The following is a 138,247-nucleotide window of genomic DNA, read 5'->3' on the forward strand; positions in this document are numbered from 1 at the left end:
ATTACTCGGCGGGCCGTACTTTGACGACCCCTGATCTAGGTGAATAATACTTCAAATTTTAAATAAAAAAAAACTTATCAAAAAGCAGATTATTATTTGTACCGATTAAACTTTTTTAAAATATCAACCTTCGACTTATTTATAATCCTACTTTACAGATACAAACACGTGTCAACCAAGCGGGAACTGCTTTTTACAAACATAACTATAGACGTTGGACAACCAATGAAACAATACGTTGACTTCATGATGTACAACGCTACTGACGACGAACTATGTCATCGCTGGATGCCGTGGTACTTCAAGCACTACAACTGACAAACTGTTGTGCTTTATTATGCAATATAGGGTTCTTCATGCAGTATAAGGAGCAAACATATCTATAAGGGGAAAAAATATATTTTAAAACATCGAGGAGTCGTGTCTATATGTTATCAGTAACATTAATTTTTATAATAAAATTTGAATATTCATTCAGGGGGAGAAGAAAGCCGATAAGACCGCTTAATCACATGCGAACCCCGGGCTTTCGTCCGGTCACCAGTTCATGTCAGGTATATTGACCGATTTATCATTTCAGATGGATGGACCTGCATTCTGTAGCATCTCATACAAGATGGATATTTTTCACTCATATATATAGATATTAGTTTTCTGATATAATTACAGTAACATTTTTATACGCGCATTTCAACTGTATTTAGGTTACATCACATTGATTGTAAATGGAATTATACATTTTATGACAACATATAAATGTTATAATACGTCATAATGTTTGTTTGTAACGTTCTATTATGTCATAAGAAAACAGCAATTTTCAATGTATCTTGTAATATCCTTGAAATTACTGTGCAATATTTTAAAATGAATATATTTTAAATACAGGCAACAATTAGAACATTTACGTATTCAAGAAGATAAAAGCTGTGAGGGAAACACGGGGTGTCATGCGTACGAGGCTTCATAACAAAAAATATACCGAAATTTTATGAAATACAAGATCTCATAGGATTCATAGAAAATTTAGGAACAAATAAAGGTAATAGCCTTCTGCAAAAAATACAATCTTCAACCACCGAAAATTCCAAAGCAATTGGTCCATTAGTAATTAGCAATAAGAAAAACGATTTTTTCATAACAACAAGAGAAAAAATACCAACAACATAATAGCAAAACGATCTATGGATTCACTCCGTATCTAATAAGAGAGTAATGCTTAAATATAACGACACGAGCGATGAATCAGTTCTCTGGTGAATCAAATTAAAATTCAATATTCGGAATGGAAGAAATATCGGGACAATTATATCTAACAATATCTTAAAGAATCTCTCTACAGACTTACTTTGCTATCGAAGGTATACAAGTGCGCATTTTTATCTTTCTCGGTTGGTTCACTTGGTGTAAGGATTAGTGATAGCAAGTTAGGTTTCAGTAAATCGTTCAAGAATAGAGTAAAATGGTATTGAAAGATGCGTAAGAATTTAGGTCACACTGAAAATGCCGCAAAACTTTATTTAAAATTCATGTTGAAAATGGGGGGTATTCTGGTCCATTATGACATTCTTATAATATGATCTCGTTCAAGCATCTTTGTGGCAACTGACACATACGGATCTGGAGTAGAAAATAAACAAAGAGAAAGGACTTGCAGTTCAGTACACAATACACCAGTATCCTTTATTCTGGGCTTTATATGCCTTCTAAATCTACGTCGAATGCTGTAGACGTAACAGACTGAAGCCTGTGTTAGTGTTGTTGCCCGAGGGAGCTTACGCATAACTAGCTAGTCTATACTGCATTAGAACTTAAGTTGTAAGTTAGTATACAGGTGGAGTTTGTTGCGCAGAATGAATGCTTTTGTTTAATCTGTATGTGTTTCAGTTAGTACGAGCGAGATCAACTAAATTACCGTATTTTGCAGGCCACAAGTCGCATTTTAAAAAGCAAAAATTATTCGAAAATCGATCAATGTATGTATCAGCTAGTGCTTTTTGGCCTACACTCAAATTCAATACCGGTATTGCTTTAAAAACCGTTTCGCTTTATAATACTTGTGCTCCGTAAAATACGGTAAGTGCTCACAGGTGACCGGCAAGATGTATTGTTGCCAGAATTAGAGATGTGCCGATCCCACTTTCGTCACCGATACCGATATCAACAAAAAACGACGATAACGATACGCAAAATGTCGATACTATGTAATTATTACTTTAGGTGTGCAGGATAAACGGGTTAAAACAATAGTCAGGGAATATTATTCACAGTGCACAATATTTCAGCTTGAAAAGAGATATTTCAGAACATACGAAATTGATATTTGTGAAGGAGTTGCATTAATTGAATCAGATGTATTGCGCACTGGCGCTTGGAAACTAGGTGTCCAATTAGAAAACTCATGGGGTTTGGCTGCAATAGATGGTGAAGTAAATAAATGTTTACTTATCTTATGAAACTAATACATTGAGTTGCCTGCGCAGGATTTTGTGCAAATATAACGTCGTATTTTGTATATTACACATTAAAAATTACCATGTCATATTAAAATGTCAATATAAAATATAATAAAATTCGACAGCGAAAATAGCCAATTTAGTTGAGCTAGGTTGACTGATAGCTAAAAACAGGTCAGAATCCGGTTTCCGTGTGGAAGGTGGGGGCGGAAATGACTCAGAGTTAACGAGACAAATACCGCGAACATGTCACGCAAAAAAATAATTTCAGCATCCGTATTCTAACTTAATTTTAAAACATTCTGGATCAGACTGAAAAGCTAAATAGGCCTATATCGGTTTACATTTAACCGATACCGGTAAAATGGTCGATACCGATACAACTCTAGTCTGGATTAGGCCTGTTTCTCCGATATACTGTAAGCTTGTAGGTAAATCCGAAATTTTCGATTCCACTTTTCCCGTGTCTGCGATACATTTCCGCGAGCTTTTTTATCAAGGCTATCTAGATTAGAGGAAGTTTGAATAACACAACCTTCGGCCAGAGAGAGAGAAAGAGATATTTTATTTCGTCAACCAGAACAAAACAGCCAACAGCAATAGAAAAATAAAGCTACAAAAACATAATTTCCGAAATAGACTGAAATGAGCGATACGATCATGCGGTCATCGAAGTTAGCTCCCTCTGTTACTCTTTAGGCCTCCGTATCCTGATCCGTCCTTTTAAAGCATTGTAAATAATATCTTACCGTAATTGAGCAGAGCTTGTTGTTTTCCCCAGACGCGCGATAACTCCTCCTAAGGATTGCCTTCATCAGCATCCACTTTCTGACACGATGTCAAGTTTTATTAATCAAAAACAAAATTACCTTTTCCTCTCCCACGCGTTTTAAATTATTATTCATTTAAAACGTGTAGGATAATTTCTTGCTATCTACTAGCTAGTCAGGGTGGTCCAAGATTGGCAGCTCCGCGGGCCACAAAATTAGTTTTGCATTGTTCTCGGATCACAATAGTTCTAAGAACTTCACTCGTTTAACTATGCTAGTTGCCTCAGCAAGCCATAACACTAGTCATTTCTGTGACTATAGTGATGCAACAATATGTCAAAAGATTTTTTGGCTAAGTTATGACGAAAAAAACACAAAATGCGCTTTTTTGATTCCTCGCCGAATGCGACGCGGGTCACAGATAATGAAGCGGCGGGCGACATGTGGCCCGCAGGCCTGGGTTTGGACCATCCTGAGCTAGTCATAGGTTCTCAAAGTGCTCCGTACGGAGCCCCAGGACTCCGCGAGAGAAACCCAGGGGCTCCGCGAGCTATGCGATTACTTTTCAAAATACTGACTTAGCTAATTTTGTAACTGTCCAAAGAAGCAGCAACAGTTATAATAAAATTTGACAACCGTATAGCCTCGAAATATGGCAAAGAGTTGGAATTCAAAAATGACATTATTTATAAGCAGGGGGTTCAAAATTGTAATTGGAAATTTCCGGGTAACATTCTTCGCGATTAAAAAAAAGCTTTTTCAGCGGATAACGAGATTTCTGTTGCTTAAATATTCAATCCAGGACCGATGCGATGCAATGTCTTGTCATTATAATTTAATTGTGCTCACCGTTACTCACGTTTGATTCGAGATTACAATTAGGATTACCAAAATAAAAAAAACTACAATTCTAAAATAACATAAAATATGTGATGAACTGCCAACTATAGATAAATTGGAATTGTATTTTTGCCATCTTGGGATTTGTCAAACTTGATTTTGTTCTTTCGCACTCGAGATTATTTTTAAGCAAGATATCGCCGTTACAAAAATCCCTAGGTCGACGTTAAAACTAAATGAGTACAATTTACAATTGTGCAATTCATGACGGGTGGGGGAATATTTAAAATGATTTGTTTATTGGGTTAATTGTGTTCAATGTAACCTGTTGTGTCAACAATAAAAATCATTACTTCTTAAAATTACCACGACAATCCGCGGACATGAAATGAGAAACAATTAAGTGAACGAAGTTCTTGTGGACAATCGTAAATCCTGAACAACGCTGTTATTATAAGTATAAGATATTAGAAACAAAGTCATATTGCTCACAAAAGAACATACCTACTACCGGTGCCAGAAGTTTGATAACATATTTTGCCGCCCCGATTAAATCATAATCGTAATCATGGCAGTGTGGTAAATTATAGCGATTTATCGAATTCGACAAATTTGAGCAGTTCTTGCAACATAAACTCCTACCCCATATCGCAGGTCTGCTACTCAGATTCTTTGCAAGATATCGCCTTAAAAAATCACATGGTCTGTGCAAATGTCTAAAAAAGCGTTTTTAATCTGACGTAAGTCTGCTGAAACAAAACTTAAAATGTTATCTTCCGCTTTAAGTTTTAATTTTGATATTTCATAATGCCGCTTTTCAGGAAATTTGAGTTTCAGATTTACCTCTTTATTAATTATTTTTAGCATCTTGTCGCCTTGACTATAATATGGTAACATGTTTTTCACATTGAGCTCGTAATTACCCACGAGAACAAAAAAGCAATTATCGTCGTCATTGTAGAACAATCCACGTATATGCCGAAGGAAATTTTTGATTTGGGCAAATAAACACCGACGTAAAGATGTTTAGGGTTTATAAAAACACGGCACGCTGACGGAAACAGTCGGCGATTTTAACAAAATGCAATCGCGAACTTTATTAGCGACCTTTTAAGTCTTCCAAAAATATCAAAAGAGAAAAGATTCGAGCCCTATTTTAATAATATGTTTGTCAAGTGACAGCTTTAGTATATATATAATTTATCTTTGAAATTTTGATTTATTTAAAACTTGTAACCCTAATAAAAAAGGTTTAGCATTTATATTGGGTAAAGTAACTTTAACTTACTCAGGAATATTAATCGGAAAGTAACAAGTTTAAAATTTATTTTAGGGCTCCTTTATTAATAATCAACCACTTCGCGGGCTCCGCGCTATCGACTAGTTCATGTTTTAAGAGAAGGGGTTATATTAAAATCATTTTTAAAATTCAGGGTCTTACTATCATACTAGGTTGTATTTTCGGGAAAACACGGTAGATGCTATGCTCGAAGTTAGGAAGAATACAAAGCATAGGCAAAAGCATACAGATTCGATTCGCATTTATAGTATTATAGCAGGCGAAGTCGTAAAGAATGCGGTACCGGTATCTAATGTGACAGAATGCATACGCGTACTACTTCATTTTGACTTTCGTGTCGATATATTTTAGTATCACTCTCTTATTTCAATGCACTTTCGGTGGAAGCTCGCCTATTATTTTATTTTTTTTTTTAATTTCAAGATAGTTTACAAATAAATTAATAATCTAAATTTTAATTAAAAATGCTTCTATCCACAAAGCTAAATCTTGTTTCATACGCCATAACAAAAAAGAAGAAGATAATATTAGGTTTCATTATAACGTCATTTTTCATTGTGACGTATAAAACAACTAAAGGGAATCAAGATCATATTTATTCGCTCATAAACAGTTTCAAATCAAAAGAAGATTTTATTTTTGATTTCTTCAATCGAACTGAAAACGCGGACACAAAGGTTTTCTCACTGGACAATTTTACTTCATACTTCGATGATATATCCAACGAATTGGAAGAGTATAACTTGCCGCTTTGTCCAGAAAAACCTCCCGGACTGAAAGGCGATCTTAAAAGGCCGTTTTACTTGGATTTTGTACCACCGACCTTAGAAAAAATTTCTATAGATAATCCAAGGTTGTCAATCGGTGGAAGATACGCTCCAAAGCACTGTCGTCCACGATACAAACTCGCTATTATCATTCCTTTACGCGGACGCATACGCCAGCTTCAAGTACTCTTAGCGCATATGCACCCAATATGGCAGGGACAGCAATTAGATTATACTGTATACGTTATGTGGCAGAGCGGGGAACATCTGTTCAACAAGGCTAAACTAATGAATGCTGGATTTCTGGAGGCGAGTAAAGGTAAACTGACATTTTTGCGCCAAACATTTCAACGAGGCGGTAAAAATGTAGAAAATGTGATGTCATAATACAAAAACTGACTTCATAATTATTTTTATAATTTTGACAGCCATAAGTGCATTCGGGTTTGAATATTAGGGAGCAATAACTTTTCAACGAATAGAACAAAATCTATACATACAAAATCTAAACATCATATATATTCGATAGCCTTTGTTTCCTTTGAGGTCTTTGGCCTAGCCTTAACACATAAATTCTAGTTATTTTAAATAACAATGGCCGAAGGCAATAACGCCATTACACGAAACTGGTGAATAGAATAGATGCCATGCGAATCTATGGTCACATTTGTGTAGGTTAAATCCCCTCTCTTCCTCGTGGAACTCTTAGTCAATTTATTGGACACGTCAGTGTACATAACGATCGTTTCAATCGTATGTTGTTGTTCTTGTTATTCTTCTTCTCTATCGTCATGATGAAATCGCTTTTCTCTTCGAATACTGGACCAATTGCTTTGAAATTTTCAGTGGTTAAAGATTACTTTTTTTGCCAGAAGGCTATTACTTTTACATATTTCAAAAATTTTTGTGGACTTCAAGAGATTCGTTTTTGATGTGTCAGAATAAAAAATAGCGAAACCTTGTGACGTGTCCATACATTTGAGCACAGCTCTCTTGTATTCGAACGGGAATAAATTGAAAACAGACCTGATTTCAAACTTTCTATTTTATGATTGGCTGAAATGTTAAAACCACGTTTCTGATTGGTTTATACATTTTTAATGATCAAATACGATTACAAAGATTGGTCAGTTTGTTGAATCCGTGCTTTTAATTGGTCCATGTTTCACAGATCGAAAATACAATTGCTATGTTTTTCATGATGTCGATATGCTTCTGGAGAATGATGAATGTCTGTACTGGTGCCCAAGTGAAGACAATCCTCGCAGTTTGTCGGTTTACGTTGACAAATTCTACCATCGTTATAAATCCTACAATATGAAATGTAAACCAAGTACTTGTGAGTACAAAATCTGACTTTCTCAAACAATTTGCAAATACTTTTTGGTTGCTTTTAATAAGGGATGTAAAATAGGTGGTTTAGACTTTTTGAACAACCAAAATGTACGAGTAATTAAATATATGTTCTCAGTAATATACGTGCCTGGAGAACCCATCACAATAAAAAGTCAATCCAAGTATTCGAGATTCGATTCGAGAAAAATATTCGATTCTGAAATCAACAGGTGTCACTTTGAGAAACCCAGTACAATCCCAACGTTGCATGGTCACATTTTTCACATATTTGCTCTAATTAATTTCAATATCTGTTTCAGTTCCGCGGAATCAAAAGGTTCAATTGTTCGGAGGAGTAGTCATGGTTACAAAATCACAATTCATGTCCGCTAACGGTTTTTCGAACATTTACTGGGGTTGGGGCGGCGAAGATGACGACTTGTACTTTCGCTTATGGAATCAGGGTGGGTTTGCTTTATGTGGAAATAGTTTACATCTCGTGGGAGAAGAAAGTTGATAAGACAGCATAATCATATGATGAACTTTTCTTCTGGTTGCATAGAATATAACAACCTACTACCTCCAGTTTCTTTGAATAAAGGTCTTTCTCCAATTGATGCTGTCTTGAAAACTCGTTTCGCGAGCCGCACACCATTCAAAATCGACACTTCTCTGCGGACTGCAGGTTGCACACCTCTATTTAGTGGATAATTTCTAAAATTTTATTCTTTTTATGTCCATTTTGATAAGTTTCCAATTTTCCATTACTAGGTAGTTCGTAACCCCTTCTATTCTGATACCAGCTTTGTTGAAATATTTGATACTTCTTTGTTTTTGTCTTCGTGTCCATATATTTGATCAATGCTTTCTGTTTATATAGCAATTACTATTCAGAATATCACCTTCCTAATCCTTATGGGGAAAGTTGTTCATATCATATGCTTCAACACCGAACAGAAAAATCAAATGCAGAAAATAAAGGGCATTTTGCATTGTTGACTCACGCCATCTCGCGGATGAAATACGAGGGATTAAACACCTTGAGGTGAGACTAATACTCAAACTAACCGAAAGACGTTGTCTCTAAGTAAATTGTGCAAAGCTTATTTCAAACCTCTGCTGTGAAGCAAGTTTACTGTGCACATTCCCAGGGGTGTAAAGTGCAACCCCGTTGACAAATATTGCAACTTTAATTTAAAATCCGAACTCCGACTGCGAGACTTATTGTGTTATGAGTTATTTTGGCACTTTCACTACAAACAATTAAGGCTCCAGATGTTACCTATAGTGGGATCGGGGGTGTGACGCATCGTGCTAAGCGTTCGGAGCGCGGGTTTGCAGATTTGATTCAGTGGGGAATAATTATGTGTTTATATCGGAAACCTATAACTGGATAACTAATCCCATACCCGACAAGTACTGGTAACCAGACTAGGGGCCGCAGTTCGCCATATGATAAAGCCGTCTTATCGGCTTTACACTCCCCCGGGATGAATATGTAAATCCCATCCTACTCTAAAACTCAGTTACTGATGGTTCGGCAATATAGCATCCAAAAATTAGTATCAGCAAGTATTTGCGTTATTCACAAGCCAGCATTCTCATTATATATGCCGCAACTCTATTTATAACAAGGCTCTGACAAACATCTCCATGAATTACTCGGGAAAGTTGTACTGATAATATACCGATCCATTATGCCGACATAATGCATTTGTGTCGGATCTCTGCTCAAGGAGTCCATTATTCTAAGTTGTTCTGTCTGTCTGTTTAGCTGTAGCGTCTGAACTACTGAGCCGATCTGGTTGACATTTCTCAAGTGGGTTATCCTGTCACCCTAGTAATGTGTGTTTCAAAATAAATCCTAGTGTTATTTTTTGAATGAAAATTGAAATAAGACACTGTCTTCTTTCCGGGGAAACACGGTATGAGTAAACAATTACACGCAGAACAGTTAAATGCTTCCGAAGCTACGTCAATTAAAGGATTACTTTTATTAAAATACCTTAATATTATTAATATTACTTCAAATTTCAAATAAAAAAAACCTGTTCCAAAATCAGATTATTATTTGTACCTTTTTTTGATTAAACTTTTTAAAATATCAACCTTCGACGTTTTAACCCTACTTTACAGATACAAACGCGTGTCAACCAAACGGGAACCGCTTTTTACGAATATAACCATAGACGTCGGACAACCAATGAAACAATACGTTGACTTCATGATGTACAACGCTACTGACGACGAACTATGTCATCGCTGGATGCCGTGGTACTCCAAGCACTACAACTGACAAAGTAGTATGCCCTATTATACGATATAAAGGTCTTCATGCAGTACTGTATAAGGTCCAGCTCTATCTCTAAGCCAGAGGACAATGAGAAAGCGTTTTTAAATACACGGACACAAAAGTCAAATGGCATTTTAAAATGTCCCAACGAATTAAACGAGAATATCGGTCGGGGACCGAAGACTTATCGATCGAAACTGCTGTTTCGATTCATGACTCTATAGTGACACCGCGTGTCTCATCACTAATTAATCAATAACTCGCTTATTATACGACATAATTCATCCAAAATCAATAGGCTTCTGGTCCGAGATATGATGAATGCACATGCAAAATTATGAGCACGTGAGATATCGCGTGCATCTAACAGACAGACAGACAAATACCTATCAACATACTTACCGATCTAAAGATCGATAAGTAATAAAAACGTTAGGATGCATTGTCCCCCATTTTATTTTTCCCTATTGAAAACAAACCCAACAATTGCTATTCATTATTTATGTGCATCGCCTTTCTTATTGAAAAATGCTTGTCTGAAAAAGTCTGACCCCGATCAGAAGTAAGGTTACAGAAATACATCTGTGTTAGTGCGCAGCAAGACTCTTGAATCAAATAGTATAGTCATCTTTGTTCCACTTCCACAAAAGCATAGAGCAAGGAAAGGTAGTTATTTTTACGTAACCGCAACTGATAACCAGATGGATGGACTGGCATTCTGTAGCATCGCATACAAAATGGAAGTTTTCCACCCATATATGTATTTCTGATATAATTTGCAGTAACATTTTTTATTCGCGCATTTCGACTGTATTTATGTTACATCATATTAATTGTAAAAGGAATTATTCATTTTATGACGACATATATATAAGTTATATTACACCATAATGTTTGTTTGTAACGTTTTTTTATGTCATAAAAACAGCAATTTTTAACGTATCTTATACTAGCTTTGAAATTACTGTGCAATATTTAAAAATGAATATATTTTAAATACATGCAACAATTAGAACATTTATGTATTCAATCAGATAAAAAAATTGAGGGAAACACGGGGTGTCATGCTTACGAGGCTTCGTAACAAAAAATATAGCAACATTTTATGAAATATCAAATCTCTTAGCCTTCTAGCAAAAAATCTTTAACAACCGAAAATTTCAAAGCAATTGGTCCATTAGTCAACGAGAAAGGCCATTTTTTTTATAACAACAAGAATCGCAGCTAAGCAACAAATTTTAACCCACGCAAAAGCATAACCACCACAAGGAGCGCAATTTTTAATTTAAAGACGTCATCGCACACAAAACAAAACGAATCCCATAAAGGTCCCAGAAAATTTCGAAACAAATAAAAAGTAATGGCCTAATATCGAAAAATACAATGATGTAGTAAATTAGAAAAGCGATATTTTCACAACAAGGAGAATGGAAATGCTAACGTAATGACCAACAACAATAAACGATTCATAGGCCCATACTTCGTGTCAAATAATAATAAATTTTGAACTCTGGTACTCTGGTTTTGAACTGGTACTCCCGAAGTATATGTGAACCAAGATGGTGGACACCAGAACGTAGTATGTGTACCAGGTTTAGGCAATGATTATATTCCAATTTTCCTTATTTTAGTTCTTATTACGAGTTCGGGGATTAGCTAAGTGACCACCGTGGTATTTGTGCCTAAAATTATGACCTAACCCTAACCTGGCACACATACTTCGGGAGTACCCAAAACATTACAACACGAAAGACAAACACACAGGACAGAAAAATCACTCTAATAAATTCTCGAAAAAAGTCCGGCGCGCAATTAATTTTACATGCACGTACAAGGGCATGATCAGGCCAACACGCTTGTCGTCAAACCATCACACTCGAGCAGTGTGTTTCGTCATCTTCCGAAATATCTTGTCAAATTTTTTCAGTGTAGGGTTCGATCCCCAAACAAATTGATTAAAAGAGATTAATCTGACGGATTCAACCACGGGCGTAGCCATAAATTTTTCAAACGGGGGGGAGATTCTGAAATTTTTATTTTCCAAGTTAGATCGAAACAGCTAGCGGGCCCGATCGAACGCTGGAATGCGCGTCTTTTTATTAGTCTTGAAGGTCCAAAAAGCATTTAAGCTGCGTAAAATTGATATTTATGATACAGAAAAATGATTTTATTTTTTTACATTTCAAAAAGGAGGGGGGTAGACCCGCAAAACCACCTCCCTGGCTACGCCACTGAATCTAACCCAGACCAAAGTACAAGTGCTCGCAGATCACAAGATAAGACTTTATTTCCTCGATCAATCAAAAACACGCAGGGACGTGTTACAGCGCACAGGATGAACAGACACTACATTCAGATCCTTACAAAACAGGATCTGTTGTTTCAGACGGCTAGACTTTGTAATTTTGTTTATCTGAGGTAGATTATATCGTTGTTTTGTAGAATTGTATGTAAATTCACAAAATTAACTCTCTACAGCTACGGAAGCTACAGTTAAATGCAATTAAAAACAGCTTTTTAATAAACAATAATTTAATTATTAAGTGATATCTCCATTACAGTGCGTTTTAGACTGAGTACTGATTTTTATGGTACGCATTCACAGATTCGCCCTGAACAATGAACTAAACGAGAATATCGGTCAGAGACAGAAGACTTATCGATCGAAAGTTAGGGGATCCCAAAACAGCGCTCTTACTCCATAGTGACACCTTGTGTCCCATCACTAATTAATTAATAACTCGCTAATTATACGACATAATTCGCCCAAAATCTGGCTTCTGGTACGACATATGATGAATGCACATGCAAAATCTGGAGCAGATTCAATCTCGCTTTCGTGAGATATCGTGTGCATCTAACAGACATACAGACAAATACCTATCAACATACTTACCGATTAAAATCGATAAGTAACCAGCAGTCTATATGTAAAAAGCTATTTTCTTTCGTTTGGCATTGCCTAACCTTTTTTAGTAATTGATACACTCCGATAAGGCTTATTAATAACTTATAACGATAATAACTTATTACGATAAAATATTCGTTTTCTATACAGGCAGAACGCTTTTATATTTTTCTTTATTCTCACATATAAATAAGAGTTTTTGATGACGCACATCATGTTGTTTACTGGAGTATGTTGCAATTGACACATCGTTACAAACCAGCAAACAGCGTCATTAGTCTAATTTCAGACTTGTTTTCGAAAAAGCTCGTGCCAACAATTTTTTACTCCAGGCCATCTAATTCTTGGAAAAAACTTGGTTGTGTGAACCACAGGTGTTGTAGCACAACAATTAAACGGAGTGAGAGAATAGGAAAATTATATTACTTTGGGATAACCGAAAAGGTCGCAAACAATCATTGAGAAACCTGTTATAAAAGTCAGGTTTGCCATCTAATTCGAAGAAAATTTAATTAAACATTGTTTTATATCCCTGAGCGTTTGATATCGAACATTATCCAGTGATACCACATGAATAATGCCTTAGTAATATCATGCTACTGCCCCGCTACCTAAAGTTAGGTGGATATAAGCCAGGTAATTGTCTCGTGTTTTCTGTTTAACTCTGTCTGGGCTAGTGAAATTAGCGTAGGGACATGTGCGGCATTGCAATAACCTAACCCAAAGTTTTCCAAACTTTTTGGGCCGCGGAACCCTATTTGAGAATTTTAGTTTTGACGGACCCCCATCCAATGCCGTATCAATTTTTGTGCCCAACCAACGAGAAAGGATAATGTTTCTTATACAACACAAACGATATTAATGGGTGGATGAGGGTGCTTTTCACTGCACAATTTCTCTATTCTCCGAGCAATTTATGACAAGCATAATCGTATATCCGACTCTACAGCAAGTCGCAACCTGTATTTTGTCATTGGCCTACCTCACACATGAAATGAGTATTATTCCTTCAATACACTCAACCAAGATGATGCAGCGGTTTTTTGATTGAAATAAACCATTAAAGATCGATCAGACTATTTTCATATCGTTGCAGACCCCCTGTACAGTCATCACGGACCTCCAGGAGTCCGCAGACCCCACTTTGGGAAACCCTGACCTAACCTATGTTATCCCAACCTAAATAAAATGAAAGAAACCCGACTGGTGGGGTAATAGCAGAATTGAATAGATGTGTTTTTTTATCAATTTTTTCTCAAATGTAGGTCTAGAACAATGGTTCCCAAACTAGGAGTATTTGCTCTCAAAAGGGTAATTTAATTTGTAGGGGGTATTCCATACGTTAACTGTCTTAAAAGTGTCATATGTAATTCCATTTTTTATTGCTGGTCTGCGGAAAGGCTGGGTGTGAAGTGTTTGCATTCTGTAAAAGAGCTTTGTTACGTCCAAATGTAGTCGGTCACGTGGTTAGCAGAGGCATAATACCAAAGATTCATTTTTGATTCAGAATCATTCAACTTATTACCGTGATTATAATTTTATTTTTAAGAAAGGGGTAATTGAACTTTTGCTACTTCGATTTAGGGGTAACGATATTAAAAAGTTTGTCTTTTCTTTAAAAGAGTATTCATAGAAAACCACATACAAGCTGTATATAACTCCATCACGGCGATATTGGTGTATTCTGCTGTAGATGCTCCCGAAAACCATTAATATTGTGGCGATGGCGAGGAATGATTTGCAGAGTTTTCGCATCCACACGTTTATTTATATTAATTATTTTTGGATATTTATTTTTGATTAATTTACTATTTGTGAGCGCACATTCATTGTTGTAAAATGAACTAGGACATTTAGAATCGTTAGGAAACGGACCATATTGAGTCATCCAAACATTCGCAAGTCGTAGAATTCCATTTTCGTTTACACTAGCGTCAAACGGGGCTCGTCCAGGCGCGGGGCGTAGAAAAAACGATTTCAGCTTCATAAGCTTCTTAAAGCCATTCGGACTAGCTCGACAACACAGAATTTTGCCTTTGGGCATCCATACAGACTTTGTTTAAATTAGAACGAACGATTAGAATGAGTCTTCTAAACAGAAAAATGTTGGTATTTCTGCGGTTAGCGTTAGATTAAGAAGTTTAGTTGCGTAGGCTGTGGCTAAGTCAGCAATTTCCAACTACAGAGGAATTTAGTTGTTTTCGGAAACGATATACAAAAATATTACCTATAGTTTTACTAATATTGTCCAATTATTTTGGACTATTGCTACATACAGGTGTACATAGAGTCGCTTTTACAATTTCTCAATATATCTTAACCAGGTTTGTTGTTTTTAATCAGCCATTGTTTAAGTATTTTTACTTCATTTAATACACCTGTGAGGGCCAAAACAATATGTGGCATCGATAAACTCCTTTTGCATATTTAAAAAAAATCTTAAGACTTTATGGACGCCCTATATATCGTATTAATATAACGATGTATAAGGACACAGGAAAGAAATATTGAATAAATAAAGGAAACGCGTTTTTACGAATAGTAATGAAGGAATAAATAATTCCAAAATAGACGAAGGATGGAATTTATAGGAAAAGGTTTTCAACCGCTGGGTAAAATGAATAGAAAGAAACGTCATCTGCTTAGTAATTTTACTCCGAAGACGACTGATTTGTCAGACTAATTACTTAGACAATTACGAAGGCACAGCAATTTTAAGATACCGGCGCGTGATTGCTTGCTATTTCTAACCCCAATTGGATAATTAATGATTTTCCTATTTTTAGCGTTGGAGGGGGTGTTTTTTTGGTGAGGGCTTTGTCACAAAATCCCCGAAAGTAGTTTTTTGTGTAGATTTTATGCAGAGATAAATAACATTTATGTTAAGTTTTAAAATTATTCATACATCTGGTTTTGTTCAACACATTGTGGCTTGAATGGCGGAGAAAGCCGTAACCGGTTAACTAGCGGTGTGGATAAATTAAGTTTTCAAAACACAACACAAGGGGCTAAACTTTAGGCAAAAAACTAACAATTAACCGTAAACTATTCAGCTAATGTGGGTGGTAAATCGAGGTCAATGGAGAGCAATTAGTATGGCCGTTGAGTGCTTGTTGTATTTATTACTGCCAACACAACTAAACAAAAATAGTTACCTCCATATTGGAACACATACTTCTGGAGCGCCGTAAATTGTACATAGCTATGGGCCGAAAAACTCAGCGAAGATATCAAATGAAATTTTGACAGGATATTAAAACGATGAGATTGGTGGTCGCTAGCAAAGCCGCAATGAAAGATATTGAAAATAGTGTTTCCCAAATATTTTAAGTTCGCGACCCACTTTCAATGCCATTTTCTTGAGATGGGAAACCATGTATTTACACGCAATTTACTATTGTTGCGAAACATGAGCTTGCGTATTGGATATTATCAGATCAAATGGAGGCGACAAGCTCACGCGCATACAGACTTGATCGACAGTTGAACGACCTTCCTTTGAGTTTAAAAAGATATTAGGTGACACAGAGGCCTATCAGCAACGTTCATGTCGCATCTATTTCGGGGCATATATACTCACATACCGTATATATGAGGAAAAAAGCGTGAATAATCGTTGCATAAAAAAAGCACGCGCACCGATTCATATACCGTCTATAACTGATTTGGTCAAACTGCGGTCTAACTAAAATCAAATTTTGCGGTTTTAAATAAAATAGCTCAAGCCACTTGTTGAGTTAAAATCTTCGCTATATTATTTTAATCCACGGGAACCCTTTAATATGACATACGGGAACACTTTTCTATGATCTTCGTGTCGAAATTTAGGTCAGCTAGTGCTATATCATACCTATGCTATGACACACTATAACGTTTTTTATAATATTTTAATACATTTAAGAAGCAGTAGCCGATGTTATATAATGCTGATCGGTAGTATAGGCTTAAATAAGAAAGTTAAATTATGTATGACGGCGTTCGTGGCGGCGTCTTTATTTGTGTATATTATTCTGGCTCTCAGTGCTGGCCAGGTATCACTTGAAAGCTTGAAAACGAAAAAAACAGGTTGGGTGAGTCCGTGGAAACTACATTATGGCATATACAAACCAAAGCCCGGACAAAAAATAGCCAGAGTAGCGGATAGAAAACGGATTATAACTAGATTTGGCTTGGTGGATATAATGTCGTTAAACGACAACACTCGTCTTAGTCACGACGACCTATTAAGGGCTTCAGCATTTTTCGTGTATGACGAGTTTGAAAAGAACTCGCAGAAACAATTTTTAACTTTCAAAAACCAGAAGGAAAAATACCCGAATTGGACGGATAATGATCCACTCCAACCAATTGGCAAACCTTTATGTCCCATTATTCCTCCAGAGTTGAAAGGAAAGTTTAAAGATAAACCTGACGACTCCAACCAGCCTTCGTTGCAAAATATATCAATAGCAAACCCTGATTTGACTTTAGGGGGTAAATATACCCCACCTTGTCACCCAAGAAGCAAAATAGCGATTATTATACCATTACGAGGCCGAGAGACCCAATTACGAACTTTGCTGGCGCATATGCACCCGATTTGGCAACGACAGCAGATTGACTACACTGTTTATGTGGTTTCTCAAGAAGCGAACAACCGAACGTTCAATAAAGCAAAGCTGATGAACGCAGGGTTCCTCGAAGCAAGTAAATGTAAGTCACAGTTTCATTTTTTTTTAATTTGCGCACGACGACCCAGTGGATATGCGGTCCAATTCCTAGATCCAATTCCGGTTAAAAACTACATTGAACATATCATGACGTTTTCACGCGAATTCCATCTCGAAATGGCTCTGCAAAAGGGTCACTGCAAGAAATGAAAAAAACTCCCTTTATGTTCGGTAACTATTGAAACTGAGGATGTAAACAATTACTTACGACACAATTTGCTTTTAGACTTTTTGCCGAGGCCGCACAAACTATCTCGACTAAATTAAAATATACGATAATATTTGTAAAATATTTTCATCAAAAACATCTTCGACATGTTATTATAAGCACTTCAAGTCAGCGCTAATTGAAATCCTTTCATCCCGGATGTAATTTATTGTCGTGTCGCACACGGCTGTCTTGCGATAAAAATGAAACAATTGTAAAATGTTTTAAATCAAAACGTGGACAGCGGCGCTAGAATATGTGCGCTATAATCGGTATTCTTATAAATTTGGAAAACGATATTCGAATATTAAATTAGAATTGGACATCCCTGCTTCAAGCACATCATTTATTTAACCTAAAATAAACAGATATCAATACACGCGTTTTTGGTTTTCGGCCTTACGTATGTAGAAAACCTTACGTTAGTCGAAGCAATATTCTTACGAAAATAATTTTCGGAAGTTGGGTTTTCGTTTTCAAAGCCTTTCACAGGTAGGGTTTCTACTGTAATTTGCAGAAAATAAATCTTTTTCAGCATACAATATATTTAATTGTTAATATTCTTTTACATTCCAATCCAAGTTAAATTTGTAAAATTGAAACTTCATTTTAAAAATATTCAAGGTAAAAAAATTGGTATTCCCGTAGTATGTGTAGTAGGCTTGCACGTAATTGACAAAAATCAATTCCGTAATTACGGCCAAATCGATTACGTAATGACCCCGTAATTTCGATATTTTTTTCACACATTTAAACCTATCATAACAACCAATTTAATCCATTTCTATTCCGAATGGGACATCGAAGTTCGGTTTCCATATTCCCGGCAGTACTACACGCCGACGACAGATGTTAAAGACAAATATCAAGGAGTGAATTCAAAATAATTTTATTCTGATTTTTATCTTTTGTGTTAGCTTTGATTTTCTTTTATCAACTTTATCACCAAATTTTATGCGATCAATTTTATCATTACCAACACTGGTAATATATTTACACTGTAACAAAAAAATTGTAAAATCACTGGGATTTGAGCAGTGATTGATATACAGTAAAAAGTTTTACTGGTTTTTGCACAGTAATTTTTTTCAGTGGTGCTCCGCGTGCGTAAATAGGGTCGCCGCGCATGCGCATTCGCTTCTTACGTGTCGCGCGGGCAATTTCCGCCTCGTGTTTTCCTTCGAACTGGTTTTTGCAAGTGGAAGTTGTCGCAGTGTCTTTTGCGCCGCTTTGGAGCTGAATATGCAAAGCGCGTAATAAGATGTTTATGTACAGTAAACCACGCCAAAAGATGAGATAGGAGGTAACTATGGTACCGGTACTGTTATTGTCAGTGTTTGTCGCCGTGAGTGTGTTGTACGTCGTGGTACTTTATACAGTAATATACCGGTACAGATATATGGCTGGAGATTTGATATACCGTAATTCCGCATTATTTGTGTTTGGTATGGTACGGTACCGGTACGGTGGTCTACGCACTGAGTAAAATTTAACCTAATTTAACCCTGGTCAATACAGCTAAGCATTTTTTTGGCTGGTGATCATTAACTACCGTATATCAGCAGGGTCAAATTCGCAGTTGAATGTAATTGCAGGGCTTGAGTTTCGGAGACTGGGTTAGGTTGATTGGGAGACTGATGTGCCTTTATTTAAAACCTCACAATTCCACTAAATTGGTACGGTACCGTATCTAAAATTCTAAATACACAGTTATAAAGTTGGTGAAAATATGGAACGTGATTCCTGGATTCTGTGAATGGTTGGACTTGTGGACCGGTACGGTACCGAATACCGTAGTTAGAACTTAGATACCAGTACCGGTAAATACCGATAGTTACGGTACCGTACTGGTATATTACGGTAGCGGTACCATATGGATTTCAACCAAACATATTTTCATGGTCTCTAATTACTAAAAAGGGAAAGTCTTATTCATGTTTTCACTCAAGCCATTCTCTTCAATTTTTCAATTACACTACTTTTTATTCTCTGATGATTTAATACAGCAATAATAGGCTAAAAATATGGCAGATGTAGACCTGTGTTGCAATGTTTCAATATGTGGCTATGATGCTGAAGATTCCACATTAATAGTAAAACATTTGAAAAATCATATTCGAGCTGGTAAAGAAATTTCTTGTCCATACCTTGCTTGTTTCAGAAAGTTTAGAAATCTGAACACGTTTTCTTCCCATATTCGAAGAACCCATCGTTTATCTATCCAGCCACGTGAAGAAGTTATGCAAATTGACTGTCCCATTATTTTTGGATCCATACGGACACCCCAAGTATTCTCATCACCATCTCCATTGATTCAAATGGATCCAAGTGTTGATTCTTTGGAGACTCTCAGAAGAAATTGCACAGTGTTCTGTGCAATGCTGCAGTATAAACTACTCATTCCTGGTATCACTATCAGCAAAATTCTTGAGGCACAGCAGAAAATCAACAGCTGTACACATGCTTCCATTGAATTGGCTATCAAAAATGTATTGCAAGATGAGGGCATTGATCAATCTGTAATCAAAAAAGTGCTTGAATCCGTAATGCATGTAATGATGAATACTCCTGTTGGTGATGGAACTCTGCAATCAAGTTATCTCAGAGAACGCTTATACAAAAACTTACTATCCTTTGTTGAACCATTGTCTTACAATGTAGCTAGAACTTTATCTCAGCCTGAACCGAATAAGGAGAGCTATCAGTATATACCTATTGTTGATTCAATCAAAGCCCTTTTCAAATATGAAAGCATTCGCTATCAATATCTTAACCCAATTGATCCAGGAAACTACCTTTTGGACATAAAAGATGGAGGCGCTTTCAAAAAAAATTCTTTCTTCAATCAAGAAGCTGTTCTAAGGCCTCTACAAATTATTCTCTATCAAGACGCGTTCGAAATAGTTAATCCTTTAGGATCCGCGAAGAAAAAACATAAGATTCTCGCAACATACTTCACCTTGGGTAATATTCACCCCTATTGTCGGTCAAAAGTTTCTCCTATCCAGCTTGTGATGCTTGTAAAAGAACATTATGTCAGCAATGAATGTATTAAAGACATTTTCAGTCCTCTATTGGCAGATTTGAAAATTATTGAACATGAAGGAATTGACTTGGGGTTTTCTGAAAAAGTTCGAGGGAGTATTTCTTGCATATTAGGTGATAATCTCGGTAGTCATTGGATAGGAGGATTTGTTACAAATTTTGGCACTTCAGAATATTTTTGTAGATATTGCTCCGTTAAAAGAAGTGATTTTTCAGAAAACTCAATTGTCATCGAGACATTACGTACAAAGGAATCGTATGACCAGAGCGTTAATCAAATGCTGCTACAAGTATCTGGGAATATCACTGGAATAAAATATGATTGCATATTTAATCAATTGAATTATTTTCATGTTTGTCAGCCATCCTTACCACCCTGCTTAGCCCATGATATATTTGAAGGGGTCGCTCAATTTGACATGGCAATATTCATACAGTGTCTTATTTCCAAAGGCTGGTTTACTTTGGACTACTTGAATATGCGCATTTCGACATTTCATTATAACAAGTCAGACAGTACCTCCAAGCCACAAATATTGAAACCAAATATTGAACCAAATACATGGTTGTGAAAACATTTAACGGCACATATAATCCTCAAATTGGAATATATCTACTTGGGGATGATTTGAATCCATACAAAATATTGAAATTTGACCAAATTTTGGACTATGATCCCATATGTGTGTACAGGTTAGGGAAAGATTCATGGTTCGCACTCAAACATCATGTAAGTTGATGGCATTTGTGATAAAAGTCTTATAACCTGTGACACTGACACCTATAATATTTTTTTTTAAGTTCGCCTTTTTGTACTGTTCATATTTTTCATTAACAGTATGCAGGTAGAAATTGAGAACGATATTTTAAAGGTACTTAATGTACCAAGAGAATTAGCAAATCAAGTTGCTTATATTATTGTTAATGATCTGGGAGTTGAGGAAGCCAAAGATTTAAGTTTAATTAATGAAGAAGACCTCACTAAAGGAAGCATTTTGAAAACAATCCAAGCCCGGAAACTTATAATGACCTGGAAAGCAGACAAAAGTATGTACAGTATGGCTTAAATATTTGGAATTGTTAATCGTATTTTATATCAATCCTACACACATGATAAGTTTATTTTAACATATGGTGAATTTGTTTATGCTTTCGGGCCCATGGCCATAGTTTACTGAAAAATTTTTTTTGTATATTTCAATGAAAAGAAATTGGAAAAAAATTATGGAAAACTATTGACTGATAAAAATTCTTCGAATTTCATTGATTTTTTTTTTTCAAGTTTTATACATATTACATTTTTTTTTTACAGTTGAGGAGCAATATAATTCGACGTCAAGTGTTGAAACTGACAGCAGCCATTCTTTACAACCTTCACCAATGCAAAACTGGGCCATGAATTTTGAAATCCCGTGGCACAAGTTTCCTGCAGACTTAATAACAAGCTGCAATAACAATGAAGTACCAACTCCTTTTAACAGAAGAGAAATGGTGAAAATTCTCATTGAGTAAATCACAAAGACTTATCCAAAACCAGGAAAGAGAAACTTGCACACAATTGCATGTAAAGTCTCATCAAAATATCCCAATTCCTTCAGCGATACTTTCCTGCACAGTGACAAAATAAATTTTGGCATCCAGTCACTAGCAGATCAGTTATTGTACAGATATGAGTATGTCAGACGACAAACTAAAAGAGCGATTGTATCAACGCCAACTTCGGCACGTAAAAAGCTTGTGGAATCTTCATTGCAGCACCTAAATGAAGCAAAGCTGTGGCTCATTGATCACTATAAACTTCAAGCGCATGATTCATCTTTGGTTCAATACCGAATGGGAGAAACTTATGAGCTCCAAAGAGAAATGATAAACAACAAAACCACGATTGAACAGATAAAAAGTGAATTTCCATTCCTTCTAATTAAAGAGCATCTTTATGATCATTAAGTCATTGACTCAACTTGAGTCACCTTTTTCAGAGACTCATTGTTATACAAAGTTATTTTCGTTTTGCCTTACATTTTCGTTTTTGTTTCTACATTACATTCCTTTAATATTTTTGTTGAAAACATATTTGTGTGTTTTATCCACATGGGAAAACAAATAGCAAGTTACAGGGGAATCAGTGAGTTGATGTATTTGAAAAAAATATTTACTGGTATTTGAGCTGGCACCAAAAAAACCGTTAAAAAAACAGTACGAAAACTGGTAAAACACCAGTGATTTAACTGTGAATAGGTAGTAAAATTACAGGTAATAGGCAGTAAAATTACAGGTAAACGGCAAGCGAATTTACTGCTTAAAGCTGGGGAATTTACTAGTAAATGGACAGTAAAATTGCCTGTAAATTAGCAGTATATTTACCGTTGTATATTAGGAAAATAGCAAATAAAAAACGTAAAATTACATGCTAAGCAGTAATTTTACAGGTATTTCTTTTGTAATTTTACTGGTATTTTGCCAGCTTTTTTACCGGTATTCTGACCGTTTTTTTGGTGCCAGGTAAAATACCAGTAAATATTTTTTACAGTGTATGAAACGATAGTTGACTTTTTTAAAATCGTATAAACGTATTAATACGACTTTCGTATTAAATAAAAATTCCGGGTTGCTAATTTATTAATCAACTACAAGCGTATTTTCTCGTTTGATTATACTTTCGCTTGCCTCGCGACGAAGACTTGTTATTTCACCGTTTTTACAATATCCGACTTTACTACGTAGTTAGCATTTTATAATAATTATTGATGCCGACTTATTGACGATATTCCGATTTCCATGCTTCATTTTGCAATAAATCATTTCGCGGCCTAAATGTTATAACATTATTTGCGATAAATTTAGATCAAATATTAACTATTTGCGCATTATTTAAAATACCGTACTTATATGACATGCCTTCTCCGAAAATACAAAGTTATATCGCAAAACAATGCATTTTGTGACATTTATTTTGCACTCATGAAAATATTAATTTATTTTTCTAACTCAAGTCGACAATCCTATTTGCCAAGATTGACACAAGTTTGGTCGAGTGCCGGTGGTATTCGAGTCGACGATAAATCAAAATAAGTTGCCGCATTTGGTAAAGATAGGTAATCATATTTGGCCGACATATTGCGAGGCATTGTGAAAAACATATTGAGCAATGCCAAGTCCGGACAGATATATAACGATAAAATCGGTAACAGAACATCAAGATTTTGTAATAGAAAATGGATCTCGCGCAGAATAAACACGGGAAATCGCGTCGTATTGTTGTTTCTCTGCCGTCTCAATCGCTTTACCGATGCCGAAGAGACTAAGTTGCGTTGGATCATTACGCAATTTCTCTTCCGTCTTTACATTGCTGTTTGATAAGCGCGACATTAATTATCACGGCATTTACAAATAGACCATGTTTTATAAGTTGATCTCATACATTCTTTAGTCATTTCACCCGAAGAAGTTGAAACCAGGTGTGTTGGCGTCCATCGGTCTCAACACAATTCTATCCCCTATCTACGTTTAATATGTACATTGGCCATGCTAGATAAGTTGATAATAGGTTAGTAAATGACGCGTTATGCCTTCCCAATCTGCCTAACAAGAGAGAGAAAAACGGCTGCGAATACCGGAACTCTAACTTCTTCTACTTTAATTTAATTAAGAAGACATTTAGAATCGTTAGGAAACGGACCATATTGAGTCATCCAAACATTCGTAGGTCGTAGAATTCCATTTTCGTTTACACTAGCGTCAAACGGGGCTCGTCCAGGCACGGGGCGTAGAAAAAACGATTTCAGCTTCATAAGCTTCTTAAAGCCATTCGGACTAGCTCGACAACACAGAATTTTGCCTTTGGGCATTCATACAGACTTTGTTTAAATTAGAACGAACTATTAGAATGAGTCTTCTAAACAGAAATATGTTGGTATTTCTGCGGTTAGCGTTAGATTAACTTTAATAAGAAGTTTAGTTGTGTAGGCTGTGGCTAAGTCAGCGATTTCCAACTAGAGAGGAATTTAGTTGTTTTCGGAAAGGATATACAAAAATATGACCTATAGTTTTACTAATATTGTCCAATTATTTTGGACTATTGCTACATACAGGTGTACATAGAGTCGCTTTTACAATTTCTCAATATATCTTAACCAGGTTTATTGTTTTTAATCAGCCATTGTTCAAGTATTTTTACTTCATTCAATACACCTGTGAGGGCCAAAACAATATGTGGCATCGATAAACTCCTTTTGCATATTTAAAAAATTTTAAGACTTTATGGACGCCAGATATATCGTATTAATATAACGATGTATAAGGACACAGGAAAGAAATATTGAATAAATAAAGGAAACGCGTTTTTACGAATGGTAATGAAGGAATAAATAATTCCAAAATAGACGAAGGGAGGAATTTATAGGAAGATGTTCGCAACCGATGGGTAAAATGAACAGAAAGAAACGTCATCTGCTTAGTAAATTTACTCCGAAGACGTCTAATTAGTCAGTCTAATTACTTAGACAATTACGAAGGCACAGCAATTTTAAGATACCGGCGCGTGATTGCTTGCTATTTCTAACCCCAATTGGATAATTAATGATTTTCCTATTTTTAGCGTTGGAGGGGGTGTTTTTTTGGTGAGGGCTTTGTCACAAAATCCCCGAAAGTAGTTTTTTGTGTAGATTTTACAATTTTATGCAGAGATAATTAACATTTATGTTAAGTTTTAAAATTATTCATACATCTGGTTTTGTTCAACATGGCGGGAAAAGTCATAAGCGCTTAATTAGCGGTGTGAATAAATTAAGTTTTCAAAGCACAACACAGCGAGCTAAACTTTGGGCAAAAAACTAACAATTTACCGTAAACTATTTTAGGTAATGTGATTAGTTGCCCGCAGAAGGTAAATGGAGATGAGATGGAGAGCATAACCGCTGTGTGAGTACTTGTCTGTATTTATTACTGCCAAAACAATTAAATTGTACAAAGCCATAAACCGAAAAACTCGGCGGAGTAATGGAATTTTAAGCGTTGGCGTTTTTTTTTAGCGGAGGCTTTGTCAAAAAAAGCTTCGAAATTAGTCTTTTGTGTAGAATTTGCAATTTTTTGCAGAGATAATTAACATTTATGTTGGTTTTTAAAATTGTTCATGCATCTGGTTTTTTTCAACACATTGTGGCTTTAATGGCGGAGAAAGCCGTAACCGGTTAACTAGCGGTGTGGATAAATTAAGTTTTCAAAACACAACACAGCGAGCTTATATTTAGACAAAAAACTAACAATTAACCGTAAACTATTCAGCTAATGTTGGGGGTAAATTGAGGTCAGATGGAGAGCAATTAGTATGGCCGTTGAGTGCTTGTTGTATTTATTACTGCCAACACAACTAAATTGGATACTCCCTTAGAATGTGTTTCAGTTTAGGGTTTAGCCATAATTTTATTCCGATTTTCCTTATTTTATTTCTATTACGATTTAGGGGACTGTCTGTTTTAGCCAAGTTAACCCCATGTCCATAGGTTTCAGTACACAACTTGATGTAAAGTAGGCGAACAAAAATAGTTACCTCCATATTGGAACACATAATTCTGGAGCGCCGTAAATTGTACATAGCTATGGGCCGAAAAACTCAGCGAAGAAATCAAATGAAATTTTGACAGGATATTAAAACCATAATTATGAGATTGGTGGTCGCTAGCAAAGCCGCAATGAAGGATATTGACATTAGTGTTTCCCAAACTTTTTCAGTTCGCGACCCTATTTCAATGCCATTTTCTTGAGATGGGAAACCATGTATTTACACGCAATTTACTATTGTTGCGAAACATGAGCTTGCGTATTGGATATTATCAGATCAAATCGAGGCGACAAGCTCACGCGCATACAGACTTGATCGCCAGTTGAACGACCTTCCTTTGAGTTTAAAAAGATATTAGGTGACACAGAGGCCTATCAGCAACGTTCATGTCGCATCTATTTCGGGGCATATATACTCACATACCGTATATATGAGGAAAAAAGCGTGAATAATCGTTGCATAAAAAAAGCACGCGCACCGATTCATATACCGTCTATAACTGACATGGTCAAACTGCGGTCACAACCGAACTAAAATCAAATTTTGCGGTTTTGAATAAAATAGCTCAAGCCACTTGTTGAGATTGCAATTAAATTTTGTTTTGGTACGAGACTTATTGTTTTCCGCTTTTTCTTTTGTAACACTGTAAATATTGTTCATAAAATGTTTTTACGTTACACTTACATTGCCCGCCAGTCCAGGTGGGAAAATTTCTGGCCACTGGTCTAAAAACCTTGCACTCCTGGTCTATATAGTCTCTTGAGGATGACTCAACTATCAGTAAATGGGGTGCAATGGCTTATATGCATAATTGTCATTATTTTCAAGTCATTATCGTTTTGCCCAATTGCTGTTGCTGGATGTGGTGAAACAACTTGTTTTTGTCCTATCGGATCTAATGTTGCAACTAAAATCTTCGCTATATTATTTTAATCCACAGGAACCCTTTAATATGACATACGGGAACACTTTTCTATGACCTTCGTGTCGAAATTTAGGTCAGCTAGTGCTATACCATACCTATGCTATGACACACTATAACGTTTTTTATAATATTTTAATACATTTAAGAAGCAGTAGCCGATGTTATATAATGCTGATCGGTAGTATAGGCTTAAATAAGAAAGTTAAATTATGTATGACGGCGTTCGTGGCGGCGTCTTTATTTGTGTATATAATCCTGGCTCTCAGTGCTGGTCAGGTATCACTTGAAAGCTTTAAAACGAAAAAAACGGGTTGGGTGAGTCCGTGGAAACTACATTATGGCATATACAAACCAAAGCCCGGACAAAAAATAGCCAGAGTAGCTGATAGAAAACGGATTATAACTAGATTTGGCTTGGTGGATATAATGTCGTTAAACGACAACACTCGTCTTAGTCACGACGACCTATTAAGAGCTTCAGCATTTTTCGTGTATGACGAGTTTGAAAAGAACTCGCAGAATAAATTTTTAACTTTCAAAAACCAGAAGGAAAAATACCCGAATTGGACGGAAAATGATCCACTCCAACCAATTGGCAAACCATTATGTCCCATTATTCCTCCAGAGTTGAAAGGAAAGTTTAAAGATAAACCTGACGACTCCAACCAGCCTTCGTTGCAAAATATATCAATAGCAAACCCTGATTTGACTTTAGGGGGTAAATATACCCCACCTTGTCACCCAAGAAGCAAAATAGCGATTATTATACCATTACGAGGCCGAGAGACCCAATTACGAACTTTGCTGGCGCATATGCACCCGATTTGGCAACGACAGCAGATTGACTACACTGTTTATGTGGTTTCTCAAGAAGCGAACAACCGAACGTTTAATAAAGCAAAGCTGATGAACGCAGGGTTCCTCGAAGCAAGTAAATGTAAGTCACAGTTTCATTTTTTTTTAATTTGCGCGACCCAGTGGATATGCGTCCAATTCCGAGATCCAATTCCGCTTAAAAACAACATTGAACATATCAAGACGTTTTTACGCGAATTCCATCTCGAAATGTCTCTGCAAAAAGGTCACTGCAAGAAATGAAAATAATTCCCTCTATGTTCGGTCACCATGGAAACTGAGGATAAAAACAATTAATTACAGGCTACAGCACAATTTGCTTTTAGAATTTTTGCCGAGGCGGCACAAACTATCTCGACTAAATTAAAATATACGATAATATTTGTAAAATATTTTCAACCAAAAACATCTTCGACATGTTATTATAAGCACTTCAAGTCAGCGCTAATTGAAATCCTTTCATCCCGGATGTAATTTATTGTCGTGTCGCACACGGCTGTCTTGCGATAAAAATGAAATAATTGTAAAATGTTTTAAATCAAAACGTGGACAGCGGCGCTAGAATATGTGCGCCATAATCGGTATTCTTATAAATTTGGAAAACGATATTCGAATATTAAATTAGAATTGGACATCCCTGCTTCAAGCACATCATTTATTTAACCTAAAATAAACAGATATCACTACACGTGTTTTTGGTTTTCGGCCTCACGTATGTAGAAAACCTTACGTTAGTCGAAGCAATATTTTTACGAAAATAATTTTCGGAAGTTGGGTTTTCGTTTCCAAAGCCTTTCGCAGGTAGAGTTTCTACTGTACTTTGCAGAAAATAAATCTTTTTCAGTTTACAGTATATATATTTTTTAATATTTAATTGTTAGTATTCTTTTACATTCCAATCCAAGTTAAATTTGTAAAATTGAAACTTCAATTCTAAAATATTCAAGGTAAAAAAATTGGTACTCCCGTAGTATGTATACCAGGTTAGGGTTAGGCCATAATGTTCTTCCGATTTTTCCTTTTTCAAGTTTTATTTCTAGTTCGAGAATTGTCTGTGTTAACCAAATAAACAGCCCCCTTGCCTATAGGCTTCTGTCCCTTTACACAACTTGATGTAAAGTAGGCGAACAAAATTAGTTACCCTCATATACTTCTAAAGCGCCAAAAAATTAAGGACCGGTGCTGGAGTCACAATTAGAAAATACTGTAGGTCTGTGGCTGGAGTCGTAGACATTCTGACTTCAAACCAGCTCACCGACCATGTTTGCATCTGTCTCTGACTTTTTAGGGAAGAAAATATATATTGGCTTGTTGTCTGTATGGTGGACGACAGGTTATCGCCTGTCGTTATGCAGCGAATACAACGGTAGCGCCTGCACCAGTTCCCCACGTCTTTGTTAGACACTTTAGATAGGATTTACATTTTTATTCCGGGGAAAGGGCAGCCGACAAGACGGCTTAAACATATGGTGAACCACGGCCTCTTTTCCGGTTACCGGTATGAGATTAGTTAGCCAGTTATTTGTTTTTCGGAAGCATGTAATTGATGGTGGAGGAAGCCTAACCGACTAGCGGTTACGCGAACTCTTTCAATATCAGCTTCCAACTTACCAACACAGTACATTACGATCGCCGTACGATACGATAACGATATGACCCAATAGTATAATAATCAGTGAATATTGAGTAGCACATATACTGATTACCAATAGGTGAAAACATCATATTCAAGTGTGGAACTGAGATAAGTTATATTATATTGAAACTAATTATTCATTGAGAAATGGCTTGAGGCTATATTTAACTCAATTTACTCAAGTTACGACGGCTTATAATTTTAAGAACTCTGAATTAACTGCTTTTAATATTATTCGTTTGAAAAACACAAGTAAAATCTAACTAAAACAACAAGATTATCCCTAAAACTTTATATTTTGCTTGAAGACGATACCTATGATTGCTTCGTGTTCCACGACGTGGATTTACTGCTTGAAGACGATCGCTGTTTATACAGATGCGTGGATTCCGATAATGCAAGAATTTTAGCGGCACGAATGGATAAGTTCAATTACACAGAACAAGCATATATGATGCCTTGCAAGCCAAAGGAATGTGAGTATGCTTCAAGTTTTTCATGCCAAACATTAATGACAGTTGGGGTTACGTGAAACAAACTACTTTCCTTGCTCTATGTCTTAGCGCAGGTGGATCCGTATGCGTATAACGCAAGGATGCTAAAGCAAGATTGAAAATGACTATTCTATTTAATCCAAGAGTCTTGTTGCACACTAACGCAAATGTACTTCTGTAACGTTTCGTCTGACGTTACAGAGATACATATGTGTTAGTGTGTAGCAAGACTCTTGAATTAGAGTAGATAAACATCAATAACGCGCTTAACCAGTAGTTCTCAAACATTTTGTTTTCGAAGCGTTTGAAAAAAGGTTTGAAAACACTAATCAAAAAAAGAACGGGGCAACTTTTTTTACAAACTACACCAAAATCTTGTGGCCTTGGTTGTCATATGTGCAATATTTTCAATGGAGAAACATAATATTACACGAAAATTTGTTATATTTATATAGAGATAATTTAAGCATTACCAAAAACACAAATATTATTCTGGAGGGATTACAGACGTCCCGGAAACGCTCAATTAATGAAAATGGCTGCGAACCTTACCTTACAACGCAAACGTGTACATTCGGTATAAAATCTATATGCCGGATCATTTTACTGAGAAACACGTCACTTTCACAACCGAAGTTTATGATTTAATTATGATCAACCTCTGTTAGTTGTCGCCCAACACCAGTTGCTGCGGCGGATCGTGTTGTTTTTGTCTGAATTGGAACTTTGATATTGCATTTTTTTTATGCAATTCCTACCCACTATATACATACAGTATATTTTATTTCCAAATACCTAAAGTGCATAATATCCTTTCCCGATTTTTGCAGATCCTGACGAATCGCCAGCGATATATTTCGGAGGAGTTGCAATGATGACCTCGAGGCAGTTTTATAGAACCAACGGATACTCCAATCTTTTCTGGGGTTGGGGATCCGAGGACATGGACATGTATTTTAGATTGTGGCACCGAGGTTTGTAACCTTTGACACTGCCCGAAGGTGTGTTAAGGCAGGGCTCGGCAACCTAGGGCCCGCGATGCTTCACTGAAATTTAGTGACGAAACGGCGGCTGCGATTTTTGACCATAATTCAAATTTATAATTTATGCTTGAGGAGCAGATTATTGGACACGGAGTGGAAGTATGGCTTGTTTTGTTAATTCAACTTCCGATTTGTGTAAAAATGTGATCAGCCACCTGTTCGGTTTTCAACTTGTGCGGCACGCCAAGATTTTCAACCCGTAATTTTGGCCCGCGAGCGACAAAAGTTGCCGACCCCTGGTGGGTTTCCGAACTAGACGTAGACTAGTACATAGAATTTTCATATTTATTCCGAGGGGACAAAGTAGATAAGACTGCTTAATCTCGGCCAGTTATCAGTTCGCGTCGGGTTTGTTTCAGATGCACTGACTTTCAGCGGTTACGAAATCCACCACAAAGCGAGGAATATCCCCTCGCATTAAATATACGGCACGGAATTTCGACCTGCGGATACGCGAATTCAGAATCGAATCGAATTTTTTTTCTCGTATCGAATCTCGAATATTTGGGAAATATTCAAATGTATATGATTGATATTTCACCAATAGAGTCATATGTCAAAATTACACTGTAATAATATGGCTTCAATAAAAAAAACTGAGGAAATACCTACGACCTTAGTGCGGCCAAATAAAAAACAATAATGGCGAGGATTCGAAATTTTAGTCTGGAACGATTCGAATAATATACTTTTCGATTCGAAATGCCCAGCCATAGTAACCAGTGGTGTTATGACAAGCATGTTCCTAACGCTGAGCACAAGCAAACAACCGCAAAACCGATGGTGAAATACAAAAGTTCGCCTATTCAATTCTCTGTATTCGCACCAGCATGCAAGTGTTCGCGCCGAACTACGCATACCGATACCAGCCAATGCCTTTTGTTAATATATTAATAATATATTAAGTACTATTCTGTTTTTTTTTTCAGGACATGAGGTTGTACAACCTTATGGCGAAATGTGCTCGTATCATATGATAAAGCATGAGCACGAAAAGTTAAATAAAGAAAACGATGGCAGATTTGGATTGCTAAAAAATTCGATTGACAGAATGAAATATGATGGACTAACATCGATCAGGTACACATACTTCGAAGTACTATATATTCGACTCTAATATAGGTCGGGATTTACATATTTATCCCGGGAAAAGGAAAGTCGACTTAATCATATGGCGAACCACGGCCTCTCGCCCGGATATCAATCCAGGTCGTATATTAGATCAGTTATTTTGTTTTCAGTTGTATATACTTGATGGTGGAGGAAGACGTAACCGACCAGCGGTTACGTGAACCACCCTACGGCGTCGAGGAGTCCAGCAATTCTCTCGCACATAACTATCCCCGCATGGAATTCGAACCCACGCAGGCAATCAGAGGTGCTCTGGCAAGCGTATAACGTTATTTATCTATAACTTCCTTCGAGCCATCTTGTTAATTTTTAGGACCTCCAGAAGTATGCGCACCAAGATGGCGCACAACATGAACATAGTATGTGTGTACCAGTTAGAGTTCAGGTTGTGCGACATCTTAGTACGCATACGTCTGGAGCACCAATTTTCATCTCCCCGACGTGAATATAACAACCCTGCTAAAAACACGCACAAATACCCACAACTCAAATGAACACAGGAATATATAAAAATATAAACTTACTGTTACTGGACCAGATGAACATACCGGTACTTCGAATTCGTGAATCCTTTTACAGGTCCCATATTTAATCCAAGTAATTCGTTTTGCAGATACAAAATTCTTTCCGTGGAACGAAATCGCCTGTTTACAAACATCACTCTTAGTATTGGATACCCCAATAAACCGTTGCTCGAATTCATGAACCAAGAATATGATTCTTTCGAGGACAAATGCGAAGCAAAAGCTCCTTGGCAACTCACATGATCTTCCCCTATGACGTCATAGACACGGTAGCGTCAATAAGGGATATCGTTGCCACAAATAGTTCATCTTATACTGTAATTTGTTTAGTAATGCTGCGCTTCGCGATTAAAAAGGATAATTTAACGCCAAACACCGATACGCCGGAGCTGGTACGGATAGCGTCTTTTATCCATCCCTAATTAATGGCACCCCGGATCAGGTGACGGGCATTTGGCTTGAAGAACCATACGCAACTCTACTTCTATGGGAGAAGGAGAAGACGATAACACGGCCTCTCTTCCGGTTACCAGATTAGCCCGTTATTTGGCTCAGATGCACTTAACTTGGTGGTGGAAAAGGCCGTGTCCCACCAGCGGTTACGGTACGTGAACCACCCTACGGATGTGAGGAGTGCAGCAGTCCTCTCGCAGATAATCATCCCCAATGGGATTCAAACCCACGCCGGCTACAGAGCTGGAGTTTTCGGAAAGACTGTTATCTTCACAGATATTATGTCTCGGATACGGTACTCAATTAATTAGGTCTATATTAGACGAACTGTAGATTTTTTTTTATATCAGTTAGTCCCTACTACTAAGTGACCTGATTGTCAACTATCATCCCAAATGGGATACACCTCCGCCACCTCACTAATTATTTAAGATATCATTATCAGCTTTCTATAAATTTGGAGAAAGTCTTATTTTATACCTACAACTTTACATGTCTGGTTCTTGTATATTACATTAAATTCTATGAATTGCCGAATTAATTCGTTTTCGAGGTTCTATTTCCAGGATAGCTTCAGGGTGAGCAATAGAAAGAGCATGTCGGATATGGGGGTAGCAGTTAGCAGGTTATTACTTTCAGATGCGAAGGCTTGATGGTAGAGAAAGCCTTACTAACTGACCAGCAGTTACGTGAATCACCCCCTGGCAGGGAGGGGTCCAGCTATCGTGTCACACATAATTATCCCTACAGAATTTGAATACACACAGGATGATCAGGTGCGGTGGCAAAAGTATTTCTAATGCGAGACATCGCACAACTAAGTATAAAGAAAATAAGTGATTTGTCTAATTCTTCGAAAAAAATGTATTTGTATTGTTTGGCCTGCGTTTGTTGTATTTTTTATCGTTAAACATGGCGCATTCGTGTTGGGCCAAAAGTGTTGAGTATCTAAAAAGGGGCGTGGATCAAAACAATTTGATAACCATCATCGAACAGTTGTTGTCACATAGTCCCATGAGATTACTTAGGAATATAACTCTGCAAGGGAGTTTTGAATGACATTGAATCTCCAATATGGACTGCACCGCGTCATGTAGTTATGAACACTATGTTCAATTTAATTCAATGCGAACTTGGGAAAAACCCTCTCTCTCTCGGAATAGATTGTAACATCTGCGGGGTCCGGTGCGAAATTGATTGCGTAGGTTACAGTATTGTCCGATGGAAACATAATTGAAGTTTGCAATAGAAAATGACTACATCTTTACTTCTTATTACCTTTAGTACTATATCATGATTGAAGTCTTGCGTTCGCATCAATGGCTGAATTCAAGTGCATGCATCTGAAACAAGTAACTGGGTAACTAATCCCCTACTCGACAATCTACGAGGGTTGGCAACCAGATGAGGGGTTTGCCATATGATTAGGTCGTCTTATCACCTTCCCTCTCCTCTGGTATGAATATACAAATCCTACCCTATAATAATTTACACCTAGAATTAACACAGAGCCCTTCTCGCTCGCATAGTTTGGAGTGACCAAAGGCAGACCCCGCTTATTCCACAGTAGTCTGCGCCATCTAGTACGAGCTGCAAGTTTGACACCCTTGCCTTGACCAAAATAAGACAAGTTAGAGTCCCAGCTGATTTTCAGGTTTGGTTTCGAGTTACAAGTAAAGTCGAGTCTTTGTTGCTTCGAGTATTTGATAATTAGTGACTGTAGCCTTCCCTAATACTGTGACAAACCACGGTCTCAGGTGTGGCCACTGAACTGATACATCGTTCTGGAAAGTATTTCGCCAAGGAGCGGGAAGATACTTAACTTTAATCACATGTTGAGCCTCTTGTCTGGCTACCAGTCTTGTCAGGTATAGTTAAAGGTCAGAATGTTAAGATGGCTTAATCACGTGGTTAACCGCGGCCTATCGTCTTGTTACCTGTTCATGTCGGGTATGGGCGTAGCCCATAAATGTTAGGACAGCTTAATCACATGGTAAACCAGGGCTTCTCATCTCATTACTAGTCCATGTCAATCAAGTAAAGGGAAAGCTATCCAAATTTTTTCGGATGCATGGAATCATTTCCAATCTACTGAGTCCAAAGACTCAGGATTGAATGTATTTTCTGTGTCTGTCCAACAGGACGGCTGAATCGTAACGCGGCCATGGCCTCTGGTATGAGCATAGTTAGCCAGATACTTCTGCATGTCATAGAATAGCACACTATCAATCCACAGAGTCCAAGTACTCGGGATCAAAAGTATTCTCTGCTTCTGTTCGTTCATCTTTAGTTCGATATTTTCCCTCAGGATGTTCGTTAGGTCGAGCGGAAATATGCATTCTTCGCATTACACGTTCTGCTAACTGCTCTGCTCGTTGTTCCTGGTAAAGTGGTCATAGGTTAAAGATCAAAGTTCATTACGGATCAACTCGATCATGGTGTAATAATGTAAGGAGTGAGGTCATAAGAGGTCAAGACTTAAATCTCATGCCCATCACATAGGGTGTAATAATGTAGGTGGAATATCTAATCAGGTAGATTCAGAGGTAGGGGTCAAGGTGGCATGGGTGAAAGGTCACGATTTAAATACCGTACCCTCACCCAGAGTGAAATGAACCGCTGTTTCTATTGTTGTTGTTAGTGGGTTAGATGCAACTATGAGTCATACAATGAAGGCTCGTTAGTTATCACATTTTCTGAGTGTAAGTAACATGCTTCCATTGCACCTCTGGTTACCCTGAGCTGGTTTAAATCTCACGGGAGATAATTATGCCGAGCGGATTGCTGGACCCCTCGCCATTGCAGGGTGGTTCACATAATCGCTGGTCGATTATGTCCTCCTCCACCATCAAGTTCATGCATCTGAAATAAACAACTGGCTAACTAATTCTGTACACGACATGGACTGGTAACACGTCCTAACTAGATTGTAGGAGTCCCAATATCTAACCTGGACTAATAAGCACAACCAAGGTCTTTGAATGCTAACAATTTTTCTAAAGACATTGGATCTTTTTATAAATAATATCCCAATGAATTAACAGTAAGGTAACCTGCACTATTCTCTGCTGTTCTGAATAAAGATCCCTGCATTCCTTCACAGATATCAGTGTGGCCTCTCCATGTTCCGGGTCATGTACGCTAGCAGACGTTAAATCTTTTGAATGAAAGACTGGCTTATCTGAAAAAAAACGAGAAAATGAGGATTCGGATACCTTTTTTATATTTATTTTGAGGGATGGAAATTCAATTAAATGTGCACCACGGCTTCAAGTTTGCCAAAAAATTTGTTTTTCTCAATAGTATTTCCCCCAAAACCTCTGAGTGGATATTTTACTCCATGGAATCCGCATATTCTGGTGGTAATAAAAAAAAATTTATGATTCAGATATTTATTTTCATCGTGGAAAACTAATATACGATATGAAATAAACAAAATGCATGTAACAAATTACAAAAACGAATATCGGCATTTGCAGGGAGACATAAATTCTTACGAATTTTTCAACACCATTTTGCTCTATTCTTAAATGATTCCCTGAAAACCGGACTTGCTATCAATAATCCTTTCGCCAAATGGACCAATTAAGATAGATTAAAGATATGGACTTATATACATTGGATTACTTAGTTACATAGTGAAGTAAGTCTGAAGACACATTCTTTTAGATATTGATAGATATCAATGGCTGCTTTATCTACCTTGTTGGGATCAAAAGGCACGAGTAAGCATTGTATTACATGCAATAAAGAAAAAAATAAATTTAGATTTTTATTCAAACTAAATTTTTGGATGTATTTGCAATACTCACCTATTCTATTATTTGTGCTGTCACTCTTCTTCTTGTTTGGCCTGAAATTTTAATAAAAAAAAAAGTTAAAAGAATCCTTCCGTACCATGAAAGAATACTGTTCTCATAAAAGAAAATCACTACACTCCTCTTTAACAGAATGGGAAATTTGCATGCCTTTCATTCTTAACAATGCTCTAGAGCAGCGTTTCCCAAACTTTTTTGACCACGGAACACTTACGCTTTTTATCTCGCCTCGCGGAACACCAAGAAAAATGAAAGGGTAAAAATGGTGCAATTCAGCGGTTCCCAAAGGTTGTGCCGCGACAGACTAAAGTCGTCAAATGCACCGCGAAAACTAACAAAATTGTGTTAAACATAACTAAAATATGAATGAATGTTTTACATATTGCAAATGCTCTGTATATGAATCAATACACCGGTATTCATTTTTCCTTTCTATGTTGTTCACTTTCTATTACATAATGCCTTTGATGTTACGTAACAAGGGAGATAGAAGTTCTTGTTGCAATTTCGCGAGCTGCAGGCCTGCAGTTTATTTATCTGCTGAATCAAGTTTAGCGAACATGAATAATTGTTTCAGCATTTTTAAAGTAAAATCAGGCAGAGATGGGGGGGGGGGGGGGCGAAGAGCTGACTTTTTACCTTTACACGTTTGCCTATAGCATTGGTTCACAAACTGGGGTCCGCGAAGCGATTTTAGGGGGACCGTGAGACAACTTTAACCTCGGCGCAGAAGCACTTTGATTTGAATTAAAAACAAAAACCACAGTCTTACCCCGATGTCGCTGAGTTGGCACTAAAAAAGATCATTCCATTTGCAACAACTTACGAATGTGAGGCAGCTTTTTCATCATTACTCGCTATTGAAACAAAATTTTGAAACAGAATGGACGCTTTACGGTAGAAAAATAATTATATTTTTCCTATGTTGTGAAATTCTGTCATAGCCCTTGCTAGAGGAGAAGTTACAACTGCAAACTTACGAATGCTATCCATTATTAACTATGTTTTAGAAAGCATGGAAATAAATACAAGAAGCATAATCAACATCAGTATTGAACTAATAAATAAATTAAACAGTATAAATACATGACAGTAATATTCTGTGGCCCGTCGCATCTTTTGTTGTTAAAATGCGGCCCTTTTACTTGGGAAGTTGAGTACCTCTGCTCTAGCAACTAGAAAGACTTTTTCAATTTCATAAAACAGTTGATAGGATAGGATTTACATATTTATCCCGGGGGAAAGGAAAGCCGATAAGACGGCTTAACCATATGACAAACCACGGCCTCTCGTCCGGTTACCAGTCCATGTCGGGTTTGGGATTAGTTTTAGTTATTTGTTTTCGGAAGCATGGACTTGATGGTGGAGGAAGCCGTAACCGACCAGCGGTTACGTGAACCACCCTACGACGGCGAGGAGTCCAGCAATCCTCTCGCACATAACTACCCCGCATGGGATTCGAACCTGCGAACCCACGCAAAGTAATCAGAGATGCGGTGGCGAGCGTATTCCCAAGGCTTAGCACAATGAGCCACACCGCCGCGATCTCTGATTACCATGTGTAGGCTCACAAGTTAGGATCCCATGGCTGATAATTATGTGTGAAAGGACTCGCCTTTTTCACATAACCACTGGTAACTTATGGCTACCTTCAACAACAAGTGCATGCCTTTGGAAACCAAGAACAGACTGATCCCTTACTTGGAATGGTAACCAGATGAGACACTGCAGTTCACCATAACTTTATTCCCATTTTCTATATTTTAGTTATAATATAAGTTCAGGGACTGTTTGTGTCAGCCAAGTAAATATACTCCCTGCCTATAGGTTTCAGTCTCTTTACACAACTTAATGTAAAGTAGGCGAACAAAATTAGTTACCTCCATATTGGTAAACATACGTCTGGGAGTCCTAAATTCGATCCCAAAACTAAACCAGCCTTTTCCATGAATAATACTTCTTTATATATCAGTATCATATATAACCATAGTTTCCAAAGTTGATTGGCTGGGGTTAAAATTATAAGCGGAATGATAATCGGGAGCCCGGGAGAGGGGTGCGTTTGCAATTGCCGATACCGGGTACGTATACCTTTTATTGTGTAAATGAGTTCTCAATAAAACATCCCCCCATAGTTTTCTGAGATTACATCGAATTTTTAAAAGTATTATTTGACAGACCAACTTTTCTAATAGTCATCTTTAGTGTGAAACCTAATCACTTCAGAAAATAGGGTGGGAGTTGAACTCGATGACCTCATGGTCGTATCGCTCCCTCCTGTCAATACCAAAGCAATTTCATTTGTGTTATGTATCTATTTTCGTATTGATGACGGTTTGTTATTTGTTGACAAAATAATAAATCTCTCTCTCTATTACGCTAGCAGGAAACAAACCTGTTCAATGCAAACTTTGATTTGTGGCTTTTTTCTTCTGCTTTCACAATGACCTGGTAGTGAGGCCCTTCATGCACAGATAGTTGGTCGAATCCCCTTTCTATAATTTTCAATTCTTTCTCCTAAGAAAGAAAAATTTTCAGACATTTTAAAATCAAAAGCATAATCATCGTTAAAAATTTTTCACTCAAACAATGTCTCGAGCCCTCACTAAAAGTGGGAATATAACTGAGAAGTTGCAAGCGAACGCCAATGCTCTTATACAGGAGTGGGCAACTTCTCTAGTCGGCGGGCCAGATAGGGGAAAATGAAGTCCTTGGTGGGCCGGATTATAACACGAATAGTATTCAATATCTTAATCACATATTTATTCGCTTATGCAAGAAAGAAAATTAAACGACACTCGATGACACTCTCTGTCAACTTTACGTTTCTTGAGATATTCCATGGTTAATAAAACTTAATATAAAATCTAAATTTTATTTATATTCAGAATCTATGTTCTCTGCTTTGACCTTGTATTATTTGTTCAACAAGTGTGCTAACACAATTGTTTGTTCACTAAGGCAATTGTTTATTTCACCAGCTCGCACAGATAGTGCGGTGAGAGTAGAGCGGTCGGCAACTTTCATGAATGATACGTCAGGCCACATTACAGAGTGTGGTTGGATACAGTCAGCGGGCCGATCAAAATCTCGTCGCGGGCCGGACCCGGCCCACGGGCCGTATGTTGCCCACCCCTGCTTTAATACAAGGCTGTGCTTATCGTTTATTCGTGCCATTCGTTATAAACAAAGTACTCTGGCATCGTGCAAGACCTAACCATCCAACCGCCAAGCAATCGTGCCCCTTATTCAGATTAAATGTTTAGAAACAGTGGAGTAAAAAATGTCACAAAAATATATGCCAAAACAGTTATCTGTACCTTCATTGTAGCATGACCTGTGATGTCATCAGTCACAGATGATTGATCACAGTTGTGAAGATGAAGTAGTCATGTGCTCTCTGTACTTGGGGGCGCATTACTGTTGGGGTGCCTTGAGGGTTACTCTGGTTATGTTTGTGGGCATTTACTAATTATATGTTCATACTGAGTATAAAGCAGCAGTGCCAAAAGCAGCAATACCAACTCACAACACCTACATGTGGCAACTGTGTATCTTCACCCAGTTCCATTCTGGAGCTTCTATCGTCCGTCGGAATTTCTTCTAAACCTGGCATGTTGGGGTCATCTTCAACATGATGGTTGAATGATTCTGTCACTTTGCCTTCTTCTCTTTCTTTCTCTCTTTTTTCTAATAATTCTTTTAAAGTTTTTACAAAATTTTGAATTTTCTCTCCTTTATCTGGAAGCCTTTCAACAAATTTTCTGAAAGAAAGATGTTCCAGGAATCAAAAGTCTTTCATAAATATAAGTCTAATACAATTTGATAGTAAAATGATTTGGGTCATTCGAAGAACACAGTAGCCCTTCGGGTATCAGTCGGATGTAAATGTTCACAAGCCCTGTTTTGTTTACTTTATATCAGAGGTTTCAAACCTTTTTTTTTTCAAGCGAACCAAACTTTCTAAAAAAAATGAGTTTTGTAAAATCTCATGACTCAAGGATATGCTCAAATACGAAATGACAAATACTTTTATGGCCGCAAAATTGAAAGACTGATATTTTTGCCCTCAGCGTGCCATGGTCTTACTTAAATAAACCATAATAAAAGCTGCAAAGCTTTTATCCTCTGATACTCCCCATGTATAAAACTACTATTGAGCAACACTTCAATACCAAATATAAAACGAGAATATCGGTCAGAGACCGAAGACTTATTGATCGAAAGTTAAGGGATCCCCCCCAAAAAAATCTTACTCCATAGTGACACCTTGTGTCCCATCACTAATTAATTAATAACTCGCTAATTATACAGCATAATTCATCCAAAATCAAAAGGTTTCTGGTCCGAGATATGATGAATCCACATGCAAAATCTGGAGCAGATTCAACCTCGCTTTCGTAAGATTAAAGTACCGATTAAAATCGATAAGTAATAAACGAGAATATAGGTCGGAGATCGAAGACTTATCAATCGAAACTGTGGTTTCGATTCATGACTCTATAGTGACACCGTGTGTTCCATCACTAATTAATTAATAACTCGCTAATACACGACACAATTCATCCAAAATCAATAGGCTTCTGGTCCGAGATATGATGAATGCACATGCAAAATTTGGAGCAGATTCAACCAAGCCTTCGTGAAATATCGCGTGCATCTAACAGACAGACATACAGACAAATACCTATCAACATACTTATCAACAATAAAATTTACCTGAAAATGAAGACTATTAAAGTTGGTTGAAAAAACAAGCGACCGAAAAAAAAATTTAAAGGCGACCCTAGGTTGAGAAACACTTCTCTACACAATGGCTCCTTTACTTCTGAGTGAGTTTGTGTGACCCTTCTTGTAGCAACACTTTTAAAATGATTCATACTCGACTCGAAAAGTATGAAACTTGAAAAGTATGATTGAAACATCTAGACACGAAAATTTCACCTAAAACCCACAAACAGAAATTTAAAATATACCACTTACTTATTTTTCAGCATTTTTTCCTGTCTTTCCAGTAATTCATTCAATTCTGGTTCAGATTTTTCCTCTAAATCTCCCAAATATCCTTGTTTATTAATTGGTGAAATCATAGACGTTACGGCATTACCGTGCAAATAGTTTGGGTTTATTGAACCGCGACCATTCCCGCCTTTTTGCGTCTCCATTTATATTTTTGATTTTATTTACAAAATTTTCGCTGAATTTAAAAATGAAAAAAAGCAATAAAATTATTAAATGGGAAAGCTGATAGATCATAATAATATTCTTGAAATGAATAAATGTGGCAGCACTTAAGCCCTTTGATTAAGAAGCAAATATTCTGGCCAGATTTGCCTCATTGACTAATAGTGAAAAATAAACAGTTGAACACCTCAATATTTGCAAAAACAATTAGACAGAATTATACCCTACTAAATTGAATAGAACTTATTCTGACCAGATATGCCTCAATGATTAAAAATTATCATTCGAATAATTATAAATGAGCGCCTCACCCAGGGCCAAACCAGAAATATACCAGTCGTTCCAAACTACATAACAGCAGTTCCCAACCAGGAAGCCATACCTCCCCAGGAAGGCCACAGAACAGTTGGGCCACAATGTCAGGTGTCAAACTAATCTACCAAATAAAATTACACTCTAAATACCACTGGAATGATGGACAGGGGGCCATGAGTGCTAAAAGTATGTATGTATGTATGTTTATTTGCCTCAAAAAAGTAACAGTAGCTGCATAATAATTAAAGAGTAAAACAGAGATTGGATACATGTTCAAGACCTTACTGGCCTAAGACACAGATGTGCGACATGCATGTTTAGGACTGCTGCGTTATACTAGGACAACAGACATGAAATTACTATACAAATAAAATACACAAGACAAAGAGGTACGGCACAACGACGATATGTACAATAGTCAGTTTATGGCACGTCCATATCCCAGGTTCCGGTGTAAAAAGATGGAGATAGGGTATGGGTCGCTGAATTGATATGTTTTTACACTAAGTTTCACGAAACACATGAAGATCCAGACATGTAAATTCCAGAAGATGCCATGGACCACATAAGATGGGGAAAATAGCAGTAATGTAGCCTTGTTCAGAGTGAACAGCATATAAAAGAATAGATTGGTTTTCAAGGCAGGGCAACTACTCTTCTGAGTGGGTCAGTTACAGAGAATAGACTTGGTTACTGGGCCGAAGGCTCAGATCTCAATATGACAAACTGTGAATATTATATATAGGTCATATTTGTCTTTAGCCTTGGACAACGCTCCTTAAAAATTGGATTCGGAACGAAAACCAGATTAGAAATGTAAGTCAAGTCTAGTCAATTCCTGCATTAAGTCTCACTGGCCATTTGTTGAATCACTTCATTACGATCAGTACTTTCAAAAGATGAAAATCAAATTGTTATGATATACACATGCATTAAAAATTGCGATAATGACATAACAATTGACAGTAATTAGAATGCAAAAATATATATGTTATAAAGTGTTGGACTATTTCAATTAGGTCCGATGGGCATGGGCCATATTAAATCATTTCGCCCAAGGGGCCACGGTTTGAGAATCACCGATTTCGACGAGAGAGGAGAGATTTATTTTTTTCGTCAACCAAAATAATATAACAGTCATCGTAAAAAAAATAATAATAATAAGTAATAAATTATTTTGGAGAGAGTGATACAACCAGACAGTCATCAAAGTCAACGCCCCAAGTCACTTCAAGTCTTTAAAAAATGATAACTCGAGTCCAATTCAAATTGAGTCAAGCTGCCTCAACACAGCATACTGTGTGATCAAGCCACGTTACCGTTTTTCATCTCCCATTAACATGGATGAGTAATAAATATTATGAAGAATCCTAAAAATCATCACATGGATTGATAACCAGATAAGAAGCCGTGGTTCTCCATATGATTAAGCCATCTTATCAAATTTCCTCTCCCCTTAGGATAAGTTTTAAAAGCCATTGATAATCTCGAACACCATTGCATGGTCGAGAGGCCATAGTTCGCCATATCATTAAGCGGGGCTCCCGAAGTATGCGAACCAAGATGGCGGACATCGGAATGTAATGTGTACTAGGTTAGGGTTAGGCCATAATTTTAGCTATAAATACTACGGGAGGCTCTTGGCTAGTCTTCGAACTGATAATAGGATAAAAATAAGGAAAATTGGAAAAAAATCATCGCCTAACCATAACCTGTTACCCATGTTACGTTCCGATGTCCGCCCATCTTGGTTCGCATACTTCGGGAGCACCCATTAAGCCCTCTTATCGGCTCCACTCTCCCATTAGGTTTTGAATTAAAATTCATAAAAAGATTAAACATCATCAATTTTCCAAATTTTAACTTCACAGTCATCACTCGCTGAAGCGAGGATTCCCGGCTGAGCGGGATTCCAGGACACGCAGTTTACATCTTGCGCGTGAGAGTGATTATACGAACACAACAGATTGAAAGTCGGTTCATCAGAAGAGCTTTTCTCATCTTCTTTAAAGATTCGAATAGCATCATCGGCACACGCTGTAGCGATGAGTCCCGTTTGATGACACCAGTCAACGGAAAATATCGTTCTTTCGTGAAATCCAGAAAGAGTGCAAATACATTTCCATGAATACTTTGAACTCCCTGTCACAATATTTTGAGGGTTGCCAGATTTATAGCGTTTCCATATCTTTAAAGTTTTATCATCTGAGACTGTTGCTAATCGATCGCCGGATTTATCCCAAGAAATTGACCACACGGTGGAGTCATGACCTTCTAACACTGCACCAGTAACCCACTCCCCGTCATCCTCCTCAAAAATCCGCACTGTATCGTCATAGCTACCCGAAGCAAAAATATCTTCATTAGGATGCCATACTACTTCTTTTACATCCTGGGTATGAGAGGTCACGACCCCTGCACATTCAAAATCATCCTCATCATAGGTTTCCCAAACCCAGACTGATTTATCCCGAGAACATGTTGCCAGATATGACCCTGAAATGGACCAGGCTGCAGCTTTGACTTCATTTTCATGTCCTTCAAGTGTTGCAATACATTCAAATTCCCCTGATTTTTTATCCCAAATACAAACTGTTGCATCAAAACTTGCGGTCGCTAAACGGTTCCCACAAGGGGACCAAGCAACCCTTCGTATTGCACGCTGGTGGCCTTCTTCGAGAATCGTTTTGCAGACCCATTTTTCACCCTCCAGCCCCCAAATTCGCACGCTTTTGTCGCCGCTGCAAGACGCCAAATGCTTTCCTGTGTGATTCCAGTGAACACCCCATACTCTATCACCATGTCCCGTTAACGTTGCAATTTGTCGGATAGACATTATAGGGCTGATTTATAATATATTATTAAATGATAAAAAAAATAATATTAAATGAAGACATAAACTATGTAAATTTAAAGTATAAAGTATGGCTTTCAAAAAACATATTCGTCAGGCAAACTATACTTGTTTTTCTACGTCTGCTAATTACTCGGTTTGCGATAGAAAAAAATGGCAATGGGAGAGATATAAACTTTCCGCAATCCTAGAATGATATTATTTTGTGATATACTGAAAAGATTACTGAATTAGGAGGATAAGTATAACAGTTGTTGAATTCCAACAATGAACATGTCAATGCCACTCATTTTCGGTCAAGTGCACCAGAAGATTACTTAGAATATGTACATTTAAAGTAAACAAAACATAATGAGTATGATTTTATTTCGACTACATAATCCAGTAATCAGCATACCAGGCAATAAAATGATTGATAGAAACAAATAAATAAAAAACTGATTATGAAATCAGGAGAGCAAATAAAACCTTAGATAAGGTTTAAAACATACAGAATATAAGATGGAAGGTTTTGCCAAGAAGAAGTGGTACCGCACGGTATGTCAGTATGTATAATAAGTATAAGTTTATTTCAACTCCATAATCAGCATTAGACAATAAAACAAGAGATAAAATTAATTGATTATAGAATCGGGAAAGCGAACAAAACCTTGAGTAAGGTTTAAAACGTACAGATTTATTTATTTTTTTTAAATTTCAAGAATTAGTTCCACTTCATTACAATAAACACTTCTAGTTATATTTTATATATATTTGCATAATAAATCAAGTTCTTCACAATAATTAGGTAAATTTCTCAGTCGTTCTATATTTCTCCTACACCTTATTGAATTTCTTATAGTATTGACTACATTATTCACTCTTGGCATTACATTTTCAAAAATCACTGCATTTCTTTGCAACCAAATTTTATATCTTGCAGTACATATCAATAAAATAATAGCATTTTTTTCTATATTGGTCAAATGTATATAATTATTGTGTCTTAAATCTAATAATGTACATGTTTCATAATTTATTAAGTTGCCACTGTTAGTTATTTTCATAATAATAGAAAAAACATAATCATACAATTGTTTCACAAATGAGCAATTCCAGAATAAATGTGTTATAAATTCAGCTTCTTTGTCCCAAAATACACATAGGTCATCTCCAGCAATATATCTAATTCTTGACATTGGTTTAAGCGGTAAAATATTCCACAATAATTTGTAGTTAAAAGTTTTTACATGATTAGCTAGATTTTACATAGACGTACAGATTTTAGATGGAAAGGTATTGATAAAGGAAGTAGTATGCGTTCGCTCACCCAAAAGTAAAAAAATTAATTAAGGCACGCACCTACAATCATTGAAACATGATAACGTCGGAAGTGGAAAAAGCGAGACTTAAAATCAATTAAATTACTCAAATATCAATTAAAAGTAAAAAGAAAAATATACAAACAAAGGAAAAAAATGAGTAAACTCATTTGCCACACCAAATTAATAGTTTTATGAAGATTGCCGAATTGGATATCGAATTAGTCAACAAGACTAATCAACTGTGGATAGAAAAGTATTCCTTGAAAGATATCGTCAATCTGATTATAATTGGAGTCACCTAATGCCAAATTGCCCAATCAGAATTGCCAAGTTGGATATATGAAGGGGTGAGCTAGACCTGCTTCACTCAACAATTAGAAGTAGGGTGGCTTACCCACTTTGCGGCCACGACCTATCTGCGACCATCAACTTCATCGATTAAACGAATGCCGAAAAAATTAACGAACCGCGACGATATTTCTCACACGTTATCGTCCACTTATCCCTCGTAGCTCTGCAAAATTACACTAAAATGCGACCACAAATAAAAAAGTTACGACTGAAAACCTGACCGAAGAAAAAAAACGGACCATTTTACCATGTCGCCAACTACCCATTGTTCCTTCGGAAAAGCTTAAAAATCCATACAAATATAAGAGATAAAGAGATGAAACTTGGCAGGTGGGAAGAGTTGTGTTTCTTTTAACCATCTTTAAAGTTTCGCGTTTCTACATTCAAAGGAGGGGGAGTAGGGGGGTGCGCATTTCCAATACGTCAATAATATCTTTGTCAACAAATTTGCGACCACCGTGTTTTTGTCTGTTTGATTGCTGTGATGCGGCGCTTTGTTTATAATTTGAAGAATTTTGTTTGAAATAACTGTGTTCTTAAAATATATGACGGTCAGAAATGCAATTAGAAGCCCATTTTTTCACGCATGGCTGCGTATGCCCTAGTCTCGACGCAGCAGAAACGATGTTCAAGGCTTGAAATTCGTGATCGCACACTGGTCGTTCGGTCGCAAAAACGTCTTCAGAGTGTCGTACTTTGGTGGTTTGTATAGCTTTAACCCCTGGTCGTAGAAAGTTAATTCGTAGAATTAGAAATTGGTCGTAGAAGTTCAGCGTGTAGAATAAATGCCAATGCACCTACGGTGAAAAAATTAACGGGTTGGAAATATTGGTTTTTGTTTTAGTCGCCGTCGCGGTTTGAATGAAATCGTCCGCAGACTGGCTACACCACCCTACTAACTAGCAAAACAACGTCCAAATTATGTGTTCACTCACCTAAAATAATTGAATTAGTTTGCACACGCGCCCACACAAACACAGAGAAAATATAAAGTAAGAAGAACTCGATGACTTACACATCGATAGTAAACAAACATAATAAAAAAAAAATATGTATCATTTGTCTAAAAACTGAAGATTTCTACAGACAGAGTCTGAGAGACCTCTGTGAAGCTAGCAGCAAAACACGAAATTGTCTGAGAGTGGACAAAAGCAAAAGTCATGTTTACCAACTTTGTTCACGTGATCTATGGTGCCAGTGGCACTGGGATAATGCCATGACATTGTTAAAAGGTCGCCCAATTTCTGAGGTATTCCCAACAATTAATTTGGTGAAAAATAAAAATTAGAACTTGAATAAATTCATTCCAATTTTCTGAAATGTAATCAATCGGAAATTCACATGCGACTCAATGTCGTCATCTAGCGGTTTGTGTGGAAAAATTTTTGATCCACAAGGAGTCACTTTAGAGTTTCCATGTGGAGTCACATTTGTTTACAATTACATCAGATCAACTCGTTCTGGTCAGTTTCTACGAGTTTCGTCATATTGGCGTCATTTCTGAATGTTTTGTGCTGGAAGTACATTCAAAATGAACCAAAGAAAACTTCCAAATGTTTTAATAACCGGTAAGATGATTATATATATAACGTTTTCGATTTTAAGTATTTTCGTTTTTCACTATTATTTTTGTTTACTAGGTACAATTTATCTTAATTTAATTTGTTTTAATTCCAGTATTATCACCAAATTAAACAATCAATTGATCGAACAATAACAGAAAAATAAATAATTTTTTTAAAATAATAAGTATAAGGTCATTTCGGCTCCATAATTTGCATAACAGGAATTAAAATGAATAATAAAAATATAAACCGATTATAGAATCAGGAGAGCAAACAAAACCTTAGATAAGGTTTAAAACGTACAGAATATAAGATGGAAGGTTTGGCTAAGAAGAACTGGTACGTGTTCACTCACCTAAAATTATTAAATTAATTCACACACACACATAACAACAGAGATAATTGCGAAATAAGTAAACCCAATAAACTTAAGATAAATTATATAATATATTATATATAATTAAAACTGTAGGCAGGTCTGATATTAACGCTTTGGTTTTGTATTGATTGATGCATCACGTTGTAAAAATATTGTCGAATAATCAAGATTTAAATTTGACTCTAAATATCTTTGGTTTATCGCAATACCACTGAGAGATGGGGCAAATTAGACATTACTTTAATTTACAACAGATATATGTATTACTGTATCAGTGTACAGAGTATTGAGAAGATAGAAAATTAAATTTTATATTTCCATCCTTTCAAGACATTCAAATTAAGGCAGTGGTTCCCCAACTTCTTAGAGTTGGGACGCACTATTTATTACTACAGCTTATGGCAACCCATCTCGTGATTTTCTACAATGTAATTTTATTTTTGATGAATGAACTGCTAGGATTTTGTGTAGCAAATTTTTGTTCCTTTGAGAAGATCGTGAAAATGAAACTGTCACAGATTAGAATTTAAATTCAATTTATTATTTTTGTTTTTTTTTAAAGATTTACGTATTCGAGTCGCCACCGATCCTAATAACCAGTATAATTAATCAAAGCTTTTTACATCTTTTCACGACCCACTAAGATTCCTTTTGACCCTTAGTTTGGGAACCGCTGAATTAAGGTATATATTGTATCAGGTAGTATTAGCCATTACCCAGATTTGTCGATAGCATAACTACGTTGGGCCTGTGTTGTAATCCGCCGGCAACGTTGTAGGCGGTTTTACAACCATACACCATCGTAAGGCTATGATTGGTTTTCAGTGAAACATGACACAATGTAGAAAAAATTGGCTTGTAATTCGACTTTTACATAAGACCACCATTCTTTTTAGAAGGCAGTCTGTAATCGACGTGCTGTGCGAGGTTTTTCCGGTGGCTAGAATAGTGAAATTGAACTTTAATAAGCTTGAGTGTTTTAAAAGTACAGCCTGAATGTTTAATAAAGGGTGGTCCAAACCCAGTCCCGCGGGCCACATGTGGCCCGTCGCTTCATTATCTGTGGCCCACGTCACATTCGGAGAATAATCGATAAATCGCATTTGTGTTATTTCGTAATCAAATTTATCAGAAAAATCTTTTGACATATTGTTTCATCACTAATGTCACTGAAATGAGTGTTATGGCTGGCTGAGGCAAATAGCGAAGTTGAATGATGTGCTTGGCAGTCTAAATTGTTATCTGGATTTCTATCTTTTTGGTCGGGAATATATGCTAACAATATAGTCATCATAGAAAACTAAAAATCGAATGCGGATTCTATTAGCCTGGGATGGCTATGTCTGATAACTATGTGTTTGCACAATAAAAGTGTTTATTTTGTATTGCACTGTTTACCTATTCTTGGCACTATTGTGACCCGCGGAGCCGACAACCTTGGACCACCCTGGTTTAATACATTCGCATATTTTTTTTATTCATGTTTAGGTTTGTGTTTTCATGATTTTTTTTGTGCGGGTGAGCAGGCACATGATATTTTTCATGTCTAAAACTTTTTAAGGGTTTTTCTCGCTTTCCAGAATTTCCAATTTTTATTTTGTGTGTATTATGAAGCCCATGCATCTTCAAGAAATGCTCTTTTACACAAAACAGTATGGCACAGTTCTATTACCCCAAGAATAGCCCTTAAATGAAAGACATCAATTATAACAGTGAGTGCAATTCCCCTCTATATGAGACTATCTGGATCTCCATATCAGTGCAAACTGACACTGATATTCTGCAATATTGAAAAATTGCAAATCTGATCATGTGACAGTTGGCGCTTGCAATAGGATAGGGTTTCCATATTTATCCCGGGGGAGAGAAAAGCCTATAAGACGGCTTAATCCTATGGTGAACCACGTCCGGTTACCAGTCCAGGTCGGGTATGGGATTAGTTAGCCAGTTATTTTGTTTTCGGAAGCATGGACTTGATGGCGAAGGAAGCCGTAACCGACCAGCGGTTACGTGAACCATCCTGCAGCGGCGAAGAGTCCAGCAATCTTCTCGCACATGATCATCCCTGCATAGGATTCGAACCCACGAAGGGTAATCAGAGATGCGGTGGCGAGCGTATTCCTAACCCTTAGCAGGATGCGCCACACCGCCGAGCCGCTTGTCACGATCGATTTGAATTTTTATTAAAAAAGCTTCATTATCATTAAAAATCGTAATATTACTACTTTCAGGCACGCCAGGTACAGGAAAGTCAACCCTCGCAGAAGAGCTCGCAAGTTGTGTAAACATGAAATATATAAACATTGGTGAAATAGCGAAAGAAAATGAACTCTACACGGGTTACGATGAAGAATTAGAATGTCAGATCTTAGATGAAGATGGGGTCATAGGTAAGGCAGAGATTTTCAGATTTGTTATGCCAAATTTGAGAATGATTTTGCATGGTGAGTCCCAAGTTGGCTTATGATTAAAAAAAATTTGGACCTCCTGAAGTATGCGCACCAAGATGGTGCACAACCTGAACCCATTTTGGTGCGCATACTTCAGGAGTACCAAAATTTTCTCAAAACTCTCATTTAAACCTTAAATAAAAATAGGCATAGGACCAGGGCTCAAGAGTTGAGGCCTGGGACATACTGGTGGATCTGGAGCAATGAATCAGACAAAACGTTACAGAATTATATTTATGTTAGTGTGCAGCAAGACTCGTAAATTAAATAGAATGATCCTTACTTATCAATTTTAATCGGTAAGTATGTTGATAGGTATTTGTCTGTATGTCTGTCTGTTAGATGCACGCGATATCTCACGAAAGCAAGATTGAATCTGCTCCAGATTTTGCATGTTCATTTATCATATCTCGGACCAGAAGCCTATTGATTTTAGGCGAATTATGTCGTATCATTAGCGAGTTATTAATTAATCAGTGATGGGACACTAGGTGTCACTATTGAGTAAGAGCGCTGTTTTGGGAGATCCCCTAACTTTCAATCGATAAATCTTCGGTCTCTGACCGATATTCTCATTTTCACTCTTGCTACAGCATTCCTGCGTTATTCACATACGGACCCACATAGAGTAAAGTAGGTAGTTAGTTTCACGTAACTCCAACTGTCAGGTAAAAAAATTTTGGTTTGATTTTAGCATGAATCGCGGCGCCACTAAGTTAGAGCGCTGGACCCAACTATTTTGGCATCACAGGGGTGATGGGTCACAGGACAATGGGTAGTACCCCGTGATGCTAACTTACCATGGCCATAATGAATTGGGTAGTCATTCCTGAACGAAAAATATTCCGGTGTCTATAACAATAGTATCTATTTAGATGTCAGAGGTCGCTTAGGAATCATAAAATTAGCAAGAGAGCTGTGCTCAAATATATGTACACGTCACAAGGTGTCGCTATTTTTTATTCTGACACACTAAAAACGAATCTCTTAAAGTCCGCAGAAATTTTTGAAACAAGTAAAAGGAATAGCCTTCTGGCAAAAAATGAGTCTTTAACCACTGAAAATTTCAAAGCAATTGGTCCAGTATTCGAAGAGAAAAGCAATTTCATCATGACGAAAGAGAAGAATAATAACAAGAACCTAATATTGACATGATCGTAATGCCCACTGATGTGTCCAAAACACAAATTTGTTTTCCAGACATTCTAGAAGACACGCTGAGTGAAGGAGGAAACATTGTTGATTACCACAGCTCAGATTTCTTCCCCGAACGATGGTTTGATATCGTATTCGTGCTGAGGACGGACAACACAATTTTATATAACAGACTCGAGAAAAGGTCAGAATGATTTTATTTCTGGCAACTAGTGTTTCTCCTGATAGCTCAGCCTAAGAGGTTGTATGTGATATCTAATACTATATAGCGTTGGTTTGACAATTGGAGAAATGTGCTCGGGAATATGATCGCCATTGCATCTCTGATTACCCTATGCAGGTCCGAATAATGTGGCAACTAGTGCTCTAACAGACAGAGCATGAGATGAGAACTAGTTTATGATGTCATCAGTTACAGGTGACTGACGACAACCAGCCATCTGTGTGATCATAATTCATATTTTTTCTATTCTAATCGTCTATAAATATGATTAATAAAATTCACATATAATTTTTTTTCAAATTCAATTTCCAATATCAACTTATAGGTTTCAAGTTGAATTTGAATTATTCAAACACTAATTTAAAGTTTATGCAGATGTTTTATGGTATGGCCACTACAGTTCTTAAAAAACTTCTTGTTTGTTCACCAAAAAATATTCAAAAATTTGTAAAATTCTGTTTTTATCATCCGAAGTATATTCTTGCAAAATTTCGTTTCGTTTTAGCTATGACTATGGGGCATTATGGCTTCGGAGCTGATATCTACCAGTTTAAGAAGTCAGACTTTCAAGTTCGAAAACACCACCCGACTCCAATACTATAAAAACATTTCAAACTCACACTTCCGAATCCCAAGCCCTGATTGAAAAGACTGTAATATTTCTCTTCAGCGCGCAGATACCAATTCCAGGCAAGGTGATAAAGAATTACTGCCAAAATCTTGGAATAAATGACCGAAAAGCAAATGACCAGCTAACACCTAACTAATACCATACCCAACATGGAACGGTAACCGGACGAGAGGCCGTGTTTCACCATATGATTAAATCACCTTGTCGGCTTTCCTCTCCCCCGTAAAAATTTGTAAATCCTATTTATGTTACAGGGGTTACAATGCAAAGAAAATTCAAAACAACGTCCAATGTGAAATCTTTCAATCAATCTTGGATGAAACGAAGGCTGCCTACAAAGATGGAATTGTTCATGAACTGCCAAGCAACACACCCGATGATATGCAGGTAATTTTTTTTTTGGGGGGGGGATTTCGTGAAGTCGTAGTTGTAGGGAACGCTGGTTGTTTTTTAACATATTTATCTCGAGAGAGGAAAGGCGATAAGGACGACTTAATCATATGGCGAACAACGGCCTCTAGTCCGGTCACCAGTCTATGTGGGTTATGGGATTAGTTAGTTATGCAGTTGTTTCAGATGCATTGGCTTGATGGTAGAGGAAGTCGTAACCGACCAGCGGTTTCGCAAACCACTTTGATGTGGCTAGGAGTCCAGCAATCCTCACATACCTATGAAATGAAACAAACACAGGGCGATCAGATGTATGGTGGTGAGCCTAGCGATTAGCACAAAGGGCCACATATTGGCCAAATTTTTGAAAGGCTATGATTTTATATTCCCTATAACCAGTGGTGGGATTCAAATTTTTTGTCAGCCGGTTCCATCACACAAATGTCATATTTTTAACCGGTTCTGTCACAAAAAAATCATGTTTTTTTTTTCAGTAATGCTAACTCATAAAATACCGTGAGACGGTTCTGTAGAACCGGTGCGAACCAGCTGAATTCCACTACTGCTTGTATCTTCTCTCATCAACCCTTCATTATTCAATTATTTTCAGAATAATCTGGACCAGATAACAGATTGGCTGCAGCAGTGGGCTGCAAATACTTGATGTGGAGTGAACTGTAAAATAATAAATGATACTTCAAGTTAATAAATGCTTTAGTTGGTGGAGGGAGTTATCAATGCAATCAGCCGTGACATCTGGGATTTCTGAATTTTACTTTTATTTTTTATTTCAAATTTTCTATTTTTGATGTTGCATTTTTGAGCTGAAATCGGAGTGTGTGTTTTTTTTCTTCTCTTTTTTGCCCCAAAATGTGATGGGGGTCGTTCAAGCTGCAAAATAAATTCAAAATTTTGTTCACTGTTAAGAATTTTAATGGGTTGGGTGAGGGGTTTCAGTTCTCCCCTCTTTGTTAGGATAGGATTTACATATTTATCTCGGGAAGAGGAAAGCCGATAAGACAGCTAAACCATGTGACGAATCATGGCCTCTCGTCTTGTTACCAGTCCATGTCGGGTATGGGATTAGTCAGTCAGGTATACGTTTTCACAGTGCGCCGCACCGCCAAACCATACTTTGTAAGCTTGCTTCTACAGTAATACTGTCGGGGTTAAAAATTTAAAGCTGAAAAAAATTGGGAAAGACAATGCTAAACCAGAGATATCTAAGAGATCGGCCATCTACAAAAACAACTTTCGCTTTAAAAAGTTCTGGCCAGCTCAGGAAAATCCATTTTCTCAAAATTACTTCTCGCCAACGTCTAAAATCAGTTCTCGCAAATCTTTATTCTCGAAAAAGTACATTCGCGCAAAAGTTTATTCTCGAAAACCTACATTTTCGCAGAAGCATTTTGCCCGAATGTCACGAACTCGCTAACAGAGCGTCTCGTTGCATTCGCACAAAAGTTCTGTATTGCAAATTTTATTCCCGCAAAATTCCATCCTTTTAAAAAGTTTTCGCACAAATTGCACCAGAAAGGCTTATTCAGAATTTCACAGTTCTGCACCAGCGATTTCATGTGTAAACATTTAATTCTCGCAACATTTATCTCAGATTTTGGATTTTTTTTTAGAATTTATACATTTTTGAGATGATTTTAGTTGGTTTAACTGGCGGAATAGCGTCTGGAAAGTCCACCGTTTCTTCTATTTTAAAAAATGACTTTAACTGCCCCGTTATAGACGCAGATTTAATCGCGAGGCAAGTTGTTGAGCCGGGGGCCAAGGCGCACAAAAAAATAGTTGAAACGTTCGGAAATGGAATTCTTTTAGCGGACGGGACGTTAGATAGAGGCAAACTTGGTGAAATTATATTTCAAGATGAAGCAAAAAGAAGAAAGTTGAACGCAATAACGCATCCGGAAATTGGAAAAGTAAGTACCGGTACACACTAACCATCCGGAATTCTCCATTTTTAATTCTGTAATTTGCGTGTATTAGGTATGAAGTTTTAAAAATAAACTGGACCCTCTGAAGTATGCGCACCAAGATGGCGCACAACCTGAACTCAGGTTGTGTACCAGGTTAGGGTTCAGGTTGTGCGACATCTTGGTGCGCATACTTTAGGAGTACCAATAGACTATCTATCCATCCATACCTTGTACGGTATCATTTGCAGCGATTCTGGAAATTGAAAATTATAGTCCATGTCTGAATGTAGCAATGCTGTCTGGTGTATATGATTCCACATATCATCTCCGAACAAGGCAGACTGGGCAAACTTTTTATATTGGAGGACTAGTTTATTAGTGATAATTACAGAATTCAAGACAAATAGTCTTTTAAATGTTGTTGTTTTACACCATTTAAAATGGTTGAATTAAGAATAAGTTTTTTTCAACAGTAGGCCTATGACTTATCTTCGACGATTGACACAGCATCACACTAACTAATTTAGATGTTTTAGTTAAAAACTAGCTCAAGGAATTTGCTGAGACTGATTAAATTTAGTTTTGGCATGAAGCTTATTGTGTTCTGCATTTGCTTATGTAAGACTGTAAATATTGCTCATAAAATGTAACTTTTTATGGGGTCTTACTACTTACTGAATACAGCGCGAAACACCGCAAAAGAGCGCAAAACAGAGAAAAACAGCGCGAAACAGAAGGAAACCAGTGCAAAACAGGAGACGCAGTCATTACCACCTCCTGCCACGAAAGAACCACGGCGCCTCTCGCCATGGTTTTATGGCGCTATTTCCGGTATATTTACAAGGTTAGGTACCGGATTATAGGTAATCATGCGAAATTTTATCTACCTCTTTGGTGCTCCAGAAGTAGCCTCCAGAAGAATTGTGCAGCAATATGTCGCATAACCTGAATCCGCTACACACACACACACTATTTTCAGGTTGTGCGCCATCTTGGTGCACATACTTCTGGAGGTCCCTTTTTTACCTAACCCTAACCCTGAAGCCAACTCTATCCATATGGAAAATGTTCTAAATTATGGTACCCAAAATGTGTCACCAGCAGGGGCAGACCTGTCATTACAGCATTACTGGCTACATACGTTGGTTTGTGTTTTTAATTTGCTGCCGTGGTACTCCCAAACTCAAAACAAGGTGCCCCGAACTCATTGCAAAATTTTTTCTCTGCTTGACACTGTTTCCCTCTGTTTTGCGCTCTTTCGCGCTGTTTCCCCACTGTTTTGCGCACTTTGCGGTGTTTCGCGCTGTATTCAGTAAGTAGTAAGACCGTTTTTTATGTCATACTAACATGGCCCGCCAGTTTGGATTGTCAAAATTTTCGACCCCTGGTCAAAAAACCTTGCCCACCACTGCCATAGAAGCATGCTTGTGATTAGGTCCTGCATAATACATAACAGCAACACTACCAGCCGCTTCCAAATTAGATTATTCTGCTCAGTCACGCTTGATTTTTTTTTAGGTAATTCTGATCTCTATACTGAAGTATCTCATTCGTGGTCATCGTTTTGTCATTCTCGACGTTCCTCTACTTTTTGAGTCAAAAACATGGATAAATTTAACAACTTTTAATGTCGTTGTGTATTGCGACTTTGGAGCTCAACTCTCGCGCTTAATGAACCGTAACAGTTTGTCAGAAAGTGAGGCGAAACAACGTATCGACAGTCAAATGTCGCTTGAAGAAAAGCAAAAGCTTGCATCGATTGTAATCAACAATAATGGATCGCTAGATGAAATGTACAAACAAGTTGAAGAACTTCACAAATTGCTGCAAAGCTCGAAACGATATTTGATTTTAAGAATTTCAATATTATTGTTTATTTTGTGCTTGATTTATCTTTTTCTTATGTTGATAGGGTAATAATTCAATGCAATTAAGTCCACGTTCAAATCCCATCCTATTTTAGGCAGAAAATTTTTTTGGTGGTTTTAACCTAATGTAAGAAAGCATTGCTGGTTTCCCCGTCAGTATACGATGGTTACAATTTACTTCACAATCAAAGGTCATGCAATTGGAATGAATGATTACATAATATATGGCCTGCTAATCAAATGAGAGTCTGTGCTTTGCTGTGCAATTAAGCTGTCTCATCAGCAGTCCTATCAACCAGGGTTGTCCAAAACGAATCGAATATTCGAATGTATTCGAATATCAAAGTATTCGAATACCTTTTCGGCTGATTTTCGAATAATTCCGAATAGTAGTCACTTTTCGCCGTAAACGTGGTGTTTCGTTTTACGGGAATCTTCAAAGGACTTTTTACGCTGTCTCACGTATTGTAATGACGATGAAATACAATCGGCACTTTGTTTGTTTATATTCTGTGCGACCGTACGTCGCATATTGTTGCGACACATTTGCACATTTGAGGAAGTATGTTAATTTTATTTCCATGTGGCCTGCTTATTATTATATCAATCATGATATTTAATCGCAGGTCGGTTATCGTTACTTTAAAAAGAAACACGGCCACCGAGATAAAGTGATTTGCGACCCTTTCGTTTTGCCGATTCAGCAGAACACGACAGGGACAGGAAAACACAGCTGCGAAATAACCCGTGCACGTACAGTGTAGTACTTATCACATTCCAAAATTATTTCAACATTCGGGTTAATAGGTTGTCCAAAATGATTGCCGCTTTACAACTTAAATTTACCGCTCAATTGTTAAAAATAGTTAATTCTGTGGGTATGATTCTACCAAACTAACATGATCTGGTTCTAAACATATAAAATTATTAGCGCGTATCAGCATAACTGAACAACAGGGACACAATTTTTCTACCCGTATTATTGGAGGCCTATATGAAAACCCCCTTTTTGAGTGCTAAAAATAGACATCGTCCTATTTGCCATGTGGACCTATTAGCCGGGAAATACGGTATTTATAGCCGGCAAATAATTTCTGGCAAATAATTCTGATAACGATAGTTAAAAGTATCGATCCTTTACCAGGATGATTTTTTGTTGCGCAAAATAATCCAATCCATGACTAGTACCAGCATTTAAAATGTCATGCCGTATTAATTTAATTTTGTTCAACGTAACTCATGGTTGTATCGACAATCTGTAGACATAAATTGTGTGGCAAACTCGCGATTAATATTAATTTTTGATTCCTATTTTCGTATCTACAAAATACAACGGCGATCTGTGGACTTAGAATGTGTGGTAAACTACCCGATTATAAATAGTTTTTGATTCCTATCTTCATATTTATAAAATAATAAAAGTATTATTACTCAAACAATCAAACATACAACGGCGATCTGCGGACTTAAAATGTGTGGTAAAGTTCCCGAATATAATTAATTTTCGATTCGTATTTTTGTACTCACGAAAAAATTGTCACGAGTGGAGAAATAACTCATACTTTATCCCGCTTTTTGGCAAATAATTTGAACAATGGTTGGTATTTAAAAGTATGGGCGTTTTACTAGGATGATTTTGTGTTGCTCAAATATTCAAATCCATCATCGATACCACTATTGCCGTATTAATTTAATTCTGTTAACATGACTCATGGTATTATACTGCAATAATCTGCAAATATGAAATGCCTGGTAATATAGCTAGGTTGTAACTTGTAGATAGCAGTTATTTCATTGCTTATTGTAGGGAAATTCCTACATACATTTAGATAAGCTTCAATTGGTGGATTTTATTTTCGAAGTATTCGAAATTTCATATTCGAAAAAAATAATTTCGAATGTATTCGAAATAGTGAACTATTCGATATTGGCCATCCCTGCTATCAACCTATTCCAGGGGTGGGCACAATTTTTTAGTATAACAGCCGCATGCTGCAAGTCAGAACTTTAAAAGAGCCGCAGAATTTGTTAATTTATTAATATTATTGAAATACCATGAACAGAAAAGAAATTCACACAAGAGTCTAATAACAATAAATAGATAAACAAGGCAACTCTGACAACTCGGTTTTCATCTTCGTACTTTCGTTTTTTTAATTTTGGACACATCGCACAGTAACTTATTAGACAAACTAACCGCAATCAAGCTGCAATGCCGCCGACGCATCAATAAACATTGACCGTTGTGACGAAAGATTTGCTGACTCGACTGACTTAAATTCAACGCTACAGTGATTTTCATACTAAAACATAGTTTGTCCTAATTATTGACGAAAACTTCTTTACAACTTTTAAAAAATTAAAAGAGTTTACATTAAAGTTTTTCTCTTAGTTAAAATTTGGATAATAATTTATGTTAGCGAGAAGAGCCGCACAAAAAGTCTGGCGAGCCGCGGTGTGCCCACCCCTGACCTATTCTATCAACTCTATACCTTTGATTGGTTGAAATCATAGCATCTGAAACAACTAATTAACCAACTAATCCTGGACCAAACATGGACTGGTTACCATAAGGGCGGCTGGGGTTCGTCATATGATTGAACTTTACGAAGCCTTATCGCCTTCCCTCTACTCCGGGATAATTATGTACTGTAAATCCCATCATTCTCACAAATTATTATAAAAATCCAATGCTACTCTAAAAATTCAGCATATTTCCTTTTTTTAATTCGCAAATTTTAATTTCTTAGAACAGAATTTCTAGAATAAATATAATTTTGAATCCCGATTGGTGTCAAATCTCACAACTTTTCTATTATGAATCACAAATGGCTTCAGAAACTCAAGCAGCTACTAACAAAGTGAAAAACCATTTGCGTGTGAAGAGTGTTAAACTATGGCTTCCTCCTTACACAAAAGAAAATGGAGAGATTGAAGCAGATGCCATAAATACACTGGCTTTGGAATTTAGTAAGAAAATTAAAGTAAGTTTATTCATTTAGTGAGTTATTAAGCATATTGCTCTGAACTAGTCACTGTACAAGAAAATCACAGACATGAGATTCAAATCCACATTTCTTTTTAGCCTTATCAATTTATTAAATAAAACTTTTGGGATCTTTTGTACAAAACCTCTTCGAACGCTCGAAAATGGGAAAATAAATACCGGTAAATGTTTATTTAGGATTGCAAATTGCACTGAAAATTTCTTATTTTGAGTGTAGTGGGAGTGTTTTCTCAAATCTAGTGGCGAGGGCTTTATACAAAAGAACTAACTTTTGAATGTCAAACTTTTACGTGCATGGGAGAATAAACAAGACCCTACACAAACAGTCATTTAATTTACATACTCTGCCGTATTCTATTCAATGACAATCATAATACTCCTGACAAGGTGGCTTGTGATGCTTGCTTGCTATTTCATCAATGATTATACTATCTGAGGTCGAATGTTAGGGGGGGGGGGATTATAATTATGTGACAGGATTAATAAACTCTTGTTAGTGTAGGTAGGGTTCTTTACGTTAGTTACTTACGGTTCCCTCCACTATTCAAGTCTATGCGTATGCATCTTAAATAAATACGGGATCACGAGAGGCCATTTTGTTCATTTAAGATCGAGCAGTCTCATAAGCATTCCTTTTTCCCCGGAAATCCCAATTATATATTTTTTTCAAAATTTGTATAAGTATAAGTTTATTTTGACTCCATAATCAGCAATAGACGATAAAATAATTGATAAAACAAAATAAATAAAACTGATTACAGAATCAGCAAAGCAAATGAAACCTCAAGTAAGGTTTGAAGCGTACAGATTTTAGATGCAAAGGTATTGATAAAAGAAGTACCTAGTATGTGTGCGCTTACCCAATTTGTAGTCTGAAACTATAACAATTCAACTTTAAATAAGAATACCGACTCGAACCTAATTTCTTTTGCATCATCCATTTTCAGATTCCAGAAAATATTGTCGTCATATGCTTGAATGAACTCTGGCACCACACAGTAGAAAGATTGCGTCAAAATGAGAATTATAAAACGAATAAAATTGCGACATTGAAACTCAAGCGATCATCAACCGAAAAAGTGGAGTTCGAAATTGTTGAAACAAATTTAAACGTCTCTGGGGAGGAACTGAAAAAATTAGTCACAGAAAAATTAAAGTATGATTGTAGTTACTTGAAATTTAAGTACTCATGTAGTATATGTACCAGATTAGGGTTAGGCCGTAATTTCAGGTACAAATACTACGTGAGTCACTTGGCTAGTCGTGATAAAACTGAAATAAGGAAAATTGGAATAAAATTATGTCCTAACCCTAACCAGGTGTACATACTACGTTCCGGTGTCCGCCATCCTGGTGCACATACTACGGAGCGCCGGAATTTATTACTTCAATTAAATTCATGCTCACTCACACTCAAAAACGTGCTCATGCTCACACATTGATACACTCAAAAACGAACGGATTTTCAGTGACATTACGGACAGTCATTGAAAGAGTTACTGAAACTATATAATATAGATTATAGAAGCTTTATGTGCCAGTAAATATATTGCATTCTCCACATAATAGGGAAATCCCATGAGGAAAAATGATGTAAAATTAATTATAAAGTTAAGAATAACATATCATATTAAACCTCATTAAAGGTTTTGTTCGCCCTCCTCTTTCTGTTTTCAGTTTTAATTATTTATCTGTTTTTATCAAATGTTTATTTATCGTCGGTTGTACTGATTATGGAGTCGAAATAGATAGATAGTTTATTTTGGAAACTCCACAATCTGACAATACAAACAAATAAAAAATGGAGAATTCTGGAGAGCGAGCAAAACCTTTAAAAAAAGTTTTAAAAAAGGTGAATATCATGTGCCCACTCACCAACACGCATTCACAAAAAAAAAAATCTTGTTAGACAAGGCTTGGGCAAGAAATAAACACACAAAAAATATGTGAATGTAATACACTTAAACCTATTCCTTTCTGTATACTAGGCTTTCAGAAGATGTCAAACTCATTTGTGGAGGTCGCGTGATTCAGAAAGATTCCTCACTTGAATCACAACATGTAAAGCATAACAGTGTTATACTGTGTCTTGTAATCGCCCAATCAGCTCGCAAAGAGTCATCAGAGGTCGAACAAGCATTGAAAGCAGTCAAGCGTGCAAGAAAAGGGGCGGAGTTATTGGCGGAGATGGGTGCAGAATCAAGCGATATGTCAGGGTGGGGCGTATTTACATGACAGTTTTATCCAAGCTGTTCACTATAAGCCAGTGGTTTTCAAACATTTCAAGCCGCACCCTCTTTTTGGGATTTGTCAAGTCTCGCGCCCCACCTCATAAATAACTAGAGCTAAAAATAAGCTACAAATAACAGTTAGGCCGAGTGAGGCAAAAAATATATTGTCTATTAATTATCAAATATGTTTCAAATTGAACAATTCAACTCAATATTTTTAAGGAAACAACTAAAGGCGAGTGTATTTAATTATTGAAGGTTTTTGTGCATGTTTTTAAAATCTGAAGTTATTATTCCTTTCCTTTCAGGGCTTATGATGTTCAAATAGCAGATCAGAAAGGGCAAGCGTTAGATTTACCAGAAGAAGAAAAACGATCGCTCACAATAGCTCTCGGACTACATGAAAAAGGTCGTGCAATATTACAGCGTAAAAACTATGAACTCGCTTTATTACTTCTGCTAGAGGCTGATAAAGAGTTCCGAGAATGTCGTGCGGAAATTTTAACGATGGTCGATAACTATGCAGTGCTCTGTTTGGACATCGTGTGGTGTTATGTTTGCACAAAAAATATATCCGCACTTCCCGACGCGAAATTAAGACTTAAAGAATGTGAAAGCGCTTTTAATAAAAGTTATGGAGACTCATTACAAAGACTGCTTGCAGTGAAGGTACGTTTAGTTGTTAATTGTAATATTATTCTTCATTTCGTGGGTATGCAACTATGCATAATACTAGAACCCAGGTCACTCGGTCGGAACATATTCAAAAGAAAACATAACTTTCGTGAAAAACGTCCTAGATATACTCATACACGAACAGTTCAAGTGTTTGTTGAATACATTTTCACAGAAGTACTTGAGAAAAATATGGGTTTTGTTTTTTGTAATGTATGTTATTATGTAATGTATGTTGTATGTTTAGTTATGCCAATTCTATAGTTGGACATGATGCATGAATATCTCCCAATCCTATTGGCGGTCATACTCTTTGTAAATAGCTGCAAAAAGCATGATATTTTCAAAACATTATATCTTCTATGTTTTCAGGGTTCTTCCGGAAATGAAATTGCACTTTTTGTTCGCTTGTATTTACTCCAAGGAGTAGTTTTTTATCACGAAGGACAATACAAGGAGTCGAATAGATTATTAGACAAAGCTCAAGGGTTCGTATGAGTTTTAAGTGAAATTACTAAAAGTAGTGTCACACTTGAACTTAAAAGTAAAGGAGACATGCCTCTTAGCTCAATTATGGCTGGTCATTGACACTATTGTTATCAACCTTTTCTTTTATCCTGCAATAAATGTGAAAGTCATATACCATGCATCTAACAAACGTGACCCAAAGGTTAACTGTTAAAGGCTATCCGCCACAAAAATGGTGGTTTGTGTAGGTGACAATATTCCTATACTTGTTGTAGACTGGTAACTGAGATAAATATATGTAATTTCGTCCCAATCTTATTATAATCATAGCTTTTTAACACATTATCAACTTTCCTCTCTCTTCCACAGGTATGCAAAGATGGTTGTCACTGATCAAGATAAAGTAACGGAGTTGATGACAATGGGATTGGCCGAGAGGGAGGCAAGGAGAGCATTGAGGTTAATGTCATTATTGGAGTGTATTTTTCTTCAAAGAGTTTTGCGAAAAATGCATTACATCACAGCTGTAAAATAAGAAAAGATGCTTTCAAATTTATTACTTGAAGGGTCCAGATTCGGATTGGGGTCCGCCGGCCTACACGATTCGATTTAAATTTTTGACCTTGCCTCTGTTTTCAATACTCAGGGCGAACATGATGGATGTAAAACTGGCAACCCAGTGGGCTTTCAAACAACGAGAAGAACATAAAGAAATAAAGAAACAAGAGAAAGAGAAGAAAAGGAAAAAGGCATTGCAAAAGTATGAGAAGTTATATATGTTTTCTCCGAGCATGGCTCTAGGCCGCTTTTCAGGCCGTATACCCTTATTTGTTGGATTTGTCCGCAACGGTCAACCAAAAAGATGCAATGACTTTTTGATTGAAATCAATCTCTAAGGAGATCAAGCTCTTTTTTTGGTGCTCCTGAAGTATGCGCACCAAGATGTCTCATAACCTGAACCCTAACCTGGTACACAACCTGAGTTCAGGTAGCGTGTCATCTTGGTGCGCATACTTCAGGAGGTCCCTTTTTTCATCGTTATGGACCTCTGTGCAGTCATCTTGAACCCATCTTGAAATCTGCTCTAGGCTACCATTCTTGTTGCATGAAATATAAAACTTCGCTATGAACAAGATCCTGATTTTTCATTTAAGTAATATGTTTTTAGGGACACTTATTCCTCCCGCCTTACCCTTTGCTCGAGGCTTTGTACAAGCATTCACTAATAGCTAATGTTATGTAAAAAGCTCATCTTTTTGGAATCTGTTAGTCCGGCATTGCCTACGATTTATTACATCTTGGGTGAGGTAATGGGCTTGGTATCTGAAACTGAGATTTCAACCTGCCATGTTATCATAGAGAGAGAGAGAGAGAGTTTATTTCATTTTGTCAAACCAAGAAAACAATATATACATACATACATATGTGCATAACAAAATTGAAAAAATGTTTTCGGTACATGACTGGGAGGCAACGATACGACCTTTGGAGGTCATCAGAGTCAGTTGCCACCCAATTCAATAAGCATAAAAAATAAATAACAGGTTTGGTGTCAATCTATTAATACCTCTCATGTTTGTTTACTATATACAATATTTACATAATATTTATTGATATTTATCATAGTCAAGTCTAGTGCATTCACCACTTTGTCACCAAATGCAATGTATTTCATATTGCAGAATAACATAGTTTTTGCCATTCCCTGCTGCTTTCCAAAATTAACGATATTCTTAATTTTTATTTCAGAAAATTTGGGACGTGTGCCAACGAAGACCCAATTAATATTGACACTTATGAGCAACTTGTGTCACAGATGGGGTTCGAACCCACGTTAGTTGTTGAAGCACTGAAGCATGCTAACAATGATGTGGGTGGGGCTATAGAAATGATTGACAGTAATCCTGACCAATTACGTGAAGCTGTTCGAATGAATGCAGAAGAAAATATGAAAAAGAATAAAAAGAGTGCGCTTCAACAGGTTTGTTTTCAGGATAGTTTTTACAGTTCATCCTGAGAAAGGCTTGGCGGTGTGACGCAACGAGCTAATCATTAGGAATACGCTTGCCACCGCACCTCTGATTTCCCTGCTTAGGCTTGCCGGTTCGAATCCCACACGGAATATTTATGTGCAAGAGTATTGCTGGACTCTTCGCCGCGGTTCACGTAACCGCTTGTCGGTTACGGCTTCCTCCACCATAAAATCCCATGCATCTGAAAACAAATAATAACTGGCTAACTAATACCACACACAATGACACAACATGGACTGCTAACCGGACGTGATGTCGTGGTTTGTCATATGATTAAGCCATCTTATTAGATTTCCTCTTCCTTGGGATAGATATGTAAATCCCATCCTAAGCCGATACGAGACATTAATTGTATGGCAAACCATAGCCTCTTGCCCGGTTAAAAGACCATGTCAGGTATGAGGTATGGGATTAGTTTGACAGGTCTTTGTTTCGTCCAGTGGTGGTTAGCCATCAAGACCGCAGTACCGATGGTCTACTGTGACAGATTGCCCCTTTTCCATCATTCTAGTGGTATTAATAGTGTTATTTTGATTGGTAGATTCCAAATACCATTATGTTCAAACAATTTATGCATAAGAAAACGAAAACATCCTGTGAAATAACTTTATCAAGCAATGAAAACTGAGAAGAACGGGGGAGTTTCTTGTAAAGTAAAATTAAAATCAGTTTTGCGCCCAGCATTCATAATATATTTGTTTATAAACCTGTGCCTGCTTGCTTACAGCCTTGTTTACAGACAACTTTTTTAGTATCGTTTTTATTCATCACAGCTGAAAGCCATGGGATTTGATGAAGGAGTCGCAAAAGCTTGTCTGGAACATTTCTCTGGTGAACTAGAGGAAGCTGCTTCATATCTTGCTGAACATTTAGGAGAAATTCCCTCAGAATGGATCAGTTCCATCAGCAGCGCTTTGGAAGTAGGAGAATTTGTTTATTAGGCTCGACGGTGTGGCGCATCGTGATAAGTATCAGGAATACGTTCACCACTGCATCTCTGATTATCTTTCGTGGGTTCGAATCCTATGCGGGGATAGTTATTTGCGAGAGGATTGCTGGACTCCTCACTGTCGTAGCGTGGTTCACGTAACGGCTGGCCGTGGTTTGTCAATAAAGAAGTCTTATCGCCTTTTCTCTCCCCCGGGATAAATATGTAAATCCTATCTTATCCAAAAGTCATGATGCATCACGGCATCCCGTTTGGTTGCAAACCAGGTTTGAGTGTGGGGATAAGTTTACCAGTTAACCAAATATAAATAAAATGAACTGAGAACTGAATTTCATTTCAATTCTTCATGCTGATAGACATTTTCTCATTTACATTTTATCTATGTGATTGCCTTCCTGGGATAACTGTGCTCTAATCTCATTTCCCACTTATTAACCAATGACAGCACAGCATGATGTCAGGGCATTATGGGTAAAACCCAGCTTGCTTCTTAGGTTTAAAAATACTGCCTTATCCTATGTAGATCGGGATTATTTGTAGATTTTCTGATATTTATGGGGGGGGAGCTCCTTAACTAATTACCTGTTCAATATGCGTAGACGTATCATTTTATTGAGTATTCTTCTTTCTAATTCCAGGACACAGACACTGCAAGTTCATCTCGGAAACTGACTGAAGACGAAAAAGCAATGGTGCATGACGTCGCAGGTGATGTCACGAAGCACACTGACGAATATCTCGATATCTCTTTGTCCGAGGAGTTAGAACTTATTGTGCAATATCTGACAATGATCGAGTCAGTTTCTGGAAAATAGGAATTTTTAAGTCTGGGTGTTGAAAAAATTTAATTTGAATAAGAATATAATTTTATTTTATTCTATAAATATCTGTTTAAAAAAAATTAAATAATTGAATTTATCTATTCAGTTTTTTTTTTTTTTTCATTGTATTGATGCCTCCTTAATGTGTGCTTTTTTATATTTCTGATGCGTCTGACAAACGTTTAGTTTCCCAACTATATTGACATGTCACTGACATCTCTCCCAATATTGTTGAATATTTTAGAGGGTCCGAATATCCGTCTTATTCTATATATGGCACTGTCTAAACTGCCTTTTTATTGTTATAAAAGCATCTCCAACAAATAACCTGTTCTTGTCTGAGGGATTACTCGCAGTTAGCAATAGGATAGGATTTACATATTTATCCCGGGGGAGAGGAAAGCCGATAAGACGACTTATCCATATGGCGAACCACGGCCTCTCGTCCGGTTACCATTCCAAGTCTGGTATAGGATTAGTTATATTGTTTGTTTTCGGAAGCATGGACTTGGTGGTGGAGGAAGCCGCAACCGACAAGCGGTTACGTGAACCACCCAACGACGGCAAGGAGTCCAGCAATCCTCTCGCACATAACCATCCCTACATGGGATGCGAACCCACGCAGAGTAATTAGAGGTGCGGTGGCGAGCGTATTCCTAACGCTTAGCCCGTTGAGCCGCACCGCCGCGATAAATCCATCTCATCTAGTTGAGATTTTGTCGTGTTTTTGTGATTAGGATTGGATTTTCATATAATAGTTCTATATAAGTTTATTTATATCGCGTAACATACTAAAGTGCCTAACAGACAGACAAATATCTAACAACATACCTACCGGCCAAGATCGATAAGTGATATCGGGTTTGTTTTGGCTTCATAATCGATATAAAGGCGAAACATGGGCGATAAAAGCGTGGATAATAATGTTAGAGAGCCAAGTGAAAGTAAGGGAGATACTGGGCGAACTGAGAGTTTTTATAATGTGCCGATATACACATTAGTGTTTTCAGAGTGAAAGATCTTTTTTTCATTCTACATTGGTCACGTAAAGTTGGCATTAAAGATCATAAAGAGTTTTATTTTATATTTATCTGTGCCGGAGAGAGCGCTGGGCTATTGAAAGGTTCAAATCAAATGGTTAACTAAAGGTATGTCTTTGAATCGACAAAAATGAAAAAAAACACTATTATAAAATTGAGGAAATACATAAAATAGTTGAAACAGTAATTGAATGATCATTTTTATGTGGTTTGTGTGCAAGACCAATAATACTCTACTAATTTTTCTTGACTCCGTCTACCACAATTACAGGAAGATTTTGCGCGCTAACGCTGCTAAGCGCGCTCGGTCTTGATTTGTTTTCGTTGCGGGTGCTTTTTCCTGTAGCAAAATGAGTGGACGTTTGGAAAGTATCGAAGTTGAAAACTTCAAATCATACAAAGGGAAAATACTGATTCCTTTCAAGAGGTTCACGGCTATCATTGGACCTAATGGATCGGGTGAGCGTAGTTTGGTAGTGGCGATGGATTCCAATCTGCCGATGGCAAACTGGTGCCCAGGATTCAGAGTTTGCTATATCTGTATATGCTATAAATCTGTAAATGTTGTATTCCAGTTTTGACAATACCGTAAAAGCGCCTAACTTCGGGCAGTTACTAACTTCGGACAAAAAATTTAAATGGCCATATCTTGACTAGTAAGCGCCGTATATTGTCAATTATAATTTTTATAGGTAGAGCTGTTATATATACATCTATTATCAACCTTTTTAATGTTGTATAATTTTTTTTTTTCTCGAAAAAAACGGAAATATTGCCGAAAAATGACTGCACTCTATTTAACGGCACAGAGTGTCGCTCCTACTCAAGTTATCATCGTCAAAATACCATCATCCGGCAGAGGGCATTAACAATGTATATAATTTATCAGAGTGATCGCAAGATGTCATACGAGATTTAGATTAAACGTAAAATTCTGAATTGTAAATTTCGTAAAATTATTGAGATTTCACACTGCGTCAAAAGTTACGTCAACCTCACATAGATCATTTTTCGCTCACTGCCGACACGAAGTCACACTGCGTCACGGAAACGAATTTTGACGCCCGACACAACGGCGCCAAATTAGCAATTTCCGCTTTAGGTAAAGGCGCATTCCAGTGTAATATTTCTGTATTTTGTTCGGTCCATGTGTGAACATATGCCAAAATCACATTAACGAGAATACGTTTCTTACGTAACCAATGTCGTCAAGATTCGAAAATATAAAACTAGAGAAATGCAACGTCTGAACGTCCATGTGGCTCTGTATACTGACGAAAACAACTATTTTACGCTTTGAAGTCGAAATCGATAGTTATTAGATACACCCGTGTGGAGAATTCATTTTATTCCGAACCAGAATCACGGTACCTATCTCAATGTTAATTAGCGAAATTAAATTGAAGAATAAACGTTCCTATTGGGTTCGTGTTAAGTTTGATGAAAAATTAATTACTTATAAAGATAAGCGTAACATCAACACAGCTATCTATCGAGAATATTAATATTTCAAAGACTTGCAAGTCGGTTAAAATGTTTCATTGTAGATCGAAACGGTTTGCATTAGAATAATTTGCGTATGTTAATTCCCGATTAGAATGGCCAACGTGTTATTATACTGATCTGACGTAACTAAAATACCAAATAAATGCAACAAGGTTAACATTGGACGATGGAAATTTCAAATGATGCATTTTCGCCACGCCGTTTCGATGTTAACGTTACGACGCCGATCGAGCGTCTTATATTCACGCAACGATGTGATTACGTCATCCGCGTCGGAAGCCTCTTTCTCTCTGTGCGTCGCAGTTACGCAATGAGGAAAATGACTGTCCGAAGTTAGGGCAGTGAAGGATAATGGTCAGATGGCAAAATAAAACTGATTATTTCAATAGTAAAAATATTCCGACGAGCACGAAATTTGCAGGGAATGTAGCGTACCGCATCAATGTTTTACCGAGCAATTTTGGCGCAATTTGAACAATAAATGGTTGAGTTATTGATGAAAATATGGTAATTTTGTCCGAAGTTAGGCGCTTTTATGGTACCTAAGGAGGGTCTTGTCAGTTTTATAACCAAGATCTTGACATCCCAATTTAATCTAACCTTGCATCCACTGAATGAACTGGATCAGCGAACAAATCTACAGTAGGGCACAGTTCTCGCATTCCATGATGTCCCGACATTTGGTTCAATAGAACAAACATTCTATTTGTCTCTGAAACAAGGACGTCTGGCACGATGGCTGATGCGTCACATATCTTGATAATATTTTGAATTGTAGAGTGCGGCTATCACAGTAGTATCATAAATTTTTTCAGCTATTTTTTCTCAATTTCAATTCTCCATCCCAGAATTTTAAATTTATAAACTTTTTTTGTAGGAAAGTCAAATCTTATGGACGCAATCAGTTTCGTCCTGGGAGAAAAGACTAGCAGTTTGAGAGTTAAGAAATTGTCGGATTTGATCCATGGCGCCCCCGTTGGTGCTCCTGTCGCAAACAGAGCTAGAGTCACAGCGACGTACGTTGATGAAAAAGGAGAGAAAACTGTCTTTTCAAGGTTAGTTGCGAACAGATGTGAGAAAATGAGTATGAATTCAGTGGATCGAATCCAAAATGACCATATTATAGAAGGATTCGGATCACGCCCTTATATGTTTTCAGTTGTTTTAAATTTGAGGTAGTCATCATTTTCAATTTTTTTCAAACTAGACAAGACTTTAAACCAAGGGTGGAAAATTACGGGCCGCTGGCTGGATCTAGCCTACTATGGTGTTTCATCCGGCCAACTTGTGTCTGCTTAAATTACGATTATAGTTTCTATTGATATGAATTTCAGCTGAAAATATCGTAAATGGAGGATTTACATATTCATCCCGGGGGAGAGGAAAGCTGATAAGACGGCTTATCCATATGGCGAACCACGGCCTCTCGTCCGGTTACCATTCCAAGACTGGTATGGGATTAGTTATATTGTTTGTTTTCTGAAGCATGGACTTGGTGGTGGAGGAAGATGTAACCGACCAGCGGTTACGTGAACCACCTAACAACGGCGAGGAGTCCAGCAATCCTCTCGCACATAACCATCCCTGCATGGGATTCGAACCTGCGAACCCACGCAGAGTAATTAGAGGTGCGGTGGCGAGTGTATTCCTAACGCTTAGCCCGTTGAGCCACACCGCCGCGCCATCGAAATAAGCCCGATTGTTGCTTTGTGCTTTATATTATTATATAAACGTTTGCCTAGCTGTTGGAATAGGTGTTGTGAATAAACTGTTTTTTATTCATAGTTTTTCGTATCGAGTTCTGAGCTTCAGTAACCAAGTATATTTCATGTGATTGGCCCACTTAGAAAAGTAATTGTCCACTCATGCTTTAAATCAGTGTGTGCCGTGAGAGATTCTCAAGTGTGCCGTGAAGCTTTTTGGGATTTCAGAAAAAAAGCTGTTTGTATTACACATAGGCATACATGCAGCTGGCAAGCTTGTGAGCCTTGCATATCCATATCATTATTTACAATGATAATATTATATATTGCATTCGACTTGTCTTTATAGTAACAGGGATTGTTTTGTCATAAATGTATTGTGATGTCATAATGTTTTTGTAAATATGACGTCTACCTTCCACCGTGTTGACTCTCACGTTCAGTTACGTAACAGGAAAGCAGGTTTGAACAAGTTTTGGCTATCTGCTTACAAATTATATTTTATCATTGGCGCAAAGGCCATCAAAATATTCTAGCCATTTGCATCTCCATGGCACTGTTAACACGTATTTTATGTTTTGACTGAAATTAAAAGCGAAAAAGGGAGCGACCGAACCTCATTTCTATTGTTTTTCAAAACAGGCACACACATCGCATTAGCTGAATAACTTGTTGAAGTCCAGCTTTATTTTTTCACGAGTGGGCCGCAAGATTTTTGTTATTTGCTCAGTGCGCCGTGAGCAAAAATAGTTTGAGAACCACTGCTTTAAATCATGTAGTATTTAGTTTTTCCTCATTTTCACCTTTTCTTTTATTTCAGAATAATCAAAGGTTCTTCAGCCGAACACAGAATCAATGATAAAGTCGTTCCTCATGCCGACTACAACAAGGAAATGGAGAGAATTAATATTTTCATCAAAGTCAAGAATTTCTTAGTTTTCCAAGTGAGTGTCTTCTATAGCAACGGTTCCAAATTTTTTGTTTTTGCGTCGCCAAATTATCATGAGAATACTCATGGCGTACTTACACGATGAAATTGCTGCCTTTAAATAAAACTCAATTTTGTGATTGTTAGTGTACATTTGTTAGTTAATGTGTATAATATGCCTTTTTAAGGTTGTAATCATGTAGGCCCAATGAATGAAGGCAAAATGTCAACTCTTATCCCTCATCTTTACCTAGTTTTCCTAAATAATCACTCGTGATCGCTAACTCAGTTCAGCAAATTGCAGAAAGTAGTATCTGCCTCTATTGTTACATAACAGTTACGTGACTCACTATATTGCCCTCGCAAGCTAGTGTACTCTAGTTGCAACCCCGCTGTCTATATCCTCACTCAGTGTGTAGATTATTCTAGACCAGGAAAATTTTTTTCTAAATATTATCTCTTTACACAGCTCGTGACTGTTTGTGTAAAGCTATCTGTTCTATTTGTCATAAAAACAAAAATTTCCAGGGACAAGTGGAATCAATTGCTATGAAAAATCCGAAAGAACGGACGCAACTCTTCGAAGAGATCTCAGGATCTTCAGAATTTAAAGAGGAATATGAAAGAGCAAAAGCTGAAATGGTCGCCTCGGAACAGGAGACGCAGTATTCGTATCATAGGAAGAAAGGTCAGTATGAAATTATTCATAGCGAAATGGTGTGAAGCCGGGTTGAGAGCTGGGGCCAAGCTTAACTTAATATATGGAGCTAGAGCCATCAGAAATTTCAGTACTTTGCTATTCAATTTAGTAAACTCTGACAAATCCACACCTCTGGAAGAAATACTATTTTTGTAAAGACCGCAACTTTCATGCTCACCAAAGTTATTAAACTCGGTTAATGGGTGCTCCCGTACCAAGATGGCGCACAACCTGAACACAGTCTGTGTACAAGGTCAGGGTTAGCAGGTTGTGCACCACCTTGGTACGGGTACCTTGGTAGAGATATTACGGGAGCGTCGGTTTACGGGCGTTGGCACAGAATTCAAACCCGATATTTTTAACTTATGAATTATTAAATCTTCAGGCATTGCTGCTGAAAGAAAAGAAGCCAAACAGGAAAAAGAGGAAGCGGAGAAATACGAAAAGCTGCGAGATGATTACGCTCAACAACGGTTACAAGTTATGTTGTTTAAGTTCTTCTATAACGATAGAGAAATGGAAAAAATGCACGAAACATTGCAGGTTTGTAAGAAGTTTCACATATTTTTATGTGAAGTTGCACATATTTTGTGTTGAATTTCACATACTTTGTGTGATGCTTGATATATTTTATGTAATGTAGCATTTTACATATTTTTATGTAGTTATCCATATATTTTCATGTGTTTTTTTTTTTTAATATTTATTTGGTGTTTGCCCATATAATGTGGTGTTTCACCTATTCAACATATTCACACTTGGCGAAAAGCTGTATATGGTTTTCCTGTACATGTCTACTCAAAGCAAGCTCTATGCTCTCAACTAAGAGTATGACCTACGCACAACCACTATTTCACTAGTAACTATAGATAAATTTTTTCGTGGCATCAATCAAAATTTATTTTCCTTCTCTTTAGCATAAAAACTTTTTACTGTGTGTAGTATTTTTTGTGACGCTTCATATATTATTATATGGTGCCCTACACAACTTATTTGACCAAAACAAAAAGTCCCTATTTCTTGACAAAAAGTAGAAAGAGTGCTGTTAAAAGAATAATGCATTCATGCCACAAAAAAACCTTGGTTTTTCATACATGTCGACTCAAAGTAAGGCCCCATTCTTACGACTAAGAGTATAATTTGCATGCAAACACTGTTTCACTAGTAGCTATAGTTCTGACATGTGCAAACTACGGTCCATGGGCCAAATCTGGCCTGCCTGCCTGATGCTGCCATAAACTTCTTTTCTAACAACCAATTACACTTGCACTGTATAGTTCTTGTTATTGAAATTATTACGTCACACTTACATGGCCCGCAAGTCTAAGCAGTGGCGTAATTAGGGTGCGGCACGAGCCATGGGCGTCGTTTGAACAGGGGCGCAAAAACAGCGAAAAGTATAAATCATAAAAAGTTTCAATCAAATAATTTCAATTGGAAATAATATTAGATGGATTTATTGTGACACAAATCAGCATATTCATATTTCCACCACCTTATCAGCATAAAAACAAAGATCTCAAGCATCTGATGCGAAAAGCAGAACGCACAGAAGAAGAAGTGAAAACCAGGAAGCAAGAGCAGGGAAAGATGATGAGAGAGGCGGCATCTGTCGAGAAGAAGATCCAAGAGAAGGAGACAGAACTGAACAAGAAGAGACCAATGTATATCAAAGTATGTATGTGATTTATGCATGGTAGTGAAACCATTTGAGGGAAACTCACTTGGACCATTTTCTAGGTTTTCATTAACTTAAACAATACTGCTATACAAAAACTATAAAAAGTGTACAAGAAGAAAATAGTTTACAGATGGTGGCTAACCAAATGAAACCCTCGCTTTACCATGTGACTAGTAACATCTTCAAATTGCTCGGCGATAATTAATTTCATCACATGGATGTATTGGTCTGATTACTTTACCACACACTTGTAATCATTGTACCATTACTTGTTGTTACTTGGTAATTATCTTTCCTGTCTGGTGATGATGCTGCATTGATGGTTTATTATAGTTTGTAACAGGCTCACATAAGGTTATTATTTGTGTCAGATTTGAACAAAGTTTTGGCGTGTTGACCATAAAAAAAGCATATAATACATTTGAAAAAATTAAATTTAAATATACCCCCACTTTCAAGAAATTTTCAGTTTGATTTAATTTGGCCACTTTTTCAAGTTATACATCAACAATGATTTATTCAATATAGATCTGGAAATAGATGTGCCTAATATGAAGTGTCTGTATAGACACCTGAAAAACCTTCATTATTCGATTCTTCTCAAATGCACTTTCCAGTTTTCCACATGTTTATTTCTTACAATGAATAAACCAATAGGCACCACTATTCCATTACAGGCGAAAGAAAACACAAATTTTGTAATGAAGAAGTTGGAATCGGCCAAAAAATCTCTCCGCACTGCAGAAATGAGACACGAGAGCCACATGCATGTGATTGAAGATTTAAAGCAACAACTGGCAGATGTGGAGTCTAAAAGATTAGAGTTTGAATCACAGGTATGTGGGAGGAGCATAGCCAAGAATTTTCAAAGAAAGGGTTCTGAATTTCAATTCTTATATAAGACAGTAACAGCTAGCAAGTCCGGTAGTAAAAACTACCCCTTGGGTAGGCCCTGGTATGTATACATGTTTTGTTCAAAATAATGCCATGAACGATCAGTCATTAATGTGGACTTAGTGAATAAAGAGTTTCTTTTATGTATCTGTTTCAAACAAGGCTCTGCGCAAACGACATTGAGGTACAGCTAATATAGTACATATAAAAGTTAAAGACGTTTTTATCAATATTTCCAAACAAAGGTCGAACTCGACAGTCAGACTGAAGGTCGTGACCTTGAGCTGGAAGAGTCGCAGATCAACGAATACAATCGCTTGAAAGAGGAAGCGGCAAAACGATCGACTGCAATAAATATGGAAATTGAGAAATTACTTCGAGAACAACAAACTGACCAGGAAAAGTAAGGACTCTGTGATTTTTATTAAAATTAATAATGTTCAAAATCAAAAATGTCTTCCCAGATCTATATGACTTGGTGTTGCTGTTCTGAAAGCATTGGCGATGTTTTCAATATCAAAAATTTAATTTCCTTTTGTTGTGACTGTGATTGATTGTGAAGAATAGCTATGAAACTGCAAATTATCAGGATATGTACCGTAACAGAGAGTATATATTCTGGGGTGTGCTGGTTATACCATATTCTGGGGTGTGCTGGTTATACCATATTCTGGGGTGTGCTGGTTATACCATATTCTGGGGTGTGCTGGTTATACCATATTCTGGGGTGTGCTGGTTATACCATATTCTGGGGTGTGCTGGTTATACCATATTCTGGGGTGTGCTGGTTATACCAAACTGTATTTCTCCATCTGAAAGCAACTTCTCCTTCTGTATTAATGGGTCCTTGTTCGAATTGAAGGTTTGAGCAATTCCTTAAAAAATATTAATTTATGTTATGCATTTTACTTTCCTTTCAGACTTGATGCCGAACGTCGTAAGAAAAGTGAACTCTGGTCTTTGCAGAAGCAGAAAAGCAAAGAACTTGAGGAGGCCACTTCGAGGTAATATATGTTCCCCTGTAATATTATATTATAACAATTTTCTTTAAGCTTGGGTCTTGTCCTTCTTTTATAGTCTTTACAAGAATGTAAAAATGTCTACGGCTCCCTTTTTTGAACTCCGCGATAGCAAAATTTTGATTGTGACAATCAAGACCAGTTGTTCTCAATAGGTAAGGCGCTCCCCACAAATCGTAAACTTTCTTTGGGGGGACGTGAAGCTGATTGAAAATGAAAATATTCGTTAGATCTGATCTTGCCTGCCTCATTTCGGCGAATTCAAAATGAAAATTCTCTCCAAATCTTGATGAAGCATTCGAAAACTTACTCAAAATGTTAAATGTTTCATTATTTACGTCCCACCTATTTTCAACGTGTTTTTTTGAATAAAACACACTTTCGCCAAACTATCTGTTATTTGTAGCTCATTGTTAGCTAGTTATTTTCGAAATTAGGCGCTAAACTTGATGAATTCTAAAAAAGGGGGCGCTGAAACACTGATATAAAATCTACAACCATGATTCAAAAATCCACCAAAAACCTCGCAAAGATGTGAAAAAACATTGAAAAAAAATCGACAATTTGAATTTCATTTAAAAGTATTAAACATTTGTCTTCGAAAACAATTAGTTATCATGTATTTAACTCTCTGCATTGCTTTAAGCAAGTTCTCTTAAAAACTTTTTGTATTGAATTAACTATTCTGGGACTCAAGTCCTATACAATTACGGCATCTTATCAGTGATGAGCATAGTTAAATGTGAGTTAAGTTTCCTTTAAGCTTGGAATTTCATTTTTTCAGAGTTGACAAATTGAGAGATTACATTAAGACAAGCCGACAGACTTTGGCAGAACACAAGAAACTGAAGAGTGAATTGGAGAATGAGGTGGGCATTACTGGGGCGGTATCGTATTGAAATGGAGGGTATTTTTTTTGTATTGTGATTTGTGATGTCACATTTTTGTATTGTGATGTCACATTTTTGTATTATGATGTCACATTTTTGTATTATGATATCATATTTTTAGGTGTTGGTGGCATGGAATTTGGTACCAAGATTTTCACGTCAACTAAGCATCACTAGCTGATGAAGTCTTTTTTTTCAACATTTTACTTTACAGAGTTAACTTCCTCTTCCTAGGTTCAAGGGTCATATGAACGAATTCGTGAAATCAACGTAGAGTTAGAAGAAGTCATGAAAAAGCAAGGAGATGCAAAAGTGGATCGTACGGAAAGTTCAAGGCAACAAAGGAAAGCGGAATTACTTGCAAATCTGAAGAGACTCTTCCCTGGAGTGGTAAGACTTGTAATCTAATGTTTTGGTCGGTGCAGGGCACGGGTTGGCAACCTTTAGCATTGAGCCATTTCGCATTCTTTCAATCAAACTTAAACCTACTCGGAGCGCAACATCTACTCTAATGTCAGTGGCTATCAAAACTTTCGGAAAATCACTTATGATGCAATAATCTAGTTCTTACTAAGAAGAAGACAATTGAAATATGAATGATGCAATAATTCAGTTCACTATAAAATGAAAAGTTTGCTTTGATAGATTTGAATCACCTTAATGTGATTTATTATTACCTCTCACGACTTATGGATGGATGTTTCCTATACCTCTGATTGACCCCTGGAAAATTATTTCTATACTTCCCCCATTGCAAAATTTTTTGTTCCTTTTTGAAGAGTGGTTTAGGGCAGGGCTACTCAACTGGTGGACCGAGGACTGAATCCGGTTCTTTCAAGTATTTAATTCGGGCCGCACTTAATTCTTTATTTTGAATCGTTACTTTTACTTTCAAAGTTTCATTCTATAAAAAAAACATTTATTGTTTTGAATATATACGGAAAGAACTATAACACTATAATAAACAATCTTGATTTGCTAATAATCATTAGCCGGCCGAGAAAGTGCGCGTTTAAGGATGTCGAAATATATTTTCTGGAAATACCGGACCCAAATTATTTTTAAGTTTTGTATGCGAATCTTCGGTAAAAATAGTTGAGTAGCCCTGATTTAGGGAAACCGGTTTATGTTTCAAACCTTATTTTGATCCAAAACATTCAAACCTATCATTTAAAAGCACTGATAGAAAAGTTCTGGTTAGCGAAACCGGTTTATATGTTTTCAAATCTTAACTTTGATTCAAAATATTCAAACCTATCATTTGAAAGCACTGATAGAAATGTTCTGGTTAGCGAAACCGGTTTATATGTTTTCAAATCTTAACTTTGATTCAAAATATTCAAACCTATCATTTGAAAGCACTGATAGAAAAGTTCTGGTTAGCGAAACCGGTTTATATGTTTTCAAATCTTAACTTTGATTCAAAATATTCAAACCTATCATTTGAAAGCACTGATAGAAAAGTTCTGGTTAGCGAAACCGGTTTATATGTTTTCAAATCTTAACTTTGATTCAAAACATTCAAACCTATCATTTGAAAGCACTGATAGAAAAGTTCTGGTTAGCGAAACCGGTTTATATGTTTTCAAATCTTAACTTTGATTCAAAACATTCAAACCTATCATTTAAAAGCACTGATAGAAAAGTTCTGGTTAGCGAAACCGGTTTAGATGTTTTCAAATCTTAACTTTGATTCAAAATATTCAAACCTATCATTTGAAAGCACTGATAGAAAAGTTCTGGTTAGCGAAACCGGTTTATATGTTTTCAAATCTTAACTTTGATTCAAAACATTCAAACCTATCATTTAAAAGCACTGATAGAAAAGTTCTGGTTAGCGAAACCGGTTTAGATGTTTTCAAATCTTAACTTTGATTCAAAATATTCAAACCTATCATTTAAAAGCACTGATAGAAAAGTTCTGGTTAGCGAAACCGGTTTATATGTTTTCAAATCTTAACTTTGATTCAAAATATTCAAACCTATCATTTAAAAGCACTGATAGAAAAGTTTAGCCCAGTCATTCATAGCTATTTCTAGACAAATTTTTACGTAACCTTCATTCCAGCATGGCCGTGTTCTGGATCTCTGCGAACCGGTTCACAATCGTTACAAAATTGCCATCACTAAAGTTCTCGGGAAATACATGTACGCGATCGTTTGTGACACAGAAAAAACAGCAAGGGATTGTATCCAGTATATGAAAGAGCAGTGCGATGAACCAGAAACGTTTTTACCGCTGGATTATATCGACGCAAAACCTGTGAACGACAAATTGAGAGAAATTAGGTAAGGGATGAACTGATTTTTATTTGGTAACTAAATAAACGAGAATATCGGTTGGAAACCGAAGACTTATCGATCGATGGTTAGGGGATCCCCTAAACCAGGGGTCACCAAACTTTTTTGACCGCGGGCCGGGTATGACTCAAATTGTGTTGAAACGGGCCGGATGAATATTTTTGTCAATGCAATACAATAAATTCACAAATGTTGGGAATATCGCAGAATATAGATCGAGAACAACCTAGGAAAAAAAATTAACAAGATTTCTATATCTAGACAACTATCCTGAGTGTAGCTGTTATCAAAACGTTGCTGTCATGAATTAGAAATGTTACAAAATCCGCGGCAAAAAATGTACGCATCACGTCTACCGTTACGCCGTGTTGAAATACCGCTCATAAAAATGACTGCCTGCTGTAGCTTGGAATTCTATGAAATTTTGACATAATTTAGATAAAATAAACAACTATTATCTGGTATTTGAATTTTTTCATTAGCGCATAAATTTCCCAACATTCGACGCTTTTAAAAATTACGCTCCAGTTATACGTAGTGCAAATAATGATATTGTCTACGGACACCAATAAAATTTATATGGACGTGTGTATTTCTTGTCTAACTTGATACTTACCAATTTTTATGAAGTTCGTACAATCAGAACATCGTTAATTATTACCCACAATGAACCACTGTCAAACTATCATGCACAACTCCAGCGTTTATTTGCGACGATCTTTCGGCGGTGTCAATGACCGTTGCCAGAATAAAATCCTGAAATAGTCTCAATATACCATAGATGTGACGCACATCGAAAGATTAGTGATTGATATGTGTTATTTTTCCATATTTAGTTCAGTTCTTATCAAAAAAGTAATAGGATCATTATGGAAAAAATTGGCTGTCGGGCGGTACTAAAATTCCGATATCTCCGTTATTTCTTGACCGTTTATTCCAAACTTGGTATTGTTTTCTATTTTTACTCAGATCTTTCCACTGGAGCAGTTTTTATTTAAATCGGATGAACTTCAATTTTTTTGTAACATACCTACATGAATATCCGCATTGAAGCAGTACAAAAGTTAGTGTGGCTTTTGAAATTGGAGCAGTACGCGAGGGATTACAGTACTGTTAGCACAAAATGCACATTCGACGTTTATTTTACCACGAAAAACAAACAGTTTCGTCGAAAGCAAGCGCCACAAGTGTACAAGTGTATCGCAGAAAACGTTACGTACTGGTAGCATTCAAAGTCGCAAAAACGAAGTTTTGTTTACAACCACGACTGAAAATCTGTCAGAGTGACAAAAGTGTCTGAGCGGATGCGGAAAGGCCTATTATTACGTCACTTTTCTGCATCTTGCCGATTGGCCAATGTTACAAAATAAACAAGGACGACGATGCTCGTAAAAATCTTCCTTGGAAAAAATTTAGCCATTTTTGCGTGTTATTGCGGACCGGATAAAATGACGCCGCGGGCCGGATAAAATGACGTCGCGGGCCGGATCCGGCCCGCGGGCCGTAGTTTGGTGACCCCTGCCCTAAACAGAAACTGCAGTTTCGATTCATCCGCTCTTGTAACTTGCGCACTGCGCATCGCGCACACACACTCGGCGGGTCTCAAAATTCTCTCGCTTTACAAAAATCTAGATCACTATATCAATAATTGATTGATAACTCGCTAATTATACGACATAATTCGCCCAAAATCAATAGGTTTCTGGTCCGAGATATGATGAATGCACATGCAAAATTTGGAGCAGATTCAACCTCGCATTCGCGAGATATCGCGTTCATCTAACAGACACACACACAGACATACAGACAAATACTTATCAATATACTTACCGATCTTAAGATCGATAAGTAATGAGGAGTAACTCGGAAGACAGATAACTGTTAATTAAAGTGTTACATGCCAGGAATAGCCAAAACTGAATATTTCACTGTTCCTGATATATTCTGAAAAATATTTTCCAATATGGAAGACCAAATACATTCTAAATTGGGGGCAAGTTCATTCGGAAAAGGACATAAATCATCACATCTTCATGTTGATTACATCTGAAAGGCCATAATTATAAGAAGGTCATTGTTTGTTTTGACTAACTTGCGTAATGGCTCATAATCTAACAGTCGATAGCTAACAATAAGCTACAAATAACAGATAGTGAGGCGAGAGTATGTTTTATTCAAAAAAGACGTTGAAAATACAGGGAAAGATCCGCAATCTTTAAACCAGGGTTGGTGCAACCTTTTTCATTGGCGGGCCAAATACAAGTAACTGGGTGAAGCTGCTGGCCGCACCATAATTTAATTCAGGCTTTCTGGTAGTTGCAAGCGCAAAAATTGCTTATATTTGCTATTGATCTTACCGCATTGTTAGGGGTTCTTGCAGAAATAGTAGATTTAAAACGCATAAACTTCTGAAGAAACTGCTATTTAAATTTCAACTTCAACTTTCCGACTTCAAACGAATGCAGCGAGAAACACGTTTTTGTAATATAAATCGTGTATTATGCAACAGAATTTTGTTAGCTTGTTTTGCTGATATGACTGGTATGGGCTTTGCGACGAAAAAGAATAAATACTCGTTTTGCGGGTACACCATTCGAAATTGTTATTTCTCCGCGGGCCACACAACTTCTTCTTGCGGGCTGCAGTTTGCACGCCCCTGCTTTAAACAATAAACAAATGTAAATATCCAAAATAAGTCGTGCAAGATAAATCTAACAATATATTTTCTTTTTAGTTAGCGTCTCACAACCCCTCACAAAATTGTCCTCTTGTGGAGCGGGCCTCACCGTTTGATAACTGCTGATCTATGACATTATCAGATTTTCCTAACGATTCTATGAATTCCTGATCATTTTTTTCTTCCAGGGAGCCTAAAGGAGTTAAACTAGTCATTGATGTGATTCGTTACGACCGTCCAGTGATTAAACGAGCTTTACAATTACAATTCACTTGCGGGAATTCCCTTGCAATTTTGCATGTATCCGAATACTCTATTTGCATTGCACATCATATTTAATCTGTGTGTTAGTGCTTTTATAAAAGCATTTTCCATTTTTTGAGCTAAATTCTTCATCAACAATAATTTCTATTCCCAGGGAGCCAAAAGGAGTTAAACTAGTCATTGATGTGATTCGTTACGACCCTCCAACGATTAAGCGAGCGCTACAATTTACTTGCGGAAATTCTCTTGTCTGTGAGACCGCAGATGACGCACGTAAAGTTGCTTTTGGACAAGTTGAAAAACATAAGGTATGTTTTGTTGATTTTTATAGCTACAATTAATTAATATTATGTCGCTTTTTTAAAATTTACTGCAATTCTACTTGTTAACCCAGTATAAACCTGACGTGGGCCAAGTACGGCCCGTTTGGAAATTCAATCTGGCCCGCCTGATGCTGCCACAACTAAACTAAAACCAAATTCCATGTTTGACCTAAAAAATAGCTCAAGGAATTTGTTGAGATTGCGATAATTTATTTTTGGTACAAGACTTATTGTTTTTCAGTTTTGCTTTTGGATAGGATAGGATAGGATTTACATATTTATCTCGGGGGAGAGGAAAGCTGATAAGACGGCTTATCCATATGGCGAACCACGGCCTATCGTCCGGTTACCATTCCAAGCGGGTATGGGATTAGTTTTACTGTATATTTTGTTTTCGGAAGCATGGACTTGGTGGTGGAGGAAGCCGTAACCGACCAGCGGTTACGTGAACCACCCAACGACGGCGAGGAGTCCAGCAATCCTCTCGCACATGACCATCCCTGCATGGGATTCGAACCTGCGAACCCACGCAGAGTAATTAGAGGTGCGGTGGCGAGCGTATTCCTAACGCTTAGCCCGTTGAGCCACACTGTCGCGCCGGTAAATATTGTTAATAAATGTAACTTTTTACGTCACACTTACAGGGCCCACCATTTTAGGTGGGCACAATTTTTGGCCACTGATTCAAAAACCTTGTCCACCGCTGGTATAAACGTATATTTAATAAATGGGGCTCCAGAAGTATGTGCACCAAGATGTCGCACATCCTGAACATAGTATGTGTACCAGGTTAGGGTTCAGGCTGTGCGCCATCTTGGTGCACATACTTCGGGAGCGCCAATAAATGCCCTTAAACAATAACCAAAGTAAACCATAGGCAACACAAACTGAACTGCGCATGAGACTACTGAGAGAACTTGACTACTTCATCTTCACAGCTGGTTGGTCATGATCAGTCATCTGTAACTGATGACATCACCGGTCATGCTCAACCATCTGGGAAAATGCTAGTTGCCAGAAATCAATAGAGCTACAGTTAACATGAACATTTCTTTCTCTTCAACAACTGGAGCAATATTTGTTCTCCTGTGCGGTGTGACGCATTGTGCTAAGCGTTAGGAATTTGCTCGCCAACGCACCTCTGATTACCCTGCGTGGGTTAGCAGTTGCGAATCCCGTGCCAGGATAGTTATGTGCGAGAAGATCCCTGGGCTCCTCGCTGCCGTTGGGTGGTTCACATAACCGCTGGTCAGTTTGCTAACTAATCCCATACCCGACATGGACTGGTAACCGGACGAGAGGTCGTGGTTCGCCATATGATCGTCGTCTTTTTGACTTTTCTCTACCCCGGAATGAATATATAAATCCTAATGATATTTCTTATTTTTCATTCATTCATATTGAAGTATTTTTATGTTTTTGGTTTATTTTAATCATTTTTTTGCAAATGGCAGGATATGTTCCAGAGACCTGATGGGACAAAAAGAAGAAATCAGGTTAAGAAACTGCATGTAGTGTAGTATTGTGCATGCTAAACAAAACACTAATCAAAAAATTTGCGAATATTTTATTTGTGTGTTTTGCCTTTACAAAGCCCTAAACAGAGTTACCGTATTTCCCGTCGAATAAGTCGCTTTTCTATGCCCAAATTTTTAGCCAGATTAGGCGAGTATGATAACTTTTTTGGTGTCGCCTTATTATTCAATGTGTACCATAAAATACCAAATACTCTGGCGATAGCATTCCACGTTTTCATCATTGCTGTGTTGTTTTAGATCGGTAATGTTCTTATATATGGTGCACACAATCGCGAGTTAGGTTGAACACAATTAGATTGAAATCGAAAGCCAGTTTGAATTCTCGTAGTTTTTATGAATTGAATATTACTCTACAAGAAAAAGTCATTATAGGCTATTTCAACCAATGCGCAAAGGCGGCGACCGCTCTAAAGCCTCTGCATAGTAATTTGAGATTCTGATGTTTGATGTGATTCTACTACTCGTCTTATTGGCAGGTTATATGCGAAAAGCCTTTTTTTCAGGCTTAAAAACGAGCCCCGTCTTATTCGCCTGGTAGACTTATTTGCCGGGAAATACGGTATATACAATAATTGAAAAACTGGGTGTAGTGTGCATGCTTTGCACCAATTTTTTAAATTCTTCTATGAGGTGTGCGGTGGCGTATGGTAAATTGGTCTGGTATTTGAAGGGCGCTCCAGAAGTATGTGTACCAATATGGAGGGAACTAATTTTGTACGACTACTTTACATCAAGTTGTGTAAAGGAACTAAAACCTATGGGCAGGAAGTATATTCACTTGGCTAACACAGACAGTCCCCGAACTCGTAATAGAACTAAAATAAGGAAAATGAGAATTAAATTATGGCCTAACCCTAACCTGGTACACATACTACGGGGGTACCACTTGAAGATATATAGAGCACAACGGGTTCTCAAATAACTATGTAATCCGGATGTTTCGATTTTCTATTCAGCAAATCATCCAGGCATGATATGTTTTAGATTAGATTTCACTTCTTGATCATTTTTCTTGCTAAATATGACTTTGGTATGTTTACTAACCATGCACTGATGAAGTTTTTCTGAACAGAAATTTTAAACGCTGAAAAATTATGTGGTTTTGCTCACACCGGTTATGCTATGTATAACACCACTTGTAGTGCATTCTGCATGTTGATATCTGATTTTATAATTTGTGGAATTATCCCAATAACACTCGATAGCTTTTAAGAGGTGTAAATAATTTTTAGCTCTCTTCTGTCTGTCACTATTTTTTCCTCTTATCAGTTTTTCACATCTCAAGATTGCATTTGTGATAGTAATCTGTAACTTGGTCAATAATGCTCAGTATCTTCTGAAAGTGTAAAATAATTTCTAGCTCTGTTCTGTCTGTCATTAATTCTTCCTTATTAAATGCTCTTCACATTTCAAGAATGTATTCAGGATAGTGGATTAATATCTATTGATCTTAAGATCGATAAGTATGTTGATAGGTATTTGTCTGTCTGTTGTTTGTTTGTCTGTTAGATGAACGCGATATTTCACGAAGGCGAGGTTGAATCTGCTCCGAATTTTGCATGTGCATTCATCTTATTTCGGACCAGAAGCCTATTGATTTTGGATGAATTATGTCTTATAATTAGCGAGTTAATAATAAATTAGTGATGGGACATGCGGTGTCGCTATAGAGTCATGAATCGAAATCGCAGTTTCGGCCACCACCACCATGCATGATCCTATTTAATAAGAAGTCTTCAAATCATGAAATTTTCACTTTTTTGTGGCTAGTCTTTTTGCTAATTTCGTAACTTTTTTTTTGATGTATGTCGGTAACATTTTTCTAGTAAGCACAAGTGTAGTGGAATATACCCGACTTGCTTGTAGTGCAGTGCAGTCTGCATGTTATTCACTAATTTTGTCATTTGTAGGATTTTTTCAATATCCCTAAGTAGGTTTTATGAGGCGCAAGTTAATTGCAAATTGTAGTCACTTGCGCTCTATTTCATCTGTTACTATCTACTAGCTTTTATATATATTTTTAAAAGCATGTGCAAAATAAGTTATTATTCATTTATTGCCTTGCTCGCAATCTTCACCTCTATGCATAATCTAATTCTAATAAGTATTAAAATATTAATTTTATACAGTTTTGTAAATTATTTCCATCTGATGATTTTGTAACTCTTCCTTTCCTGCACTCTTTTTCTGAATTAGGCGATAGATAATCGACTACTGGTATTTTGAGATTCACACTACTTTAATAAGACCCAACATCTTTTGAAATTGTCAACCCAAGTTATTGCATCTTATTTTTGAAAACTCGCTGACGGCAAACAAGCGCAAGCTTTCTCACAAGTGCAACTTTGAAATTCATTTCTGTTAAAAGAATTACTGTTTTGTATTGACCATTATTTATGTGGCCATAAGAGCACTACGTACCATTTAGTATGCAAGTATATCATTTGGTCAGGAAATTTCACAAAATTTATTTTTTAAAAAAATTGGTTACTAGGAAAAAAAAGGTTGGGTACCACTGTACTAAACAATAACAACTTCCATTTTAATATCCAGGCAGTTGCATTGGACGGCACATTGTTCCAGAAATCCGGCGTGATATCCGGCGGTGCCACCGATCTCAAGAGAAAAGCCCAGAGATGGGATGAGAAGGCCTTGGATCAGCTCAGAGCAAAGAAGGAGAAACTAACTGAAGAGTTAAAACAAGGTTAAATCATTTTCTCCTAAGCAGAAACTGAAATACTCGTGTAGCATGTGAACCAAGATGGCAGATACCGGAACGTAGTATGTGTACCAGGTTAGGGTTGGGCAATTATTTCAGGTACGAATACTACGGGAGTCATTTGGCTAGTCCCCGAACTCGTAATAGAACTAAAATAAAAAAAATGGGAATAAAATTATGTCCTAACCCTAACCGGGTACACATACTACATTCCGGTGTCCCCCATCTTGGTGCACATACTACGGGAGCACCGAAACTGGAATGTGATGAGCGTATATTTTTTGAGGACGAAGAGTTTTAGGTTTAGTATTGCCTGCTCAATTTTTTACATCCTATGCCAGTAGTTCCCCAACCTTCGGTCCAATTATGGCGTAACGATTTAATATGACCCGCCGAATATGAGTGAAATAGTTCAACAGTTTATTACTTATCGATCTTAAGATCGGTAAGCGAGATTGAATCTGCTCCAGATTTTGCATGTGCATTCATCTTATCTCGGACCAGAAGCCTATTGATTTTGGGCGAATTATGTCGTATAATTAGCGAGTTATCAATCAATTATTGATATAGTGATCTAGATTTTTGTAAAGCGAGAGAATTTTGAAACCCGCCGAGTGTGTGTGTGCGATGCGCAGTGCGCAAGTTACAAGAGCGGATGAATCGAAACTGCAGTTTCTGTTTTGGGGGATCCCCTAACTATCGATCGATAAGTCTTCGGTTTCCAACCGATATTCTCGTTTTTATACTTGTTTGCGTTCTAGATACTGCCAATTGTTACATCATTATCACAGTTTTAGCATGTGTATTTTTGTAAAAGTTCAATTGAACCGGTTTCTTAATTATATGTAACGATATTGGTCTCTTTCTATTGAAAATTTATACTTCAATATTGGTGTTGACTTTGAATATCGTACTGATATTTACCATAGTGGGGAATTCCCTTCCTTATACCCCATCCTAATGGGGTCCTCAATCTTCCAGATTTCTAATTAAAAATCTTACCATCTAGTTCCTGAAAATTCTAATATTGGCACAAATTTTAAATATCGCACTGACAGTTACCATAATGGGAAAGTCCTTTCCTTGTATATACCCCATCCTAATGGGTTCCTCAATCTTCCCGATTTATAATTAAAAATATTACTATTTAGTTTCTGAAAATTTAAATATTGGCGCTAGTTTTAAATATTGCACTGACAGTTATCATAATGGGGAAATCCCCCCCCCTTATTTCACATTACCAACAAGTTTTTACATACTATTTCTTTGGGGATTTATGATTTTGTCAGACTAGAGATTTCTACCTAAAAAACTTAAATTCGCGGACTTTTTTAATTCCTTTTGAAAATTTTGCTTCCATGAATTTTAAATACTGCACCGCCGTTTACTATAATGGGGAAGTCCCCTCCCCATTATTTCACATTGCCCATATACTTATACGAGTTTTTACTTATCGATTTTAATCGGTAAGTATGTTGATAAGTATTTGTCTGTCTGTATGTCTGTTAGATGCACGCGATATCTCGTAAAAAGCGAGATTGAATCTGCTCCAGATTTTGCATGTACATTCATCTTATCTCGGACCAGAAGCCTATTGATTTTGGGCAAATTATGTTGTATAATTAGCGAGTTATTAATTAATTAGTGATGGGACACAAGGTGTCACTATGGAGTAAGAGCGCTGTTTTGGGGGATCCCCTAACTTTCGATCGAGAAGTCTTCGGTCTCTGACCAATATTCTCGTTTCATAGTTGGGATTTCTAGTTACAAATTACATTCTCAGGTTTTTTTTCAGTGTCTATCTAAATTCGGCCTAATATCGGCATGAAATTTGAATATCACACTGATATATACCATAATGGGTAAGTCTTCTTCTTATTACCCTAATTAGTTCCCTAATCTTTCAGAAATGAAGAAGAAACGTAAAGAATCGGACTTAAAGAATATTATTAGTCAGATAGGAGGACTGGAGAACAGGATCAAATACTCACAGAATGATTTGAATAATACGGAATGTAGAAGCATGAAGGAACATAAAGATGTAGGTTCTTTGGGGGGTTTGGAGAGTACTGTTTATTTATTTATTTTGTTCGGAGGTGGGGAATTTTTCGAGCATCCTAAAAGTTTTATTTTTTTTTAGGTATAATATTTTGAGAGGGATACCCTTATGAGTAATTTTTTTGCTATTTTTATATTTACTGTGTATTAATTGAATTTCCCTTATTCTTGCCTTAATTAGTTCTTGCCTTCCCCCAAACGTGACAATTAGAAGAATGTCAAGGATGACGAATAATTACTTTTTGATAGAAAATCAAGTAGTAGTAGTGAAGTTCTTTCCTCTTTTCCTCTAGCATGGCAACTTTAAAAGCAGATAAAAAATGACGAATAATTACATTTTTACAGAAAATCGAAGAGTACGAACATGAGTTGCAGAATTTTGAGCCTCGATTCATGGAAATTGAAGAAAGAATGAGAACTCGGGAATCTGAGATCGGGACGTACAGATCATCTATGAATGAGGTTGGCAGTGTTTCATTTTGATTGTACACGTTTTTTAAGTCCAGTCCTGACACGGGTAAACTGCGGCCTGTGGACCAAAATCAAATTGGGTAATTCAATCTCGCAGTGCAATAGGTTTGTCAGATTATGATCATAGTCTTTAACGTTCCCACCAAATTTTACGATATAGGGACGTTAACACAACTTTATGTTTTTCTCGCTCACTTGATTCGACGGTGTGCTTTTCACACCTCTTTATTACACATCGTACTCTTGTTGTGTGCGTCACACTTTTTCCGACACGCTCACATGGCCCGTCAGTCTAATCAGAGATGCGGTGGCAAGTGTATTCCTAACGCTTTGCACAATGCGTCACACCGACTCCGCCAAATCATTAAATCCTGCTGTGCAACTTATTCGTGTCCACTATATTTTTTACAATTTTTTTTATAATATTTCCTCCACTGGAAATTAACAATATTATATTAAATTCCAAGGTTGAAGATGATGTATTCCGTACGTTCTGCGTCCAAATTGGCGTTCCAAATATCAGAGTCTATGAGGAGAGAGAGCTTAGCAGACAACAGGAGATCATGAAAAAAAGGTTTGTATGAGTTTAATGGCAGCATTGGGACTTCTTCATTAGGATTAGATTGTTCTGGCCATTCACACCTCATTGAACATGATCGTAAGTTTGATTGATTGATTGCCTGACTGGCAGCATTGGTTCTTCTTTATTATGGTTAGATTATTCGGCGCTCTCGTTAGATTATTTGGCCTTCCCGTAGTATGTGAATTAAGATGGCGGACACCGGAACGTAGTATATGTATCAGATTAGGGTTATGGCATAATTTTATTCCAGTTTCCCTTTTTCAGTTCTATTACAAGTTCGGGGACTAGCCAAGTGACTCCCGTAGTATTGGTACCTGAAATTATGGCCCAACCCTAACCTGGTACAAATACTACAATCCGGTGTCCGCCATCTTGGTTCACATACTACATGAGTACTGATTGTTCCAGCGAGTTATGTTTCGATGACCAAATTGTTCGAAAGGGTCACTCTATTATACATTTTTCCAATACAGGCTTGAGTTCGAAAACCAGAAGTCTCGTTTGTCAAACCAATTGGAATACGAAGGGTCGCTGGATACTCACCAGAACGTCCAGAAATGGAACGAAATGATTAAATCGGATGAAGAAAATATTAAAGTTCATAAGCAGGAAGAGAAGAAGGCTATGAAGGTATGGGTTGTCTCTGAAATAAGCTCTTGGCTAGTGTAGTCCTCTCGCATTTTTCTTTGAATAAGGCTTTAGACGACATTCACTGATATACAAACAAGATAGCGATCAGAGACTGCGGACTTATTGATCTAGCGGCGTGTATTCTTTGCTTTGACTCAACAGCGACATCGCGTGTCCTGTAACTAATTAATTAATAACTCGCTAATTATACGACATAATTCATCCAAAATCAATAGAATTCTGGTCCGAGATATGATAAATGCACATGCAAAATTTGGAGCAGATTCAACCTCGCTTTCGTGAGATATCGCGTAACATACGAAAGTGTCCAACACAAATACCCATCGACATACTTACCGATCAAGATCGATAAGTAAAACCTAATATTTTTGGAGGAACTAAAGTTTTAAACTGCTTCGAATGTATAGAACGAATATCAGTAATTGCCTCCCGCTCCTCAACTCTTTAGTGAAGGGTCCAGCGCATGGATGGCCAATACCGAATAATTCACTATTTTGAATATATTCAAAAATATTATTTTCAAATATGAAATTTTGAATACTTTGAAAATAAAATCAAGTAAAGGAGGATTATCTTAGGAATTTGCATGCAATAAACAATGGAATGACTGTTACCAACAAGCGGCTACCAGACATTTTATGTCCGCAGATTGCCGTGACATCTTATAGTGGTATGCTTTTTTATTCTCATGAGTACGAAAATAGTAATCAAAAATTAATTATAATCGGGCAGTTTTCCGCTCATTTTATGTCCACAGCTTACGGCGATAAGTAGTAATCAATGCTTCTATTTTTTTCTTACTACGGCACAACCATGAGTTACGTTGAACAGAATTGAATTAATACGGCAAAGCATTTTAAATTCTGTTATCGGTCATGGATTTGAATATTTTGCGCAACAGAAAACCATCCTAGTTACAAGTTTATACTTTTAACTATTATTATCAAAATTATTTACTAAAAGAGGGAAAAAGTATAAATTATTTTTCTGTGAGTACGGAAATACGAATCAAAAATTGATTGTTATCGGGCAGTTTGCCACACAATCTACGTAATGCATTAATTTTTTCGTTAGTCGACGCAGCCAGGACCCAGGCGAAACTTACAATTGCTTATTGGCACTTGGTACTTTCCACTTGTATGTTTTTTACTTCAAGTTGCAAATTAGAGACTGTGCTTTAAACGAATTTTTATAATATCAATTCCAGGTTATCCAAGAAGCAGAAGACCAGTTACAGGAACTCAAAACCAAGAAGATTCAAAAGAAACGAGATGTTGATGACAGAGCTACTGAGATTGAAGAAATCAGGAAAGAAACTGCAAAGATTAATAAGGTTGGTGGCAGCATTGTTGATGCTGTTTTACGGTTTGGTTGTTCTGACGATCCATGCTTCACTGAACACAGTGGTTGGTTAATGAATTGGATGGATGTTGATTTGGCTGTTGCAGCATTGTTACTGCATTTTTTAGAATAGATTATTCTGGCCGGTCATGCCTCATTGAACACAGTCGTTAAGTGTGAGCTTTAGAATTTTCTGGCCAATCACACTCCATTCAACATAGGGTATATAAATTAGTAGCCAACCCCAATTTTTTAAGCCTCTTCCGATATATTGAATTCTTTGCGACCCCAATGCTAAACAGTTAGATGCAAGCGCGCTACTTTCTCGGGTCGTAAGATCAAAGTTGTCATTATTATGCAAGCACGCCACCTTTCTGCTCCTATGTATTTTCTTGAAACTGTGAGATTTCTGTTTTCACCAGTTTTAATAAATGTTTTTTGAATAGTATGTCTAAAAATATACAATAGATATATTTGTTTGTGTGAAATTTGTGTACTCTTTGTGATACCTTAAACTCGTCCCCCCCCCCCTTTACGGGATCATGACCCTCAGTTTGAGAAGCTTTGTAGCAACCATTTCTCTTGTTTTCCTCTCCTTAGGAAATCACTCAAACACAGAAAGCCATCTCTGCATCTGAGCTGAAAGTCGAACAAGTCCGTGAACAAAAGCATTCGCTGTTCCAGCAATCTAAGATGGAAGATATATATTTACCATTAAAGCAAGGATCTCTATCAGATATTGTAGCTCCTTCGGTAAGAATTGGGGATTCCCCTGTGTATTTTTTGTGGGGGTAGTGGGGTGCAGGAAAAAATTAATTTTCTTGTTCAGCAGTCTAAGATGGAAGATATATATTTGCCATTGAAGCATAGATCTCTATCAGATATTGTGTCTTGTCTCCTTCGGTATGAATTGGGGATTCCCCTGTGTATTTTTTGTGGGGGTAGTGGGGTGCAGGAAAAAATTAATTTTCTTGTTCTAGCAGTCTAAGAAGAGTGATATATATATTTGCCATTGAAGCAAGGATCTCTATCAGTTATTGTGGCTCCATCGGTGAGATTTGTGGATTCCCCTGTGAATTTTTATGGGTGGGGGGGGGGGGGGATTACCTGAGTCAAGTCATTCTAAAAACAATCCCCGTTTGATGAAAATTTCAATATCCAGGAGCTGTGATTCGGTAATATATTTTCAAAATTTCAATTTTTTTTTCAAAAATTTCCTGAATCTGTTCCTGATTGGCTAGTTTGTCCTCAAGTTTCTTATGTCTCAGTTCTAATTGGTCAATATATTTTTGAAATTTCATTATTCATTTCTTATTGGGTAATATACTATGAAATATACAGTTTTTAATCTATATTGGTTTATTTAAAATTCCAGGACGCTTCAGATGCAGCAAGTCAAGCAACCAGTGTCAGCCAAACTCAAGCGATGTACGACATGGAGGCAAGGATTGAAGTTGACTACAGGAAACTGCCTAACAGTCTGAAGGTTAGTTAGTCGTTAATTTTGTCGTCGTTATTGCCAAGTCCTGTGTTTTTATGAGCAAGTCCATGGATGTTTCCCCGAGCATTGATTTCCTTGTTTTTTTCTTGACCAATCAGCAAAAAGTCGACGATGGCGTAACAATTGTGATTTTTCAGACACTTCCTTGTGATTTTCCGCTTCCACTTCCAAGTTTAGCATTGCTTGATTTGCGTCCAACGCTTAATCATTAGATAAACGGTTCCCAAACATTTCGTTCGCGTGGTCACAATGGAACCATTATCATCATGGAAAAACTCACACGGAAAAAAAATTCCTGCCTTAAAATAAAACTCAATTTTTTGATCGTTAATATGTATTTTAAGTTCATAAACATGTCGGCCTAAAGAATAAGGGCGATGTCAATAAAACAACATTTATTTATCTTATGAGAGGTATGTGACTGCTGCTCTAATCACTTCTTTAGTTATGTTTGACACAATTCTGTTAATGTTTGGGTCACTCTTAGCAAATCTAGTGCGCCACTGTGTTAGACCATCTCACGACCCATTTCCACTCCTTTGCTTCGAAATTTGACATCTTAGTTGAGGTTTTGAAAATGGTTGTTTTAGCCTGAAATCCATTACCTATGACGCCAACAGTTGAGCAGGTCTTGTCTTTTACCGCTTATCATTTTATTACTTATCGATGTTGATCGGTATGTTGATAGGTATTTGTCTGTCTGTTTGTCTGTTAGACACTTTCGTATGTTACGTGATATCTCACGAAAGCAAGGTTGAATATGCCCCAAATTGCATGGGCATACATCATATCTCGGACAAGAAGCCTATTGATTTTGGATGAATTATGTCGTATAATTAGCGAGTTATTAATTGATTGGTGATGGGATACGTGGTGTCGCTATTGAGTCCTTGCGAATGAAGTTTCTGTTTTTAGGGGATCTAGTTTTCCATATTTGTCATTTCGCATAAGAAGTAGAAGAAATCACCATTTTGTAATTATCCGTTCATTTAGGACCTGGAGGGAGATGAAATCAAGCATGACCTTGATCGTTTGATGTCACGCTTGGGTGAGTTGAACGCTACGATTCATCGAATCTCCGCACCAAATATGAAAGCGATGACCCATCTCGACGAGGTTAAAAATCGTTACACAGAATCCAAGGATCAGTTCGATAGTATTAGAAGACGAGCTAAGAAAGCTAAACAGGTGGGAATCTATAGGTTGTGTGACATTCTATGTTTGGGGGAATACCCTTTTCTATTTTTATACTGTATTTGGGGGAAATAAAAATGTCAACTATCTCGTTGGGGTTGAAAATTGCTACACTGAATGCAAGGACAAGAACTAAGAAAGGTTAACAGGTGATATGTAGGCTGTGTGACTTTTTATACAAGGAAAAATTCCTTATCTATTCCCATACATGTGTTTACAAAAAAATTTCCAAAAAGTAACGTTGCGAGCATGTAATCAGAAGTAAAGAATACTCATGCCTAAGCAAAGTTAGTGTACTAACTTAGAAACAAAGCAAACTCAACTCTTGAGTAAATTTACGGCCAAAGTGCCAAAAGCAACTGTCACTATAAAGAGGCCAGTGAATACAGTTTGCTTCAATACTTGGAAGGCTTATCTTGGGGAAAATAGCATTTTTTTTTTGGAGGCCATTGTCTGCTATGATTTAATTGTTTTATCGCTTTTCATGCTTTGTTATCAATAAAAAAAACTAAAATTGCACAGGATTTCGAGATGGTGAAACGTAAACGAATCGAACATTTCAATCAATGCTTTGATTACGTTGCGACCAAGATTGACGAGATCTACAAGAATCTTTCAAGAAACAACAGTGCACAAGCTTTCCTCGGACCAGAGAACCCGGAGGAGCCATATTTGGAAGGTAAGAATATATTGCGATCAAAGAGAAATGAACTAACGATGGTGTAGCCAGGATTTATCAAAGTGGGGGGGATTCTGAAATTGGATGCCGCTTTTGGCCAGAAACCTAGGTTTTAAAGAGTCTTGAAGATGTAAGAAGCGTTTCAAAATTCTACTATTTTACATTTTGAAAGGTCTCTCCCCCCCCGCCCCTACTTTGAAATGTAAAAAAGCATTTCCCTGTATCATACATACCAATTTGTCATAGCTTGAACACTTTTTCGACCAGACTGGCTAGCTGTTACAGCCTAACTTGCCAATTAGAAATTTCAAATTTCATTTCCCCTTTTGAAAATTTCTTACTATGCCCCTGGTTAGGAGAAATCCTCAAATTATCCTCAAATGTGAAATTTATTTTTCAAAACACTTTTTTAATATTCCATTTACATACAAGCATCACTTTTTTTCATTCACAAATTGTGAAGTCATATTTATGTTAATCATAACTATAAATGATGTCATAATCATTTTCTAGGCATCACATACAACTGTGTAGCTCCCGGCAAAAGATTTCGACCAATGGACAATCTCTCCGGTGGAGAAAAGACCGTGGCCGCTCTTGCTCTGATCTTTGCGATTCATGATTACCAGCCATCCCCATTTTTTGTTCTGGATGAAATTGATGCAGCGCTTGGTAAGTGGTATTGACTCTTGAGCAAGGTCCTGTGGAATATGAAGGGAGCTGCTATCATCATTGGTACTCCCGTAGTATGTGAACCAAGATGGCATACACGGGAATGTAGTATGTGTACCACGTTAGGGTTAGGCTATAATTTTAGGTACAAATTCTATGAGTGTCACTTGTCTAGACCCCGAACTCGTAATAGAACTAAAATAATGAAAATTGGAATAAAATTATTGCCTAACCCTAACCTGGTACACATACTACTTTCCGGTGTCCGTCTTCTTGGTTCACATACTTCGGGGAGTACCTTATTATTGGTAATTTGCCTGTCTGAGACAACACGATCATAGGTAAAGTAAAAGAATTTGTCACTTTGGATGCACTACATTAGGTTGGTAATGCCAATATTTGAACTCTCACCAACACAATAGCTTCCCACATAAATCTTGTCCGAAGCTATTTGGTCCTTTTTTCTGAAGACTTTTTGTCTCCTGGTTTTGAATAAAATATCTAGCCATCAATTATTTTATGTACCACGTCCAACAATTATAAAGCTGAGAAACAAAAGCAAAAAAGTAAATTTCTTCTAGTCAAAGAATTGTGCGAATCAAAGTCAATTTACTTCAAAATATTCGAATTAAAGTAGCCATTGCTTTGGGGCCATGCAGAAAAACTCCTTGGCCACCTAGTGGCCTAGGCTCAGTTTGAGGTTCAGAGCCTGAAATGAAACATATCAATTCACTCGTTTCAGATAACACAAACATAGGCAAAGTGGCCGAATACATCAAGAATATGTCTGAGAGCGTGCAATGCATTGTGATCTCTCTCAAGGAAGAGTTCTACAATAAAGTGGATGCATTGGCTGGAATTTATCCAGAGGTAATATATTTTGGTACTCCTGAAGTATGCGCACCAAGATGTCGAACAATCTGAACCCTAACTTGGTATACAACTTGAGTTGCGTGTTGCGACGCAAACTTTGTGGCGCGACCCCGAAAAAAAATTTCTAATTTCTCACGACCTAAGAATTTGGTGTGCATGTAATTAGTTTTTGATTTTAAGACTATTAATAACACTAGCAATTTTCTCGCACAAAATTATATGAAACTTGGCGCATAAAATCTCGTTATCTGTCTTATTAATTAATATATTAAAGGTTCCCTCGACCCCGGAAAGTTCTTCCTATGCACTCTATCTGTGCAAAATCATTAGTACTTCTTTGGTAAAGAGTGGTTTCACGAGTTGGCGCATACAAACCTATTGTTGCGTCAAATTTTGCACTTATGCTGATTGGCCAATGTTAGGGCAGTAAACGAGAATATCGGTCGGAGACCGAAGACTTATCAACCGAAACTGCGGTTTTGAATCATGACTCTATAGTGACACCGAGTGTCCCACTACTAATTAATTAAAAACTCTCTAAATATACGACATAATTCATCCAAAATCAATAGGCTTCTAGTCCGAGATATGATGAATGCACATGCAAAATTTAGAGCAGATTCAACCACGCCTTCTTGAGATATCGCATTCATCTAACAGACAAATACCTTAAGATCGATAAGTAATAAGAATGTTGAACATCCATAAATATAATTAGAGGTTTATAAAGTTGTAGTACATGAATACGGTACACTGACATGATTCTTATATTTATGGCGAATTTAAAATTGTGACCCAGAGTGGAGTGGTTTTGGGGTGCGACCTTGTATTTACGGACTCCTGCTCTAGTGGCTCGATGATTGTTATGTCAATTTGAGTGTCTGACTTTTATTGGTTCTTCCCATTGGGGCTGTGGAGTTTTATTTGAGTTGCATTGCAGGAAAGATTCCATTTCTTCCAATATAAAGTGACTACTTCGCTTTGTTTGAAGCAAAAGGGAGAAACAAATATTTAACTCTTTTCTAAATCCTCTTTTTCATATATTTACAGCAAGTGGACGGCCACTGCATTGCCAGCAAAGTTGTCACACTTGATCTGACCTGCTACCCAGATGCTCCGCCTCAACAATAGTGAGGGAACTACTTCTGAAGAATCTATGGTTTTGCAAACACATTTTGATAGAATAACTTTCATTAGACAGAATTGTTGACGAATGAACTACTTCTGGAGGATCTATGGTTTTGAAAGACCCAGGATGTGTTTTCTTGGATTTACTTTAGTGAGACAGAGTTTCTAAGTTGTTCTGTTGAAAGATTTATGCTTTCTTTTAAACTACTCACCGATTGCTTTTAAAATTTCACTTGTTCCTGTTGCTGTGGAACTCCACATGGACAGAACTATGTCTGTTCAATATTTTTCGCTGCTTGAAAGACAGACTAGAGCTATTACATTAGTGGTTCCTAAATAATTTGACTAGGTGCTATGATTAGAATCTGAAGGGCTTTGATAATGACGTAACAATTGGTGGTATCTTGAACGCAAAAAGGTAAAAACATAAAGTGTTGAACTGTTTAACTTAAGTTTGGTGAGCCATGTTAAATCGCCATGCGGGCGTAATTCTGTATTACATCAAATGGCCTCCAAGTTTATTCTGTATTTTAGGAAATGTTTGTTTTTTTGTTAATTTTGAAAAAGTGGAAATGCAAAATTTGTCTCCTTTGTGTCCAATTTTATCCCTCAAATGATAACACTTCTTTTGAGCAGTTCATCAACCAATCATTGCTATATGAATTTGAGATGAGCTTTGCTCTTTGAACTTTTATTCGCAGGAAGCAGGAAATGAATTGCTCATTATTTCTTGTAAATATTCAATGTTTTGTATTTGATGTTAATTATGTTCCCCTGTTCTTATGTTATGATGTTTTCTGTTTTTTTTTTTCTGCATTCGTAATGTGATTTCTGGATTTTGCCGAGAATCTGACTTCTAAAGCAGTGTCCTAACCTCCAAGCCTATTCAACCTATACCTATACGAAATCATTCATGGTCTCACGTGACCTTTAAATTTTCTGCTTTCCTTGCGACCACCTTGTATATTTACCCAAACTAAGAACAATAACTTATGGAAACTTCTTCTAAAACGAGACAATTGGACATTTTTGAGACACTGCGAACATTATCTGTGGATCAGATCAGTAAGGGTTGCAGAAGTCACGGATTCCAAATCTGACCCCTTGAGAGAGTTCAATATTTTATCCTAACTCTGGAGAATGCGGACTCATTTGAACTTGAACTCACTTAGCTGTCAATCATAGTTGTTATAGTTTGTAAATATGCTTTGTATGTTAATAAAATCTCTGACCTTGGTTAGCTGGTTATTATATTGTGTGAAAGAGGAATTTGCAGACTAGTGAAAGTCAAGGCGCTGTTACTGGCCAGAACAATTTCGTCATATTATAAGGCAGGGGTCGGCAACCTTTTGTCGCTCGCGGCCAAAATTAAAGGTTGCAAGTCATTAACGGGCCGCACATATTTTCAGAAAGTTAAAAATCGAAAGGATGACCGATGAATCACATTTTATCACGCAGATCAGAAGTTAAATTTTAAGCAGCGCGAAGACTGACCATTTGAATATTTTTTTGCGTTTTCAAACCATTTGCACTCAGCATCAACTTTTCTGCGTTGTGTTGCCATTCGTCTAAACTATAGGCTCATTAAACCAGTAATTGTAAATTATATACTTGTTACGTTATAATTTAATCTACACGTAAATTCTTTTGCGTAAAGAATATAATTGACAAAACAGCTGTAATTTGTTACTATAATTCAGGGAAGCGTCGCGGACCGGATTATGTTACTCCGCGGATGCCAACTCCTGTTGTAAGAGGACTGCTGCTATTACTTGTTCAACTGGTCAGGTTAGTAACAAGTCGTGTGGACGTTATTGGACACGAAATGAACCTGTGGATCGCTTTGATAGTAGAAAGAAAAGGACACTGCTTTAGAAGTCAGATTCTCGGCAAAATCCAGAAATCATATTACGAATGCAGAAAGAAAATTTTTTTACAGTCTAGAGTTCTACGAATGTGGCGGTGTGGCACACTGGCTAAGCGTTAGGAATACGCTCGCCACCGCACCTCTAATTACTCTGCGTGGGTTCGCAGGTTCGAATCCCATGCAGGGATGGTTATGTGCGAGAGGATTGCTGGACTCCTCGCCGTGGTTGGGTGGTTCATGTAACCGCTGGTCGGTTGCGGCTTCCTCCACCATCAAGTCCATGCTTCTGAAAACAAACAATACAGTAAAACTAATCCCATACCCGACTTGGAATGGTAACCGGACGAGAGGCCGTGGTTCGCCATATGGATAAGCCGTCTTATCGGCTTTCCTCTCCACCGGGATAAATATGTAAATCCTATCCTATCCTGTAAATGTGTCGGGCTCACGGTCGTCGTCGCAGAATATATTTTTTTAAATAAAAATCCGACTGTTAACGTTTAGAACATGTATGCAGAGAGAAAACCACAGAGCAATGCACAAATATATGAAGACGAAATTCGAAACGACCCATCAAACTTCATGACTAACGAAATCACCACAAGGTGCGCAATTTTTGATGACGTAATCGCACCCAAAAGGCGAGCCGCATAGGTCCCGAAGCGAAAATTTCAAGGAAATTGTTCCAGTAGCGACTTTGGTGCGATTTTTTTCACAGTGAGAAAGAGAACATCAACAACATAATGATCAAGAATACCAAAACGATTCATGGATCCATTTCGTGTACAAAACAGCAAAAAATCAAGATTTTGTGTCACATTCTACCACACAAAAGTTGTTTTCCCCGTCTTGTTTATTACCGTAAGATTGACTCTTCAGGAAAATGTCAACGGTGATATAGCAAAAGATAATGGAGGATTTGCATATTTATCCAATAGGAGAGGAGAGACGACATGACGGCTCAACCATATGGCGAACCACGGCCTCTCGTCCGATTACCATTCGACGGGATGGCGTAGCAAGGTATTTTGTTTTCAGATGCGTGGATTTTAGGATGTGCTTAGCACGATGCGCCATACCGCCGAGTCGAATGATTTCTAGATGCGTCTCTTTGCTCAGCTGGCATAAATATCAATTTATTTAAATCTCTAATAATCCTATAATCTTACTCTTTTTTGTGACATTGCCAGCCACATCTTATTGAAATTCCACATGTTGCTTTCTGCAAATGAATTCTAATCGGATGACCCAGCGTGACCCCATAATCACTCATGCGGATATTGATCGACAGATCCATTTGTAAACACACGCGTTGCTGGCTTTGACGTTTTTTGTCGAAGTTTTGCTATAAAGACAGCGTTTTATCTACAATCGCAGTTGATGTCGAGGTAAACTTGTAGATACAAGGATATATCGTCTCTAAGGAAACCTAATATGGCGAATATTAACCCTCCTTCAAAAGAACAACTTGGTAAGTAGATATCTCTAATTTTTATAAGGTCAAATAGAAATGGCAGAATGGGGTTCGAAATTTTCAAGATTTGAACAAAATCTGTCTTTCGCAAAATTATAGACGCGTTCAGTTAAAATTAACTCCATTTTCAACTAAGCAGGTATGTCCCATGCCAAATAAGGTATAGCGTTTTGAGGAAGATCGACTTTTATTTGAAAAAAAAATGTGGGCAGTATTTTTACATCACCTTTTTGTTGGGCCTTATTTAAGCACTTACAACATGTACTTCATCAGACTCATAACTAGGGTGGGATTTTCATGTTTATTTTGTAAGTATATCTTTCTTTTGACTCAATAATCAGCATAAAAGACGATAAAAAAATTGATAAAAATATTAAAATAGATTACAGAATCAGGAAATAGTAGGGGAGAGGAAAATTGATGAGCTGTTTTATTCACATGCTGGACATAACATTGCAACAATCAAGCTTTCTTTCTGTTAAAAAAGCGATTCGATTTTCGTTGGGGGGGAGCTGACTGCGATGACCTTATGGTCGTATCGCTCCCCCCAGTCTATACCGAATTAACTTTGTGTATATTGTATATATTATTTTGTATACCATTGTTTGTTTACGGTTGACAAAACAATAAATCTCTCTCTCTCTCTCTCTGTTGGAAATTTCGATTATTTAACATTGTCAACCTGCTCCACCTCCCAATTTTGAAGAGTTTGAAAATACAACTCTTTCTTTTTCCCTGGGATAAATATGTAAATTCTAATTCTGCAATTTCACTTCAAGCTAGCTCAAGTGAAAATTGCAGCATCCACAATTGGTTGTTAAAGCAAAGTTATTCCGATCATTCACGCTTCATTGACATTACATTTTTTTACAGAAGATTTCTTCAGCAAAACTGTGACAGTCTCTAAAGAGGATGAAAAAGTGAAAGAGACAGAAGATGAAAAAAAATTAGCAGAAGACATTAAAATTGAAGAAAAACGAAAAAATATGGATCCTAAACATCTTGAATTATTTGAAGCAATAGATAAAGGTAAATAAATAACTCTTTTATTTATAAAGGTAAATAAATAACTCTTTTATTTATAAACTGTGCTTGCTACACTGGTTGGTATCCATCCTTTTTTTATACATCCCATTCTCACTGTGCATACTATGTTTCCGTTTGTCTTCCAGTCTTCAAATTTTGAAACAATCAAAAGCGGCTTCTGCCATGTCATCCAGAACCATGCTATGAGGGAAATCCTGATTAATCTCCATAGCGAAGGTTGCTAAATATTTATCCCGGGGGAGAGGAAAGTCGATAAGACGGCTTATCCATATGGCGAACCACGGCCTCTCGTCCGGTTACCATTCCAAATCGCTGCTTGTCCACCAAGTCCATGCTTCCGAAAACAAACAATATAACTAATCCCATACCCGACTTGGAATGGTAACCAGACGAGAGGCCGTGGTTCGCCATATGGATAAGACGTCTTATCGGCTTTCCTCTCCCCCGGGATAAATATGTAAATCCTATCCTATGCCTTTTTTGATAAATTCTTTTCCCGCTATGCATAAAACTTTTGTTTCTGTTTGTCATTCAATCTTTAATGTATCACAAAAGACTGATAGGTGCAATTCAAGTTGTGTAAAGGAACTGAAACCTGTGGGCAGGGGGTATATTCACATCGGCTAACACAGACAGTCCCCGAACTCGTAATAGAACTAAAATGAAAAAAGTCGAAATAAAATTATAGTCTAATAATCACTCATCTCATCCTCTCATTTACAGGTAATATTGAAACTGTAAAAAGGCTAATCACAGAAGAAAAAGTACCAACGAATATTATGGATGAGGTTTGTGTTTTATTAATCTGTTAATTTATCTGGTTAGATGGAGCTATAGAGTCAAACTTTTGTTTTCCCTTGTCTCGTTCGGTGTGAGGAACTTGAACTCGCTGAATCTTAAATCACAAAATGAAACCCTAATTTTTGTAGAAAAGTGGGGGGGGGTCTTTAAAGTATATTTTTTCTGAGTCAGAATCAATGTAGTCTAACACAGGGAAGGCTGTACATCCTTTTATTGATTGAATGATTGCTGTATGATATGCAATGATGAAAATGATATATAAATTTGCTCAAGGAATACGTTGAGATTTAGTATTTGCACGAGGCTTATTGTCTCCACTTTTGTTTTTGTAACACTGTAAATAAAATTTGTTTCCTAAAATGTAATTTTTCACACCACACTTACATGGCCCGCCGGTGTAGGTAGGCAAAATTTTTGGCCTCTCGTCCGAAGGACGTGCCCACCATTGTTATAACACCACACATTAAAGTTCTATATTAATTATTATTTCAGCACGATATGTCTCCCCTACTCCAAGCATCTTACAGAGGACATTTGGAAATAGCTGAAATCTTGCTTCAGAATGGGGCGGATGTGAATGCTACTAGTCATACTAACTTCTATACACCACTGATGATGGCTGCGATATCAGGTTTGCTGTCTTTTCATGCATGAATGCACAAATATCAAATTTATATCCTACAATTTATATCAACTATGTAATATTGAGTATATTCCTAATTGGGCACATTTTTGTTTTTCTGAAATTGATGTTTAATTTATTAATTGGTCAGTGAAATTAGCAACTCGCACTCTGGCTTTTGCTCAGTTTAAATAGGTCGAAATGTGCCCATGAATAAATATCACAATTATACTAAATAACTAAAAAATATTAATAAATGTACAAACAACACAAATTGATAATTTAATATTTCCTCCGAAAACGGTTTTTCTCGGAAAAGAATTCCAATCGGACTGGGAAATTCCCATGTCTGCTTGTCGAGCAAACACCCAAATGATGAGAAAAACACAATTTTCTTCGACTTCCAAGTCTGATTCTGAACTTATGCGGATTTGGCCATTTGACACCGGTTTCTGATCTAACCTTCCAACTCTTTAAGTACTCGTGTAGTATGCGCACGCCGGAACGTAGTATATGCACCAGGTTAGGGTTAGGTCATAATTTCTGGTACAAATACTACGGGAGTCACTTGGCTAGTCCCCGAACTGGTAATAGAACTAAAATAAGAAAATTGGAATAAAATTATGGCCTAACCCCAACCTGGTACACACACCACGTTCTGGTGTCCGCCATCTTGGTTCACATACTACGGGGGCGCCAAAATTCCAAAATTTGTTTTAAAATTTTCTATTTTTCCAGGCAAGCAAGAAACAGTAAAACTTCTTCTCGATGCAGGAGCCAGCGTCACCAAACTTAACTCGATAGAAAAGACTGCTTCAGATCTGGCAGGGTTCGTGGGTGAGTTTAAAAATAATAAACTTAATCAAACTGTGTTTCAAGCATGGGTGATTGTTCTGGTATACATAATTATCCCCCGTTGTTTTGTTTTATTTACTACGAGAACACAGCCTTATAGAGTAATGTGGCAACCACTATTTTGGCAGGACGCGAATTTTTGCTCTATTTCTAAGGGTTTCATTCCGGATCGTAATTTTGGAGACGTTAGTTTTTACCTATTATCAACCACGGATTTGTTACTCTCGCTCTCACAAATTTTGCGTTGATTAGTAAGACCGAACATTCTGGAACAGTAGTTCTCAAACTTTTTGAGCCGCGCGCTCCTCTAGGAATGAGAGCGAGTGGCGAGTGCTAGTAGCATTAAGCTCAACTACGATGGCATCAAAGGTTATTTTGATTTAATATTTGAAAACCATACTGCCATCTTGTCCAGGTTGTTGTAAATCTGGTACCCAATGGCGTAACAGGAAAAATACCAAGTAATGATGAAATGATTGCAAAATATTAGCAAGTTAACCTAAGCATAATCTTGCTAAAAAATTGGTTAATTTAAACAAACCGAATCGTCCATAAGTAAGTCCCCATTGATCCTTCTTTTGGGGTTACAAATATCAACCCCCCAATCAATTTGTGAATTTGTAAACAAAATTGAAAACCAATCCTTTCAAGTTTCAACACTTATTCTATTTTTTGATTCTTGATTGTGAATTTTAATCCTCATTTTCTATATTTCTATGATTTACCAAACGGACTTCGCCATTAGTAAGTTCCCATTGATCCTTTTTCGGGGTTACAAATTTGAACCCCCTATTTCCTATATTTCTCAGGCCAGCATGAAGTCTCAACCCTCATTCGTAACTATCTCACATTGGATCGATTAGAACCGTACTTCACGCCACAAGGAGACCAACCCGCTCGAATCACTGAATCACTTGCCAAAGCTCTTCAGGAAATCGTCATGGCTACGAACTTTCACCCCGTAAAGGTGAGTAATTTTTTCCAGCGTTCACTATGGGACTTCTCCTTCCTTCAGTGCCTCATGGATTATGTCTGAAATGATACATTGTTCAGTCTTTTCGAGGGGGTGGGGTCATGTACTCGAGAAATGGGCTGAACCAAATAATATTTATTAATTTCAATCACATTCTGAAGTAATACTTTAAATGAATGGTAAATATGTTTTTAATATTTGAACATTGTAACATAAAATTTCTGATATTATAAAGTAAATGTTTTGACTCTCCCAGGGAGATCGTGCAAAGCTGCGAAATTTTTTTATTTATGATACAGAAAGATGCTTTTATATTTTTTTACATTTCAAAAGAGGGGGGTTTCGACCCCCAAAACCACGCCCCTGGCTAAGCACCTGGATTCACTCCCTTATGAATTCCTTACATCTTCAAACTTTTTACTCCTATATAGATTGTGATAACAGTCAACGAAAACTCCGAACTCGGTACCGTTGAAAATTTGAAGAAATGTTCTAATGTTATGGATGACCTATGTGGAAAATGTGTCAGAGCAAAGTGAGTATAGATGGTACAGTTGTCCTAGGTGTAGTTGCATAGTCGTAGATAGGGGGACCTGAGTGGCCATGGTTTTTCCAAAATTTTTCAATTTATTTTTTTAATGCAAATTTGCAGCATTTGCAGTGGGACATAAATTCATAGGTCTTTTTTAACACTATTTTGGTCAATGTTTAGCTAATGTACTAAACCTGACGTTTGCTGGCTTGCTATCAACAATTGCATTACCGTGCGATATTTTTTTTATGTAATTTATTGTCTCGTTTTAGTACTTTTGAGGAGTTAATTTATTGACGCCTCCTAATCGGCCTTCTCTTTCCTTTTTCAGGCATGATTTTGACGAAGTTTTAGCTTTGAAGCTTCACCATGTCTCCTCCACACTGCAACTATGCAAAGAACAACTTTCTAAAGAGGACGGAGATTTGAAAGTTTTACTCAAACAGTGAGTGTGTTTTGTTGGTACTCATGTAGTATGTGAACCAAGATGGCGAAAACCGGACCGTAGTATGTGTACCAGGTTAGGGTTAGGCCATAATTTAAGTTACAAATACTATGGGAGTCATTTGGCTAGTCCCCGAACTCGCAATAGAACTAACACAAGAAAAATTGGATTAAAATTATGGCCTAACCCTAACCTGTAACACATACTACATCCCAGTGTCCGGCATCTTGGTTCACATACTTCAGGAGCGCCGTTTTGTTTGTTTAATTTTTTGTAGTCAAAAACTTTTTCTTCAAATTTGCTTCCAAAAACTTGCTGTTTTGTTTTAATCCAAGAGACGGTGCTCTCGAAGTATGCGAACCAAGATGGCGGACATCGGAACGTAACATGGGGAACAGGTTAGGGTTAGGCGATAATTTTTTTCCAATTTTCCTTATTTTAGTCCTATTATCAGTTCGAAGACTAGCCAAGAGCCTCCCGTAGTATTTATACCTAAAATTATGGCCTAACCCTAACCTAGTACACATATTACATTCTGATGTCCGCCATCTTGGTTCGCATACTTCGGGAGCCCCCATGAGACACCCTTGAGCCTCTGCAACTTTTCATTGAGGTTTCACTCCACAAGATGGTTGAAAGCCACTGGCCTTATTCTGGGCCAATATACAGCTGTAACTTATTAACCTCAACTCATTACAGACTACTGAAGGAAAACGACATTGGCATCAAACTAGGATGTGAAAAATTAATCCGACAATCATTATTGAAGTTTCCGTACACAGATTTACCGTTACTGGAATATCTTGTCAAAGCGCTGGCACCTACAAAAATGGTATGTTGCAATTTTTTTACTTATGAAATTAAAGGTATTGTGTTCAAACTTCGTGTCCACTGACACCCAGGCTGCAGCTAATTTCAGATTTTATCAAAGCTATGTTGTTCATGTTGAAAATTCTACTGATGCAGATTGTTATAATCTTGAAGATATTTTTCTATACAACAGTTATTCAAACGTTTTGCTTCGAACACATTTCTTTACAAACGGCCACAGATGCATGATGGTGGGCTTTGGACAACTGATAAACAGTTGAGTCTTACATTTTAACCATTTTGCCACGCCATCTGTTTTGTTTGCACTGTTGTTCACCGCATTCCCCCAATTTATTATGAATTTTTGGGCTTTGCAAACATTCACTGCTTTCGAAAAGCCTTGTCAAGAGAGAAAGCACAAAAATTATTTGGTCAGTTTAATTGTTTTTGTTGTTTCTTGTCAACTTTGTCGGAAGCGTGAGACTCTGCTACACCAAAGTACTGATACCTTTGGAGACCAGCATGGCAGTATTTATATCCAGGAAGCATGCTCCAGTGGTTTTACCCACAATGCCATACCATCATGCTGTGCTGTCATTGGTCAGTTAATGAGTGTGAAATTAAAGCACAGTTATCCAGGATGACAATCACCTGGATAAAATGTAAATAAGAACACAAAAGTTCACAAATGGCTGCATCTGCAGAACCTTGTTAGAAGCAAAGGCAATATAAATATGACATTTAAAAAATTTCTACTTTTGCACTGTCTGTACTTTTAATTCTTTATTGTAATTTCCTATGACAGGGTGAAGAGCCTTCAGCATTAGGTAGTATGCAGACGGTATTCAACGGCATGCAGTCAATGCGAGGGGTAGACAGTTGGTGTGCAGCTTGTGGTGAAAGGAAAACGGATTTAAGATGCAGCGCTTGTAAACAGGTAAAAATTAGGCCCCTGGCAGCACAAAAAATTATTTCTTTGCTTTTTGGAGAAAATCTGGAAAACCTGAAAACATACTTTGTTTTCTACATATCAGTTCATTACTCGTTGCCAACCCTTTTTTCAAGAACCCAAATTTGATAAAAAATAAATTTTGTAAAATCTCACGACTCGAAAATGCGCTCAAATACAAGACGAAGTGTACTGCTATAGTCTTTAATATTAGGAAATTAACTGACTGACTAATAACAGAAAGATGACGCTGTGAAACTTTTCACATATACAACTACTATTAGCCAAACAGACCCTTTTTTGGAGAGATTATGCTATAACAACCAATAAAAAAGAGTAGCCATTAATTACATAATCACTTTTTCAGGTAAATCTTTTTTCTTAGTACTTATTCCTTACACACGGCACTACATCTGCCAGAGAAGATTATAAATGCAGATTCTAAGCTTTCTATTTGAATAGCGGCTACTTATCTACGGCCATCTTTGATGTGAAAATATTATAAAACCCGCTATAAGACGCAACGGTTTTTAAAGCAATACTGGTGCTGGTTTTGAGTGTAGGCAATGAAGCATAAAGCACTATCTTATTTAAACATTAGACCAGGGGTTCCCAAACTTCATTGGCCGCGGGCCCGCGGGCCAAAATTTAAATCGGAGGCATGTTTGCGGGCCGGAAGAGTGTAGCGCCCGAAAGTGCGTGACATGTCTAAGCTCTTATGGTTCATAACTAAATTACTGCCCTATGTATTCATATTACCGGTACGAATAACTGAGATAACGCTTTAATTGAATTGTTGCGATAAACACATGCCTAAAGTGTGATAATGGCGTAACACTTGGCGTTATCTAGGATGCAAAAAGGTGAAACAAAATCTGTTGCACACTATTTCACTCAAGCTCGGCGGGCCATTTTAAATTGTTACGCGGGCCGTATTTATGAAGCGCACAATTGATATTTGAGAAAAAGTTATAAAAAGTGCGCTATAAAATAAATCCAACCCATAAAATATGGCAACCGTTAGTTTCGTTATCCTTTTCGCACACATCTCATTTCATTGTTTTTTATATTTTTCAGATTCGGTACTGCAGTCAGCGTTGCCAGAAACTACATTGGTTTGTTCATAAAAAGAAATGTGTCAAGTCAGCAAAAAAATAATGATGAATCTGCAAAAAATAACCATGAGTCAGCAAATAACTAATGGTGAATCAGCTAATAAATCTGTTACTGAATAATTTCCCTTGAGAGTTGATCACGATTGAAAATGGATCAGTATCTCTCAAAATCTTAAGCTCATAAAAATTGGTATAGCTGTGTTTCTTTTAATATATCGATGACGTCATCATTTTTTATTGCTCTTTATAAATTTATCGCATTTGCATTTATCGTAACAGCTTTTTACATTTCAAAAAGGGGGTTCAGATCCTCAACCCCTCTCCATTACCATGAGGGAGTCGTAACTGAACTCCTCATTTCCAAAATCCGTGTGGCATTTCAATACTAAATGTTACAAATTAGTCGACACTCAGGTAACAGCTGCTAGATTTTCATAAATTTATTTGGGAGTCGGGGAAAAATGTGGAGGGTACATCTGAGGTAGTACGAAAATGTATTCATTCGTGTGATTTTGTGAGCGATAAGTTACAAATAGTGGTAATGTGATCTTTTAATAATGTGGGAGACACTTTGTATTTTTTTTTTCATTGGGGGGTGGGGTATTAGCACACGCCCCCTGACTGGTACTTTGAGTGTTTCCAACTTTGATATTGATTGCCAATACAGCCAACTATAGCTGGAATTGATCCTTATTCGTTATCTTTTGTGTCGTCAGTATGGTCTGAAATTTTATAGCTTTTATGATGTCAATCATGTCTTGTTTTGAATAAAGTTTTTGGTTACATGTTAGTTTATTGACTCGGCGGCTATCGCATCCGGTTTTGCGCTGCTAAGACCAGTATCGGTTTTCCATGTATTCTTTCATAGGCGTAGCCACAGGAGGGGTGGCTGAGCTCTCGCCTCAAATTTCAACATGCTTGAACAGTTTACTGAAAAATGACTTTTCTTGGCTTGCTATCAATATTCCTTTCACCAAATGAACCAACTGAGATAGATGAAAATGCGCGCTTGTATACCTCGGATAACTTCGATAGCGGAGTAAGTCTGTAGAGCAGGGGTCACCAACCCGTTGCCCGCGGGCACCAAGTCGCCCGTGAAGACCACATGAGTCGCCCGCAGGTCTGTTCCGAAATAAGTTACATCAATCAATTTTTGTCCTGCTATTCTTGTACTGATCACACTTATATGGGAACTGGGAATGGCACTATATTTTTTATTTTAACAATCAACCTGATTTGAAATCAGCAATTATGACATCACACAGTTATCAGCTTCCACTAATACGCGTTTTTCCGAGTTCAGATTTGGGTATTCTGTGGCGTCTAAAGCTGCCGCAAAACCACGGCGGTGTTTCCGAACCATGGCCCACTATGGCCAAGCCAAACCCCACGGTGACATACTTTTTAGCTGCCACATACCAATGGAGAGCTGCCGTTACCGCGGCAGTAAATTGAAAACCAATGGCAGGTGAAATTTTGCTGCCGGTCGGCCGTAAAGACAAATATTGGGTAAATATTGAGACTATTGTTTGGTTCAACCGTTCAACCTATCTTTGTGAATCAACATTTTTTCATATGTACTTCAACACTCTGTAGCATTTGATAGTACAACTGTTAAGTCCATTTTATCCTAGGCAGAGGGTAGAGTGCAGAGTGTTTGTAAATAACCCAGGTACATTTTGGTTTCCTAGTATATTCTAGTAGTGATGACTTTAAAATCAATTTGAAAACACTCAGTTTTCAAATGCAACGCAAGTGTCATTGATAGAAATTTATTTCAACGTTGTGATAATCGTTTGATTTTCTGAAGAATCCTCGAGTTTATCAGTGTCTCTACTAGACTAAATACCAGTAATTATTAATAATTTAGGCTTAATCGAGCAAACTGACTTTTTTAGAAGTGTACATTGAACTGGTAGCCCTCGGCTTAATCTGTACCCAGAAAGTAGCCCTCGACTTCGAAAAGGTTGGTGACCCCTGCTGTAGAGCGATTCTTTAAAATATTGTTAGATACCAGTGGAAGCTTTTATTTAGCCTCATTCTGAGCAAAAGACACGACTAAGCGTCGCATTGCGTCAATCTACAATAAATGTACCCCCCTCTCCCCCCACATAAAAAATAGGGTTGTCTACAATCTTGTAAATATACTACCTAGCACGGTATGTGTTGGTTGTGTGCAGGGCGTGTCTTGGGTGTGCCAGTCATGAACTGGGGAAATTCCAGGCGTTATTACGGGCAGATTAAACAGGATTTACTTCTTATCACCAAGGTTAGGAAAGGGTTTCTCAAATTTGGTCCTTGGCCTTTCTAAGGTCACTGACCATGAAAGTATCAAAACCGCTAGGTCCCTGGTTCTCGACTAGGGTTGCCAGATATGAAAAGTTGCAATAAAGGACATAGATTACCGTCATCATTTATTTTGTAACTTGCAGGAAAGAACAATATAAAGCAATGAAAATACAAATATATACTGAAACAATCTTCATGTGTTTTTCATTTAATGTTTATTTAACATTGACCCAAACAATGTTAATAAAATTGTAACTTCTTTGGCTATTTGAGTCGGACCAAAACGTAATTAAAGAGAATAGTTGAAAGCTTGCAAATACATAAACGGAGGCAATTTTTTAAGAACAGAACAATATCAAACACAGTACTATAACTATCGGGCGAAACGACGTTGGAAAGAAAAAAGACAATTGCATATTTTCTAAATGCTAAAAAGGACAAGGACCGAAAAGCTTGATTAAAGGATTGTCATTTGAAATAAAGGACAGTTGGCATCCCTATTCTCAACCATAGGGTCATGGACCACAAAAACATTTTTAGATGGCTGATAAACCTATTAAAAATTGATGGGGTCGTTAACAATTAGGTTAAATTAGATGGTATTAGCAATGATTGATGGTGCCTTTTTTGCTACTGAGTGGCAATTTTCATTCTGAATATTAAAGTGAATTGTCTATTTTTGCAGAAAGAACTTTCGATTTTCTTGTGGTTTTTCTTTCTCATTAAAAACTTATATTGAGCCACGAAATTTTGGCGCAAAGAAAATAGGCCACGAAAAAAAAAGTTTAGGACCACTGCGACCAGCGATTCTCAAACTGTGTTCCGCGAACTTCTCTGAATGTTCCGCGGAACAGGGTCAAAATTGCCACCAAACTGGTCGCCATGACGACTTCGGTCGTACTTCGGCGCCTCTGCTTTGTAATTGTCAAGTTCACAGCAGACTTTTTAGTTTTACCATAGGCTAATTTTTTTGAAAACCATCCGTCTCAATGAATTGTTGGCTTAAAACTGGAAGCTCAAGAAGATGCCATAAGAAGCCAATTGTGCAAGTCTAATTTCACTTCTAAGTTCTTGCATTGAGCAAAAATGTAAACGCGATATGCAACAAACTCGTCGATCGGTGATTTACATCGTGTACCTATTACGTCATAGTCACAGGACAATGCAATCAACAACAATAGCTTCCTGAATCAAAAATGTCGTCATCCAGTTGCGGGAGAAATGTGAGTTAATTAAGTTCGCGCTAATTAATAAAATATTCAAATTAAGAGCATTAAAAAATGATGGGCTAGTAGAAAATTGATGTGAAATGTGTCACGCATACAGTGCAATATCCTGAATAGGGTCTCTACTGTCCTCAGGCTTACTTCGCCATTGAAGTTATCCAAAGCATACAAGCGCGCCTTTTCACCTAACTCGGTTGATTCATTTGGTGAAAAGATTATTAATAGCAATCCAGAAAAAGTCAGTAAATCGTTCGAGAATAGAGTAAAATCGAGTTAGAAAAGGCGTAAGAATTTATGTCTTACTGCAAATGCCGCAAAATTGCATTAAAAAATGTTAAATTTTTATTTTTTTTATGTTTTCCATTAAATTTATTTTATATCTTCGATATTGTTTATCTCATGTTAGGAATAAGTCAGAAGGCGGTGCAGTAATCTAACCCATCCTTCCCTTAGATAAACAGAATATAAAAATCAGTTTTTGAGCAACAAAATCTTAGTTCGCCGGCCCGAACAAGGCTCTAGTCAGGCACATAATCGTAGCCAAGCGTGCCTAAGGACCCATTGGTTTAGTGCAGAATATTCCCAAAATTCAGGATTTTTTCATTATGATGTTGAATAACTACTATTTTGTCACTCTGAGTAGTTTAACATATTAAACAGAGAAATAGGAGAAAATGTTTGGACAAGGATTTTCCACTGGCATTGTAGGAATCTATCAACAAAAATTTCGTGTGGTGTCGAGACTTATAGATCCCAGAGATAATTTAATAATAGAGTAAAAGGATAGCCTGGGAGAGAATCATATAATAAAAACCAATTCTTTGCGAACGCGATTTGTCTTTTTTGGGCGTTTCCAGTCGTGGAAGTTTTTTGTTGTTTTCAGGAGAAGATAATAATTTGTATTTGGTTGCGTTTGAAATTCCCATTAAAACTTTGAAGTTTGAATAAATGGAGTTTCACTCAGAGTTAGAGAGTAAAAAAGGAGATCTTGACTAACGTAGTATTACGCGTTGAATATTCAAATGCCTGTTATGAGGACGTATTTTATGACGGAAGATATAAATCTGATTTGTTAGCAACTGTATAATACTTATGAGGGATTGATTCTATTCTTTGCGATGACTAATTGAAAATGATCCTACTTGCAACTATTTCCATTTCTAGTTGAGGTCTTGTTGAAAATATTCAGTCTTTTGTATCTGTCGAGTTGGTGTTCAGCCATGCGTTTAATAGTCAAGCATATTAACAGATTATGATGACACAATTGATTTTTTGATGCAGATGATTGCAGGAGAGCTGAGATAGAAGAAAAATAGGGCAATAAGACAGAGGAAGGCTTGAGCTGACCTTGGGTTGTTCAGAAACACTAATTTAAACTCCTGATAGGAACGAATAGCAATTCTAAACGACTGTTGTTGAATTGGAGTACTGGCACGTAATTATATGAGTAAAAAAGTTTTAAATATTCCCAATTAGAAATTAGTTTTATTGAAACATTTCACGATTAAGACTTTTGCGTCCCTTCCCAAGCAAGGCGAACGGCACGAGCCATGACTGCCATGCCCTAGGATCCGGCCCGCGACGCTTTATTGAATTATAGTAACAAGTTATAGCTGTTTTGTCGATTATATTCTCTACGCAAAAGAATTTACGTGTAGACTAAATTATATTATAACGTAACAAGTATATAACTCACAAGTACTCGTTTAATGAGCCTATAATTGAATTATAATTTGTGAAATAAAATGTGATTCATCGGTCATCTATTCGATTTTTAACTTTCTAAAAATATGTGCGGCCCGCCAATGACTTGCAACCTTTGATTTTGACCCGCGAGCGACAAAAGGTTGCCGAACCCTGATCCGGGGACCAAGATCGGGGATGAGCAGGGTTTTTAAACAAGGGGCAAAAAAGTTTGACTGGCGGGCACTTTAAGTGTGACGTAAAAAGTTCCATTTAATGAATAATATTTGCAAGCAAAAGTGGAAAACAATAAGCCTCGTGCCCAAACTAAATTTAATCGCAATCTCAACGAACTCCTTGAGCTGCTTTTTTTTTAGCTTAAACATTAAACTTTGGGTTTCAGTTAGGTTGTTGCAGCATCAGGCGGGCTCGACCGAATTACCCAGCTGGCCGGATTTGACCCATGGGTCTCAGTAGTGTCAAGACCAGATACTCCTCTGCTCACGAGTGCTAACCTTTGACTCCAAATCCGGGGAATTCCGACATACGTTATCAATTAAAAACAAGCCCTCGTTCTAAATTTTATAGGTCAACAAAAAGTTATTGATGCGAATTTCTTATTCTCGGACTTTTTAAATTATTAATCCTAATTAATGCGCGTGTAATTTATGCACATAAATTATTATCCATCCTAACACGATCGTCAATACCGTTGCATAACTCTCATTAATAAATCAGCATATTGATATGAAAAGTCTGTCGCTGTTTGGAAGAACAAAATACATTCGGACAATAAAAGTTTTTGTGCCCCCTTCCCCCCCCCCTGTTCTTTGAAAACGTTTGTGAAAATGTCGTACAACCAGCGGTGAGGAGTTTGCGCGAACCCGTTCTTGAAATATCGCAATATCAGCGAACCCGTTCTCGGTTCATTTTCTAAAAAGAGTTCGATACAAAAAAGAAACCATTCACTGCTTACAAGTACATGCAAAGTAACGATTAATTTTTAGACTTGATTTGAGAAATCTAAACTATGAATTGTTAAAATAATATTAATGATTTTTTCATCTCCCATCAGCCAACATTAAATTCGTCGGGGCTCCCGAAGTATGCGAACCAAGACGGCGGACATCGGAATGTAATATGTGTATAGGTTAGGGTAAGGCCATAATTTTAGGTATAAATACTACGGGAGGCTCTTGGCTAGTCTTCGAACTGATAATAGGACTAAAATAAGGAAAATTGGAAAAAAATTATCGCCTAACCCTAACCTGTTACCCATGTTACGTTCTGATGTCCGCCATCTTGGTTCGCATACTTCGGGAGCACCAAATAATATTAATGATTTTTTCATCTACCATCAGCCAACATAAAATTCGTCACTATCATAAAGGTTTTTTGAAAAAATTTGAGCAGTTTCCCAATGCGGCCGATAATAATAAACCAGCATATTGATATTGAAACTCTGAATCTGTCGAGGGAAGTAAATACATGTGGATGATTAGGGACCACAAAAGCATTTTCTGCAGCCCCATGCTCTTGGAAAAAAAATTGAAAATTTCGTACAAACTCTACATACAAAGGGTGCTCCAAAAGTATGCGCACCAAGATGTCGCACAACCTGAATTCCCACCGGTACACACATATTTTGTTCAGGATGTCGCACAACCTGAATCCTGACCGGTACACACATATTATGTTCAGGTTGTGCGCCATCTTGGTGCGCATACTTTAGGAGGTCCATACAAAGTTTATTTTCAAATTTCCCGCGGGCTTGACTATGAGATATTTTGTACAAAGCCGCCGCCAATAATGCCGGAATGTGATATTTGAGAAAAACACCACCGCAATGTTTTAAAACGTACTCCCGAAGTATGTGAACCGAGATGGCGGACATTGGAACGTAGTATGTGTACCAGGTCAGGGTTAAGCCATAAGTTTATTCCAATTTTCCTTATTTTAGTTTTATTACGAGTTCTGGGACTAGTCAAATGACTTCCGTAGTATTTGTACCTAAAATTATGGCCTAACCCCAACCTGGTTCACATACTACGTTCCGGTGTCCGCCATTTTGGTTCACATACTTCGGGAGTACCTTTTAAATACCAACTTAGTAGGTTGGGAACCACTGCAGTAGGTGATGGTACTGACGCTAAATGATCTCGTTACAAGCGCTTTGATCCATGCGCCAACAGCCCGGTTCACGATCATAAAAGGTCGCGGTATGGACTTTTGATGACATGGTGTCTGCTCTAGAATTAAATTATCCTGTTAATTAGTATAAATATACTTCTAAAATATTCTAAACTTGTTGGACTTATGTGTGGTCGCACACTATTTTGAGGGCTTGACTTTGGCCCCCAACACGCCTACCACGATAAACCAATCACAACTGAGGTTTAATAAAACATAGAGAACGCCTTAAAACATACTCATTCTTTGGCTGGAAAATGACCCCTCCCTGGCCGCGTTTATGCTCCCTAGTTATTGATTGTCCAACTTCAGCTTTGGAATGAATAAATAAAAACCTGATCTTTTTCTTTCCTTAATCGAATATCGACCATGACAAATAACCCACTCTGATTTGCATTTATTGACTTATAGTTGGGCCTAGGTATCTCGAATCGAATATTCGAGTCGAATAGTGAATTATTCGAATCGAATCAAATAGTAAGTAATTCGAATCGGTTCAGACCATACTTTCAACTTGCCGCCATCCTATTTTTTTCTTTCTGTCCGCCAACGGTCGAAGTGAATTCTAAATTTTTTTATTGAAGTCATACTTTTACAATGTGATTCGGGCATATCACTCGTGTTTTCTATAGTTAGTTATTACTTAAACATGTTTTCCATTGTGTTTGAACGCTCAGCGAACTGCCTGAGTAATGGATTCTATGTTTTCTATAATTTGTGCGTCTTGAAGGACCCAATACAATAGAAAAGTCACATTGAATTAGGTATTCGATTTTATTCTAAAATCATCAGGTATTCGAAAATGCCCAGCCCTACTTTTGGTACATGGGTTGGTTCGCTTGATTATTATTAAATGAACTCGAACTAATTTCGAGTATACGACAAGGGCCGTGATTGCCACAAAGGTCAACCATAAGATCGGGAGAGTCGCTCAGGTTACATGACCTGGAACTGAGTAATGGTAGATTTCTATTTTAATGAATGAAAACGCCTCTCAGTATGCAGATCAGAATATTGTCGTGCGAGTACAAAAAACATAAATATTGGTGTTATATTCTGTTATTATGACGCAACTTGTTATTATGACGCCAGATATGTCATAGGTTTTTATATTGTGAGCAACCTTTTTTCGTATTATGACGACAGATATGTCATAGATTTTTATATCGTGAGCAACATTTTTCGTATTATGACGTCAAATATTAAGTAACATGGCGTCAGGTTTGTATATTGTGACGCCGATCTCCATAATTGCGATGTCTAGAGCTTACGGACTAAAATGTTGTGGAAATTTTTTAATTTATTTACCGTTTTTTTTTATATAAATATTAGCATTGTATTTTGTTATTATGTAGTTGGGCGTTGTATAAAATGTCATAGGTTTTTATATTATGACGCAGCATTTTGGTATCATGACGTCAGGTTTATATATTATGACGTCAATTTGCATTTTTTTTCTAGGTATGGATGTTTTTAGTATACAGATTGGAATATTGTGTTTTGTCATGTGAACATTTTCGTCATTCGAACGTCATGACGCCATATGATGACGTAAGGTTATATATTGACTTATTTTAATTAAAGATAAACAAAATCAGACAAAAACAGATCAGAAAATCAAAAAGCACAGGTCAATACAAAAACCGGAAATGGGTAACTGGAAGAATCTAGCGCCCATCAACAGTCTAAACCAGTGGTTCTCAAACTTTTTAAGCCGCGACTCTTTTTTAGAATTTGTGAAGTCTCGCGCTCCATTTCAAAAATAACTAGCTAACAATAAGCTACAAATAACAGATTGTAAGGAAAAAGTATGTTTTGTTCAAAAAACACGTTAAAATACAGGGATGGTACGTTAATATCCAAAATATCTAAACTTAAAAAAATTCACGCTTGGATAACGTGATAGTAGTAAGGATCCCTTCTCATATTTATTATCCCACATGGGTGTCATAATTAGCATGATCAAAGCATCTTAATTTATATTTTGATTCATTTTGATTGGAGTTAAATAAGCGTGAACGTGAATATGAAAAGAGCGATCCAACCCAACATTGTCTTGTATTCACGGCTTGTTTTGATCTCGACGTTTTTGAAGTTTGTTTACTTGAATGGATTTCCATTGAAACGTCAGGAGAATCAAACCAACGCACGCAACGTGCAGTCAAGGGCACGCAAACTGTTTTTTTTTCCTAATTGTTCTTGGATTTTGCCAAACTCATTTTTTAACGAGTTCATTATAGAATTCGACTTTCCTCAGCCGATCTTTGCAACATCCAGTCAGGGGCACGCAAAAATTTTATTTTTCAATTCACAATTTTTTTGGGCTTTGCCAAACTAATTTTTTTCGCAAATTTATTATGTAATTCTCAGCCGACCTACACGACGTACAGTCAAGGGCACACCGTTTTGCACAATTTTTCCTGGGTTTTGTTAAATAGTATGTAGTAGTACTCTCGTAGTACCAAGTTATGGTTAGGCCATAATTTTATTCCGATTTTTCACTATTTTAGTTCTATTACGAGTTCGGGATTGTCTGTGCTAGCCAAGTGAACATCTCCTCCTGCCCTTTGGTCTCAGTCGCTTTAAACAACTTGATGTAAAATAGGCGAACAAAATTAGTTACCTCCATATTGGTACATACACTTATGGAACGCCCAATTTTTGGCGAGCTTTTCATGTAATTGAGGATTTTCAAACCGATGGGCGATTTCTTCTCAAAGATAAATTAGAATACTGTAAAAATTTTGCCGTGTGCATTTCTCCACTGGCACGTAAAGAATGTAAATAATATTGTAATAGGCTATGTTATAGGTTTTTATATTGTGACGCTACGTTTTGTATTGTGACGTTTATTTCCATATTTTTTTGCGATGTTTTCAGTATACAGATTAGAATATCGTGGGTCGACTCAATTTTTGTAAAGCAGATTGTGTAATGCAACGTTTCCCGGCCGATGAGGAATTTCTTCTGAAATGGTATTCTTTTTTTGAGGGGGGGGGGGGGGATTACTTTGCATTTAGTGCAATACTAAGATTAATATACAGATTACTGTTATGGTAAATTTATTTCGTAATATCATAATACATAGTTACAGACACGTAATGAACTATTTGAGTTGAGATTGAACTAATAACGAAAACATTTTAATGCAGAGCGAAGGACAAATAAATAACCCAGTCAAGGGCAGAGTTGGGGTTGGGGGGGGCCATAGTTTGTGGATGACCCCCTTTCATTATGAAATGAAAAAAAGCCTTTTTTTTGTGTCATACTTAGCATTTTTTCGTAGCTAGATCCGCGAGGCTCTTAAAACACACAAGTTTTCCGAACTCCAATATATTTCGGCACTTTACGGTCTAACTCAGCAATTTGAAATTCCAAAACCACTCCCGCTCTGACAAATTCTTGCCTACGCCCGTGATAACAATGGACACATAAACAGCCAATCCCGACAAATTTTACCCAAATTCGATTAAAAGGTTTTTTAATTGATTCTTTGTATAATACCATATTTTCATAATTCAATGTGGCGTTCATCGCCAATATTACGTTCTCACGCACAAACGTGCTTAATCATTTCCACTCAAGCGTGAAAATGGTCTATTACACAACAATAAAATTTAATACCATAGATACCAAGTAATTAGATTCAATTCGCTACTAATAGACCATGTTTATTTAAGATGCTACTAAGAAAAACGCAAATTCAACGTAAATACAGTATATTTAAGTCATGAGTTTTCAAACTTTTGGTGTAATGGAGCCGGTGAAAAGGTTGAATATTATTTACGGATTCCCGCAATAATTTCATGAAAACAAAACAAACACATTATTACTTATTGTTTAATGTTTCTGAGTTATTTAAATAAAGCTCCAGATGTATGTGCACCAAGTTGGCGCACAACCTGGACATAGCATGTGTACCAGGGCAGGGTTCAGGTTGTGCGCCATCAAATGTTATTAACGCCGTTAATGTTTCGTTAGACAGCTACAAAATTAGTGAAGTCAGTGTTTTAATAAGTAAACGGATAGCTTGCGGAGCCCCTAGGTTTCTCTCACGGAACCCTGGGGCATTTACAAAAGCGCTCCTTCGTGTTGGGGTTATAATGAAGGCCCATGCTTCTCAGTGGCTGCTTGTACGCAGCCGTGTTCGGTAATGAAGAATGAGAACGCCCTCCAAAAGTATTTATAGCCGTGGTTAAGGTAAAACTAAAATATAGGATTTAAAGGGAATCACGTATTTGGTTGTCTACCTATATTTATAATAGCGGTTCTTAAACGGGGTGGCGCGCTCCACAAGTGGATGGGGGGGGGGGGGGGGGTTGTTGGGGGCGTCGGTAGACAATATTCTGAGAAGGCATGAAGATGAAATTTTTTTAGATTTGATCTTGCTCGCCTTATTTTCGATATTTACATTTCCTTATTATGTATACGTATTTTCAACGTGTTTTTGAAAATTTCGCCTTACTATCTGTTATTTGTAGCTTATTGTTAGCTAGTTATTTTTGAGGTGAGGCACGTGATATGACAAATTCTAAAAAGGGGGCGCGGCTTAAAAAGTTATAGAACCACTATAACAATTACATGGGAATTCGGGGTTAAATTTACATTTAAAAGCGTTTCCATGGTACCCAAAGTGTGTATTTTAGGATCCTAATTAATGCGGTATGAAAGTATATTTAAGTGCTTTGTACCAATGCGTGCTGACAGTAGTGTTTGTCAGTGGTAGCACACCTTCGTGCGGACAGACAGCTAGATTGAAGCAGGTTTGGGTGCAGTGTCGTGTATACGTAAAATTGCGCTCATGGCAAAGTTTTAAAAATGAGGGTTATGACGTTAAAAATGCTTTTAAGATATTATTTATTAAGAAAAAATGTAAGTTTAAATTATTCCCAATTTGAAATTATGGTGCTTCCGTAGTAATCGTAGCAAGATGGCGCACAACCTGCTAATCCTAAACTGCGCCATCTTGGTACGAATACTACTGGAGCACCGAAATTATTTTATTAAAACATTTAGCGATTAAAGCTCTTTACCAATTCAAATGGTAGAGAAAGCTTAGTTCATTTAATGCTCTCTGGATACCAGAAAGAATGGTATCAAGTTAAACTCATTCGAGCTCATCTCAATCCGCAGAGAAATTCATGATTATTTTAATACTTTTTTCTCACAGTATTCCCCTAATTTGAAAGTTATCATCACAGATGCTACGCGCACAAAATATTTATAATTTAAAGTAATAATCGATGTGTGTAATGCATTCGGGTCGTTATTCATTAGAATATTTACTGCAACGGTGCATTATCCTGTTAGCCGGTTCGTCCTCTGAACTTCCGATACGGAATCGATAGGTGAGTTATGTTTCATCTGTCGCCTTATTAGGCATGACTTATCGGCACTCCAGAAGTATGTGTAACAATATGGAAGTAACTAATTTTGTTCGCCTACTTTACGTCATGTTGTGTGAAGGGACTGAAATCTATGGGCAGGGGGTATATTCACTTGGCTAACACAGACAGTCCCCGAACTCGTTATAGAACTAAAATGATGAAAATAAGAATGAAATTATGGCCTAACCAGGGGTGGGCACGGTTTTTAGACCAGGGGCCAAAAATTTTGCCCACCTAGACTGGCGGGCCATGTAAGTGTAACGTAAAAAGTTACATTTTTTAAACAATATTTACAGTGTTACAAAAGCAAGAATGGAAAACAATGAGCCTCGTCACGATACTAAATTTAAACGTAATTTTGACAAATTCCTTGAGTTTTAGCTGAAAATTCGAAATTTGGTTTTAGTTTCGTTGTCGTGGAATCAGGCGGGCCAGATTGGATTCTCCAATAAACCGAATTTGGGACGGTGGCCGTAGTTTGCTCATGTAAGGCCTAACCCTAACCTGGTACACATACTACGGAGGTACCAACTTATCCGTACCCCTTCCGCTTCGAACAAGTCTGTATGCAAGCACCCACTGCTATATCAAGATCTATTATAAGTTTGCAAGGTTTAAAGTTTTTCCGATTCGTAATTGCCGACCCAATTTATCATACCATGGGTTTGGTTGGGGGCAATGGGACCGAATTTTAATCTGCAACGCCATCGTAGTCTAATCCTGTCATTTGCAAACTACAGCTCGCGGGCCAAATACGTCATGTTGGTTGATTCAATCTGGCCCGCCTGATGTTGCCATAAATTTCTGCTTTTAACCATTTTTGCATGCACTACATAGTTCTTGTTATTGAAGTCTGGGGGCTCCCAAAGTATGCGAACCGAGATGGCGGACATCGGAATGTAATATGTGTACTAGGTTAGGGTTAGGCCATAATTTTAGGTATAAATACTACGGGAGGCTCTTGACTAGTCTTCGACCTGATAATAGGACTAAAATAAGGAAAATCGCAAAAAAAATTATCGCCTAACCCTAACCTGTCACCCATGTTACGTTCCGATGTCCGCCATCTTCATTAGCATACTTCGGGAGCACCGAAGTCTGTATGGTGCAATAGTCATTATTGTGCTTATTAACATATGCATGGAAGTATTTCTTTATTATTTGCTTGTACAAAGCCTATTTCATAGTTTTTTATGCTCATTATCATATGCATAAAAGTATTATATCGACCGGCTAAAGTATAAGTAACGACTATTGACCGAAAGTTACGGTACATTAAGGAATATCCCGATTATACATAATTTATGTTTACTCACGAAAACATTAAAACGATCGCGAAGTATTGTTCAGTCGACAGAATAGATAAGAGTTGTTACCTGACTTATTTATAGTATTGTCAACTTTTTGAATGTGTGTATGGATAGACAGTTAACAATATAGATTTCAGGGGTGTGCACGGTTTTCTAGAGTTAGACCAGGGGTTAAAAATGTTACCCCCTAAACTGGCGCGCCATGTAAGTGTGACGTAAAAAGTTACACAATATTTACAGTGTTACAAAAGCAAAAGTGGAAAACAATAAGTTTTGTACCAAAACAAAATTTAATCTCAAAAAATTCCTTGAGCTATTTTTTTGGGGCTCCCGAAGTATGCGAACCAAGATGGCGGACATCGGAATGTAATATGTGTACTAGGTTAGGGTTAGGCCATAATTTTAGGTATAAATACTACGGGAGGCTCTTGGCTATTCTTCGAACTGATAATAGGACTAAAATAAGGAAAATTGGAAAAAAATTATCGCCTAACCCTAACCTGTTACCCATGTTACGTTCCGATGTCCGCCATCTTGGTTCGCATACTTCGGGAGCACCATTTTTTTTTAGCTAAAACATTAACATTTGGTTTTAGTTTGGTTGTGGCAGTATCAGGCGGGCCAAATTGAATTCCCCAGCTGGTCGGATTTGGCCAGCGGCCCGTAGTCTTGTCAGATATAGATAAATATATCGCATGATCCCAATCGCCTAATAAAAAGGATTATTGTGCTGGACATGTCCGGAATTTAGGGTTAAATTTTGCGTCCGGGAATAATTTAAAAAATGCTCAAATGTCCGGAATCCAGAATTTTACTGCATCTACAATCGTACTGTGCACAATGCTAATACAGAACATTGTTATTTCGTACCGTGCGCATATTTTTTACTACGAGGTCGTGAAAATATTCGCGAACTGTCCGGAATTTTGCTTTTTCAAATATGGTGACCCTATCAGACAGCAGGTTCGGAATACGGATGGATATGTGAATGTTAAGACAAACTTCATTAGGACGATGAAGCGAACGATGAAAATTTTGCGGGCGTTTCGATTATCTTCATCTTCGATTATTCATAGTAAAAGCACAACTGGTAGGAAACCATCCGTAGAAATTAAAGTTTATCAAAGGTTACAGTTTTATCTAGTCTGAGAGAGAAATGTTCGGGTGAAACTTTTCAAAAGTGAAATTTTATTTATTGGTTTGACTTCCGCTAATGTTTGTATCTGTGCTTTTCATAAATATGTGTTATGTACAACAGAAATCTATTTATAAATTAATTTGCTCTGGAAGCCCTTCGTAAGTACAAAACTTCGGCTGCTCCCGAAGTATTCGTACTAAGAATCCAAAATGGCGCACAACCTGAACATAGTATGTGTACCAGGTTAGGGTTATTCAGGTTGTGTGTCATCTTGATACGAATACTTCCGCAGCGCCAAATGTCGTAAGTAGGGACGAATTTAGCTATAAAGTATTACTATGTGCCTCATGCGTAAATGCAAAACCCTCAGACTCAGAAGATAAATATTTCGTAGAATAATCCTGACCTACATTCCGAGGTGAATTCCGAAAACTACATTGAATTTCTGCCACCTCCCGGTCTCCACTGCAATTAATTCCCAAAACAACATAAGATTACGCTATTCCGCGCTTCCGTCCAGAACAAGCTCTGTAAAATGTCTTGTATTAGCTATGTGTCTCCTGCATGACCACAAATTCCCCACCTTCAGAAGCTAAATTTCGCATCGGAAAATCCCGACCTCCGTCGAGGTGAATTCCAAAAACAACATTAGATTTCTGCCTCGACGTCTTCACCTCAAACTAAGAGCTACCGAAGACAGTCAGTAGTTTATTTTTTTCACATACCGAAAATACGAAAGTATACAAACAGTAAAGTAAAAATATTGTATTTTAAGGTAAAGGGAGACGCGATAAACCAGTTATAGTTACCGAATTTAGCGGGTGGGAGATATTTTATTATTAGTGATCAAACTATTCGTAACTTATAAAATGTGTTATACATTTCACTGATCATCTGCACCGGCTTTCTTGAAATTCAAATATATATTTACGTTACGAATTAAAGTATGCCGTCACATCTAAAAACTAGCGGAAATTTTAGAAGGAGGGTGTTCATAGGTGTCGGGAAATCACTGGCAAATTCCAACGCTTCATATACAATGACATCATGCCCTCCTGCCGAAAGTAAACATTTGCATCGAAACTTTCCGACCTCCTCTGAGTTACGAGAGATAAATTCCGAATCGGAATATATTCAATTCCAGACGCATAACTTAATAAAAACATCAAATCCAGGGCGCTCCAGAAGAGTAGGTACCAATATGGAGGTAACTAATTTTGTTCGCCTACTTTAAATCAAGTTGTGTAAAGGGACTGAAACCTATGGGCAGGGGTATATTCACTTGGCTAACACAGACAAACCCCGAACTCGTTATAGAACTGACTGAAATAAGGGAAATCGAAATAAAATTTTGGCCTAACCCTAACACTATGGAAGTACCAAATTCATCACTCAGTCAGTTCGCTCAGTTGTAACGCATAATGCAAAACAATGTTTCATCAATAACTCAACAAAAATAAATGTAATATGTGAAATTGCACTTTAAAAACATGGTACCCATAGAAGAGAATTGAATAATTCACCTCTGCCATTGGCCGACAAATAGAAAACAAGATGGCGGCAATTCGAAATTTTTGTCCCAACCGATTCGAATCATTAACTTTTCGATACGAAATGCCCAGTTCTGGTCAGTATGCACCCTTTGCGAAGGTTTTTACCGCGTGGAATTTTTCTCTTGCGTGGAATGATATGTCATCCAAATATTTACTGACGAAGACTTCCATGTTTGTTTTATGACGGAATACTAACATAAGTTATTAATTATTATGATCTAACATAAGGATCATTTACGCATGTAATGAACGTAATTGTAAAAATATTTGAGTTAACCAGTACAGCGCAGGACTAAATAAAGTGCGGACGAGAACCCTGGTATTTGCCCATCACAAGAGCTGGGCTGTAATACCTGATGATTTCAGAATCGAATCGAATCTCGAATACTTGGAAGATATGTAATTGTATGTGACTTTTTTATTGTAATGGTTCTTGCATTCAGTTAATTTCTCAGATAGTATGATAAGTGTTCGCACAAAAATGTAACACGTTTCATCAATAATTCACTCGAAAAAAAGACTAATATGTCCGAATTACATGATAAAATATGACTTCAATAAAAAAAATATTGAGAGTTATTTCTCCCCAGACCTTTGACTGACAAAAAACTGGCGGCTCATCGAATTGGGCAGGGTAGGGGTATATTCACTTGGCTAACACAGACAGTCCCGAACTCGTAATAGAACTAAAAAAAAATCGGAATAAAATTATACCCTAACCCTAACATGGTACACATACTACAGGAGAACCCAATATTCAATCCAACACTGCCTACACTTCAAAGCGAGGCGCTTTAATCGGGCCATAGCGTTCACAAATACAAGTTAACGTAACTGAATAACATAAGCATTTGAAAAACTACGTATTTGCGGTCCTGAGTAAATATTTGGAATAGCTATAAAGAGACTGCATCTTAACAGTTGTTGGGAAAGTCTTTCATTTAGAACAAGTGTTTGTACCTTTAAAGCAGGAGGGCCGATTACAGATAATTGAGTGTTTATTCAACATAGACTTTCTAATTAATATAGGCACCAATATTTTGGGTATTCGTCTTATGGCACGCGTTGTTTGCTTCGCACAAGCTAGCTGGTAGGACATTGTAACGTCATAGGCATAGATAATAAATTGGACTCAGGGTATAGCTTTGTAGCGCAAAGGGAATGGAATTATTCGCGCGTACCAGATTAAACTAAATTAAAAACTCATTTTGCGGACCGCACGGTCGCATTTGGCCCGCGGGGCGTAGGTTCGCACCCCCGATTTAGAACATAAATGGAATGATACGAAATAGCGTTTTGTGTATTTTATGGTGCAGAATTACAGAAAATTTTCGAAGTATTTTGTCAAACTAGAACCTTTTTATTATCTGTATGAGTTTGCTCAAAGTAAGGTCCCAGTTGTGTTACGGAGTAAATATTTGAATTAGTTATAAAGAGACTGCATATTAGGAATTGCTTTGTAAGTCTTTCATTCAGAACCGAGATGTTATCATACAAAATAGCGTTTTAGGGTACAGGTATTTCTGTATTTCTTTAAGTATTCCTAAACTAGAACTCTTTCATCACGTATACAAGTTGGCTGAAAGTAAGGTCTCGGTTGCGGTTCTGAGTAAATATCATGTTGAGTGTATGGCGAGAATTTCATTCAGTATAAACAGAAGGATAGTAGGACAGGGTAGGATTTACATCAGGGGTCGCAACCTACGGGCCGATTCACTGAATTAGAGTAACAAAACAGCGGTTTTGACGATTTTATTCTTTACGTAACAAAATTTATTGTGAGACACGTGTTGACTAAATTATATCATAACCTAACAAGTATATAATTCACAATTACTCGTTTAATGAGCCTATAATTTAGTTATAATTAGACAAATAGCAACAAACGGCAGAAAAGTTGATGCTAAGTGCAAAGGGTTCAATGGCGCCGAAAATATTCAAATGTAATCATTTGATATGCAATGCAACCCAATGATTTGCAACCCCTACTTTTGGCCTGCGAGCGACAAAAGGTTGCCGACCCCTGATTTACATATTTATCACAGGTAAGAGGTAAGGCGTTAAGACGGTTTAATCTCGTCCGGTTACCAGTCCTTGTCGGATGTGTAACTAGTCTGCCACTAGTCCGCCCGTAAGTGCGAAAGTTTTTGTGTGTTCTGACGGACAGTCAAAAATTTTTAACTTGTCAGACTAGAGCAGCTTTTCCCAACCTATGGGTCGCGATTCAAAATTGTTTGCATAAATATTTTTTTGGGTTGCTCGTTTTCCCAACAGAATATTGGTCGGCAAAGTTTATTCAAGTGAGGCCTTGCATTTTGCAATGGAGATATAATATTGGAATATATTTGGTGGACCAGTAGGAAGGATGACGCAGACCGGCGGTCGAGAACCACTGGCATAGACACCAAATCGCTAACGCAAAAAGTGCATTAGTTTTGTTTCGAACAATCTTGAATAAAAATTTTAAATTGCGTGAACTTTGAACCCCTGTAAAATGACCCTCATATAAGCCTATGTGATAGCTTGTATTTAGCCTTTTCAGGGCGCTCCGGATGTATTCGTACCAATATGACGCACAACCTGAACAAACCTAACCTGATACACATACTATGTTCAGGTTGTGTGCCATCTTGGTACGAATACTTCGGAAGCACCTTTTTCAGAGTGTAGCACAGTGGTTGGCAAGTTTTTGAGCGATGTCCAAATAGTAAAATCGAAAAGATTTTAAGATCCAACAATTTCATTGGGATTTTAAATTTAACCGCGTAATAAACTTGTTAAGGACAAGTAACAAATTTTATTTGTGTACGGTAGTTGTAATGAACGTAACATCTCATTGTTTGATATAGCGTTTGATATATGAAAAAAAAACTATTTGGCAAAAAAATGAGGTACTAAACTATGCGCACCAAGATGTCGCATAACCTGAACCCTAACCTGGTACACAACCTGAGTTCAGGTTGTGCGCCATCTTGGTGTGCATACTTCAGGAGGTCCAAAAATGATACGTAATCTTGAATTTATAGAATTTTTTTCGTGTTTCACTGCCATAATTAAAATTTATTGGAAGTCCACTAAAAATGCTCGGCTGTCCACTCCACAGTTTGCCGACCACTGGACTAGAGGGTTGCAGTGAGTCTGTGGTTAAAGCGCTTATCCTAATGCGCTTCTCACACAGCTTAAATTTCTCATCCCTCACCCAAAGTATAATATGCTAAGCAGGGGAATGTTAATCCGGCAAGATTTCCGTGTATTAAAGATTTTTAGGACCTCCTGAAGTATGCGCACCAAGATGGCGCACAACCTGTACATAGTATGTGTGTACCGGTTAGGATTCAGGTTGGGCGACATCTTGGTGCGCATACTTCTGGAGCACCGATTTTTAGATATCAGTGGAATTCGTTCGGAATAGAAAACAAGAGAAACCGTAATCTATTTATTTTATATAATAGTACAAGTTTACTAGTAAGTAAAGTCTTACCAACTGCATCTTAAAATACTCTTATTTCGGCGGTATTTTATTTCGTAAGGATATGGACTAGGAGCAGACTAGGAAACCACGTATTCGCTGTTCGAAGTAAATATTTGAAATAGGCTCTTGTTTTAAAAAGACTGCATGCTAAGTTTATGGCGAGTCTTTCGCCATTAATTACTTATCGATCTTAAGATCGGTATTTGTCTGTCTGTCTGTTTGTCTGTCTGTTAGATGAACGCGATATCTCACGAAAGCGAGATTGGATCTGCTCCAGATTTCGCATGTGCATTCATCTTATCTCGGACCCGAAGCCTATTGATTTTGAGCGAATTATGTCGTATAATTAACGAGTTATTAATTAATTAGTGATGGGACACAAGGTGTCACTATGGAGTAAGAGCGTTGTTTTGGGGATCCCCTAACTTTCGATCGATAAGTCTTCGTTCTCCGACCGATATTCTTGTTTAGTAGTTTAAAGTTTAAGAATATTTTTTGTCTGACCCTGATTAAAGTAAAATTAGTCAAAACTCTTTTGTGAAGAAGCAAGTCTAACTTGGGTATTAAAAAATTCAAACTCCCTTCTCAGAGTTTCTAGGCTACGCCCCGTAACCACCCCCTTACCCAAACTGCAATAAATCAAGTGTTAAATGTAGAACCGGAACGATTCCATTCATTCGAAAAATACAGAGATGCCAAATAAAAATCGCTCGATTATATAGAAAGAACGGCGACCGTACATTTGAACCCACGTACATTTGAACCCATGACAATTGCACCTGTATGCTATTGCACCTATGGAATTTTTTTTGTTTCACGGATAGTTAAACCCATACTAACCCTAACCCATGGATGTTAGCACCCGCATATAGATTGAACCCGTGGATATACACATGGGTTCAAATGTACGGTCACCGTTCAAATACATTTATGAAGTAAGGAATATAAAGTGTGGTGGTATACCTCAAAATTAGGGGGCTGTTTAAAATTTTAGGGGTGAGGGGGGTGAGGGGAAATCCCTGCTTGTGCTGGTAGGACCTATACTTTAATATCTCCACTCTGTGTCAAAATAATACGCCACACGTTACGTTATGCACACAGCGCATCGGTTATTGATTCGCAGTTTAGCGTAGTTCGAGAGCTTTGAATCCGGCGTCGGCTTTTTTGAATCACCGGGGTAAAAAAACAAAATTTCGCTGCAACGGCGTGAATTATCGGTACTCCCGTGGTATGTGTACCAGATTAGTTTTAGACCATAATTTTATTCCGATCTCCTTATTTCAGTTCTATTACGAGTTCCTAGACTGTCTGTGTTAGCTGAGTGATAATACCTCCTGCCCATAAGTTCCAGTCTCTTTACACAACTTGATGTAAAGTAGGCGAATAAAATTAGTTACCTCCATATTGGTACACATACTTCTGGAGTGCCGGATAATTTACTATTCTATTTGGAATGCCATTTCCTATTCACGACTGAGAATTTAGGGACTTTTACCGACACTATAAATAGATATAATATTTGCAAGCTTTCATTAGATATTTTTTTAAACCGAAAAAAACAAGTCATCAAAATATATAAATAGAGTGTACCGAGATACCTATAAATAAAAAAAAACATAAATACCGTAGCTGAAAGCAAAATCCCAGCCAAACATGAATAAATATAGAAGATCTGAGCGAAGTTACAGACGACAACTGGAAGTCAAGGAGCAGTGGCGTATCTACGTAAAATGGCGCTCATCGCAAAGGTTGAAAAATGCCTCCCCTTAACCCTCTACTGTACACAGAGTATCTCAAGGTCAAATTTTTTTTTAGAAATTTAGAAATTTTTTTGCATAAAATTATTTTTTTTGGAGGAGTGTGTTTTAAAGATATATTTCTGAATAGAAGTCTAGCACACGCTTTTAAAAATCCATGAGTGAAGCTTTAGACTTTAGGGCTTAATAGTTGACAAAAAAAATAATTTTAAAAATACCCATGCGAAATGGGTAAGATACTTGTATGTTATTATTTAGGTAAAAATACAAGTTTTAAATATTTCCAATTTGAAATTATTCTATTGAAACATTTTATGATTAAAACTTTTCGGCGCCACAGAAGTATGTGCACCAAGATGGCGCACAACCTGACAAACCTGGTAAACATACTATGTTCAGGTTGTGCGCCATTTTAGTGCACATACTTCGGGAGCACCGACTTTTCGATCCTGCCCAAACGGCCATGGCTGCCATACCGAGTTACGTCACTTCTTTTATATAGTTTCGGCAACTATTGGTACTTCATCGATTACCCATAACTTTGCTCAAAAATTAGTCACCTTAGGTTTTAGAAAATATTCCCAATAAAAATAAAAGATTTCTAGACCATAATATAAAAAGAGAGATTATATTTGATTTCTGGGCGAGCCCTTAACCTATCAGAAATGAGTTTTCCTCTACTTTTATGTGAGTGCCAGTATCGTTTTTCAGAAACGAGGTCCCGTTACTTCTGAATGCGCATGAACTCGTTTGAAGCATATATTCTCAATAAAAATGAATTCTAAAATCTAATCTAATAATAAAATTGCCGATATCTTATAAATCAACTAACAACTTAAAACTGCATGTAGTCTCTTCTTGTTTACTTCGTAACCGGATGTACCAGTCGCCACACCCACATGATATCCTATCGAAATGATGTTAAATTGCTAAGCGAGATTAATAAAACTTGACATGATACAATTAAATCCGATAGTGTTATTAATAAAAAAATAAAAATAAAAGATTTCTAGACCGTTCTATAAAAAGAAATGGTACTCCCGAAGTATGTGAAACAAGATGGCGGCCACCGGAACGTAGTATGTGTACCAGATGAGGGTTAGATCATCATCTTATTCCAATTTTCCTTATTACTTATCGATCTTAAGATCGGTAAGTATGTTGATAGGTATTTGTCTGTCTGTATGTCTGTTTGTCTGTTAGATGAACGCGAAATCTCAAGAAGGCGAGGTTGAATCTGCTCCAAATTTTGCATGTGCAATCATCATATCTCGGACCAGAAGCCTATTGATTTTGGATAAATTATGTCGTATAATTAGCGAGTTATTAACTAATTAGTGATGGGACACGCGGTGTCACTATAGAGTCATGATTCAGTCTTCCGTCTCCGACCGATATTCTCGTTTTAGGTATATTACGAGTTCAGGGACTAGCTAAGTGACTCCGTAGGATTTGTATCTGAAATTATAGCCTAAACCTAACCTGGTACACATACTGCGTTCCGGTGTCCGCCATTTTGGTTCACATACTTCGGTAATACCAAAGAAATAGCGTATTTGACTTCTGGGAGACAACCTAACTTTGCTCATAATTGATAATTCTTTATTTCTAAGTGAGTGCTAATGACTTTCAGAGAAGAGACTCATTTGCGTGTGCTTGCTTCGAAAATATATTTTTAATAAAAATAAAGAGGCTTCTAGAATCTAGACCAGGGGGGGCAAGGTTTTTGAACCAGGAGTCAAAAATTTTGCCCACCTGGTCTGGCGGTCATGTAAGTGTGACGTAAAAAGTAACATTTTATGAAAAATATTTACAGTGTTACAAAGCAAAGGTGGAAAACAATACGCCTCGTGCAAAAACTAAGTTTAACCGCAATCTAAACAAGTTCCTTGAGATATTTTCAGCTAAAACATCAAAGTTTGGTTGGGGCAACATCAGGCGGGCCAGATTGAATTCCCCAACGGGCCTGATTTGGCCCGCGGCCCGTACTTTGCCCATGTTAGATTTATACCGTTATATGGAAATAAAAAGTTACCGATATTCTATAAATAAACTAGCAGCTTAAACTAAACTGCAGGTCTTTTCTCCTTGTCTAAACTTCCAACTTTGGATCTAGAAGAGTTAACACAATGGTGCTTTTATTCGAATTAGAACAAGAATAACTTAATCCAGATTTCGCGTCTCGAAATATCAATCCATTTTTTATAAACAGTACTTCCGATAAAGTTAAGAACTTATCATAAATCGGTTAGAACCGTTAGTGTTAACGTTGAAAAAAAATGCAACTGACTATATATATTATACATTTAGTCGCGTTATTATGGTTTTTGTGCAAGAAAAGCAGAATGTATTTCATTGGATAATTGTGCGTATAATATAAAAACTTTTCTTAGCGTAATTTAAAGTTAATTTAGTGCCATGTTTCTATGAATAATTTTATTCCGATTTTCATTATTTTAGTTCTATTACGAGTTCGGGGACTGTCTGTGTTATCCAAGTGAATATACCCTTTCTTAGGTTTCAGTCCATTTACACAACTTGATGTAAAGTCGGCGAACAAAGTTAGTTACCTCCATATTGATACACCTACTTCAGGAGCGTCTAAAAACGATTATAACGTGACTAAATGTCTAACACAGGGTGATCGCTATAAAAGCAGAAAGTTTGAAAGTCAGATCAGATGAAATCGCGAATAAAATGCGTATAGGTATCTTATGTATTGTAACTATTTCATATTTTATACTATGGAGGAATTCAAAAAATAATTATATATTTTAGTCGCCATAATCTCTCTATGCTGTATGTCTTTAGTATTGCAACATTTTATACCACAGCAGTTCAAGACGAATCATATATCTTTTACCCAAAATCCAGTTGTCTTTTTACTGTAAGGCAGTCAGACACCCGTATTTTTATGTCACCATTCTATCGTATATTTCGAAAAAGTGATTGATCTCATTGAATTCCACAACTTTTATGCTCAACGCACGAAATGAGTGTATCTCATTACGTTTCTTTTCTTTATTCGGATCTTTTGTACAAAGCGAGATTGAATAAAACACATCCGCCACGATTTAAAACAAGAGAGCTATGCTCAAATATATGGACACGTATCGCCACCCAATGGCAATAATTTTGATGACGTCATAGCGAAAAAAAAGTAATAGCCTTCTGGAGAAAAATTTTATCTTTAACCACTGAAAATTTCAAAGCAATTGGTCCAGTATTCGAAGAGAAAAGCGATTTTTTAAAAATGGAGACGGAGACAAATAACAATAACAATAACAACAAAATTTTGAAACGATCGTTATGTCCACTTCGTGTCCAATAACATATTAGTAACCCAGTTTGCAGTGGCGTATCTACGTAAAATGGCGCCCATGGCAAAGTTTAAAAATGCGCCTACTTGATAGTTGTTCGACAATTTATAATGACTATTGTTAAATTGAGATACTTGTACGTTATCATTTGAGTAAAAATACGAGTTTAGTTATTCCAAATTTGAAATTATTTTATTATGAACTTCTACCTTCGCCGTTTTTGCGCCCCTGTTCAAACGGCGCACATGGCACGAGCCATGGCTGCCACACCCTAGATACGCCACTGCCAGTCAGGGTTGGAAATGATATGAAAATTGGAATTTCCTGCGCAATACTAATTTTCTTATTTTGAGCGATGATTGGTGGTGTTTTTTGGCGCACAACCTGAACATAGTATATGTGTACCGGTTAGGATTCAGGTAGTGCGACATCTTGGTGCGCATACTTCTTGACCTCCACAAATGAAATTCAAAATATTTTATCGTCTTCTCACTGAATTTCGCTAGCAACACATTGTATGTACCCATGGAAACGAATGGGGCCAATGGCTTGCCAGATAATTTATTGCCGTGCGCACACGGCTGCCTTCGATTACGATAAAAAATGAAACTAGAATTCGGTTGGAAACCAAAGACTTATCGATCAAAGGTTAGGGGATCCCCCAAAACAGTGGTCTTACTCCATAGTGACTCCGTGTGTCCCATCACTAATTAATTGATAACTCGCTAATTATACGACATAATCCATCCAAAATCAATAGGCTTCTGATCCGAGCTATGATGAATGCACATGCTAAATCTGCAGCAGATCCAATCTCACTTTCGTGAGATATCGCGTGCATCTAACACACAGACATACAGACAAATACCTATCGACATACTTACCGATCAAGATCGATAAGTAAAAATTGTAAAATATTTTAAATCAAAACGTGGACGGTGGCGCTAGGATATGTGCGTCATATTCGGTATTCTTAACGATATTCAAAGGTCGCGATATTCGATCATTAAATCGATCGCTTATTTAAACTCAGTGTAAAAAAAAACTAAAATAAAAAATATCACTACACCCCTTTTTTAAGTTTTCGGCCTTTTGTATGCAGAAAATCTTACTTTAGCGCTGGAGCAATATTTTTATCTGCACAGTCCTGTTCTATGTCACAATGTGAGATGGCGTATGCTTAGTACATTTATGTCGCATGTTTCAGGTCTAATTTGAAGTGTTGGCATAGTGATGAAATTTCCGTCGTGCGTGTTCGTCTCGTGCGTGTTTGTCTCGTGTGTGTTTGTCTCGTGTGTGTTTGTCTCGTGTAAAAATTACCTAAATCATTCACCAAAATCTCGCTATAATTTTGCGACCAGACGTCCGTTTTGTATGTCGTCATTCTATCGCATATTGTGAAATAGTAACCAAATTCCATTGAATTTCACTACTTTATTCAATAGCTGTCATGAACTCTCTCCATACGGCGCGTATGCACTTGAATAGTTAAATTTGTCCCGTCGAACAAAGTGCTATAGCTGTCAATAGCTAGCACGAACTCATTCTATACGGGGCTTATGCACCTAAATAGTGAAATCTGTCATGTAGGACAAAACCTGACGCAAGATAGTGGTGGGATAATAGCAGGTCAATATGGTCTTGTACATGCATCCCATCTCCAGCATTAATACAGTATAGCCATCTCATTTGCATATACCAAATCAGTCAATCAAATAGTTTGAGAAACCACCCCACCACGTTTCAAAATAAGTAATGATTGACTCGGTCAGGGTTCGGCTTAGAATAAGAAAGCAGATTGCGCTGGAAATTCAGTCGGATCTTTTGCAGAAAGCCCGAGTTTTTTTTTGAAACAGGTTCTTAACTCTTTTTTTAGGACCAGTAGCCCGTATTGGTATGTCGCCATTCTACTGTATATTGCGAAATAGTAACGAAATTCCATTGAATTTCACAACTTATTCAATAGCTGTCATGAACTCACTTCATACGGCTCTTATGCGCGTAAATAATCAAATCTGTCACGTAGGACAAAGTGGGAAAAGTCTATCCCAAGATAGGTTGGTGTTATAATAGCAGGCCAAAATGGTCCAACACTGATACCGCCGTCTAATCTGTTTATACGTATCTATTGTACAAAGTCCCGGGTAATAAACAGTACATCCCCGCCACCGCTAAAGAAAAATAATAATAATTATCCAGTTAGGGATACGAATACAGATTGTGCTGAAAATTAAAATCATTCCTAAC

The 138,247-nt window shown here is 37.2% G+C and overlaps 11 protein-coding genes across 16 annotated transcripts in view; 9 read left to right on the plus strand and 2 right to left on the minus strand.

Annotated features, from left to right (window-relative positions):
• LOC120342359 (beta-1,4-galactosyltransferase 4-like) overlaps nt 1–978 on the plus strand; it is a 5,279-nt gene extending 4,301 nt beyond the window's left edge. Inside the window, exons 5-6 of one of the 2 annotated variants that reach the window (XM_078110821.1) lie at nt 159–296; nt 889–978. In XM_078110821.1, the coding sequence (XP_077966947.1) occupies nt 159–296; nt 889–970 (220 nt within the window). In that variant the 3' untranslated portion in view covers nt 971–978. Of the gene's footprint in view, nt 1–158; nt 297–888 lie in introns of those variants that run through there. The other variant, XM_039411149.2, reaches the window with a different exon arrangement.
• Nucleotides 979–5,797: 4,819 nt separating this feature from the next.
• On the plus strand, nt 5,798–10,749 carry LOC120331029 (beta-1,4-galactosyltransferase 4-like). 2 transcript variants are annotated; one of them, XM_078110822.1, is made up of 5 exons: nt 5,798–6,452; nt 7,305–7,472; nt 7,789–7,932; nt 8,363–8,513; nt 9,605–10,749. In XM_078110822.1, exons 1-5 carry the CDS (start codon nt 5,831–5,833, stop codon nt 9,762–9,764), a joined length of 1,245 nt encoding a protein of 414 aa, XP_077966948.1. In that variant the 5' UTR covers nt 5,798–5,830; the 3' UTR covers nt 9,765–10,749. The 2 variants fall into 2 exon arrangements, with proteins under 2 accessions (XP_077966948.1, XP_077966949.1); XM_078110823.1 differs by having other exon boundaries at nt 8,349–8,513; nt 9,605–9,743.
• A 5,807-nt stretch (nt 10,750–16,556) lies between these two features.
• Nucleotides 16,557–33,175, plus strand: LOC120342054 (beta-1,4-galactosyltransferase 2-like). Of its 2 annotated transcripts, none has more exons than XM_078110507.1 (5): nt 16,557–17,361; nt 29,916–30,083; nt 30,932–31,075; nt 32,074–32,224; nt 32,889–33,175. In XM_078110507.1, the coding sequence occupies exons 1-5, from the start codon at nt 16,593–16,595 to the stop codon at nt 33,040–33,042; spliced, it is 1,386 nt and encodes a 461-aa protein (XP_077966633.1). In that variant the 5' UTR covers nt 16,557–16,592; the 3' UTR covers nt 33,043–33,175. The 2 variants fall into 2 exon arrangements, with proteins under 2 accessions (XP_077966633.1, XP_039266655.2); XM_039410721.2 differs by lacking the exon at nt 16,557–17,361 and adding an exon at nt 26,974–28,053.
• Nucleotides 21,206–22,494, plus strand: LOC144421009 (uncharacterized). Its single transcript, XM_078111048.1, has 2 exons — nt 21,206–21,678; nt 21,944–22,494. Exons 1-2 carry the CDS (start codon nt 21,471–21,473, stop codon nt 22,141–22,143), a joined length of 408 nt encoding a protein of 135 aa, XP_077967174.1. The 5' UTR covers nt 21,206–21,470; the 3' UTR covers nt 22,144–22,494.
• Nucleotides 33,176–34,428: 1,253 nt separating the features above from the next.
• Nucleotides 34,429–42,241, minus strand: LOC120342056 (uncharacterized). Its single transcript, XM_039410723.2, has 6 exons — nt 42,054–42,241; nt 40,609–40,834; nt 39,466–39,587; nt 37,065–37,105; nt 36,306–36,433; nt 34,429–35,633 (listed from the first exon to the last, which is right to left on the minus strand). Exons 1-6 carry the CDS (start codon nt 42,233–42,235, stop codon nt 35,478–35,480), a joined length of 855 nt encoding a protein of 284 aa, XP_039266657.2. The 5' UTR covers nt 42,236–42,241; the 3' UTR covers nt 34,429–35,477.
• A 26-nt stretch (nt 42,242–42,267) lies between these two features.
• Nucleotides 42,268–45,427, minus strand: LOC120342055 (putative cytosolic iron-sulfur protein assembly protein CIAO1). The gene has a single exon (XM_039410722.2). The coding sequence runs from the start codon at nt 45,403–45,405 to the stop codon at nt 44,404–44,406; it is 1,002 nt and encodes a 333-aa protein (XP_039266656.2). The 5' UTR covers nt 45,406–45,427; the 3' UTR covers nt 42,268–44,403.
• A 3,061-nt stretch (nt 45,428–48,488) lies between these two features.
• On the plus strand, nt 48,489–54,786 carry LOC120342417 (adenylate kinase isoenzyme 6-like). Its single transcript, XM_039411239.2, has 5 exons — nt 48,489–48,646; nt 51,254–51,412; nt 52,673–52,811; nt 53,736–53,868; nt 54,482–54,786. The coding sequence occupies exons 1-5, from the start codon at nt 48,583–48,585 to the stop codon at nt 54,533–54,535; spliced, it is 549 nt and encodes a 182-aa protein (XP_039267173.2). The 5' UTR covers nt 48,489–48,582; the 3' UTR covers nt 54,536–54,786.
• Nucleotides 54,787–55,432: 646 nt separating this feature from the next.
• LOC120342313 (dephospho-CoA kinase domain-containing protein-like) lies at nt 55,433–59,869 on the plus strand. Its single transcript, XM_039411092.2, has 2 exons — nt 55,433–55,802; nt 57,318–59,869. The coding sequence occupies exons 1-2, from the start codon at nt 55,521–55,523 to the stop codon at nt 57,714–57,716; spliced, it is 681 nt and encodes a 226-aa protein (XP_039267026.2). The 5' UTR covers nt 55,433–55,520; the 3' UTR covers nt 57,717–59,869.
• Nucleotides 59,870–60,401: 532 nt separating this feature from the next.
• On the plus strand, nt 60,402–68,178 carry LOC120343049 (NEDD8 ultimate buster 1-like). Its single transcript, XM_039412123.2, has 10 exons — nt 60,402–60,651; nt 61,622–61,830; nt 62,663–62,890; nt 63,214–63,574; nt 63,953–64,068; nt 64,418–64,507; nt 64,695–64,808; nt 65,798–66,029; nt 66,855–67,001; nt 67,669–68,178. The coding sequence occupies exons 1-10, from the start codon at nt 60,496–60,498 to the stop codon at nt 67,843–67,845; spliced, it is 1,830 nt and encodes a 609-aa protein (XP_039268057.2). The 5' UTR covers nt 60,402–60,495; the 3' UTR covers nt 67,846–68,178.
• A 989-nt stretch (nt 68,179–69,167) lies between these two features.
• Nucleotides 69,168–100,422, plus strand: LOC120342198 (structural maintenance of chromosomes protein 1A-like). Of its 2 annotated transcripts, XM_078110660.1 has the most exons (27): nt 69,168–69,350; nt 71,275–71,452; nt 72,921–73,044; nt 73,557–73,716; nt 74,114–74,271; nt 75,232–75,402; nt 76,087–76,245; nt 76,549–76,706; nt 77,224–77,307; nt 78,107–78,191; nt 78,447–78,602; nt 80,281–80,501; nt 83,609–83,762; nt 85,232–85,273; nt 87,869–88,019; nt 89,942–90,075; nt 90,438–90,554; nt 91,031–91,137; nt 91,620–91,776; nt 93,005–93,130; nt 93,739–93,891; nt 94,514–94,624; nt 95,633–95,827; nt 96,356–96,512; nt 97,026–97,184; nt 97,927–98,054; nt 99,108–100,422. In XM_078110660.1, the coding sequence occupies exons 1-27, from the start codon at nt 69,242–69,244 to the stop codon at nt 99,186–99,188; spliced, it is 3,735 nt and encodes a 1,244-aa protein (XP_077966786.1). In that variant the 5' UTR covers nt 69,168–69,241; the 3' UTR covers nt 99,189–100,422. The 2 variants fall into 2 exon arrangements, with proteins under 2 accessions (XP_077966786.1, XP_077966787.1); XM_078110661.1 differs by lacking the exon at nt 85,232–85,273.
• A 1,904-nt stretch (nt 100,423–102,326) lies between these two features.
• LOC120342955 (ankyrin repeat and MYND domain-containing protein 2-like) lies at nt 102,327–111,465 on the plus strand. Of its 2 annotated transcripts, none has more exons than XM_039412015.2 (11): nt 102,327–102,523; nt 103,403–103,555; nt 104,297–104,361; nt 104,867–105,005; nt 105,735–105,833; nt 106,661–106,818; nt 107,256–107,359; nt 107,688–107,801; nt 108,501–108,633; nt 109,417–109,548; nt 110,638–111,465. In XM_039412015.2, exons 1-11 carry the CDS (start codon nt 102,487–102,489, stop codon nt 110,716–110,718), a joined length of 1,215 nt encoding a protein of 404 aa, XP_039267949.2. In that variant the 5' UTR covers nt 102,327–102,486; the 3' UTR covers nt 110,719–111,465. The 2 variants fall into 2 exon arrangements, with proteins under 2 accessions (XP_039267949.2, XP_039267948.2); XM_039412014.2 differs by having other exon boundaries at nt 102,334–102,523; nt 103,400–103,555.
• The last annotated feature ends 26,782 nt before the right edge of the window (nt 111,466–138,247 follow it).

The sequence above is a fragment of the Styela clava genome, chromosome 3, assembly GCF_964204865.1.
Source record: "Styela clava chromosome 3, kaStyClav1.hap1.2, whole genome shotgun sequence".
Classification (NCBI taxonomy): domain Eukaryota; kingdom Metazoa; phylum Chordata; class Ascidiacea; order Stolidobranchia; family Styelidae; genus Styela; species Styela clava.

What these genes read in the sequence shown, in the direction of transcription:
- LOC120342055 (XM_039410722.2), bottom strand. Translation starts at nt 45,405, where the DNA reads ATGTCTATCCGACAAATTGCAACGTTAACGGGACATGGTGATAGAGTA.
- LOC120342054 (XM_039410721.2), top strand. Translation starts at nt 27,219, where the DNA reads ATGACACACTATAACGTTTTTTATAATATTTTAATACATTTAAGAAGC. An exon ending in GCCTTGCAAGCCAAAGGAAT is followed by an intron (nt 30,084 to 30,931) that starts GTGAGTATGCTT and finishes CGATTTTTGCAG; the next exon opens with ATCCTGACGAATCGCCAGCG. An exon ending in TTTTAGATTGTGGCACCGAG is followed by an intron (nt 31,076 to 32,073) that starts GTTTGTAACCTT and finishes TTTTTTTTTCAG; the next exon opens with GACATGAGGTTGTACAACCT.
- LOC144421009 (XM_078111048.1), top strand. Translation starts at nt 21,471, where the DNA reads ATGCAGGTAGAAATTGAGAACGATATTTTAAAGGTACTTAATGTACCA. An exon ending in GACCTGGAAAGCAGACAAAA is followed by an intron (nt 21,679 to 21,943) that starts GTATGTACAGTA and finishes TTTTTTTTACAG; the next exon opens with TTGAGGAGCAATATAATTCG.
- LOC120342313 (XM_039411092.2), top strand. Translation starts at nt 55,521, where the DNA reads ATGATTTTAGTTGGTTTAACTGGCGGAATAGCGTCTGGAAAGTCCACC. An exon ending in CGCATCCGGAAATTGGAAAA is followed by an intron (nt 55,803 to 57,317) that starts GTAAGTACCGGT and finishes ATTTTTTTTTAG; the next exon opens with GTAATTCTGATCTCTATACT.
- LOC120342056 (XM_039410723.2), bottom strand. Translation starts at nt 42,235, where the DNA reads ATGGAGACGCAAAAAGGCGGGAATGGTCGCGGTTCAATAAACCCAAAC. An exon ending in CAGCACAAATAATAGAATAG is followed by an intron (nt 36,434 to 37,064) that starts GTGAGTATTGCA and finishes GTTTTTTTTCAG; the next exon opens with ATAAGCCAGTCTTTCATTCA. An exon ending in AACAGCAGAGAATAGTGCAG is followed by an intron (nt 35,634 to 36,305) that starts GTTACCTTACTG and finishes CCACTTTACCAG; the next exon opens with GAACAACGAGCAGAGCAGTT.
- LOC120342955 (XM_039412014.2), top strand. Translation starts at nt 102,487, where the DNA reads ATGGCGAATATTAACCCTCCTTCAAAAGAACAACTTG. An exon ending in TTGAAAGTTTTACTCAAACA is followed by an intron (nt 107,802 to 108,500) that starts GTGAGTGTGTTT and finishes AACTCATTACAG; the next exon opens with ACTACTGAAGGAAAACGACA. An exon ending in GATGCAGCGCTTGTAAACAG is followed by an intron (nt 109,549 to 110,637) that starts GTAAAAATTAGG and finishes TATATTTTTCAG; the next exon opens with ATTCGGTACTGCAGTCAGCG.
- LOC120343049 (XM_039412123.2), top strand. Translation starts at nt 60,496, where the DNA reads ATGGCTTCAGAAACTCAAGCAGCTACTAACAAAGTGAAAAACCATTTG. An exon ending in AATTTAGTAAGAAAATTAAA is followed by an intron (nt 60,652 to 61,621) that starts GTAAGTTTATTC and finishes ATCCATTTTCAG; the next exon opens with ATTCCAGAAAATATTGTCGT. An exon ending in GAGGCAAGGAGAGCATTGAG is followed by an intron (nt 64,508 to 64,694) that starts GTTAATGTCATT and finishes TTCAATACTCAG; the next exon opens with GGCGAACATGATGGATGTAA.
- LOC120342198 (XM_078110660.1), top strand. Translation starts at nt 69,242, where the DNA reads ATGAGTGGACGTTTGGAAAGTATCGAAGTTGAAAACTTCAAATCATAC. An exon ending in GACAAGTTGAAAAACATAAG is followed by an intron (nt 83,763 to 85,231) that starts GTATGTTTTGTT and finishes TGCAAATGGCAG; the next exon opens with GATATGTTCCAGAGACCTGA. An exon ending in CAGGAGATCATGAAAAAAAG is followed by an intron (nt 91,138 to 91,619) that starts GTTTGTATGAGT and finishes TTTCCAATACAG; the next exon opens with GCTTGAGTTCGAAAACCAGA.
- LOC120342417 (XM_039411239.2), top strand. Translation starts at nt 48,583, where the DNA reads ATGTTTTGTGCTGGAAGTACATTCAAAATGAACCAAAGAAAACTTCCA. An exon ending in AGATGAAGATGGGGTCATAG is followed by an intron (nt 51,413 to 52,672) that starts GTAAGGCAGAGA and finishes TTTGTTTTCCAG; the next exon opens with ACATTCTAGAAGACACGCTG. An exon ending in ACACACCCGATGATATGCAG is followed by an intron (nt 53,869 to 54,481) that starts GTAATTTTTTTT and finishes AATTATTTTCAG; the next exon opens with AATAATCTGGACCAGATAAC.
- LOC120331029 (XM_078110822.1), top strand. Translation starts at nt 5,831, where the DNA reads ATGCTTCTATCCACAAAGCTAAATCTTGTTTCATACGCCATAACAAAA. An exon ending in ATTTCTGGAGGCGAGTAAAG is followed by an intron (nt 6,453 to 7,304) that starts GTAAACTGACAT and finishes CATGTTTCACAG; the next exon opens with ATCGAAAATACAATTGCTAT. An exon ending in GAAATGTAAACCAAGTACTT is followed by an intron (nt 7,473 to 7,788) that starts GTGAGTACAAAA and finishes TATCTGTTTCAG; the next exon opens with TTCCGCGGAATCAAAAGGTT.